Source organism: Numenius arquata, chromosome 1 (genome assembly GCF_964106895.1).
Source record: "Numenius arquata chromosome 1, bNumArq3.hap1.1, whole genome shotgun sequence".
Classification (NCBI taxonomy): Eukaryota; Metazoa; Chordata; class Aves; order Charadriiformes; family Scolopacidae; genus Numenius; species Numenius arquata.
Genome location: NC_133576.1, coordinates 126318789 through 126424230, shown reverse-complemented (window position 1 = coordinate 126424230; position 105442 = coordinate 126318789). Strand labels below are relative to the sequence as shown.

The 105442-nt window shown below is 39.7% G+C and overlaps 2 protein-coding genes across 2 annotated transcripts; one reads left to right on the top strand and one right to left on the bottom strand.

Annotated features, from left to right (window-relative positions):
- Positions 1-38608: 38608 nt before the first annotated feature.
- Positions 38609-52372, bottom strand: ANGPTL5 (angiopoietin like 5). The gene is made up of 8 exons (XM_074157273.1): positions 52274-52372; positions 50372-50519; positions 49243-49346; positions 48569-48662; positions 47402-47502; positions 42113-42233; positions 40917-41102; positions 38609-38928 (listed from the first exon to the last, which is right to left on the bottom strand). Exons 1-8 carry the CDS (start codon positions 52370-52372, stop codon positions 38609-38611), a joined length of 1173 nt encoding a protein of 390 aa, XP_074013374.1.
- A 3605-nt stretch (positions 52373-55977) lies between these two features.
- On the top strand, positions 55978-98269 carry CEP126 (centrosomal protein 126). The gene is made up of 11 exons (XM_074156772.1): positions 55978-56072; positions 57010-57135; positions 66715-66860; positions 68207-68312; positions 73837-74035; positions 84378-86481; positions 92072-92196; positions 92493-92580; positions 92995-93276; positions 95659-95723; positions 98177-98269. Exons 1-11 carry the CDS (start codon positions 55978-55980, stop codon positions 98267-98269), a joined length of 3429 nt encoding a protein of 1142 aa, XP_074012873.1.
- The last annotated feature ends 7173 nt before the right edge of the window (positions 98270-105442 follow it).

The following is a 105442-nucleotide window of genomic DNA, read 5'->3' as shown; positions in this document are numbered from 1 at the left end:
TGTTTCAGCCTGAACTGCAGAGCAATATGAGTTTTCCATCCCTGTTGACAATCCATTTGGCTCAGTCCTGTTTGACCATTTACTGTCTCCTTTTCCATAAGGCAGATGATGTAGGAATTGTCTGCCTCAAAGTTGTAGGTTTCATCTCATTACATTATGGAGATACTTTGAATGGATTGAAACCAAAGGATTCCTTGGAATTTCATTGACTTTTTTTCGTTTTGCTTACCAAGGGAAAAACATTACAGGCATCACAGAAAGAAGACAGAGGCCTAGCGGAGATGTGGGATTATGTGGGATTATTTTCCAGGCTGTAGCATGTGCCTTATTTTGTCCCTTGGTTGTTTTTCTTTCTTACATAACTGCATCTTCTAGTCTTAAAGCAAAAGCCATCTTGCCAGCTCTTAACCAGTAGGTGACCATCAGCTTGTTGTTCATAGTTCTTGGGCCTGTCTTTTCAACCTATGCCCTATACTTCCAAGGCTCTCACTGCTATCCCATGCTTCAAGATCACATCACTACAGGAGACACCTGGTACCAAGTTGCAGTTCACACAGAAAGCTCTCACAAAAAGTTGGCAACAAGCCCAAACTGGGGCTTGTGTAGTCAGCATAAGGCACAGCATAAGGCATATGTCCTGCTATCAGCAACAACAATATTATTTGTACTGGGACACTGTGTACAAAAATGGTTATACATTGGTCACCAATTATACTATATTAGTCTGTTTATGTCTGAGCTCAAAGCAAGCTAGTACTAATTAAATCCTTCTTAGCCCATTTCTACTTTACAGGTACAAGCGGTCTGTGCTTGGGCTTTACTGTCAAGCTTGAACCATGGACAGCCAGCAGGTTCAACTCTGCGGCTCTCTGTGGTCTCCATGGGAGCACTGGGTGTTTCTGCAGAGAAACAGCCCATCATTAGTTCAGAATTAAACCCTTATGCCCATTAGTTGGAGAAGAAAGGGCAATGTTTGTGGAGTGTATGTTTCACTTTAAGAAGTACAAGCTCTCAGCAGACTTGCTGACATTATCCCAACTAATAAGCAAATGGGCTTTGGGCCAGCAGTTGCCTCCATCAAACCCACACCCCAGGAAGCGCATTAGAATCAGGAAGGGCCACATTAGACAACGTGAAGCAGCCACTGTTTGTGCTGATACAATTTTCTTTTTTTGCGCAAATCCAAATTGTTTTCAAACATACTTACCTCCTCATATTACCAGATAACAACAATTTACTTTGGAGCACAACAATTTCCTCGAGAAGAAACAATTTAAGTAATTTTACAGTCTTCCCAGCTCTTTAAATCCCTGGTTAATGACGGCACTGGTTGCTATTGTGCTTGCTCATTTGTTTGCTAGTTCAAGGATTGTGCAACCAATAGTCTAAAGCTTTTTCCAGTAGGAATTAATCCCTATTCCAGGGAAAGGGCACTGATTCATTTCTCACTGACTGAAGATGAAGTGAGAAGTTTCCTTCTTACTCTCTCAGGCCCCAGTGAGCCAGCCAGGTTACAAGAGCCATTCGGGTGCTTCTTCCTACTGTAATGCATCGGGGATAGACGGCAGAGATGTAGGATGAAGCTTTTTCATATACTTTACATATATGAAACTGCACACTAAACACTGCGGGTGCAGTCTTGGTCTGCCTCTGTGGATCCTGAAAGGTATTTAACGCCTTCTGTGTAATGCTGAATATGTATGGAATGAATTAAATCGATGTAAATCAACCCTAATTTAAGTTACTGAATCACTACTCACGCAAGCAATGCCACCAGTGATGTGAAGTGTGTACAGCATCAAATAACAGAAAATATTTATATCTGCATCTGGCTCCCATCTAAGGAGCTGCCCTGTTGGGTGTATTCATGTAAGTTACTGGCTTCCAGGAAGAATTTTGCATCACCACGTAGTTCGAAAGTTAGAAAAATTGTCAATAACGATGAGAAGATTTTAGATTCTGAATTATGCAGTGTACATTTCTTGTCTGTGAAAACTTCCTTAGAGCAATATGAAAAAAGAATGCTAAGTAACAGACAGTAGGTGGAAATGACAAGTCTATATAGAATGCAAAAAAGGGCCGTTTGTGAAAGAAATGGATGATTAAAGAAGCCAGGCAGTGCAAGGATAAAGGGGGGGTGGGGGTGGGGGAAGGAAAAAATGGGGTTTCTGAGGACTGAGGATGAGCAGATAATAAATAATCTCCACGTTACCACAATAACTTCTTTACCTGAACATATAGTTAGAAAGTTGAGCTTGGAGACAAAGTCAGGTTATCTAGTGGGAAAGAGAAGAAGAAAACAGAAATTACCAAACCTGAGGTGGAAACAAATTTCAGCATGTCTCACTTGAACATGAGACTACAAGTCTGACAGAACGGACCGAACAGAGATACTAACTCACCAATGGAAAACAACAAATTTACTTCTTATCATCAAGAAAAGTGAGAGATGGATGTCCAAGAGACAGGACAACAACAAGCCTCACGAGAGATGTGCAGCCAGCACCACCATGCTAACTGCTGTGGAAACTGTCTGCTCAGGACTGGTGCTGGCCACAAAACATGATACACGCCTCATCAGCACTTTGGTACTGGTACTTGGTGTCCTTCAGATAATCCCAACAGGGTCACGGAATCATGGAATTGTCAGAGTTGGAAGGGACCTCTAGAGATCATCTAGTCCAACTCCACTGCTAAAGCAGGATTGCCTAGAGCACATTACTCAGGACTGCATCAAGGTGGGTCTTGAAAATCTCCAGAGTAGGGGACTCCACAATCTCCCTGGGCAGCCTGTTCCAGGGCTCTGTCACCCTCACCAGAAAGAAGTTTCTCCTCATATGTAAATGGAACTTCCTATGTTCCAGCTTGTGCCCGTAGCCCCTCGTCCTGTTGCTGGAAACCACTGAAAAGAGTCCAGTTCCATCATCCTTCAACCCACCCTTTAGGTACTTGTAAACATAGATAAGGTCTCCCCTCAGCCTTCTCTTCTCCAGGCTAAAGAGCCCAGCTCTTTGAGGCTTTCCTCATAAGGGAGATGCTCCAATCCCTTAATCATCTTAGTTGCCCTACGTTGGACTCTCTCCAGCAGTTGCCTGTCTCTCTTGAACTGGGGAGCCCAGAACTGGGTCTATAAAGTTCTTGAACTTCGATCTTGAAGATGATGCTGAAGCCTTCCTCCTTACTTCTTATCACGTTGTGACGTCACCGAAGTGGCTCTCTGCACCTATACAAAATCACATCAGCAAGGGCAACTTTCTGAGCTTGAGCTGGAACCCGACAAAATCCCAGCCAAAGTAACCTTTCCGCACCAAATCCCCAAGGAAGAGTGATGGGGAACTGAACCTGTTGGACTCAGATCACTTGTTCTGAGGGTTTGTTGTTCACAATTCATCTGAAGATGTTTGTATCCCACCTCTTCCCTCCCCAGTGCCACAGCCTGCAGCCCCATTAGCTGTATTGAGATAGCTGTTTGCAGAGCAGCTCTGTAAAAGTGATCACTGAAACAAGGGGTCTGCATTGCTGCTCAGAGCAATGCAAAAATCCTGGAAACTGAAAAAAAGCACATAGTAGGGACCAAATGCAGAAGCGTACTGGGATGGAAACATCCTAAGAGCCATCCCTTCTCCTCAATCTGCTGAAGCATTTTCTTTGGACAATCAGCAGTAAGAGACAGGATGAAAACCAGGACTCCTTCTCTCTCTGGGTAGTCCCCATCCCAGGCCTGGAAGTTAAGCTTCCTCTTGTTTGTTCTGTCTGTTTCTGGCCCCTTGAATCTTTCCTTCCTCTCTGAACAGTGGTCCAGCCATGTCAGATCAAGGGATTTTGCCAAAGGAATGAAGAGTATGAAACAGCAGGGCTAGACATCCCTCAGGGTCACTCAGGAGTTCATCAGAATATTCTTTTACACAGCGACCTTATGAAGAATGTGAATAAATAATTGCAAGAGATAGCGTACATCCACATGATCTTTACTGAGGGAATGGCTAATCAGTGAGAAGAATCATAGTAACAGATAGACATAAAAACCATAATAACAATTAAAATTTTATCTTAACAGATGCTGGATGTGTATCATTGATGCACACATACACTAAAAGTTTGCTTCTAATTCCTTTGTGTGCAGTTGATTTTTACACTAAGTCAGTGTTATTCAAACATTTACACTAGGGATTTTTCCCACAGCATGCCTCCATTTCCTGTCTGAAATCCAGTGACCTTAAATACTGAGAAACTCTTTAAATAGCTTGTGGCGGGTGACACAAGCTCATGTTTCTATTTTAATGAGAGAAGAAACATATCTAATGAGGAACATCTACTCATGCAATATGAATCACTGGGGCAAAAATGTTCCAATTTACCAACACCACAAAATGAAGTGAGTCAGGTCTCATGTTAAGAAAGTAAATCCCCTTTTTATTGTGATGGAAAATGTCAAAATATAACTTCAGTTTTCTTCATCCTCTCTCTGTTAGCTACTAGAGCTCAAGATCTCTGGGTAGCAAACATCAAGGTTTGCTTTTTTATTACTTATTCCAATTGAAAAATCATTATATTTTTCCAGCTTTCTTTCCTTTATACATAAAATTAATAACCATTTCTGCACTAGTGTCTGCCTATAGCATTGAGTTCTCACATCACAGAATCACAGAATGATATGGGGGTTGGAAGGGACCTCTGGAGATCATCCAGTCCAACCCCCCTGCCAAAGCAGGTCCACATAGAGCAGGTTGCACAGGAACTTGTCCAGGCGGGTTTTGAACGTCTCCAGAGATGGAGACTCCACCACCTCTCTGGGCAGCCTGTTCCAGTGCTCTGCCACCCTCAAAGTAAAGAAGTTCCTCCTCATGTTTAGATGGAACTTCTTATGTTCAAGTTTGTGCCTGTTACCTCTTGTCCTGTCCCTGGGCACCACTGAAAAAAGACTGGCCCCTTCCTCTTGACACCCACCCTTTAAGTATTTATAGGCATTGATCAGATCCCCTCTCAGTCGTCTCTTCTCCAGAAGAGAGACATCTGACATTCTTACCAAACAAATGGAAAGTAGGATCTGAATTCGCCAATGAACCACACCAATCTTTTGTCGACGTCTCTCTTTGAAATTGGTGATGTGACACAAGTGTACAATCACAATCCAGTTCTCTCACATCATCTGCTGAAAGTTAACAACAACAGAAAATCACAGAAATTATCAGCTCCATTCCCATCACTAGCTGTGTGTTATGGAGGCAAATGGTGCCACCAGTACACATGGAAAGTGAGAAACTACTATAAAACTGTCTTTTCACTAGTGAATCCAGCAATGATGAAATCGTAACAGTAGAGATTTTTTTATAAAAATACCTGTGGCCAGGCAAACTGTCCACCCGTACTATCCCCCCATGCACCCACTGGTATCAGACACTGGGCTGAAATTTCAGTAGAAATACGGAGTGATGGGAAAATGGGACAGGCATACATTAAATGATGCTGAATTTGCCTGAAAAGGACGATTACCCCCACAAGAGTAAAAGGGAACAGAAAGTAAGTCCTTTAGTCAAATGTGAAATGATTGCCCCAAGTTCGGCTGCAGTTAAGGTACCCCAGTGTGTCCACAAGGGAGAGATGCTGTGACCAAAAGAAGGAAAAATGTGCTGTGTGTAGTAAAACTGTAGCAAAATTCCTCACAACCCTCCTGCACCTGCCCCATCACTCTCTCTCCATCCTTCCAGGGCATTCTCACTTCCCTTGTGTCTAACATATCATCCTCTTAGGGAAAACTCCTTTCTGGCCTCAGAATTGGTGTCAGTATCACATGGCTCACTCGGCGGTATCACACTGTTAATTTGTATGCAGTTTGTTAGTTCTTCTGAACAACCCATCCCATTCTGCAGTGTTGGTGCACAGCTCTTCTTTGTACCTGCATGATATTTAACTGCCATTTTGACAGTCTTCTTTACTGTGTCCAGTTCTGGGCTACTGGGTCCAGTTCTGGGCTCCCCAGTTGAAGAAAGACAGGGAGCTACTAGAGAGAGTCCAGCAGAGGGCTACGAAGATGATCAAGGGAATGGAGCACAGCTCTTATGAAGAAAAGCTGAGACCTGGGTCTGTTTAGCCTGGAGAAGAGGAGACTGAGAGGGGATCTTATCAATGCTTATCAATATCTAAAGGGAGAGTGTCAAGAGGATGGGGCCAGGCTCTTTTCAGTGCTGCCCGGCCACAGGACAAGGGGTAATGGGTACAAACTGGAACTTCTTTACTTTGAGGGTGACAGAACTGGAACAGGCTGCCCAGAGAGGGTGCGGAGTCTCCTTCTCTGGAGATATTCAAAACCCACCTGGATGCGTTCCTGTCCAGTCTGCTCTGGGTGACCCTGCTTTGGCAGGGAGGTTGAATTAGGTGATCTCTGAAGGTCCCTTCCAACCCCTACCATTCTGTGATTCTGTGTGATTCTTCCCCTTTCTTGTCTCTCTGTCCTCCAAAAATTTTTAAACCTACCAGTCAACTTCAGTGAAAATCAACAGCAGCAAGAATCTCATTTAAGCGGCCAGGGAGATAAATTGTATTAAAACTCTTACTTCTATAAGAAAAAGTTCGAATCAAAACTTATTTTAATATCTTGGGACTTATTAGAGCTTACTGTAATTCCCATTTTCCTCTGTTGAGGGAATGGCTACAGGCTCAGTCCCTCATACAAATCTGAGGACTCACACAGGAGCTCAGCCTCCAAGCACAATTTCGCGTCAGTTCCAGCATTCATGGAAGGACATTTTTTGTTTAAATCTAAGAATATAAACCACAAGTAAGCTGAATAAGAAACCTGGGTCCAATGAAACTGGGTGAGTCTCCCGTTCTTTGGGGCAAAATTAGGTGCAATGATCCAGTGATAAAGGCATGACAGTGAATATGGAAAAAAAAACTCCTGAGTCCTTATTGTTACCAAAAGCTTCTTATGAGATGGTAGGTAAAGGCCATAGTCAAACACAAGTAGTATTCCCAATACTAACACTGACTTAGTAGTTTGATTCACTGTTTTGCATTAAAATCTCCCACCCTTCCCCTACAAAGAAAAAAAGCAGTGTTTAAAAAATCATGTGAGATACCAAAAGCTAATATGTTTGTTGTTGTAACATCAGTATTTTTGTTTGTGATGGAAATACTGCTATCAACTTGTTGTATTTTACCTGTATAGTATAGTCTCTCTGTTTGCATATATATATATCTCACACATATACAGATATATATTACAAAGATTTATGTCTTCAAGAGTCAAAGCAATGTTACTTAGGAGTTTACTCAGTTTAAACTCACTGATAGTATAGTCTTAAAGAATAACAAGATGTGGGTATAAATAAATTAAAGATGTCCTTCTGGAGCAATTGTTTCTTAAAAACTGAATTACTGTCCAACATTCACTCAGGAGGAATCAAAGACATCTGCTAAGAACCACCTGCTTCCAGCATTATGTGTTCCTACTGTTCTGGGTGGAAACAAGAGAAAGCGTGATACTTGTATAAATCATGAAGTAATTAACTGTAAATCAGAGTAGGTATTACTATGCAGAGTTAGGAATTACCCGGTTTACTGGGCATCATTCTTCATAAAATTACACTATTGCTACTCTTGTCAGGAAGTGAAAGCAAAGAATAATGCTCTGTAGTACTAATTAGGTATAGTCAGGAACTACTTAGCAAGAAATGGGGCCTCATTAAGGCATTGACCAAATTTGTTAGTGCAGTTTTTCATAATTGTGATGAAATAAGATAGTGGTCAATCCAATATTGCTGATTGGTTAAGCAAAATTTATAGAAGTGCGAGATCACCAGAGTTACTCCAGAGAAGTACTTAGAACATGAATCTGATGAAGGTGACCTTGTAAAAGTCAAAAGCAAGTAAACAGTATGGTCAACACAACGGATATTGTTGGAGAGAAAATCAAATTTTAGCAGAGTAAAAAAAATTCTCAAGACATTACCACTAATCAAGTCCTACAATTTCTAGATGTCCAGTAAATCTTTTGTAAACCTTTGGCAACTTAGCCACTAACAGTAGGAACACCAAGAGTTGATCTTTCCTCACCATTTTTTTAAGATTTAAAACCACTTCTTTCTAACCTTTTTTTACAGTAAGAATAAGTAAGGAAAGGGTAGGATCCCCTAAGTATTATTAATTCTCTTTTCTTATTCATACCATAGTAAGATTGTGGCAGCAACACTAAGAACTATGGACTTGAATCACTGTAAAACCAACAAAGTTCAGAATCATGCCCTGTGTATTTCCAGGGTGCACATTAGCAAACCATTACAGCAGGAGATCTATCCAGTATAGGCTACCCTCAGATGTTTCCTCCACCTAGTTCACAGTACAACGCTAGGCAGGGTAAAAGCTGGAGGTGTCTAGTTTATTTTCATGGAAATTTTACTTAAAATGTTAATTTAACGTAACATTACTGAACATCTTATTAAATGTGCTACTGATGTATTTACTGGGGAGTTGGTACCCAGTTCCTACAAGAACTGGCTTAGATTCTTACACAAAGAATTGGTATTTCATTTTCAGTTGGGCCAATTCAGCTGACCAAGCACCAAATTCAAGTTTACATGTATGCTTATCACTGCTCTTTCTTTAAATAAGTTACCAGGCTGAGTGGAATCACTCATACAGGACAGAACCAAAAGCAACCAAAAGCTAAATATTGTCTGTCCCCACTGACTATCATCTATGTTGTCCCATTCTGCAGCAACAGAATAGTAATCAAATGAGGTAGCAAGTTGTTCCCAAAACTATTTGAATGGCAAGGTCCACACAGAGCTAATCATCAAGGATCTGACAAAGATCTGTGCTCCTGTTGTAGGTAGTAACGATGTGAGGCCCTAAGTAACTTGGAGCCATAAGAACCTGTAGAGCCACTGTCTCTGGATGCGCCCCACAGTGTTCCTGAATGGTCTCACCCATATTTAGAGACGCTTATTACTGACCACTGTAACTTGGGTTGATTTGATGATGGAATAAAGTACCTGACCCTGCATAGAGAGTGGAAGGGGCAAATGATTGCATCCCTGCACCAATTTACTGCTACAAGCAGGACTAAGGACCTGCACAGGTGTATCCTTTTACAGGATTAACAGGATTATTGAACATTATTAAAGCAACCAGTCAGCAGCATCACTCCTAGACTGAATGCATGTGGATTTGCAGTCCATCTGTGTTACACATAGTTATGATAAGGCTGAAGCACTTTACATTAATTGTTTATGCTTAGATTAAGTTAAAGAGCCCTCTTCTGCATTCCTTCTCTAAGCCTCTGTAAAGATCTGTCCATTTTGCTAAGATGCTGTCTCTCCTTAAAAAGAACATCTTATATTGGTGAAATTTTAAGTGAAGCTTCTTTCTTCTGTGACTACCATGTCCCAGCCTTATGACTGTAATCATTTCTGGCATTTGCTTGGAAGCCGCATGGCAGCCTCATAGCCTCATTGCAAAACTTGGCATAGAGGACTTTGTGTTTCTCTCAGAAATCCCCTTGCCGTTCAACATTTTTGTTGCAAACTATCTTCAATGAAGCAGGATCCAGCATGAATAAATAATGTGTCATAAATTTCTTCGGAATATTTACAATCATCTCTCCCATTCTTTCTCATTTTTCTCTGCTTATTTCTTCCAGATGTCACCCCACTCACCTCTCCTCTCCCTACTTGTCTAGTCTGGTCTCTACTGCCTGATTTACCATACTTCTGGCTTTTGTGTGTGGGAATACTGATCACCTGCTCTTCCAGGCACACAGACCTACATCAGCCTCAACTGGAGAATCACAGCCATTATTATTATGGCTGCCATATGCAGCAGATATTCAAAGCAGAAGCAATCTCTTGGGTGACTGAGTTCAAGGTGAAACAGAAGCTTTAATGAAATATGAAATGTTGCCTTTGGGTACATCATGAAACTTAATCATGCACCTAGTGGAAAATGTAAGCTCGATCCCTCTCAGGCTGGAGAGTGCAGCCTACCTTCCGGAGATCTCCAATCACTTGTTCCATCCTGTAAAAAGCATCTACCACTCAGAAAACAAAGTATGAGCTAGTTGTCTGGCATCCAGAACACAATTAAAGCACGCAAATCAGGGATAGGGTTTCAAGCTGTGACTCCCAGTCAGTCTCAGATGGGAGAAGGAGAAATACTCAAGTCCTCCCCCTTTGCATCTCAACAACCTCCTGGTTGCTCTGGATATACTCTAGAGAGGGAACACCCTCTCTAAGTGCACAGGAGGGGGATGGCACCAAGGCTGGACCAGGGATGTGTAGTGAATGCCCCTCCTGTTCCCAAAGCTTGTCTCGTGCGCTGCAGGTGCTGAGTGAGGAAGGGTAAAGCTGGTCTCAGAGATCGGATCAATGTTTGGTCTAAAAGATGTATTTATTCCTGAATCTGCCCCTGAATGCCAATTTGATTATGCATAACTAACTTCAGGTTTTCATGAGGTGTAACTAAACTGCATGTTTATTGTTTTCTGGATACCTGACAAGCAGCCCCAGGGTGTATTTTTCTGAAGCACTGAGTGTTTCCATCTGTGTTATATATTACAAAGTATTCTGAAAGACTTTGTATTTAGCAGACATGTCCGTGTGCCTCAGTTCCCAAGATGTGCAGTGGGGATAAAACCAGTCCTTCATCTAACAGTATTTTTGTGAAACTAAATTAATATGTTAGAAAGTCTTATATTCCACATGATGATTACCATGGAAACAGCACAAGAAAATTATTAGTTGTATTTTCAGAGAGGCGTATAGTAAATGAAGGACAAGGCCAAAGCTTGAACAAGGAATATAAAACAAAAGGGGGAAGGGGATAAAACCAGGCCCACTAGTAATGAGCCTGGGGGTAAAGGGACAAGGATGGGGGTGAAATCGGGAGCCCAGCTCAAGTGCATCTACGCTAATGCACGTAGCATGGGCAACAAACAGGATGAGCTGGAAGCCGTTGTGCAGCAGGACAGCTACGATGTAGTTGCCATCACAGAAATGTGGTGGGATGACGGTCATGACTGGAATGCTGCGATGGATGGCTATAAGCTCTTCAGGAGGGATAGGCAAGGAAGGAGAGGAGGGGTGTGGCTCTGTACGTTAGGGAGTGTTTTGATTGTATAGAGCTAGATTACAGCGATGATAAAGTTGAGTGTTTATGGGTAAGGATGAAGGGGAAGACTAACAAGAGGGATTTTGTGCTGGGAGTCTGCTATAGACCATCCAACCAGGATGAGGAGGTAGACGAGGTATTCTATAAGCAGCTGGCTGAAGTCTCTCAATTACCAGCCCTTGTTCTGGTTGGGGACTTCAACCTACTGTACATCTGCTGGAAATACAACACAGCAGAGAGCAGGCAGGCTAGGAGGTTCCTTGAGTGTATGGAAGATAGCTTCCTGACACAACTGGCAGGTGAGCCAACCAGGGGAGGCACCTTGCTAGACCTACTGCTCACAAACAGAGAGGGATTAGTGGGAGATGTGGTGGTCGGAGACCATCTTGGGCTTAGTGACCATGAAATGGTCAAGTTTTCAATTATTAGCGAGGTAAGGAAGGGGGTTAGCAAAACTTCCACCTTGGACTTCCGGAGGGCGGACTTTAGCCTGTTCAGATCACTGGTTGGGAAAGTCCCTTGGGATGCAGCCCTGAAGGGCAAAGGAGTTCAGGAAGGCTGGGTGTTTTTCAAGGAGGAAGTCTTAACAGCTCAGGTGCAGGCCATCCCTGGGCACTGTAAAGCGAGCCGTCGGGGAAAAAGACCGGCCTGGCTGCACAAAGAGATCGGGTCACAGCTCAGGGAGAAAAGGAGAGTTTATGGCCTTTGGAAAAAGGGGCAGGCCACTCAGGAAGATTACAAAGGTGTAGTAAAGTTATGTAGGGAAAAGATTAGAAAGGCCAAAGCCCAGCTAGAACTTAACCTGGCCTTGGATGTTAAAAACATTAAAAAGAATTATATTAGGAGGAAATTCTTTACTGTGAGGGTGGTGAGACACTGGAACAGGTTGCCCAGGGAAGTTGTGGATGCCCCTGGAAGTGTTTAAGGCCAGGCTGGATGGGGCTTTGAACAAGCTGCTCTAGTGGAGGTGTCCCTGCCCATGGCAGGGGGGTTGGAACTCGATGATCTTTAAGGTCCCCTCCAACTCTAACCATTCTATGATTCTATGATTCTATAAATATATTAGTAGCGAGAAGAGGACTCGGGAGAACCTCCATCATCTATTGGATATGGGAGGTAACGTAGTGACAAAGGATGAGGAGAAGGCTGAGGTACTGAATGCCTTCTTTGCCTCAGTCTTTAGTAGTAGAGTAGGGGGTTCCCTAAGTACCCAGACCCTTGAACTAGCAGACAGGGGCGGGGAGCAGAATGAAGCCCCCGTAATCCAAAGGGAGGTGGTGAGGGACCTGCTCCAACACCTAGATAAAAACAAGTCTATGGGACCAGATGGGATCCACCCGAGGGTACTGAGGGAGCTGGCAGAAGTGCTTGCAGAGCCACTTTCCACCATTTACCAACAGTCCTGGCAAACTGGGGTGGTCCCAGCTGACTGGCGTCTAGCACATGTGACGCCCATCCACAAGAAGGGTCAGAAGGATGATCCAGGGAACTACAGGCCTGTCAGTCTGACCTCGGTGCCTGGGAAGGTCATGGAACAGATCATCCTGAGTGCCATAATGCAGCGCATGAAGGACGCTCAGGTGATCAGGCCCAGCCAGCACAGGTTCATGAGGGACAGGTCCTGCTTGACAAACCTGATCTATGATAAAGTGACCCACTTGGTGGATGAGGGAAAGGCTGTGAATGTTGTTTACCTGGATTTTAGCAAGGCCTTTGATACAGTCTCCCACAGTACCCTCCTGGAGAAACTGGCTGCCCATGGCTTGGATGGGAGTATTGTCCACTCAGTTAAAAACTGGCTGGAGAGCTGGGCCTAGAGAGCGGTGGTAAATGGAGTTAAATCCAGTTGGCGGCTGGTCACGAGTGGTGTCCCACAGGACTTGGTACTGGGGCCAGTTCTCTTTAACATCTTTATCAATGATCTGGACAAGGGGATCGAGTGCACCCTCAGTAAGTTCACAGATGACACCAAGTTGGGTGGGAGTGTCGACCTGCTAGAGGGTAGAAAGGCTTTGCAGAGGGATCTGGACAGGCTGGATGGATGGACTGAGACCAACGGGATGAGGTTCAACAAGGTGAAGTGCCGGGTCCTGCACTTGGGTCACAACAACCCCACGCAGCGCTACAGGCTTGGGGAAGAGTGGCTGGAGAGCTGCCTGGCAGAAAAGGACCTGGGTGTGTTGGTCGACTGTCGGCTGAACATGAGCCAGCAGTGTGCCCAGGTGGCCAAGAAGGCCAACAGTATCTTGGCCTGTATCAGGAACAGCGTGGTAAGTAGGACTTGAGAGGTGATTGTCCAGCTGTATTCGGCACTGGTGAGGCCCCACCTCGAGTACTGTGTCCAGTTTTGGGCCCCTTATCACAAAAAAGACATTGAGGTGCTGGTCCAGAGAAGGGCAACAAAGCTGGTGAGGGGTCTGGAGCACAAGTCTTATGAGGAGAGGCTGAGGGAGCTGGGGTTGTTCAGCCTGGAAAAAAGGAGGCTGAGGGGGGACCGTGTTGGCTCTCTACAACTACCTGAAAGGAGGGTGTAGAGAGGTGGGGGTTGGTCTCTTCTCCCAAGTCACAGGCAACAGGACTAGAGGAAACGGCCTCAAGTTGCGCCAGGGGAGGTTCAGGTTGGATATTAGGAAAAATTTTTACACTGAAAGGGTTATCAAGCATTGGAATGGGCTGCCCAGGGAAGTGGTTGAGGCACCATCCCTGGAGGTATTCAAAAGACGGGTTGACATGGTGCTGGGGGACATGGTTTAGTGTTTTTTTCTGTCAGAGTTAGGTTGATGGTTGGACTAGATGGTCTTGAAGGTCCCTTCCAACCTAGATGATTCCATGATCCTATGAAAATACTGGCCTGTGTAACACAGCCAGTCCATCTTGTGCACTGGATGAGGCAGTGCACCTCTGCAAAGAGAATGCACAATCATGTCATGAAACATTTAGTCATGCACACATGTATTTTCAAGTGTTTTGCTCTATAATTTTCCCACTCTTTGATCATTCAATAAAAATATTTATCTATATACATACTTGTGCATAACTATATAGAGAAGTGCGTACCTATATATATAGACACACAGAGACACATATCTATCTATACATATATACAGGAACACTTCACAAAATATTCACATTAATGACTTTTAACATTAAAAACTACCTCCTCTCTTTCCTGTCCTATAACATTGCTATTAGTATATCAAAAGCTTCCTCTGCTGGAGCTCCTGTACATACAGTGGCATTTCTGGTTTTTGCATCAGCACTGATTCTTTTCGGGGGAGTTATGAAAGCATTTATTTTATTTTTTCCTTTAATGTTTTAGTAGTCAAATGGTGAGAAATGAACCTCATGATTTTGTTGTTTAATGATACATACCATATAGAGATCTTTTATTAAAGCACTGTTGAAAACAAGGGTGAATTATATGTATTTGTGTACTAATTTTTAAATGTAATAAAAATTAATTCAATTTTTTAACCTCTTTGCTTCAGGCACCTGCTGCTTTTAAGTTTCACCAATCCTTCCGTTGATGCTGCATTACTCGTTTGAGTTAGGAATGACTCACATAAGGTACAGGTATCTACAAATTATCACTGGCATTTCAACAAACCAGTGTTAGTTGGGAAGTCTTTAACAAGACCCTCTGCTCACATGATCCTACTGTCTGGGGGGTTCTGGGGTTCGATGGCAGGTTTTGTTCAAGTAAATGAATGAATAAACAGAAGCTTTCGTTCACAGCAGGCATAGATCTGGTGGACAAGGCAGAAAAATCCCTCAGGGGAAAACAACAGCAGCAGTAAATTCCCTCCTTGTGCAAAGTCAAGTAAGAACTCGTAAGGAATATTTTCCCAGCCTCGATAATTTTCAAAATGGCAACTTGTTTATCATACACTGTAATAAAAGCATAACAAGATATCATTTAACTCAGACTGTGTATAACTGACACTACCGTCTTGCTTAACCATCTTCACAGCAATGTGTTCTTGCTAGCTATGCTTTGTTGACAAAGACAAAATTCGTCTCTGTCTTTTCTGAAGCTCTGTGAAAACTTCAGTTTAGAACAAAACAACATCCTGCGTCCATCTTACCACAGCTACAAAAAAATACATCTCCTGCCTTTTTCCATGCCTGCGCTGGCATCCATTTTTGCAACAGATTCAAACTTACTGACCTCACCTTCTTAATTCTTCAAGGCTGGTGCTGCCCATAGTCTAGTCTCCAGCTCTGTCTCACCCTCCACCTCTCTCCATCTCTACCTTCTGTTCAGTCCTCTCCTCGACTTCTTCTGCACCTTTTCCTGTCCTTTGTACATGTTTATTGCCAACACATAGAACAGATTCCTAGCCCCTCTTCATAGGGTAATTTCCTGTTTTTCCATGTTAGTTCCTTCAAAAATTCACTGTCTTGCCTTCATGACTCTCCTTGGATTCCCAGGTTCATGATAAGCCTCTTACAATGGTCTGACTTCTATCTGTTCAAATGAGATCACCATCAGCTCAGAGCAGGGATTTCTCTGCCATGACATTAATCCCAAGGTGGACATCATCCGGAATTAGCCAATTTCTGGGCTAGTCTCTCTGAGAGGATACAGGAGAGTACCAGAGTATTGAGAATGGGGTCAAATCAATAATCTTGGAAGGAAAAGCTTACCTTACCTCAGGGACATAAATATGTACATTTCTCCTGCAACTTGTTTCTCCAGGCACCACTTCCATGCTCTCCCTTGGGCAGGGACTGGCTTTGGGGTCAGGCTGAGATCAGAGATGAACTGGAAAGGCTTGACAAGATAGGCGAGAAGGAAAGGTAAGAAACAGAGCTAGCTGCAAGCAGGAGATGATTCTCTCGATGTGGATCAGATGGTTTCAACATTTGGCAGAGCACTGGGGGGACAGAGAGATGAAGAGGGCTCCTCCTGGGACAGCGATGTGCTGGGGATCTAGTGAAAACATTTGGTTTCATGTCAATGCAAATGTTTTAAGGGAGTATGTTTGGCCAAAGATAAACATGACATGTGAGAAAGCAGGGTTCTCTGACCTTGTCTGAATCAATAAATTGCCATCAGTCTTCCTTCCTTTTCCCCCTCCATGCCAAACTCTAGCAAATCTTTTCCTGAGCTGAGTCAGCCTCTCCTCCCCAAATCCTCTTCCACAGGAAATGCTGGGAGTGGGAGGCATGTGGGAACAAATTAATTTGGAAAACAACTGCAAAGTCAGCATTTCAGAATACCCGGATGTGGAAGGGAACCTATTTCTGCAGCAGGGGCTGGGAAGGCACAGATGAGTGCCAGCTCCCTGAGCCCCGGCCCAGGAACAGCCGGGGAGCAGGGGCACACAGAGTTTGGGCTCGGCACAGGGCAGAGGGACCATGCACAGGGAGCTGGGCTTTTTTTTGGTCTCAGCACTCAGCCAATTGCTCCTGGGGTATGGCTAATCTCCCTGGAGCAGAAGCGGTGCTGCACTCGCTACTTCTGTGCTTTTGCCACCTCTCAAAGAAAAGCAGGCTTCTGCTCCACACGCCAGAGGAGACCTTCAGATCTCCTGTGGGGTCCCAGATCTCAGGTCCCACTGAGCTTCTGAAAAGCAACTGAAGAACCCAGCTGAAAAGCTAGCAAATAAATAGAAACTGAGATAGCAAGCACGTCCAACAGCTTCTAAACACGGCATTTTTCAATAAAAATCTGTTCACCAGAAATACTTCTGACCAGCTCCACTGAATTTACTTATTTACGTTTCCCCAGCTGTAAAAGAGATATTTTTTTATTTCTCTAAGAATGATGTACAGAGGTTCAGCGAACAAGCAAACACCTTAAAATGCTTCCAGTATTCCTGGAGAAAATTGTTGCATAGGTGTGCAAACAAGGAAACATCCTGCTACCTCACGAATTTAATCAACTCATCACACTTACACCTGTAAAGAATGCAAATGATGGATATTTTGCAGAAGTGCCTTCAAAAATTTACATATTTTTGGTCTTCATCTACGGAACTTGAAATTTTTTAAAGATCAGCCTCTTCAAAAAAGACTTACCCAATTTACAAATGCACCGGGTCCAAATGGATCCGCTGAGGTTTGTCTATCTAGCAACAAGAATAATCACATATTTCTGCAGCAGACCTGATTCCAGAATAATCCTGACTATTATGAACTACAAAAAACCATACTCTACTCCCAGTTAAAGTCTTTTCTGAAGGTTTTCTTTAAAAAAAATCCCATTTCTTAATCTAAGATTACATGCTTCAGTGCACTGCAAGGCTCTCTCCCATTCAGGAAACGCAACTTTTTTCTTTTTTTCTCACTTTCCCAAGAGGATTTTCAGGAGACCTGCATTGCTCCTCTTCGCTTGTCCATAATTACAAGTCTTCAGGAGTATCCTGTGAGATGAGAGCTTTAAACTAAGAGCAATGGGGAAGGGAGATGACAAACCACTGCCAAGTGAGGGCTTGGCAAGCAAAGGGGGCAGGCTGCCACGGACAAGAGAGACTTCATAATCGGCAAAACAGGGCTGAAGTGGGTCCACCTCAAGCATATGTACACAATTACAGAAGTGGTGAGAGGACAGGATGATATTATACATACACACGCAGATATGGAAAGTCCTGTCCTTCCAGTTTCTCAGTGCAGAAGCAAATAAGCATCTGGGAGAAAATGGAGATGGCTTCAGGTAAAACCCTATAGGTGTTTCACAGGAGGATGGCAAAATAAGTTCTAGCATTATCAACTGGAGAGGTAAAATAGCATTTATCAGATAGAAGCATTTTAAATCAACAGGATTCATTAATTTGCATCCCATATCATAGAGAGTTTTGATGAGGAGAAATACAATTTACTGGTATTAAATTTTAATATATCTCGAAATATGAATGGACTAAAGGTCTGCAAAAGTTGTACCAATACTAAAAAAAGGCAAGCAGGTTGTCTGACAGAATTAGACAACAGTTTGCCTGATGTTAATCCCAGGCAAAAAAATAGCAAGTTCTACAAGGGATCTGATTAATACAGAAGAACAAGAACAGCGAAATACCATCTGCATGGCTTTAAAGGAACCAGATCTCATCAAATGAACCAGATTTTCTTCCATGATCAGACTATGAACCTGATTTATACAGGCAGAAGAAAAAATTTAGAGCTTATAAGGCAGTCACTTTACTACTATTCAATATTGCTAAATAAAAACTAGTACTCTAACTTGTCAATTAAAGAGTCTAGCTAAAAAATGGGTGCAAAATCTGCTAGCTGTTAATGGCAGAATCATTTCCAAATGTATACATTTCTTCAAAGCTTCCTCAGTGATTAATATTGATTCAGAGATGTTCTTCATACCCAATTAAAGGACAAGCATGAGCCCCACTTAATTCTTTGGCAACGTCTGTCTGGACAGGGTTCAACCCATGGCTCAAAGCAGGTAATATGCCCTTGCCCTTCACTGTGCTTCCAGGAAAGACTATGATTTTGGAATTTCCCGTTGTCTGGGATCACATCAGCTATTTCTGCTTCTTTTCTAAGATCTGGTCTTTTCCCTAAACTATAATCCTTGTAAATCTGCCTATTAATATGGCTTGTCAAAAGGAATTTATTTTTTACAGACCTGATTTTTTTCTACTGACTTCAATAGGCTGTGGATCAATACCCAGCGTATTTCCTGGGCATACACTGTCCTTTCTTGCCCTACTTCTTTAATACACAGGTCACCGATGTCTGCAGCTGTACTTGCTGGCTGCAGTTCCGTAGCAGGCCATGTCTAACGGCATCTCTGCTCTCAGCAGATGTAAACTCGGGAAAGTACCCTAAGAGAGAGCCTGTCACATTGTCACTCTGACTGACACACAGTACCAGATAACTCAAGTACTTGGCAAGTCAAAAGAAACCTGGTGACAAAATATCTTCGTCCACTTCTAGGAGATGGAGATACAAACCAGTGGAAGAGCTGTCTCATAAATACAGAAATCATTTAGGTATAACATATTCCTCCTTTTCTGCTTCTGAATCGTAGGAAAGCAAGTATCAGAAAATGGAGTTGGCTGGCTGGTTATATCAGAGCTGACAGGAGTTTCTGAAAACAACTTTGGGTTCAATCTTGAGGAAACGATTAGAAGTGTTATGTCACCCTGACTGAAACACCATCTCCTCTGCACTGGCTACACAATTTCATGGTTGTTTAAGCAGCAGCTTACAGACAGCTTTTCCACCACCGAAGGGGTAACATTATCAAGACATCTTTAACCATTACAGAACCATACGATGTGCTATATATAGTGGACATAAGTGTGTTTTGCACAGTATTCACTGGCCTTTGAGAAATGTCCCAAATTAGTCACTCCATTGTATATTGTGCCATCAGTTTACTGTATGTTCACTGTGCATGGAGAGTCCGTCCCAACCTGGTAGCTCGTGGTAGGTAAACCTCAGCAGGAGCAGGGCAAGCACCAGCTGACACACCAGCCAGTCCCTGAATCCAGTGTGTGATGGTGGATGAAGGTTCAGGGTGGCAGAAAAAGAGGTGTTGATCACTGTTGCACTGTATCCAGCCGTATGCACAGCCACAGTCCCCAACACGGCCGATGCAAGGTGCTCCGGTGCATTCCTGAAGAAATCCAGATGAAGCTCTGAAGTTATTTAAAGAGGAAAAAAAAAGAAAAGAGGAAAAGACAGAGGTTTTATAATGAACAGCATCAACTACTCAATAAAACTATATTTGATTGTCTCTGAATTACCTGTGGAATTTTCCTACCCTTTTAAATGTTCTTTCATTATGGCTCAGAAGATAAATTAACCAGAGGCTTTCTCCAAGTAACACTTTAGAAGTTATCCACAAACTCACCAAATCAAAGTTTGTCATATACATTCTTCAAAGTCAACACACACATACAGCCTTTTAGGTTTAAAATTATTGTATAGTTACTTCTGTGAAAGAGCTTAATCACAGTTAATTCAATTCATTAGAATTTCACTTTCTAACAAAGCTGAAGTACACTCTATAAATGCAATTCAAAGGAACACCTTGCACCAATATGTCTGGTACTAAATTTAATTACAGATTTCAGCTAAAGATCTTTTGCCTTGATTGCCTAATCTTGGGTCCTAAACTGAGAGTTGAGCTTTCAGAAAAACGCCAGACATCATTGTTTCTGGTAAATACGTAATTAACTCAACCTGCAGCTTGTTTGGGTAGGGGTGCCCAAGCTGCAGGAGGACCAAGGAGCCCTTGGAGGGTGCAGGTGCTCTCACCCTCCAGTCCCAGCGAGGCTCCAGCTGTGTGGAGGGAAGATCCGTTCCCAGGGCTATTCCCAGATAGGGAAAATCAGGGTGCACAAGTCCAGGTATCCCCAGATTCTCAATAGAGATGTACCCAATGCAAGGAATTAGCATCTTCCCAGGTACCAACCTTCATCTGTCAGAGCCCAGAGGACACCAGAAGTCTGTCTCTGCTTTACTCTGGCTGTGTTTAATCTCTTAATTTCACTCAGGTTTCTATTTCATTTTAGGAGATTGGGGTTGTAACTGCAATGCAGCAAAAAGACTCAAAAATTGTCACACCACAAATTTACACCCCTTATTTTTTTGCCACACTGAAGACAAAGAGAAAAGCTTAGCTTAATCAGAGAAATTAACAGTGAGTAGGATAGATTGACATCTAAAAGCATAGATATTTTGTCTCAAGACAATAACATTAAAAAGTTATATTTATAGATATCTCCAAGGAATTTTTATATTTGTAAATCAAGGAGTTACATTCTCAATGCAGCTGGCTGCAGGCTTTGGCTAAATCACATTTGTCACAGAAATTAAACTGAAGAAACATGACTAAATTTCCACCCGCAGTTAGAGCAAAATAAATACGAGACAAAGTTTTTTGAACTAGCTCTTTTTTACTATTTATCTGTCAGTTCTAATGTATTTCATATTCGCATCCAGTTTTCTTAGTGGTACGGAAAACAAGTCCTGAGGCTGAACCCATTTCTTTTATTCTCTTAAAAAAATTAACTTCAATTTAGGTATTAATATCCTATCAATCTGTACTTTGAGATTGTTCTCACCCACATCCTCCAGCTTGATATCTTAAAACTTTGCCCACAAATGATTACTTATTGCTAGGCCTGAGGATGTTGCAGGTGCTCCTCAGCCCACCACAGCAGAGGACAATCACTTTTGAGGTCAGAGATGGATGCCCCTTTGCAGAGCCTCAGCCCCACGTCCCACTCCAGGTGTGTGTTGGGGATGGACACTGCTGAAAACAAAATAATTCAATGGAGATGGTTTTATAAACCCTGACTTTTTCTTTGATAGTCAAAATAAGTATTGCATGGGAATATAAACTGATGGAATGCCCCCTCTCATGCCAGCACAAAACAGCCATAAATCCTCTCCATAATCACAGGTCAGTGGGAAAGACGCTAAGAGGAGTTGAGAGGCTAACTGGGATCACTTCTGAGAAAACCTCTCATTAAAAAAATATCTAGCATTTGCAAAAAATGGACTTACTGGGGATTTACATAGACAAAATGTAAATTTAATTACTATTTCTCTGTTTCCTTTCAGTTTTGTGTTTTCGATAGCATTTTTTAATCCTGTTGTGGCTAAGAACGGACTGTTTTTACCTCCTGAACTTACCCAGCTTAGTCCAGTGGACAACCTGGAAGGAGATCTCTCTCTAGTTCTTACAAACACAATTCTCCCTAAATGTTCTGACCACAGTCATCTTTCATCTGAAGACAGTGATATGGTATTAAATGGGAGAATGGGATTAGGTTACTGATTTTTACTCCTTTCAGTTGGCTTATGGACTCTCCTTCACTTTGAAGCCCCCCAAAACTGCAGCTTGACTGCCCTACAGAAGGGACCTTGCTGGTCTATACAGGCAGCTTGGCATGTGGTGCTGGAAACTTTTGCATGGTTGTAAGAGTGAGAGAAACCTCCAAAGGAAAAGAAATTTCTTGAGAAGAAAACAAAGTGATAAAGAGGTGCACATGATTAAATCCAGACTGATTTTTAAAATAAGAGGAGTTCCAAACTAAAAAGGTTATAAATAAAAAAGCCCAAGAATTTCCTGTGTTTGGAGGTGGATTAAGCACAGCCTACCCCAACATGCCCTTCATTAATGTCTGGATCTGGACAAACCATGGGGAATTTCTCAGCTGGGAGTGAAACTCCTTCCACAAAGCCAGACCCAACAGCAAAGCCACCCCTGGACCCACAGCAGTTTGACAGCAGCCAGCCAGGGCTCAGCAGCTCAGAGACCAGGGTTCAGTCACCCGGTGGCTCAGAGACCGCAGGTTGCAGCCCAGTCATGGCCTCACTTTGTACCCACTCATGTCCTTCTGGAGCTTGGGCTGCCCAAGCCCACCAGGCCAGCACCAAGACAGCAGGGTAGCAGCCTTGTGGGGATCTGCAGGCTCCCATGATGCCCGTCTATTCAATCACATGTGAGGAGCACAGAGGAAGATGTCTCCCCCAAAATAAAACTGTGACTTTTCGTCAAAAAAAATGGAAAATCTGAAAATTTTGCCCGAAGACTCAGAATCTACTTTTTCTTTCATACAGCAATTTTGATACATTTTTCCTGCCCAGCCTATTGATAAGCCAAGCTTCCATCTATTTGCTGTCATTAAAGATGTGACTGTTCATTTTAGATTAATTTGAGCACTAACCTCAATGCCAAACAAGACAGAGTATTGTGCCCACCTACCGAAACCCCCAGAATTTTGTGCCGTATATGTCAGAGCCATCCCAGCACAGAACTGACAGCTTCCATGTAGCCCATGAAGCACTCTCTAATGACAGTGCCGGCTTTCCTCCTAGACCACTAAACCTCCTAGACTACTCACCAGCACCTCCTAGGCCACTAAACACCAGTATTTCACTGCACCAGTTCAGTATTCCCACTGTAATAGTTATTCTTTGTACATAGAGGCTATGCCATTGCAGAAGGGTTTGCACACACCAATGTTTCTAAAGCGGGGGGAGCATAAAGACAGCCCAGGAGGTGCTCTCCCTCATAAGACCCATCCCTGCTGAACACATTTGAAACCCCGTAGTATTTGCTAATACTCAGTGCCAGAGCCGAGCTGTTGTAAAATGCTCTGGTGAGCTGCCGGGTGTAAATTGGGTGCTGCTTTCCTTGAATTACCAAAGCCAGGATCAGGCTACTGAGCAGACTGGTTTATTTCACCTTGATGGTATCTGTACCTCACTTGGAATTAAGGTGATTGTTTAATATACACCATGGCAAAGCAGTGATTTGTATGATAGGTCACACGTGATTTTCTTTTTTAAATCCTCTAAATAAAAGGTGGTTTAGAATGATAAGCATGAATAAATCATCCATTTTTGTTAGAATGGAGTTATTTCTGCTTCTGCCTTTTAATTATTAATTTAAAAGGACAGAAAAGAAGTGGAGACAAATTGTTTAAGCATCTAAAAAGATATTAGCAAAAGAATGTAGAGGAAAATCTGAAAAATTACATAGCTGTATTCCTTTAAATACTCTACTAGAAAATAGAGTGTGCTTTTTCTTCTGATTGCAATTTTCTAGTAAGAAAAAGGTTATTAAAATTGTAATATCTAACAGGCTTTGTATCAAAATATTCTTTTGTATTACTTGGCCCTTTCAGCTTTTGTACTCTGGTCTGCTGAATTCTGTTCTGTTCATTTATCAGCATTTTAGTGGACTATCAATCTATGTGGTTGGATCAGAATTAAATCAGAGCACTAGAAAGGTTTGCAAAATCCTTAACCTAGCAATAATGCAGGACTTTACTGAATATTATGAGGCAAAAATATCTGCAAACATAAAAATTAATCTGTTGTTATAAGCAGGAGACGTAAAAAATGAAGCCTTGTTTTTTAGATACTTAGTTTTGTACTTATGTGTCTGTTTCATAACTCATGTATTTACTTTTGCAACCAAAAAAACATAGAAGAAAAAATAACTTCTATTTTATATCTGCTCAGTGTAGAAAATTAATTTAGTTTTGACACTCTTTATCTGCAGCTACATACCTTAAAAAAGTTGAGACCTGCAAACAACTACTACATTTTCCTCTATATCTCATAGTTCCCCCACCCCTGGTTCAGTTTAACAACTTTGTCAGAAGTTTGTTGTCAACTGAGTGTTGAAAGAAAATATGAAATTACAATCTGCAAGAAAGGTTAAGGAGGAAAGTTGGAAAGATGTCTTCTTGTGTCCATTCATAAACTCACGCTTGCACTATTCAAAACATTCATGAAACAACTTCCTAACAGTGATCTCTGCTGGCACTGGCAATTAAACTATTTCTTGATTTGCAGTTCAAAGGCAAAAACAACCTTATTAGCTTTTTCCTAAATTCCTAGCCAGTGAAAACTTACAAAAGGTTTTGCATAAGCCTAGTGCTGCCAACATGAACCGTACTATAATATTAACCAAGATTCAGGGATTGGTGTCTCAGAATAATGTGTCCGTGTGTTGTTTTATGGGAAATGACACAGTTAAATACATCAGAAACAGAGATGACTCTCAGTCGTGCCAACTAACCTGATTGCCGCTGCAGTTAACAGCGTCAGGCTGTAAGGCTTGCCTGCAGGGAGAAGTCAGCACACACAGAAAGGTGCACCCTTATTCACAGCACACAGGCGTCACATCCCACATCAGGGCTCTCCACACCGTCTGGTAAGAAAATACCTAGAGCTGTTTGACTGAGTTTTTCTTGTGCCATTTTTTTTATCTAATAACTCATTTCAGAACTGCCAACAATAGCCATGACCACCACGAGTGGAAGAGGGTAAATCGTGTGAACATTGAGGCTACCGAACTGCATCGCTTCCCATTCCTCCCTCTGCCTCACCACCGGGGGTTTTGCTTGGGCTACCATAAAGTTTGGAAGTGACTTTATTGTTTTCTTGGGAGTGTCTGCTTTCATCTGTCAGATTGCCTATCGAGACCGGATCGTGATTTTTTTCCCAGGCACCCCATCACTTGCCCCCAAGATCCATCGCCCTCCCAGAAGCAGGTGGTGGCCACAGCTGCCTCCACCCCACCCTGCAGATGGACCTTGTGAAGGTGCCTCAGTGACTTTGGTTACCACAGTTCAAACACCCTGGAAATGTCCAGTGCAATTACACTCGTACTTTCTGTTTTACTGTTGAACAGTCGGTGCCTGTGCTCTATCAGCTGCTGAGAACGCAGTGCGGTTACTTTTATAAAAGAGGGGAGATTTGTCACCATGAGCCCCTCTTCCATAGTGGTAAATATAAAATACCCTCTAAGGCATTCCACGGCACAGCACAGGGTAAATATAAGAATATACAATATAAAACAAAAGGAAATGCGTGGAAGCTCCCACGGAGCTCTGGGGGTTACCTCACGGAACACAAACACCAGTGACTTCGGCCCTGGGCTGTGAGGGGAGCCCAGCACAGGCCGTGCCTCCTGCCACCGTACGTCCCGGGCTGATACCATGCTGGTAGGTAACAGGTGACATCAGATCAGAAAAAAAAAAAAAAAAAGAAGCCAAACCCAACAAAATTAAAAGCGGAGCCCGGGCTGTGAGGAACGGCCTGTCCCAGGGCAGGGCCCGGCGACCGGGAGCAAACCGCGCTGCGCCTGGCGCTTGGGCGCCCCCTGCGGGCCAGCCCCGCGGCACACGCGTTACCAGGGCGACTACGCAGCCCGCCCCCCCACATCAACCCCACACACACACCCCCCGCACTCTCAGCGGCGCGCGGCGGGGTGCGGGTGCTCGGCCGGGCGTGAGGGAGCGCCCGCCGCGGGTATCCAGGGCTTGCCGGGGGGCGGTGGTTAAGCCCCGGAGGCCGGGCTGCGCGGTGGGAGAGGGCTGGGGCCACCCCGCCACCCGAGCCGGGCCCTTCCGCCTGTTTTGACCAAGTCGTGAAACCTCGGCGTCAAAACCTTCCCTCCCGTCACACCGCCGGGGCTGAAGCCGAGCGGAGTTTGGGCACTTGGCAGCCTTCTGTAGTTGACAGAAGAAAGAGGTGTACCTGGAAAAACTCTTAAGTTCTGAACGTTTTTTGTAACAGAGCTTTGCTGGCCTGGAAGCCGAGCCTGGTATTTGCTTCTGAGGGCTTGTTTTTGTAACGCAGTCTTGTCTGCAAACCACCTGCCACGGACAGGCTTCTGCAGAAATAAAAACCAAAAATGCCAGACCACGTGAGGCTGGGGAAAAGCTGAGGCAATGGAGAAAAGCACATGGAAAATAAATAAATGCCTTCAAGTCTGCTTTATACTGGTCTGACCAGACTCCTCTCTCACCGAGGTACTGCATTAGAAATGCAGTACCTGGAGTACTGTGTCCAGTTTTGGGCCCCTTACCACAAAAAAGACATTGAGGTGCTGGAGCGGGTCCAGAGAAGGGCAACAAAGCTGGTGAGGGGTCTGGAGAACAAGCCTTATGAGGAGAGGCTGAGGGAGCTGGGGTTGTTCAGTCTAGAGAAGAGGAGGCTGAGGGGAGACCTTATTGCTCTCTACAACTACCTGAAAGGAGGGTACAGAGAGGCGGGGGTCAGTCTCTTCTCCCAAGTCACAGGCGATAGGACTAGAGGAAGCAGCCTCAAGTTGCACCAGGGGAGGTTCAGATTGGATATTAGGAAAAATTTTTACACTGAAAGGGTTATCAAGCATTGGAATGGGCTGCCCAGGGAAGTGGTTGAGGCACCATCCCTGGAGGTATTCAAAAGACGTGTAGACATAGTGCTTAGTGACATGGTTTAGTGATGGTTTTGTATCAGAGTTAGGTTGATGGTTGGACTAGATGGTCTTGAAGGTCCCTTCCAACCTAGACAATTCTATGATTCTAAATATGTACCTGGGTATGTCTGCTGTGTGTGACCTCGACACGCATGAAGCTGAAATTTGAAATCATGGAGCAAAAAAAGTTTTCTTTAATGAAAGGACTGTTCCCTTCTTTACATGAGTTGTATCATCATGCAATACTGCACAGCACAGTGTTGTTTGCACTGTTCTATATAAGAAGGATTTATTAGAGCATGTTGTAAAGTAAGAACTTAACTTTTGGTCAATGAATATAGAATATGTCAGTGAAACCTGCGTCCCCTGAAAGCCAAGGATACCTTTCTTTCCTCAATTTTAACTCATTTTACAGTGAGCTGCAAAATGAAGTGCAGCCTGTCTTTATAGATGAGAACACGTAGCAGATCGATACCCAGCCTGGAAAGGGGTGTGCGTGTTTTCAGTACCCTTTTGTAAATAAGTCCCGCTCTCTGTACAGCCATGCAAACAGAAATCCCACAATGCAGCTCTCCCGGCCCGATGGATTATCCCTGCTGGCTTCTGGGTCGGTAATGGGGCTACTGCAGGGCATGTTCCAGGGGGAGCGCTGCAAAATAAAGCTGAAGTCACCAGAAAGGTGTCTGATTCACTGCTTGTAACTGTAAAGTAGCTCCTATTCTTTAGGTTTAGGCGTAGTAAACATAAACCAAGTGGCTGTATTTAGAAAGGATCTAAGTCAAAAGTAGAATTGGTGTACGTGCAACATCTTGGTAACTCCCTGACTACATATGGCTCAGTGCAGATTGCCAGCAGGAAGCTCATCTCCAGTCATGACACCAAATACATCTGTGGCAGCATTTCTGGTATGAACCACCACTGCGGAGATCAAAGAGAGAACAGGTAACATCGGTCTGTATCTTGCAAGACCTCAGCAGGAGGCACAGATTCACTCCCATGGAGACCTGTTTCATACTGGCCTGCCCTGCCAGGGTGTCACTATCAAATTTATTTCTAATCTCTTCTCTCTCATTACATACAGCCAGATCTCTCCTGTTTGGCAGGGCTCAGGCATCTCAAGCCATCCGAGGTGACATTGGGTATCCTGTCCGGCATCCATTGCAGCTCCAGGGCAGCCAGTGTCTCCTATGGGACCTGTGTGAGACACCTGTGATGTGCCAGATCATTTCCAAGGCTCCGATGCCTCTGTGTAGGCAAATGAATCTCCTTCTAAAGGTCTCCATGCACCCAGGACTTGATTTGTCCCCAAGCTCCACGCACCCTCCAGGGGAGCTTAGGTAAGAAGTGCAGGTTTCCTTTTCTCGCTGTGTAATCAACAGAGCCAATTTGATTTTCCTGAGAGCCATTTAAGGTCTGGCTCAAGCTCTTGATGTGCACATCTTCCACTGATGAGATGGGGAGCACTAAGTAACTACACTCCCAAGTTAAAAGTCTCAGCATTTCAAATTTAAACAACTTTTTTTTTTTTTTCAATTCCAGTGATGAGTCCAGCATAAAATTAAAGCTGCTCAGATGGTTATTAGTTAAGCTTGAGCACTGTTCACAAATTCGTAAAGTAGGCAACAAGGAGTTCAGGGCACCTGCAGATGAAAACCTCTGCATAAGCAGAAGTTCAGTGCTGGAGGAGCACCACTCTGATGCAGATTGTTTGTTTTTCTGACTTACCACTAAGGCAAAATAATCTTGATCCATACAAAGTCATGAGCTATAAGCAGTATTATCCTGTCCTGAGGTATGCAAGTTTAGAAAACTTGCTTAATTTACGTTGGGGCTGACTGACTGACCTTTGCATGTTCTGCAACTTCTTATCTGCAATGTTTTCCAAGTCATCTTATTTCCTACTAGTCTAACTAAGGCTAAGTTTAAAAAATGCTGCCTGTTTTTATTTGTACTCTGGGAGCAGTCACTCAAAATAGAACTATTTTACTATTTCCTATATAATTTTTCTGCAATAAAAGACTAAGTGATAGGCCTAACCTGGTCTGATCACTGTTTTGAGCAAAAAAGTAATGATTTTGTTCTCTGTTTTAATCTTGGGAAAATTCTAATTACATGTTGTGATGAACATGTCCTTATTTTATCCCAATTATTCTCAGTGAATTAATTCTTCTTTCCCACAAGGAGAAGGACCCACACATCAAAACTTCCTTACTCACTGCAGTCTCCTCTTGGTGCCAAATGCCAGATTTACACAGTGACTTTATTTTTATTTTGATCAGCTAAGAACCTTCCACCAAAGCCTTCACAGGCTTCAGACAAGCCACAGAATGTGCTGATTTGGCTACTCTGGTCTCTTCCCTTTGCATTTCAGAATAAATAGCTTGGTGCGCACACTTCCCCTTGCCACCCTCTCCACCTTCATTGGTTTCAGAGCCAAAAAAAAGCCATTGGTTTTCTCTTCCTCTGTCTTCTCCCTCACAAGTATGTGTTCTTCTTATGTCCACAGTATCTTACTTATTGATATTTTCAGGTCAGGAATTTCACTTATTCCACAGAAGTGCTTAGCAGCATTGCTACTTACTTCTCTTTTTGAAATTTAATTCATCTTTGTGAAAAAGAGGTCTTTCCCCCTGCTTCAAGAAAGAAAATCTCTCTCTATTATGCGCTGAGCACCAGACCCCGTGCACAGAGAGATACCCAGCCTGATATCACATCTTTGACTTTGCCCGCAGAGGGTGTTTCAGAAGCACCAGGAATCAGTGTGAGATGAGAGCTGTTGAAGAGTGACTTCTCCCTCATATCTTCTCACCTTGCGGGAGTTTGACATTTAGGAACTTCCTGAAGCCGATCTTACATTTGGAGTTTGCTTCGCATGTTGTTTATTTTGTATTATTTGTTCTATTATTTGTATCTTTAGTATGTTTCTCCTGAAAGTTGCTTTTAAGCATAAAGCTACAAATGATCAAGCCGAGTCACTAGAGTTTGCATTTTGATCAATTTTCTTCATTGCAACAGGACTTCAACCTTTGTTTTTTATTGGAGTCTTCTCTTAAATTTCAAAACAATTCAAAGAGAAGAGAAGCCATGCACTTTATCTGCAGCTGGAGCATGTTTTCAGTAATGGAAATAATCCTGCCAAGGAAAGAGGATGTCATTAAACATTCCTGCTTTATGCCTATAGTCTATTTTGCAGTATCTAGCAAGTTCAAAGCAGATGTTATCTATCTTTCAAAATGTACTTGTCTGGGACTGTGTTGCACATCTAAATTCCATAAACTACAGAGTCAACAGAAAATTAGCCTCGTTTCTCAAAAATCATGCCCAAGTATTCCATGGTACCTAGGTTAGGGTTTCTTTACAGTACTCATATCTTGTTTCAGACTAGCAAAATGCTAGCAAATAGCATTCATTCTCACCTTCTGCATCACATCAGTCTCATTTATATCACAGGAACGTGAAGCAGCTTGTCAGGGTTCTTAGAGAGGTGCAGAGCCTTTGAACAGTTGTTTCCTAAATGTCTGATGAACTGGTGTAAGTTTTAACTTTCTCCTTTAGGAGGCTCTTCAAGTTTCAAAAGCATCTATAAGCAGGGAAGATTGTCGATGATGGCAGTGTTCTCTTTTCCTTCCCCCCCCCTATTCTAATGCAAGTATATTTTTAATTCTACTGATGTCATCTTTACAGTCTTGCTCTTGAATATCTTTCATCTATGGGAATTCTGTAATTAGGCCTCTCACCCATTCATCAACTTTCTGGTGTGGCGGACATTCTAACTACCATCATAGGAATGTTGCATATTAGAACTTTTTATGCACATAAATTTCTCCCTAAGTTTGAACAGTGATTCAGTAACTGAATCATTATTTGACTTAGTCCAATAATATTTTTGTCTTATCATCAGAAGCCAATTATACTTTTTCTCTGTAGGGAACACATAGTTTGAGTTCACTCTCTTTGCTTTTGGTTTAAGATATGGTGTTACAAAACCTAATTCTGTCTATTACTGGGAATGAAATCACCTACTGTGGTTTAGAACTGTATTTCTCAAAATCCAGCTATGTTGTAGTGCCAGCTCAGAGAGTATTGTTTCCTACCATTTTTTTAAAAGATTCATTCAGGCCTTCTTGTCATGACATGGCTTATCATGTCATCTGGTTTTAGGCAGTCTTCAGCCAGAAGTCCAGCAGAACCATGTCCTATCTACTAGACTAGCTTCTTACTGAAAGCAATCTCTACCTTGTCCCTTGACTCTTACATTCATGACTGTTGAGTGGCCAGTTTCAAGAAGGCATTGCCCTAGATCTTATAGCCAAAATAACCTCCTACATATAGGTGATTTAACATAAACTTGAAGTTGATGCCAGTGCAAACCTCATGAAGCTCAACAAGGCCAAGTGCAAGGTCTTGCACGTGGGTTGGGGCACTCCCAAGCACAAATACAGGAAAACACTTTTTTACTGTGATGGTGGTTGACCACTGGTGTATGTTGCCCAGAAAGGCTGTGGAGTCTCCGTGCATGGAGATATTCAGAACACAACAGGACATGGTCCTGGACAACATGCTCTGGCTGACCCTGCTTGAGTACATGATCTCAAGAGTTCCCTTCCAACCTCAATGATTCTGTAATTCTGTGATCTCTCTCCGCTGATTTTTTTGGTAAATTGAAACAGAAAAAAGAAGCATCATTGTCATTGCTCAGGAATAGGGATTTGAATTTCCAGTGCATTTGAGCCTATACTGTGGACAATGGACCCTGCCTTAAATTCCTCCTTTAGGCAGATATTCAGAAAAAACCCACCATATTGCAATTCTAGTACTTATTTGAAGAATCTAACTTGTACAGGGTGGATATTTTGTATGGCATGGGCTTATTTTTTTGTCATTGTCACATTACTCTTCAGTCACTTTTCAGCTTTGGAAATAGGGAAAAATAAAATTATATGAAGAAGTTCTAAGGATTCTTTGTTTTCAGAGAACAGTCCTATCCTCCTGTTTCATTCCTGGAAAAGTCATTCAATTTACTATTATGACAGGAAAAGCTCGTATGTATTTCCCTATGCATTAGAGACTTGCTGCAGAAACTTGACTTTACAAGGAAAAATGATGTTATTGTGTGCTGTTGGTCTGGAGTTCCATAACCTGGATGATGTCACTACTTTTGCAACAAATAATTGCCCTGCAATGAACCTGGAGGGGTTTTTTCTTAATCAAAGATTTAGTATATACTATCCAGAGCCAGACTTTTCTCCAGAAAGGGGAGTAATCAGTTCTTAGAAAAGTAGAGTTCTTGTGGGTGAAATGTAGTAATGCCCTCAGGCCTTGGTCCCTGCTCTGGTGTAATAATTGCTATTAAAAACACACAATAAGAAAGGCAGTCATCAGAGAGCTTTAGAATCTAGACAAATACCCCAAAATGCATACATTGTGCTTATCCATTCCAAAGAACAGGAAGCGAGGCAAGCATGGCAGAGAGCAGGCCAGCATGGGTGAACGTGAAGCTCCTGAGTGAGCTCAAACACAGAAGCCAGAAGGTGGAAGCAGCAACAGGGTATTTGAGAGGAACACAAAGGTGTTGCCTGTACACGTCTGAACAGAGAGTTTGTGGGGCCTTTATATGTGGAAGTGTTCAGAACTCAAATAGAAGTTTTCCACGCAACCTGATCTAATTATATGTGCTGTTAGCAGGGAACTGGACTGGATGAGCTCCAGAGGTCATCTATGATTCCATGAACTTCACCTTGTTTTATAACCCCATATAACAAATACTTCTGTCTCTACATTTTTTACAGGCACCGTGACAAACTGTAGATGAGAGAGAACAAGGGCTACAGGGAAGGTTCCCAGAAAATACTTGTTAAAGGATCAGAATATATGCAATGCCATGTGTACACACACATACACACAAATCTTCTAAAGGACATATGCTTTCTCTCCTGGCTTTATATAAGCCTGAATGGAGTCTGGTGCCTTACAGATCCAGCAGGGTTGTCTGACCACAGGAGTCACAAGGAGCTGCTAGTACCTATTTAGGTTTCTATTAAAGGTAAGGGCTGATAAAAGGCAGTACCTGTTGTCACTGATATTTCTGGATGATTTGTACAAAACAGGATCACAAGTTGCTCTGAAGATCAGGACAAGTCAGGAGTGCCTCTTTTATTGGATCATCCAGCAACCTTGGTCAGGAAGAATGAGAGCCCATGCTTATTAGACTACCTGTGGGCTTAGACAGTACACTAAGTAAGCAGAAAAACTAACCAGCTCTACACAGACCAGTCACTGAACAGTTTCCAAATGAAACTGGGCATTTACATGATGAATTTCATGTAATTGATAGTTTGAACCTTCATGAAAAGAATTGTCAGCTTGAAGATTCAAAACAAGCAGCCATAGGGAGATCTTGAATTTTAATCGTCTGCCATTACTTCTTCTTTCTTGTCTTCAAAACGGTCATGTACAAGTTAAACTATAGGCCCAGTTTCATTTCACTTTTCATTCTTACTTCCTTGCTCACTACAATGTTGACTTCATGTAGAGCTCTGCATCCCAATAAGCTAATATTTCCATTAAAACCACCTCAGATTCTGTTCAAGGGAATCTACAAGAGATTAGGGTGAGGCTAAAGGGAACTTTACTGTGTTGCTGCATTTAATGTTTTAGTATTTCATCTTTTATATATCAGATGGGGAGGAGGGAAAAGCAGATATTCCTTGTGTCTCAGAAACTTCATACAACTTTGTACTTCATGCCACATTGTGCACCGGTGGTGGACCAGTGCACTCTGCTTTAACCCACCAGAGGGCATGCATCAGAATTCCAGGGTATCATGCTTTTCAGGTTGCAGCCTCTTCATGTCAATGACCACGCTGCCACCATTTGCAGAACACCCAACATAGTAGATTTCAAGCAAGAGTTCTTGAGATGGTAGTTTAAATAACTGCATGTAAATTGTGCATTAGTGATCCTTAAATAATTGGAAAGACTTATGGAAACTGCTGCATGTAACCAACTAAAATTTAGAGTCAAGCTATGCATCAAAGTTTCCTACTTGCAACTTGGAGTACTCTACAATGCACATAAACCTGCTATGTGTTTTGTAGTGCAGCATCAATACAATGCAGTGTTAGAGTATTTTTTCATAAATATGTTCCCTAACAGAGACCAGAAATAAAGCCAAAATGTTTTTCCATGTTAATGAAACATGACTGATTATAAAGTTTAAATACATGCCAGAATTTACAGAAAAAAAAAAAAAAACCCAACCAAAAAAACAAAACCCAAACCAAATAAAAGACATAACCTAAGTACTTTAGATGATCTTTTACTGTCCAATTAAGGATTTTCCAAGTGGAAAGTAAAATGCCTTTGGTTGCACTGTTTTGTTATTTCCAGATGTCTAATACACTGAACCCTGCACTGCCACGTCAGTAGTACTCAGGCTGTGGAAACCATGTTCTCATTTATTTATATTACTGTAGCATCATAAACTGGGTCAAATAATTTGAGTTCACCAAACTGAGATTTACAAATTGAAAACATGCTCTTGGAAAAACAAAACAAAAGAAAGAAATGCAGTTTCATAACATCAGAGATTGTATGTCCTTTAAAGACAACCTCTCATAGTCTGGAGTATCATTCCTGGAATAGATATTAAGCGTAGTTTAACCAAGCTACTTTATATTTGGAATACACAATCAGTTTCTCTTAATATGCTACACCCTATGTGCTCCTTTTTTATTTCATAGAATCATAGAATGGTTAGAGTTGGAAGGGACCTTAAAGATCATCGAGTTCCAACCCCCCTGCCATGGGCAGGGACACCTCCACTAGAGCAGGTTGCTCAAAGCCCCATCCAGCCTGGCCTATGAACACTTCCAGGGATGGGGCATCCACAGCTTCCCTGGGCAACCTGTTCCAGTGCTTCACCACCCTCACAGTAAAGAATTTCCTCCTAATATCTAATCTAAATCTCCCCTCTTCCATTTTAAAACCAATTTAAAACCTTGTCCTGTCACTACATCTCCTGGCAAAGAGTCCCTCTCCAGCTCTCCTGTAGGCTCCCTTCAGATACTGGAAGGCTGCTATGAGGTCTCCCCGGAGCCTTCTCTTCTCCAGGCTGAACAACCCCAGCTCTCTCAGCCTGTCTTCATAGGGGAGGTGCTCCATCCCTCTGATCATCCTCGTGGCCCTCCGCTGGACCCATTCCAACAGGTCCATGTCCTTCCTGTGTTGAGGACTCCAAAGCTGGACACAGTACTCCAGGTGGGGTCTCACAAGCACAGAGTAGAGGGGTAGAATCACCTCCCGCGACCTGCTGGCCACACTTCTCTTGATGCAGCCCAGGATGCGGTTGGCTTTCTGGGCTGCCAGTGCGCATTGCCGGCTCATGTTGAGCTTCTCATCCACCAACACCCCCAAGTCCTTCTCCTCAGGGCTGCTCTCCAGCCATTCTCCGCCCAACCTGTATTTGTGCCTGGGATTGCCACGTCCCAGGTGCAGGACCCTGCACTAGGCCTAGTTGAACTTCATGCAATTTGCACAAGCCCATCTCTCAAGCCTGTCCAGGTCCCTCTGGATGGCATCCCTTCCCTCCAGCGTGTTGACCGCGCCACCGAGCTTGGTGTCGTCGGCAAACTTGCTGAGGGTGCACTCTATCCCACTGTCCATGTCTCCGACAAAGATGTTGAACAGCACTATTTAGTTGAAACAAGACTGTTTGGGCAATAACCAGCTGATTACCAGTCCTATATATATGGCCACAAAAATCTTGTGTATGGTGGTTGGGAACCACCTGCTGTAAATATAGAACACAGGCCCCTGGGATCAGTTTAATGTCCTTGTAAATTCTCTGTGTTTAACTAAAAAATTACTTGTTTTCACAGTTGTTTTATTCTTAGAGAGGAAATGGAATGAACCTTTGAAGACAGTAGCTATCTGTCACATGGAAAATGTTCTATTGCCATTGCTGCTTTTCAGATTTGCACCAGGCAAGCTGCCAACTCATCTCTAGCACTCTGTTTTTCTAAGCATATCCTACATTTTAAAACAAAACCAGTCTATACTAATACTCACATTTCAGCACACTCATATGATGATAAACTATGAGATTCCCATGCTCAGAAGTTTTTCACAGAAATCTTATTCAGATCCTCTTAGCTGCTAGACTCCATGAAAGGAAATAAAATCATTAAATTATATGAATTATTTTCTAATTACTTGTTTTCGTGCCACAGAAACACTAAGTGTGAACATGACTAGCAGATAATATGGCAAATAGAAGAGAAATTCATAACAATCTCTATGTTCATATATGATTTCTAATCTGAAAAAGGAATAAAGCATTGTCCATCTCTTGCTTAAGAACACTATATTGAGAATTCATACCTGACTGATTTAAAAGAGTTAAAATCTGACTAGTATTTGCAATTTGGACTTCATCCTGTTTGCAGTTTACATTTCAAATCCAGCTCTCACAGTCCAACATTTTATTATTTACAAAAAGAAGGAACTCTAAGCCACAGAGAATACAGTGTCTACCTGTGACTTTGCTAGTAGAGCCGTATTTAATGGTATTAAAGCATATGTATTGAGTTCAAAGCAGTCTCTGCAAATAGTCTTAGAAATGTCTTTATCTTTCAAGGAATAGTAAACATTTCCATGTCCGCCCAATACTGATATTGAGAATTCAATTATTTTTTTATACAAGTTCACAATTTGACTTGACTTTAAGATCCAGTATCTATTTGCAAGAATGATCCTTCAAGCTTTAATTATCTTTTCAGGCCGTTCTCCTCTGTGATTTGTTACTGCCAGCTAATCTAACCAATGCTGACAAAGGAGAAATTAAACCTGGTAATTAAATGTGGTAATATCTGCCAGCACAGATCTACAATCTTCATTTGCCACCTTAATTTTTAAGCAGGGATTCTAATAAAGCCAAAAGGAGCCTCAGGGTGTCAGCAGACTCTAGCTCTACACTCAGCATCCCAATTCCCTACTTAGACTCTTCCTTTCTGCTCACAGGCTTGGACCTGGTTGTCAGAGCGCAGCTCCCACCGTTAGAGGTTTTCATCAAAGCCATTAAATTTCCATGAAATTTAGCCAATGGCATTCTACAGTAGGATTGTTGTACTGCAGCCTGGGGACTCTTTCTGACATAGTAGTCCTAATACAGAGACAACATCCAGGCTTGCAGCCAGAATTACTACTCTTTAAACCACCACATACTGCTCTAATTCTTGTTAATCTTAGCACAGAAGCTCTTTCATCTTAGTATCTACCTTTATAGGTCTGCTGGATCCATGTTGCTGTTAGAAGGGATTGCATTCCTAACAAGCCTGGAGTGAGAGGGAGGGCTAAAGAGCACCCTCTCTTCTCTCTATGTTCTCTCTCTTCACCTCCAATTCTATCAACTACAGGGTCTGACACCAAATCCCCCCCTGCTCAGAGAATTCAGTCTCCCCAGGGAGTGTGAGCCGTCCCCCCTCCCCCCAGTCCCTCTACAGGGGCTGTGATATTTTTCCTCAGGCTACTTCCTACTGTGCTCCTACTATAGGCCCCCACTTCTCTCTCTAGCAGAGAGAAACCCTCTGATTTTAGCAACTTTTTACCTCCGATTATAAAAGGACTAGTCGAGCATAGAAGAAAAGAGGAATTTTTTCTCTCCCTTAACATTGTAACAGTATACATACCCTATCACAAGCTTAATGTCCTCCTGTAACTGCATGCAGCTTCGGAAAGTTCTAAATAGTGGTTCTGAACTGATGATGGTTTCTGCTCACTGTATTAATGTTTGGTCAAAGTTCAAGACAGCAAAGAGGAAACCCGTAGAGTTTTTAACTGATTTCATTCCACATTACTACAGAGCTGATCTGAAACTGAAGCAGAGATGAGAAACACCATGCCTAGTTGCTACAGAATAGATGGCAGGTTCCAGAAACACTGCTGTACTGACAATATTCACATTTTTATTGATATCTTTCTATTTTTACTGTCAGAAAGTCACACAATTCACACTATTCAATTTAAAATGTACTTACACGACTCACTGTTTTTGTTCATTATCATATGATCGTTCACAAAGTGATTGCCAATAAGAATGAAAAACATAAGATGAGGCTCATATATCCAAAAATTAAAACTCCAAAGGTTATATGAAATGTTATACATTTGCTTTGAAAAAAAAGTGTTTATTTGTAGTGAATTGTGAAATAGACAATGGTAGAGTAAAAATCTGATTATGACTGAAAAATAAATACAAAACAGACCATAGTTCTTGCGTGTGAGTATCTACCTTACTTGTATAAAAATCAGGCCTTGAGCATATACAGAACCATACATTTGTGTTGAAATAAGTCAGTGTTATCTTGCCTGATAAGGAATATAGAAAGAAGAGCTGGTTCTGGAAAATTAACCTAGGTATTTTTCGTAAATATAATGATGGAAATGGCAGGTATATGGCTTTTTAAAAGAAATGTCTTGGCAATTCAGATATGCAGAGAGCACAGGAAAACACATTCAAAAGTCAGCATTACACTCATTTTTGTAATTTTTCTGCTGGCTGTGAGATTGCATAAGAGGCAGTTGAGTAAAAGCTGACAAACACTAAGCGGCTTCTATTTTCTGAAAACCCTGTTCTTAGAACCTTCTTACTCAAGCGGGGATACTACAAATGCTGACGTTTCATAACAAAAATGAGTAACTGTATTATGGAAATATCTAATAAAGTTTTAAGACTGAACTGTGCAAGTGAAAAAGAAAGGTATTTATGATGCAGTGATACATTATCCCACATAATTGCAAGAAGAGATATGTTTCTATTTTCATAGGTTAATGGAAATATGGATCATAGGTTCTCCGAATTTTCATTGAAGCTGATTTAATTTTGACTGGTTTATTGTTCATTGTCCATGTATCCCAGTGAATCCCAGTTGCAAGAAATCTACCTGTATAGCGATGAACACCATTAAGATTTGCAAGGCCACACTGGTTGAACCACCATCCAGTGTTATCACTGAAGTTACTGCAGCTCTTTACAGGCTGTTCTTTAACAGTGCACACTGGCCTGCATCCATCATTATCAACATCAAATGTGCTGAAAGGCATTGAATTCTGGTTATCTTCTTTTCTATATCCTCTAAATGCATCACCTAAGTACAAACAGAAGGATAAAAGAGTGATTTATGGAGAAACAGAACATTTCTTACTTGTTGCATAACTTGCAAACTTTCCCTCTGAATTTATTAGAAAAATAGATTTCCTCAAAAATGGTTGAAGAGCACCAAATAATGAGCTGGCAATGTGTTAAATGCATAGGAAAGAAAAAGTATAACATACTGAGAAGTACAGAAGAAATTGAAATTCGATGAAATATCTTTATATTGTTGTTGCTTTTAGTGACGCACACCAGCTATGAAGGTAAAGGCTCTTGTCCTTAAAGACAGTGAGGAAGAAAAGATATAAACAAAGAGTTGTTAACTTCACATTTTCCAGTGATTTGTCCAAAGCTCCAGAGTGAGTCATGAGATAGAACTGAATTGTTAAAACACAGAGGTCAGTGATTACTGGTTCTGTTGTCTTACTAGAGAAATAATGTTTCTTACAAATACAGGTAGAGTATGTGCACCTGGGCACATTAAGAAAATAATTACTACGTTGGGTTATAAGGAACATTCTTGCATAGTAGTTGTCCTGGGTTGAGAGACACAGAACTAACTTTTCTTCTAATGCTGGGGAAAATGTCCTGAGTAACATGCTCTGACATGCTCTGGGCAATCCTGCTTCGGCAGGGGAGCTGGACTAGATGATCTTTATGGTTCCTTCCAACTCTAAAAATTCAGTGAAATTCAGTGAAAATTGCACTTTTAGAAGACTCTAGTGTCTGAATTTGTGAAAATATTTACTTTATAGCCAGCCAGGCTCTGTGGGATTCAAGGTTAGTGTTTTCGAGCCTTGCCAGGGGCAGGGACAAGGAGGAGCAAGGCCTGGGCATTTGACCCAGGCTGGCCAACAGGATTATTTCATACCACGAACGTCACATTCAATATAAAAGTTTGCTGCGTAGCAGGCTCTCTCCCTGATGGCAGCAGTCCAGACAACTCCTTGCCCCGGTGCCGGAGCCCTGAGGCCTTCCCTTCCTCCTGAAGCCATTGCGCTCGCAGTGTCCGACATTTGCTGTCCACTGCTGGGAGTGCACAGCTTCCTACTGATATAGTTGGCTGAGTATAATTGCTGCATATCTTATATCAGTATCGGGATTAATACTGGCTCTTTAGTATTACTGTTAATTATTTAGTCTTAGTCTATTAAATCTATTTATATTTCAACCCTTGTGTTTCTTTGTGTTCCCCGATTCCCCTTTCTGGGTGGGGAGGGGTCATTGGGTGATAGAATAATTGTCTAACGACAATAGATTGTTATGGGTTCTCTCAAACCGTAACAGTAGTAAATATGAGGCACAAATAATTTAGAGAAAAAGCAGTAAGACATGGTATAATACTTAACACAAATCTTTACTCATTTGGAATAGCTATGATCTTAAGGGAGGTATGGAATTGCAAATTCATCTGTATCCGTGTATCAGCCAGTAACTGTTGTACGCTGTAGGCCTGATTTGTTCCAGTCAGTTTCTTTCTCTATCCTTTGTATGTCACTGTCTGGCCACCTCCAAACTAACCAAAGCAACATCATCAGGAAGACTTTCACTAACATCAGCAAATTTGGGATGAGATAACGGACATCTAAAGAATTGGACCATTAGATAGATATACACAAACACACACAAAATCCCATGCATATTATATATAAATATTCTGTTGACTTGAATCCATTAAAGTTCCTTTATTTTCTTTATTAATTTTCCCTTATTAAAGGAGTATTTATTCAATTATTACTCCACTGAATACTTGAAGCAATAGAATAAAATTATTTCTTATTATGTAAACATTGATTTTGGCATAACCAGTCACTACATCATTAACCATTTACCTGTGTTCATTATGCACCAAACAGAGAAAAACAGATTAGAAATAAACATTTTTAAAGTTATCTTTAAATTTAATTACTCTTTTGAATGCATTTTTTCACATTAAGAAAGGGAGCAGCTATCTTTAAATACTCTCAAGGAGGAGGTTCTTACCAGCGTTTCCTGAATAACGTCCCAAATGGATCTTAAAAGAACATGCTTCATCCTCTATCCAAAATCCATCGTATGATGCATAGGCGTGCTTGTCGTTTTCTGATTCCAAATCCACATAGAGACTGAAACTAGTGGCTTTTTGATTTACTATGTGAAAAATCTTTCTCAGTCCAAGCCAAAATTCCCCTAAAAGAGAAATATAGAGTCAATAAACTTCTAGAAAAAGGAAGTGTAAAAGAAAAAAATTGATTCCTCTAATTTTTGTACTTTACTTCCTGAAAAGTGTAATAAAAGTTGTCTGGTGTCTTTGAAAGACTAATGAAGGTACAGAGTAACCTTCCTACTTCAGTGGGAAATATGTGCACATCATCTTTTTTCTCTGTGACATTTTTAGGAAATTGTCCACATGATAACTTCCAAGTGTTCCTTCAATATACTTTTAGAAGACCACAAAAACCAGATGTGTTAAAGATCCACTTGAATAAACAGAATTCAGTAGCATTCCCAAGGGCAATACTGAGGAATGATAAATGTTAGCATTCATGAAATGCAACAAAACTCAAACCCTGTTCTTGAGATTGTCTGCCTCTGTAAATCACACTTTTTTCCATTAAAGATTGTCCCATATGAGCTGCGCTTTTATGTAAATTTGAGAAGTTGTGTGCTTCCACTGCAATCACAGATAAACTGAAAAAGAACTGGGGTTAGATTTGCTGGGTGAAAGGTGGCTGTAAAAAAGTAGTATCACGGCTGTGTTGTTATTAGCTACTGAATTATTTCCATTCTGTTTGTAACTTTGGATGCCCTATGGTGAAATATTACTAATTCTTCTCTGCTTTAAGGAAATATTTTGCAAATGTGATTAAAACCAACTATGGCTTTTTTTAAAAAAAAATCTGAAAAAAGGGGAAATACAATTTATACATTATTTCAGGAAGAAAATTTCACAACATTTTAAACACCTCTTGTGAGACTGAGGATGGGCAATGGCTGAAGACTCTAGTAGGGTGACGGTCATTATTGAGAAATCACACAATGGATTTGATGAAGCACTTAAGTATAAATAAGACCTTTTAGAAACAAGAACTCCACTCTCTGTACTACTAAAAATCTGACACAATTTAGTGGAATGTAGCTCACATAAAGACAGCAGAAACGTTGGGTCCAAAGCACTTTAGAGTATTTAAAATTAATACCAGAAAGGTCACCAAATCCATCCAGATATTCAGACCATGTTCTCTGAAATGGAATGATTCCATCAGTTCTTTTCTGAACCACAGTCCATCCACCTCCTTGAAAATCCATGTCACACAAAACCTAAAATAGACATAGTTATGATTAAGCATTCTTGAAGCAGCTGTTATGAAGAAAACATTTTAATTAAATAAAGGTGGACTATTCAGAGTTTTGCTAAGAAACATAAATTTCAAATATCTTAACAAAAAGCACGAAGAAAATAAAATAATGAACCTGAAGTATTGTCTTATATGTTCTTGTTGGACTACTTGGTTTGGATATTTCCTCAATCAGTAGAAACCGTTGTGTGCAAATGTCTGCTCATATCAGATATAATAAATAAGCTTTGATAAATGTTATTAGTAATATAATTAATAATATTATAACTGTGTATTAATAATAGCATGAAGTGCAAGCAACATGCATTGTCACGTATTAATCATAGAATCATAGAATTGTCTAGGTTGGAAGGGACCTTTAAGATCATCTAGTCCAACCATCAACCTAACTGATAAAAAAAAAAACATCACTAAACCATGTCACTAAGCACTGTGTCAACCCGTCTTTTGAATACCTCCAGGGATGGTGCCTCAACCACTTCCCTGGGCAGCCCATTCCAATGCTTAATAACCCTTTCAGTGTAAAAATTTTTCCTAATATCCAATCTGAACCTCCCCTGGCACAACTTGAGGCCATTTCTTCTTGTCCTATCGCCTGTGACTTGGGAGAAGAGACCAACCCCCGCCTCCATACTACAGATATAGGCACTAACACTGAATATACCTTTATTTCAGCAAAGCAAAATAGACACAACTTCTTACGTGTTCTCCTTCACCATCACACCTTCTTCCCCAGAAATACTGTGTTTGTGATGCCTGGGTAATGTAGATCCCTTAATAAAGGTAAGGAAATGGAAAAAGTGATAGGAATAACCCAGTGTATAACAATTTATGCTGGAGCAGCAAAAAAAAAAAACTCTACACAAGAAGGGGCCCCAATCCAGGGAAGTCCCAGTGTGAACATATAACAGCCTGCAACTGACCAGTCCCACTGAATACATAAGATCAACTCTCAGATTTATGAGTCTTTATGAATCTTCGCTAATGTTTGTGCCCAACAGCATGTCAAATGGCAGTGGTCCAGCTGCACTCTGCTCTGCTACAGAATATCACATTACGTGGCACATTTTCTCCTTAGCCCATTTAACTTTAGACACATAATTGAGTTCCCAAAGATAGGCATCTTATTGCCCTTGTCTCCTCTTTAATCCTCCTTATACAGAGAAATGTGCGTTCATAGTGTGGCTCTGGGAAACCAAGATCTAAATTACCCTCTGCAGATGTCGGTCACCTCCACTGTCTACTGGAAGGGCCCCTACACCTTTTGCTCTGCAGGGATTTCAGCTGAGTGCCTAAAGTTAGGTGAAATGTATCCAGGTCACTCTGGGTATTTTTCATGTATGTCCCCAGTGCCAGAGCTTGACTAGTTCTAACAGGGATTAGAAAGTCTGGGCATCCTAATGTAGAAAGGTGCATATTGTACATTTAGACACTGCACCACCTAAGCTGTTAAAAGTAGTTCTGGGGGATACTATGCTTAATTAGTTTTTAAAAACAAAGGCTCATTTTTAAGCATCCCCTAATGAGACTAATATCAGAAGAATCAACCTGGAAAATGCTTTTAATTGTGGAGCCATTAAGCTTCTTATGATAACAAAATTTCAGAATATAATGTTGGCTATCCATAAACCATGACAGTAAGCAGATGCACAAGTGATGGAGTAAAGTATGAATTTTTTGTTCATGTTACAGGGAATGTACAGAATGGAACAAGTTTCCGAAAAGAGAGATTTGCAATCTTAGCCAGTTGCTAAAAGTAGAGTCTAGGTGGAAGTCAGTTTAGCCCTCAAAAAAATTGTGGCAGTCTGAGCTTTACATGTTGCATCTCCATTGCCTGTGCCAGCCAGATATTTTTCATGAAACCAAAGACTTGTTCCTTGGCAGGAACACATCCACATCATATTCAGAACTTCTGTGACTTAACAACAGCTTCTCTATGAACAACAAGAAAGCAACAGGACAGAGCTGTGGATGTGATCTAATCCAACCAGGGGAATCGTGGATCTTCAAGTAAGTCAATGCCATTGGATGCTCTGAGCAATCCTTGCAACACAAATACTGAATGAATCATAGTTAGGGTTGTGTGCATGGAAGAAAATTATGGGCTTTATTCCCTGGAGAATCACATGTTTATTTCTGTCACCCAAGGAGGGTGGAACTTGAATCAAAAGAAATACAGAAGATTCCAAAATGAATATTCAGATGCAAATACCTAAAACTCATTAAAAATAATCCCATTGCCTCATCTGCTGTCTTAAGAAGATGATTGCATGCTTGGCTACTCCTCTTCCTATGTCAGAAATACAAAGAGGAGCCCACTTGGTCACAATATCAATCTTCACTCTGGTATAAATCAGTGGGAATGTTGATAATTCTCAGAAGGAGCAGATCTGGTTCTACATGAAAGGTCATCAGCCAATTAGATATGGCACCAACACATACAACCAGCTAAGTAAAAACATGAGATAGATACAAAAAACAGTCATTGTTGTGTAGTTTCTTGGTCTTTTATATGCTGTAAATGATGCGATTTTCTTTCTTAAAGCCTTATAACAGTTAATCTACTTTACAGCTTGTTCTATGTCTCATATTGTGCAAAGTATGAGGGGCGTGACTGTGCCAGGTACAATTTAAATTAAAAGAGCAGGATGATGCTTCTACAGAATATTTCTTCCCTTTCCATCTTTAGTACGTATAACAGGTATATTCCAAACAACTCTTTAGTTTGTCTGACCCACTGTAGAAATATCATTGATCTAAATTTACTCATTGAAAAACACCTCAGAAAGTGATCATGATTCAATTTTCCAGAAGTGAAATTGGTTTTAATTGCCTCATGTTTGAATGCTCAGACAAAAGTCCATTTGGGATTAATTTTCCGAGATGACAAGAGCCTGCCACTGCCACTGAAACTAGATATTCTTAGAGCTCCTGGAATAAGGTTTCAATTAGCCTGGTTTAAGCATCAAAATATATACTCACTTTTGAAAACATGAGGATTCAAACATGAAAACACAAGAACAGAATCAAGTTGTCTAAATAATTTTCTTCATTTATCTGTACCTTTATGCAAATGATTCTGAAGACATTTTGGGTTAAGTTTCAGTTTCCTTTAAGGGGCAGCTTATTGCTGAAAAGATCCTCATTGAAATAAATTACTTCATGCTGGCTTTGTTTTCTGTTTTTTAGTTTCTTACTACAGTTTTCTGCCTCTGTATTTTTCTTATTTTGCTAGTCTGCAGAACTTCCAGAATTCTTGGCTATTGGCACCTTAAAATGCACTACAATTTCTTGTTTATGTTTTAATGTCTTGATATTTTTGTTCATCTACCATTTCTCTTGTACCCTTTTTATGCTTCAATACATGGAAGAATTTGCATTAGTTTTCCTTAAAACAACACTCTTTATGGAACAGACATATTTTAGATATTTTTCTCTGCGAACTTTTTGGCGCTACCTTTTCAGTTCTGTCTAACATCTGCCAGACAAGAAATGAGACACTCGTTTCATAAGTGCAGACGTTTCTTCTCATTATTTATTGTTACCTTGTGCGTTTAATCAAATTATCAGGATTTTTCCTTTTGTTTCTTGTTCTCCTTAAGGAACCTTTCCACTCATATAACTGATTCTCAGATTCTGGCAGTAACTTTCAATGTGGAAAAGTGTCAAAAATAGTGAAAGGAACTTTATCATTTCAGATGTATTTGCCAAAAACTGTAAGTGAACTGAGAAATCACTTTTCTCACATCGATTAGTCATACCATCTCTCAGGAAAAGTAATTTGGGTGAGGTATGAATCTGCACAACCCAGAAAAAATTCTGAAACAGATGCATTTTTAGCTATGGTTCATCCTGGGGTGAGGCAGACAGCATTTTCTTCATATTATAAATATGGTTGTTCTTTGAACACTTCTACCTGTGTTTGCCTTTCTTTTACCTGGAAGAACTTGCCAATGAGTTACAGACCTTTTCCCTGAGAAATACATTGTATAGAGAGAATGACGTTTTTTTCTATCAGGAGTCTGCAGAACCAAGTTCATTTTTTTCTTTTGAGTTGCCAGCACACTTCTGAAGCCTTTTCATAACCAGTTTGAGCTCTTTTTTTTGTAGCATTTTGTAGGGTTCCAATTGGCTAGAGATAAAAGGATTCATCCTTCCTTTGTTATATATAAAGGAAGGCTATAAAGTTAGATATTAAATTTTGCCATTTACTAGCTGTCTTAAACTTCACATTTTTTCTTCCAAATACTAATGACCCCAGCATGTACTCAGAATTAAAGGTTTGAAAGTGCCGTATCTGTCTTTCCACTATGCATAAGGACTTCCCTAAGTAGAACAGCCTGAAATGGAAATAAACAGACAAAACAAAGCATTCCTTGTGTTTGCATGGATCTGAATGTCCTGAGCCTGTGGAGATTAACCCCAAGCTCTCTTCTCCTAGATGAGCACTATACTCTGAGCAATTACAGAAAATGCAGGTGGTGATAGGAAGCATGACTGCTGCAGTTCATGCTGAATTTCATCCTTTTTCCTCTGTCTTAAGAATGTATATCCTGCCAACTGGATACGAAAACTAAAAGTTTAGATGCCTCTCTGACTGAGTTATAATGATGCTCAGACGAGAGCTAAGCACCTACTCCTCTGCTTGTCTGCTCCTCTATTTAGATGCCTCTACAATATCATGGCCCAAGCTATAGGCATCAGGAGAGTAACCTCTCAAGAGAAAGCAACGCTGTGCAATTATCCAGCAGAATAACTCAAAAAGCCAAAGGTCACATTTAAGGGGCCAAATGGATCAGTCACTTGGCTCCTCAGTTTTCCATCTCTAAAATAGAAAAGAACAGCACTTCTCAATGTCCAAAAGGGGTGCTGGAAAATACCTTGGGTTTTCCTCTTTGGTACATTTTTCACTGTATATGAAAATCGATGATGGGATCTTATGACAGAGATTAAATTTCTTTGTAGAAAATGAGAAACTCATCAAAATTATAGTACTGGCAGACACATTTGCATGATTTAATACATTTCTTATTCATCTGTTGAGAAATTGTCAAGGAAAACACTATTAAATATATTCTAAATGCATATTCCCAAGCAAATTGTGACTATCCTGAGAGAAAAATTTATTACCTCAAAAGGATAATTTGATCCTTCTGGATGGATAATGTACAGACCAGTTGGAGTTTTTGAAACTGAACCAACGGTATCTTTAATATCAGTGCAATCCAACCCTAGAGAACAAAGTATTTTATGAAGTTCATTAGCAAAATATGTTAAAAAAATACAAATAGAGCTTCAGCACAGAAACATTACTTTTCTTGGTAACGTACAAATGATTTCAAATAGCATTTTCTTGTCATGCAAACTTTAAAATCATGTTTTGTCATTAATTTACCTTAAAAATGGAAATTCTCTGAACTTTGTTAAGCTCAGAAAGAAGTATGTATTATATCATATAGAGAAAGTTCTTTTTAATCTTAACAGATATGATACAGAAATTAAAGGTTATGTATCTGGGTCATTTTACAGATTTTATTTGGGTAACACTTGTACTGAGAAAAAGACATATTATCTGGGGAGGGATGTCTTTTTCCTGCAGATATATGTATTTATACTTGTAAAAGCCTTTACATCATAATGTATACTTAAAAAACCCTTTGCTTCTAAGTGTTAAGCCAGGTCTGTGTTAAACATGCTCAAAGAAGCAGTTCCTACAGCCAGTAGGACTGCTTAGAGGTAGTTTCCTTTAGTTGGGATGGACGCTACAAAGAAGATTAACTGTCCAGTGTACAAGTGACTTCCATCCCATTTGAAGAAGGATATTGCAAATGCGGAGAACGCTTTATTTCACTGCAAAATAAAATGCCACTTAGCAACATCAGATCACTTACAAACTGATATATTCAAGGTGAAGCTCGACGAGGCCCTGGGCAACCTGGTCTAGTTGGGGGTGTCCCTGCTGACTGCGGGGAGGTCGGACTAGATGACCTTTGGAGGTCCCTTCCGGCCTGGACCAATCTATGAATCTATGAATCTATGATGATCAGGCTAGGTATTTTGCATAAAAATCAACAAGATGCTAAACAGGATGCCCAGAATTATCAGCTGCAAATTATTTAAAGCACTCTTTATGTGGACATTCTTAAACAGTTCACAAATTTTCCAGAGATTATATGTTACTAACACAGAATAGATACTGTGAATATTATAATTGCTTACCTTTGTTTTAATTAGTTCTTTGTCAAGATACAAAGACAAAAAGGGAAGAACTCAAGACTAAATGCAAAAAATACTTACCATGAGATTGAACTGCTTTGTAAGGAAGTGTATCCAAATGCTTTCTCAAAACTTCTGCATTCAAAAGAAGAAGTTTGTTCATGAGTTCATTTACCTGCAAATTCAAATAAAAGATCTTTAATTAGGTTGCAATGAGGAATTTTACATCCTAAAGATGTTCTTTTTGACTCCTAGTAAATATAATCTGAAGTTCATTTTTGTGATGTGTTAGTGATTCACACCTTCATTAGTTGAACTGGTCTGGTTTTTTACTTTTTCAATCCAAAATAATTTTTTAGGCACAATTCCAGTTAATTCAAAAAAGTCCTTCTGTTTGATTAAGGCTTTTTATCTGCACTGAGGGATGCACAGTGCTTGTAAACTACTATCAGAGTTAACGATAATATAATACATCATCTGCACAAATACAACAGGACTGGGGATTGCAACCCATGTGGAGGAATAGCCCTCCACTTACCCTAGTGCCATGTATGCCACTACACTGTGGACCAGGTGGTGCTTATCACTCCTCGTAGAAACAGAACTCACACACCCTACTCAAGGTACAAAGAATGGTGATAGAGGCTCTAATGCTACTGGTTTAATGACAATATAAATGCATAATTTTCCTCAGTTACACAATACCTGTAGTGACGGAATATAAATAAAAATCTTTATGATAAAGAAAAAAATACCTGATTAGAAAGGTAATCCAAAGAAGACTGTTGATCATCCATCATGTTTCTTACCAGTTTTTTTGTACTTCTTGCATATTCAACAAGAGAGTTCTGCAAATTTCCTTTAAAAGAAATATGTTTGTCCACTTTGTTATCATAAATCTAGAAATATTCTTGACTGAATGACGACACATTTATGACATCTAAGTGAACATTGAAGGTGTTTAGTCTTGGGGTACATAAAAGTGAAACCAAAGTAGTACAGAGACCACAGATTAAAGCCAAAGATGCTAAAAACGTCAGCCTCGCTGGTTGCACTGAAAACATCTTAAGAAGTGATGGCTCTTCTTAAAATTTGAAGAAGAATTTCATCTTATCCTTGGGCAACTTGAATGATCAGTTAATGGATGTCACAGAAATACAAATATAAATGCAAATGATAAAAGACATATTAAAGGTTTCCTGTCATTCTACATTTCCTTATTCATTCTGCTACTCCTGTTTTTTGGCCTTGATGCTAAAAATTAAAAAAAAAAGTAAACCTGTCCAGTAATTAATAATACATATTTTAAAATCATATGGGAAAGACAAGAATTTTGACAATTTTTTTCTGAGGCTGATTACATCATTTGCTGTGTAGTTTGTCAAGGCAGTGAATTGATAATGTTCTGCATAAGTATCTATAGAAGGCAAGCTGACGTATAGATTTCCTCCCACTTTAACTAACTAACTAACTAATTAACTAACTCCCACTTAACTCTCCCACACCTAACTATGATGTTTAAATGAGGGACAGATACCCTACTCTTCCTCACGAGTTCTAGAGAGAGCTAGTGACATTCAGAGGGTAACACAGATGTAGTTGGGCTGAGCTGCTGCCTGGATTTGCCTGTCTTCACCCGTGATTATAAAGAGATTAGGATGACTATACTTTAACTTTCTCACACCAACTGCACCCCAAAAACACGGCAGCCTAAATTTTCTGTGAATGGTACTCAGCCTGGGCAGCAGGTTTAAAGGCTGTCACATGTGCTCAAGAAGATTAAAAAATAAATTAGCACAGCACAGCATAGCGTAGCATAGCAGAGGATTGCATAGCATGGCATCGCATAGCTTGTCGCTGAGAGTATTCTTTATGAATACATACTGCACATGTAATGTTTTTCCCCTCGTAAAATTTTAGCTTGAACATCACATGGTACAAGGCATTGTTCTTTTTGTTTTGAAATATCTGCAGATTTATTTTTCTCTTCTGCCTTGAGTGGTTCCTCCACAGCTCCAACATTCCTTGTGCCCTGTTGTACCAAACAATGGAGGGGGAAATAAATTCATCATAAAACATTATAAAATAGCTCAGTCTGCAAAAATGAAGCAGATTACTCCATGGATCTTCCTTCAAAACCTGTTTTTTTAAAGCTTTATCAAGTGAGACCAAGGCCTGTTAGGTGTCTTCTGCTTAGCCATATCTCACAAGAGAAAGCGTGTCAGGAGTAAAGAATAACCTCTATAAATTGAAAAAATACCACCAACATTTCTGGTAAAGTATTCTACCTGTGAGCACCGTGAACTGGAGGCAAGAACTTGCAAATCTTGCGTTTAAGCAGCTCACATTTTAGCAATCGCCACACCCAAGAGACATCTCAAATGCTAACAAAGTTATTTTCCCTAGAAAGGAGCAGGCTTTTGGATTTACCACATACTAGCAAAACCACTTTCACTCTTGAAAGTTCCTAAATTAATTACTTAGACTCTGATCATAGCAATACTTGCACAAGTTATTAATCTATGCGCACAAGCAGTCACTAGCAGATTTGCAGACAAACCCAATATTAAAAAAATATTTTAAATGCTTTTATAGAGGAAAGAATAAAGGGATACAATTCATAGGCATACTATTATCTGAAATAGTAACAATAAAAGCATTGGTAAAAGTCATTACACCGATTATAGTTATATTAAAATAATATTTTCATATTTAATATTTTTTATTCCGTGGTGCCATTTGACATAAAATAAGGGAATGCTTCTGACTCATCACTTAAAGAAATGCTAAAAGTAATTCCTGAAATATGTGTCATTTTAAAGAGACTAAGAAACATATTTTCATTTGAGTCATTGTTTTTTAATTCCATAATCTCAGCAAAGCATTGTAGTATGTTCATATACTGTATTTCCAAATGTAAATAGGATCCTTAGAAATGGAAAGATTTTAATGAAGATGAAAACTTATTTAGACTTGAATATATCTTCAATATAATTGTTCTCCTTTCCTGCTTCGTGTTTCTCTTTCTGGTACTGGCACTACATTGGCAAAGCACTGAACAGGATTTTTTCCTGATTTTTGTTTTTAAAAAGTGAAAGTAAGAATTACATAAAACTGCTAACAAGGAGATTTTACAAAAAACAAACAAACAAACAAAAAAAACACCAAAAAAAACAAAACCAAAAGGTTTCTGAATTATTCATGTAATTGCATTTTGTGTCTGGAGACAAATGCTAAAGAACTAAAAGAATATGTTTATTTAATTTTGAAATAAGCACAAAATAAAGGAAGAAAAATTCTATAAGAGTTATAAATAGATCATTTGAAACTTATAAATAAAACACTTGAATCTATGATTTGTTCCAGGGCTTTATCACAGCTACTCACCAGATGCTCAATTAAATACTGTCAAGCAAATATTTTTAATCAATATTTATTTTTAACAAAAGCCAACATGAAACAGGCAATTAATTCTGACCTCAGCAATTCAAGCAAAACCTGTGACTCTGCCAAAAACAATGGTTACTCTGCATTTACAGTCATGCAGATGAGATTAAAAATATGGCCTAACTGATGAAGGACATTAAGATAAAAATGTTCTAATATAATGAATTCCTACAATATCAATGTAGTTTCTTTTCTCTGTCTGAAAATACCTGATTCTTCTGTATTTTCCTATCTATCCTGAGAAAAGCAATCTACATTTTAAAAACATCTGTCACTTTTCTGAGAAATCATTCAGTTACATTCATTATCTTATCTAAGCAAAGTAATTGAAAATCTTACCGTAGATGAACAAGGCTTGACATTACTTATGACAGTCTCTCCTAAACTGAACAAAAAAATATTAAGACAAATCAGTGAAGTTACCCTAAAGCAGTTCATCTTTTACTTGCAGAAATGCAAACGTTTTGACGGGTTTCAAATTTCCGTGGAAAGGCTTGTACGCTATGAAGTCCTGAGCTAACTATTTGGGAATGTCTACAGCACAAAGAGGAGCCAACACATCACTCCTTTAATGCCTGGATTTAATAAACCACATTTCACTTGCACAGTAGATTTTATATGCTACTGCTTGTATCCTGAGAGCAATTACTGCTTATCACCTTTACATGACACATCATTGTAATAAAACTGTGACAGATTTTTCTGACACACTATTTTTGAGTATTAGTATATATTTGGTTTTGAGTAGTCTGAGCTACTTGAAACATTTTCATCTTTTTACAAAGGTTTTTATCACTAAAATGAAGACATTTACATTGGTGTCGTGGTAGCGCACTAGAACTGGCTGTGGAGGCAATTTTAGACTATGTCCCAAAAGCAAATTCTAAACAGAAAACTGAAAAACATTACTTTAAAATAATACTTTGTGTTACATTGAAAATTGTTTACCAGGAGGACAATAGCAGTCTCTCGGTCTCACTGGTAGCCTCCTGAGGAACAGAAGTATTGAGAGTGGGATAATCATTCAAATACAATGATTTTTACCCCTGAAAAATGTTAAAGTACAAGCGAATATCCTGAAAAAGATTAAATGTAGTCCACAGAAACTTAATTAAAGCTATGAGGCACTTGGTTTTCACACACTTCAAATCCTCTATTTTTGTATCTTGAAAACTGGATCTGACATTTTAACCAAAAAGTGAATTATTTGTAAAGTTCATAAAAGTCCAACAGATTTTTCAACTCCTCATGCATATTAGAGAATCTAGTTTGTGATCTGGCTAAATGAACGAAACCTCAGCTTCTAATGTACCGCCAGGAGACAGACTGTCTAGAGGGTCATCAGAATACACTGTTCAGCATCACCTCGCACTGGTATGGCCGGACAATGTTCCACACTTGTCTCGCTACTCAGAGAGAGTTCGTCTCCATCCCTCTCTGAAGTTGGAATACACTGGAAATAGCTGTTGCTACAAGGAGATTTGAAAGCAGTTGGGAGAGAGTGGTTAATACAGCTTTAAATCCAATGTTTTCTTTCAAAATCAGTAGCTAAAGGCCACTAAGGACCTGTGCCTGACCTCTTCCTGAGAGGAGCACGTACAACTGCCTGTGAGATCTTTAACAACTTTGGTTCTTCACTATCTCTCAAAATAAAATTTTTAATTTGTTCTAAAGTACTGCATGGCACATTATAGTTTTCCAAGAGTTACTAGAATTTAACTATTGCATCAGTTCCTGTTCTTTTAAAAAGACGCAGGTTGTGATCCAGAGTAGAGTCTCAGGGAGGCAAGAAGGTTGAAAAGATCTTCGTAGCTATCCTTATATGACATTAAAGGGGAACAAACAGTTTTATTCCTCTTCCAACGCACAGAAATAGGAAGAGGAGACAAATTTCAAGAAGGAATGGTTAAAATGGTCAGAACCTTGGCTGAACTCCTTCTCCCGTGCGGTCGCCTACACAGTTAAACTGAAGCTTGGAGGAAAGTTAAAGGGCATTAGCAGATTAATCCTCCCTGGAACAAGGAGGAAAGAAACATGTGTTTCTGCAGCAGCATAGCTATGCTCCAGACTTCAAATAAGATTTGTAATAAATTCAGGATCTATCTCACAAAGATTTAAGAGCTGGTCTTTATCCTTCACTGGAATATCAGTCACTAGCCCACAGTAAAATTTATGAAACTTCTTTCAAGCCAGCTGCCAGAGCAGCACCTTCCATTTTGTAACCACTTGAGATCAGGCTGTTTGCTGCCCAAGTAATTACACAGTTCTGAAACGCATGGACCTCGACTAGTCACCTTCTCATCCCAGTACGAAAGATGATGTGAGGTTATTCACCAGGAGGAATTATCTAATAACCCTAAAGGAGGGCTATGAAGAAGTAGTAAAAAGGAAAAAGTGAAAGACAGGAAAATATATATAAATTTCAGAAGGTATCTAAGGTGAAACTGCAATAAGATCAAAATTTGCATCGTTGAGTTCACCACGATCTTGAATCTTCCTAAGTGTGACACGGGCTCAAATTCCACCGTTGTTTCCCAGCTCTGCTTCAGTCCTGTTTGGGTGACTCAGTTCTCCATACTGATAAAGCCTTCTACTGTATCCTACATGAAACACTGCATTTTATCAGGCAAACTGGGATTTTAAAAGTGTACGTGGGTTGAAAAGCACATGGTAGTAAACTAACAACCAGTCCTCTACCTGCAACACAGAAGAGTTCAGAAGAGGTGGTGACTTTGGGGCTGCTATTCTCAACTAGGGTTGAAAGACTCCTATTTTAGGGTCATCTTCTCAGCTGTGGTAACTGGGATGTTCTAAATATTAAGCACATTTGGCAACCTGTGTATCAGTGGTCTTGACTTAAAATGGTAACACCTACTTCACAAGCCGTGCTACAAATATGTGGGGGGTTCTGCAGAGAAAAGCATTTTACAAATGCCGAGTACTATTTTTACCCTCCTAGTCAAAGACATAGAACAGCTGCACGCTGAAAAAGAGAAGAATTGGTTTAAGCTCAAATACAACAGCCAAGAAACGTCTCGCCAGGAAATCACCAAGGCATTTAGCCTTCTGCTGACAACTCATCTGAGGCATGGCAGCATCCCAGGACAACACACCCTGCTTTGCCTGGAAAAAAGCTTTCAGTCTCAAGAACAAATTATTTTTTTTACTTTGTGTAACTTTATTTAATTTTTTCCTATACTTTTTATTTTTGTATATAATTTTATAGAATTCTACATATTTTACCTTTTTTTTTTTTTTTTTTTTTTTTTTTGCATTGCGACTCCTACACCCTGTGGTTAAAAACACGTTTATCCTGTTAGCCCCAAGTCTCCCTCCTTAACAGATTTAAGAGACATCCACAGTGAGTTCTGCAAACCCACAAACAGGCTCAGGGAGGCGCTTCGTTTCCCCTGCAAAAATAATGAGAAACGCGTTTGGTCGGATACCAGGTTTTTTTTAAATTAAAAAAATAAAAAAAAATAAAAAAAAAAAAGTCATCCCGTTATTTATAAAAGTGCAGAAAGGACAGAAGGCCCGCTGAGGGCCAAGCACCGTGCCCCGGCTCGGAGTCCGGCAGCGCTGCCCCTTGAAGAGGCGGGCAGAGACGGAGGGTGCCCGGCGGCGGAGCGAGGTGCCCAGGCCTGGCTTCCACCCTCGGCCGGGGACCTCCGGGCACCCTGGAGGACGGACCGGCCCCCAGAGGAGCGCTCCCCGCCGAGCCCCCCCCCCGCCCTGTCCCTCGCGCCTGGTTTGCAAGCGAGGAAAGGCAGCGACAGTCAAACCGCCACCGCCCTCCCCTCAGCCGTCGTCCGCCTTCCTTCCCCTCAGCCTCGCCTTCCCCTCAGCCCTCCCCTCAGCCGCGCCCCCGCCTTCCCCTCAGCCTCGCCCTCCCCTCAGCCGCGGCCCCGCCCCGTTGCGAAGGAAGCGGCGTCTCCCGTTGCTACGATGGCGGCGGAGCGACTGGGCCGCGCTGAGAAGCGGCCCGGAGCCCGGCACTGACCGCGGCGGGCTCCGTTACGGGGGCGGCGGGCCCGGGACGCTGAATGGAGCCCAGCGGGAAGTTCGGCGGGGCAACACGGGGGCAAAACCTCCCTGGACGCCTCCCGGACTGCGCGGGTGGGAGGCGGTCCCCCGCCCTGTATCCTTCCGCGTATCCGTCAGCCGGGGGCGAGGGGCTGGGGCGCTCGGTAAGGGCGGGCTGAGGCGGCCTGGCAGGGGAATGGCGTCCCTAGGGGACGGCGGGGGGGCGGCGGGGCTGTCCTGCGCCCTGCCAGGCGGGTGTGTGGGGCGGCAGGGGGGCAGCGGTGGCGTGGCCCCCTTTTCCCCCCCTCGCCCCGACGCAGGCATCGCCTCAGGAGGGGCATGGAGTAAAACCGCTGCGTTGGTTCTTTTAAACTGGTGTAGAAAAGTTGACATCTCAGGCAGCTTTGGTGTCGTCGTCTTTATTTTCCTTCTTAGAGAGAGGTACTGCCACGGGGAATTGTGTTTTCCGTCCGAACTTGGGGATCCTTACTGTTTTGACTTTTAAGTAGTAATAAATACTGACCCAAGTTCAAAGCTGCACCTGTACAGTGCGACTTTAAATCACGACTGAAGTGAGGCAAGACTGAGCTTGCACAGTGGAGAGCTTTTATCTGGCAATATTAACCAATTGGAGTGTAAACAACTAATGCTTTAGATTGGGGAGAGGCTGTTTTTACTATTTGACTATTTTCCTTGTGATAAATGTTTCCATGTGTTACAGATTTAAGTAGTAACAGAAAGATGTATCTTCAAATAGACGTGATAAAGGTGAGATTTTTCATTTGCTGATACCATGAAAGATGAGTGCAAAGCCTCTGTCAAAATCACTTTAAACAGTAAAATGCAATTACATCTTTTTTCCTGGATAAAGTTAGATATGACCATAATAGACATTTGTGGGACCAACTTGTGTCAAAAGGCCTGTCAGTGTTTTGTGTCTCATGGGTAAAGTTTGCCCTTTCCTAAAAAGGTCTGTAAAGTCAATCACACAGGCTTTTAATCTTTTAATGAGCTGTTTGATACATTTTCCATTGTCCTTAACACAATGCTAGGGACAGAGCTTTAACATTTCATTTTGATTGGGATTTAGAAGAAGAACGTCGGGCACTGAAAGAAGATCAAAAAATATGTCGGAGTAGGGCACAGAAATATTTGATAGAGACAAACAGAAGAAGAAGGTAAGTAACTAGGGTTCCTTTGGTGGGAGATTGTAAAAATATAAAAATAAAAAAGTGAGTCAAAACCTTGAAACAGCTCAATATATTCTACTACTTGCATGTTCACATTGTTAACTTGCTGTACTGCTTTGTTCTAGAGGAATCTAGGCTGAAAAGCTTCACCAATCCAGTTTCTTGCTACAGAACAAATAAAATATGAAAGGAACAATATTCTGAGTTACTCGCTACTTTTTGGAAACTCACTGTAGTCACCTCATATAAAGTAGCGCTTTCATTTCATGGATCTGCATTTCTAGAATTATTCTGGTTTTTATTATCTTCAGTGGATGTGTGAAAAAATGCATTCAGATATACAGTACAGGTCAGCAATTGTCGCTGCTTTCTGAAGTGTATACTTACCCATCTGCATGGCATATCAGCTGCACGGCCTCCCCGACATGGGGAGGGGCTTTATGCTCCCACTTCCCAATAAAAACAACACAAAGTCTTTCTAGTACAGGATTATAATTATAATAAAGTTATTCTGCATTGACATTTTAAACAGGGCTTTGAATATTCTGCCTGTCTGCATACATGACAATGCAAAGTTATGAAATATTCTGTGACAAATGGATTAAGTAAATACATTGAGATGTTTCAGTGAGGTGCTGCAAGTAGTGTAATAGGCAGCGGGTTGTTTTCCCTAGCCTTGAGGTCATACTCGCACAAACAGGAGTCTGGGCTGTGTGTACTGTAAGAGGTAGGTGGGTTCTTCCCTGCGACAATTCAGAGCAAGCCCCCAGCCTCAAACCATCTTCTTCGGCACTTGTTTACTTACAGAAGTACGTTGATAACTCATAAGAGAGGCAGTAGATATTGTTTATACTGCCATTTTAGCTTGACAGTATGTGCTGTCAGCATATGTTTTGAAATACAAAGAAAAATGGAAGAGGAAGTATAATCACCTGGGAGCGATTAGAGACAGTGTGCGACCCACAACCTTTGCAAATAATAAACCGAGTCTCAACTGAAAGATTAAATATCTTATTTCGTTTTCTGGAACAGTACCACTGTAACACTACAGCTCTCAGATGAACACTGTTTATTGTATTACTGGTCTTGAAATATTATACTCCAATGTAAAAGCAAATACCAGACAGCCTGCGTATTTTTGATAGACTGGTATAGTTAAACTTTTACTCGTTGATACAAAAATACATTTCCATATGAATTTCATTGCAGCCTTAAGAAATACAGTGTCAATCCGAGTTACTCAGGTGAACCAGTTAAAAATCTAGGTATGGTATTCATAAAATGAAATTATTTCCATTTGTGATAATTGAGAATGGCATAACTAAGCACAATGAGCAGTTCAAATGGAAGTCTGTGGTGACAATTCTTCCCCTAATAACTGAAAAGGAGTTAGTTGTCTAATCTTAGAAAGGTAGTAGGTGCATACAGTGTTAATAAGCTGCGAAATACAATTCAAAATTAAGTGTCATTGCATCTATGGAAGAAATGAATTTGGAAATAAAAAATTCCTTGAAATTGAATATTTTTTCCTGACAGTTATGCAGGCAGGAAGCGATTTGTCTTCTAATGGATCAGCCATCGGGTCATGTCAAATCTGTGTATGAGCCAAGATCCATTAGCTTTGTAACACATGTTAAGGTGTTAGCTATGATGATGGTTTCTCAAGGGTAGCATGACTTCCCATTCTCACCTGGCAGCACCCTCAGTTCTCCCTGACAGGGCTTACAGGCATGTATTAGAAGTTATTCTTTGCACCGCTTTTTATAATTTCAAAACTGAAGTTGTTTCTCTCATATTTTTTTTTATTTCAACATATGGAGAGTAGACAGTACACCGTGAAGTACGGCAGTCTATTTTCTACTTCTGACCTTCACACAGAATGGTTGAGGTTGGAAGGGACCTCTCAAGGTCATCTGGTCCAACTCCCCTGCTACAGAAGGGCCATCTAGAGCTCATTGCCCAGGGCGAGGTCCAGAAAGCATCTCCAAGGATGGAGACTCCACAACCTCTCTGGGCAACTTCTGCCAGCACTCGGTCATTCTCACAGTAAAAAAAAGTGTTTCCTGATGTTCAGAAGGAACCTCCTGTGTTTCAGTTTGTGCCCATTGCCCCTGGTCCTGTCATTGGGCACCACTGAAAAGAGCCTGGCTCTGTCCTCTTTGCACTCTCCCTTCAGTTATTTATGCACATTAATAAGATCCCCCATGAGCTTCCTCTTTTCCAGGCTGAACAGTCCCAGCTCTACCAGCTTTTCTTCATAGGAGAGATGCTCCAGTCCCTTCATCATCTTTGTGGTCCTGGACTCTCTCCAGTATGTTCATGTCTCTCTTGTACTGAGGAGCCCAGCACTGGACACAGAACTCCAGGTGTGGTCTCACCACCTTTCTATTCACCAGTGCTGAAGAGAAAGGAAGGATCACCTCCCTCCACCTGCTGGTAATGCTTTGCCTCATGCAGCCCGGGACACAATTTGCTTTTTTTGCTGCAAGGGCCCACTGCTGGGTCATGTTCAACTTGGTGTCCACCAGGACTCCTAGGTCCTTTTCTGAAAGGCTGATTTACAGAGGGGTGGCCCCCAGCATATATTGGTCATGGGGCTGTTAATCCCCACACGCAGGACTTTGCACTTCTCCTTGTTGCACTTCATGACGTTCCTGCCAGCCCATTTCTCCAGCCTGTTGAGGTCCCTCTGCATGGCAGCAGGACCCTCTGATATATCAGCCACTCCTGGTTTTGTGTCACCTGCAAACTTACTGGGGGTAGACTCTGCCCCATCATCCGTGATCATTAATGAAGATGTTAAATAGGACTGGGCCCAGTATTGACCCATGGGGTACACCACTAGTTGTTGGCTTCCAACCAGACTTTATGAAACTAATCACCAACCTCTGGGCCTGGCCATTCAACCAGTTTTCAACCCACCTCCCTGTCTGCTCATCCAGACCACACATCAACAGCTTGTCTATGAGGATCTTACGGGAAACTATCAATGGCCTTAGTGAAGTCCACATAGACAATATCCGCTGCTCTCTCCTCATCGAGCAGGCCAGTCATTTCTTTGAAGTTTATCAAGTTGGCCAAGCAAGACCAATTTTAATGTCAACCTTAAATTTATAAAGCCCCTGCTGGCAAACAGATTTAGGGAAGATATATCAGAGCTTCTGCTCTGTTCTCAATCTTGTGTCATTTAGGTTCATTTAGGTTGCACTGTGGAGGAAAACTGTTCTGAGGGATTTTTGTGTTGGTTTTTTGAAGAACCACCACCAACCTATCTTTAAACAAGGTTATACCAAGGCTGAATCCAGGTTTGATAGACCCTAGTGCCCATGCTAATGAGAACTGCAGATGCAGAGAGCTTGCAGATTGAGGTTTTCTCTTTTCAACCTTTTCTAAATGTATTTGTAATGAAATTTTCCCTGACAGTGTTGTCAATACCTTTAAAATGCAGCAGCTTCATCATTAAGAATACTCGACTTCTGACAAGATGTGCTAAGTTAATTGGTTTATTGGTAAAAGACAAAAACATTGCTTGCACAGAAAAGAGAAAGTATAGCTTTGGAAAGAAAAGTCACAGTAACTTTAGTCACGTATCTTTTTCAAAGTTTATATGTAGAGGAACCCATATTCGTATCTGATGCCATCAGTTTCTTTGCATCTCTTGTACAGACCAGGCTCCTTAGTTTTGTGGCAACAGCAGTACTTCAACATAGTGAACAACCAGCCTACTGATTATTTTTACAGAAATTGCCCTAGTATCAAGAAAATAATTCCTTTATTGTCCCAGTAACACACAAAGTTGCAATTTCAAGATCAGTTTAAGAATTAAATATGCTCTGGGGCAGTAGCCGACAGATACTTTGTTTAAATAACAGTATTCCAGAAATAAGAGCTACTGACTAAACAAACACTTGATGTAAATGAATAGGATATCATAGTTTGTGTTTATATACTGTAGTAATTTTTAAATACCAGCTGCTGATTTGCTGGGGACTACAGCCATCCCCTTGTTATTGCTGGAGGCAAAATGTGTATCCCATTTTACTGCGATGTCACTGGCTGCAGGTAGTTGGTTCATTCTGGAAATGCACTTGTCTGTGTACACAATTAAATAAACCTTACAGTCAGCTGTCTTGGTTCAGCATTTTGAATTACCTTGAAATCTGAATAGGTAATCCAGCTGTTTTAACTGGGGAAGGAAACACTTTCCCAGTTTATATCAGTTTCCTGATAATCTATTCCAATTTCTGTTGTTTTTTTCCAAAATCTTTTTTTTTTTTTTTAATATATGTTGATATGCATAAGTGTTGTGCTCCACCTACTGGCTGATTATCATTGATTATTTAATAAAAGCTCTTTAAATTATTCATTAGTGGTGTTGATGAGGACCAAAAAGCAGTCTAATGCCAGAAATGGGAGAAAAACCTTAGTGCTTGGTAAACAGAGAGGGCAAAGTGTTAAGAATTTAGTATTGCTTTCTACATCAGAATGAAACTGTGAAAAGTAGTGGTCACTGTGACCATGTAGGCCTGTAATCTAGTATTGCCATTTCTGGTAACGGGCCACAGGATTGTGCTGAATTTGCGAGGTCTCAGAACGGATACTTGCCAAGCTTGTGCTCTCTGAACTTTTCTTGACCTGCCCACGGCTTTGTTTGGCTTGCTTTAGCTGTAACAGCAGTTTCTCTAATTGACCAGGTGTCTGTGGCTAATTTATTTTGCCTTTGTTTATCTTTTTATGGTATGACCATAGTTTTATATAGACAGCAGTAACATGCAGTTATTCTATGTAGAATGAAATATTTATGACTCTAATATAACGATGTAGTGTAGGAAATACAGGCCTGGTACGATTGCAGGGGCCTTGAGAGCTGGAGGTGCAAGACGTGGCGTAGAGGATTACAGGCAGGGGATGATAAGAGGGGGCACACAGGCCTGGTGCTGGAGACCCCATGAGCATCAATAATCAGTTAAAGAAATACAGACCTACGTCTGAAAAAATTGGCCTTAGGAGTAACAAAGAGAACAAAGAATAGCATGTAGTATACGTAAAAGGCACCATGTATGGAATGTTTGGAGGTACTGTGGAGCTGCAGACTGATGACGAGCGAGCAAAAGTGCAAAGGTGTGTTGGCAAATATAAAAATGACTCCAAGTGGATCCTGAGGTGAGGAACAAGAAAGCATTAACATGAACGTCATATTGCTCCTGGTGAAGGGACTCCAGATGCTGACAGCTCACTGTAACACCCCAGCTCCAGCACAATGAAACAACCAGCCTTGGGACACAGAAGAGCAATGGAAGCTTGACCATCAGGAAGAAGGGTAGAAAATCTGTGTGTGAATAACAATTCAAACTCTATTATCATTACTGAGGCTTTCTCTGTATAGAAATATTCTAACTGTATTATTATTTGTTGGTAAGAATTATATCTGGATTAATAGGGATTAGACTATTAAGATTTTAATTATGCTAACAAAAAAAAAATATTGGCTTTATATAAGATATGCTTACCTTTTGTCCATAAGTGACATTTGCAGTGTAACAACTGGTGGATAGTGCAGGCAGCCCTCCTGTGAACCTGTGAGGCATTTTGGAGTACAGCCCTTTGTAAGCCCTTATGGCATTGTAAGGATCAGTCCTTCTGAAGCCCTTACAGCAATTTGGGGCTGTCCTTTTGTCTTCATCATACGATAATCAAAGAAGATGAGAGAATGGAGTTAATATGCATCCCTCTGGTCCTGGTAAGTATCTCATTTAAACAAAATAATTGATTTAAGGGCAACTTCTGCAGATACTTTTAAGGATATAAGGTGTGTTTCCTCTTTGCCCATGAAGGGGATTTTGAGTGTGACACCCCATTCTAGCCTTTTCTTGATCTTATTATAGTCAGTGAGTATACAAGCACCCTCATACCTCAGTTTTAAAATTATTGTGCGCTGGTTTGCAAACATGATATGACAATGGATGAATAATATCATCTTATTATCAAAAGGTTCATTTCATAGCATTCCATATGTGCTGTATATATTTTTTAATTTTCATCCAAAGTAGTAGTAAGCATTTAGTCCACCTGGGAATGTAGCATCCGTCACTTCACCGTGAAGATAATTTAATAAAATTAACCAGGAAATAGTTCCACCATCTGGTCATACTGTTTTTAACATAAAAATGCTTTCCACATAATGTCTGTATATGTGAAACTGCTAAATATTTTAAGTTTCGTATTCCAAATTCACTATAAACATTTTGGCAGCCGTTTCAAAAATGGCTGCGCTGCTGGGTTGTTTATAGTAGACAGAAAAACTGGGTTAAAAAAACACCGGTCAGGAAATTCTTGTGCTAACTCTCCATCTTCAAGCCTTACTCTTTTGCCAATGTTACATCTGTGATATGAACCTAAGCTGGTGGCTTAAGGAGAGTGGATGAACAAACATTTGCTTTAATTGTTTTTCTGTAAGATGTCAATGTGCATTTGCGAAATTATTTATTTTACATAATACACCTGGGTGTCACAATTTACATTCTGTGAGGTCAAGAAGTTAATGATGCAGGCTTCACTGCATATCTTTAATGCATTTCCTTACATTTAAAATAAGATCCTTTCTCTCCCTCATGTCTTAATCCAAACCAAATAGTGATCGTGATGAGCTGTGGTGAAAAAGACCTCTTGCATCAGCATCTGGACTTGCCCATTTCCAGCTATATGGAACATGGAACAAAAGTCTTTTTTTTATGCCAATTATTAAGAATGTGGAAGAGTGCAGCAAACTCATACTCCAAAAATCATTTTAAAAATAAATAAATAAAGGCTCTGTCAGAATTTACTCTTTCCTTTTTGGAGTTATACTCTGGAATTACTCCAGGTGCAAAGTTGTAGAATTTCCCAGATGTCTGAATTTAACAACTACAGTTCAACTAAAGGCCTTCTTAAGCAGCTTCAAGAAATATTAAAGGTATCAAGAACAATGTGTTTAAAGTACTTAGTAGGATAAGTAAGTCTGTTTCCTCTGTTGTGATTTTCCTATTTCTTTAGTCAGGATAAAGATGTAAAATACTGTATCAGATTTTAACATGAGTGAAAAACAGGAATACTGAAAGTTGACCATGAACTCTAATTCATGAACTATTTTAGTTCTAACGTCTGGATTGTATGAACAATTAAAGTTCCTGTGAAATTTTAACCAAATTGCAGAAAGACATTTTAAGTGGATAGAGCTTTCTCTGGATTTTTTCTGGTTTTGGATAAGTGCTTGTCTGGCTTCACCTCATGCTTCAAGTGAAACCATTCCTCCTTGCTGAAAAACTAAGGTTTGCAAATGAAATTTGTAGTGTTGGGATCATGTTTTAATTTAATTGTTTCTCTTTGCGTAAGTCAATCTTCTGTCTTATCCTTCATTTGAAGAGGCGGGTTGTAGAGTTTTGTAACTTCATCTCTAGAAGTAGTGTTACCTCGAATTGTAGAAATTCACCTGAATTTTTGACAGTGTAACTATTAAGTGTCATTTGCAATGAATACGTTGTTAAAATAAAAGGTAAGCTACTGTCTGTGTACATTGCAGGATGTAGTGTCAGCAGTTCTTATGGTCCAAGACATTGTCAGGAATACTGCTGCTGGGAGGTCTGGAGCTTTCTGAGGGGAATGTACTTCCAAAGTAGAAAACAGCAATTGCTTATGTTGTTCACTGGCATTTTGATTTCTGACCTTGGAGAACATTAATCCGGAGTACTGTATACGTTAGCAAAAGCAGTGGATCCTTTTGTATATTTTGTCTCTTTTCATATGCTCCACCACTGTCGGTCTTGAGTTTGACATTGGCAGTGTTGGAGGCGTAGTACTGCAGAAAGGGAGATCAGGTGTAACACAATTTCCAGTTTCCCTTTACAATATGGGGAGGGGTTTTAAGGTGTGCTCATAATGATGGCAGGAATGCAGGTATGAAGTCTTTTTGCTTTAAGGCTTGAATAGCTGCATGGGATCTGTTTATAGAACATTTACACTTTATATATATATATCAATAAATATATATAGTCTTCACTTTCTATTAATGAAATGCAATAATTTATCCATAAAACTGGGAAATCTCAGTAATTAGCTCGGTATGTTTTGACAACCATGCATATATGAATTTTCAAAATAGTAAAAGTTCTTTATGTCTGTCTGCTACACTTTGTCTTCCAAGTGGAGTAGAGTGGATATTCCTGTGAAAGTGTGTACTTGGGAAGTAGCTGGCTGTTTTCCTCTTCTTTACTATTGTGTTATTACAGCCTTTAGACTTTCTAAAATAAAAAGTACCTCTTTCAAATTATTTTTCTGTTTGTTTTCACAGGTGATCAGTCAGAACTTTGAAGGGATACTAGGGAGGGGCAAGTTGAATAGTTTAGTTTGAACTTTTTCCCTGAGAAGAAAAGGGAAGAATAAATAAAACAGCTTGAGTTAAGGAGTAGCTTTGTTAAGGAGCAGCTTTGCTCCATTAAGCAAGAAGGTCTATGAAGCAAGTGTAGGTGATTAAAGTTAAGGGAAGGTATCTTATTGTGATGAGAGAAACAAAGAACATCGGGCTAACTGTTACCACCTTTCTTTCCACTAATGCTGGCGTGGCAGTGGGACCCTACCTAGTGTACTAGTGACCTGTCACATCACATTTCTAACACACAGAGAACTTTAAAGACAGGAGTCTTCCAGTTGTAGTGAACCTTGCATGGCAGGCTTTAGAAGTTTTACTTGAAAAGTTATATATTTAAGTATTGTTTTGCCTACGTAGGCACTGTGCCAATAACTTTATTGGTAAAGGATATAATTCATTCAAGGTGCTAATTTAAGTTTGTCAGCAAAAGTTGATGATTTTGTCAGCAGGAATAAAAACTCCACATAACTTTATCAAGCTAGTGCCTACCAAAGGAGTTTTGTGATGATGGTTGGTTTTGATTAAAGCCTGATTTGTTTTCCAGCCAGTAGAAGGATGTGTTTAACATACTTGATACTAACAACTGATTCTGTCAATCATAGCTTCACGTTACTGTTTTATCCCATTTTGTGCTACTAATCTGGTTTTCATTCAGGAATTTTCTCAACAACTGGAAGTTGATACTAACTCTTACATTTTTATAGGTAAAAGCTGTTGTTCCTTTGTGTTATTTCTGAATAACAACTTTTAAACTGTTACTGCTTCCCCAACAGCTTGTGAAATGAACACACATACAGCATTTACAGTTCACCTTCCTGTTGATCTGCCTACTGTGATACATTTATGTGGTAAAGACTGTGGCGAAAGTCACATTGGTGACAAGAACTGGTTAAGTCTGCATGTTAATTCATGTATAAGAAAGAATCAAATCTCTGGTTGAGGCTGAAAATTAAAAAGATTATGGTGTGTCTTTTCTTCATCACCTGCTGTCCCATTTACATTCAGACAAACCATAAAAATCCTTGGGCTGAATTTTATAGTATTTAATTTGTGGACAAGAAAGCTTTTGTACTAAAACTGCAAATTGATAAGCAAGTTACTAATATTTCAGTGAATGTAATTAGAAAAAATAGGCATCATCTACTTTTACTTCTTAAATACAGAGCCTTTAAAGAAAGATGGAAGCAAGAAGAAGAAAAAGAACAAAGATTTAGAGAACAAGTTCTGCAGCAGAGGAAAATTAAACTTCAGGAAGCAACTGATAAGTTCCAGCGTGCTCATCTGCCTTTTTCTCAGCACAAGCAAATAGGTTTGTAAATTAAAATTCAACCATTATTCACAATACAAGTGTTTTTCTATTAACAGAATATAATTGAGACAAATAGAACAATTAACTTCACTCAGATTAATTTAATTCATTAGTATAAGCAAAACATAACTGACAAGAAGCTTAGATCTAATACATATGAAAAAAAGTGGATAGAGGGAATTAAAAAAACATATTTTTTTTCTGAAAAAAAGGTATTGTGAGGTATTTCATTATATTCCAGTCACAGTAAGTACATCACCTCCTTGGGACAGTGTGGCTTCCTGGGTTTTCCCCATTTTCAGTGTGGTTATTGCTTCCAATACTGTGCTTTCACACCTGGGTGCGAGGTGTTACAAGGCCACTGGAAGTTACTAGGATAATATAATGATCTCCTCTTTGAACCCTTGAATATGAAATAGTCAAGAATGTGCATTTGTTTATCATTAAGTAAAAGCAGTCCTAGCATATATTAATGTATTACATAACTTTTGCTGAATTAGTCAGCTTTTTAAGCTGTTCTTTCGCTGCTGGGAAGTAATGATCACTTCAACTCAGTTCCTGCTTTCTTGGAATCCGTGCAGATTGGCAGGAGTTTTTAACAGCATCAGCCAAGTCTGATTTCCAGTCAACTTTCCAGTGTTGAAACTCTTAAGATATGGTATTTTACTTAGGTATTCTTTAACAGATTTACTCTCCCAACTGCAATTGCGCCAACTGTGAGGTAATGTCTCTGACTTCAGGATCAAATGTCAGATTAAAATAACAAAATGGAACAGTACTGGTTTAGGGCTTCTTCATAGTTCTACTGACAACCCAGACTGTGTAGCAATAGAGTGAATCACATATTTTTTTTTCTTGATTTTCCTTTATAGCAATTCTGCCTCTGCCACTTTCTACCCCTACTTTTGCTTACTTGAAAAAGGCAACAACTTATGCCTGTCTGGACTCTCTTTCTCCACTGATTCTATTAGTAAGTCACAATTTGGCCTCTATAAAATATCTGCGAGCCATAACCTTGACTTAGTGCATGAGCGGAATAATCATGATGTATAAACAAAGTTAGTGCTGGATTTTTTAACTGCCTACTTTTTCAACAGTGCACTCTAAAAACAAATAGCAAAACTGTTGAATACGTGTGTTACTGTAAACACTTAAATAGACTGGGGTTTTGTTTCAGAGGAGCTAGAGATGCTGCAGCATGTCTAATGATGTTAAACCACTCAGTTTATTGTAACAGACTGGATTCAGTCTTTGAAGCTTAAAAAACTTAATCGAACCATTTATGGGAAAATATTTCAATTTTAAAAATATTTTCTCCATTGTGTTTTTTACTTTGATCCCTCTAGTTCAGACAAAAGCAGCTTTTCAGTTAGAAGAAGCTCTTGAACAAATTAAAGGATCAGTTTTAACACCAGGACTGTGCTTGCCCAGCAGAAGCAAAACCAACTTCAGGTATGCATTTCTGTTTACTCTGATGATCAAAGGAACTACATTGCTAAGTGTATTCAATAAACAGCAGACAATTACTCTTTAAGAAATTATAGGCCATTTCTCTGGTGGCAAAGAAAGCGTTTCAGTGAACTGTTCCAATGAAACATTATGAAACATCCTTAAGTTGTTTGTGTCCTTTTGGTGGAACACCAGAGGAGATGACACAAACCTTTTCCCTTCAGCAGAATTCTGGGAATAGTCAGGGCTAACCCAGTCCGCATTCAGTTATAGCCTGACTCAGACTGCCATAGTTATCAAACCATCCACTGTTCTGTGAGGTATAAAGTATTCTGTCTAGGTGATTTCTTTTTCTCATCCAGATTTTTTCTTTTTGACATTCAGGGATAGTTTAGTTTGTATATTCATCCCATGATTTTATCTTCCTTCCAGCTGTCATTCCTTTACATTTGTCATCCTCTATATGTATCTTGAGCATCCAGATAACAATTTCATTTTGTATGACAGACAATTTGAATTGCATATTTTCCACTCTACCCAAGCACTTTTTCTAAGATACTTTGACTTACCACAGAATACTGCTGTATTTGATTCTCCTTCCTGATTATCCCCTTCCTTATCTCCCATTTCTTTAACATTTCAGTTCAGGGTTTTATTTTTGTTGTTGCTGCTTTTGTTATTGCTATTATTATAATTATTTTCTGCATGCTGTAAATTGTGCAGATGTTCAGAGTAGAGAGAAATTCTGTCTAAAAGGGGCCTCCCTACTTGTGAGCTTCAGTGTGTTCTTCATTGTGACATTAATATTCAGTTTGATTACATTTCAGTCGCTGATTAAAACATGTTTGCAGCCGATAAACTGGGCAATTGAGAAAATATTTCATACCTCACTGAGCTAAATACTCATGCTCTTTGCCAGCCAACACACATATAGTTCTACAGCTACTACGCTGGCTTGACTTAATAAAGGAGGATTGCAGCCATGAAAACAAACAAACAATCTATCTGCTAAATATAAATTGAAATTATGGTGAAAAAAATGTAGATGTTTCTGAATCCTGTCACAGGGTTCCTGATCATTTGTCTCATTTCACTCATAGGCTCTATTAAGGACAGCAGCTCAGTGCCTCTTCCTGCTGCCTTTATCATTTTTCTTTATTATTTTTCAACTTTCTTCAGACTGATTCTTGTGCCTCAAGGGCTCACAGCTTTCTCTCAGACATCTTCAAACCGCTTACCATTTCCTTTATTTCTTACAGTATAACATTGCTGTCACTCCATATTATATTTGTGTAATTTTAAAAATTTGCTGTCCTTTAATAATGATAGTGTTCTTTTCCTGATTTTCATTTTTATAACGTGATTTCCTAAGGAAATTAAATTTATACGTTCGTATTCTTTTACAGTCTGTGTTACCCTAGTAACTAAATTTGAGAGAGAGCTAAGAATCGCAGAGGTAATTATATTTCAGCAAGTTTGAAACTGGCAATTGAGCAAGGAAGAAATTATTCAAACAAGTGACTCCAGCATGAAAAAGGCTTAAAAGTTGACTCCACATTGACCTATTGGCAGGTCACAGGCCAGTTAGTACGGATAAGATAGCATACAAGTATCTTGGAACCTGCCACAGAATGTGCTGCCTCTTCCCCAGCTGCTAACTAGGAGGCTTGGGTAGGAACTCTAGAGGGTGGGTGAAAGAGGATGTAGAGAATATTTGGGGTATGGTAATATGGGAAAAAGAATTAAGTTATGGCAGTACAGGCTTGTGTATAGGGGCAAGGTAAACAAATTATTATGAAATAAAGCTTTGCTTATTCTAATGCTAACGATTTGTCTCCCTTCCTTGTGACAGAAAATAGGCATTTTTGTCTGCACCTCACACAATCCCTTACTAAGATTGAAACTGAGCAGGTGCTACGCAGCATAGATTCTTCTGGTCTGCTGCAGAAGATGTTAGTGCAGGGTTGTTCCTGTTAGTTTTGGTCTGGGAGCCATAGTTCATGTGGGTCATAAAAATGGCATTTCTGTGTTTTCAGACTTGGTTCCAAAATTCTCTTAGAGGGCAAATAAATTTCTTGCAAATCAGTACAGAAAAGTAAGCTTTGATACAGAAAAGCATTTTGAGAAGGTTTGCAAAGCTGAAGGTTCTTCAAAACTCACCGGTTCTGAGCTGTAAAGCTTTAAAAGTATCTTATAATCCCTTTAACTCAGATGAGGTAGTAGAACCCTTTCGGTATTTCTATCTCTTCTCGCACTTCTACCAACACTCAAACCAAAAATCTTGTACATCTTTAGAATTCACCCTCCATCAGAAATACAATGTATAGAGAATCCATTGACAGTCCCCTTTCAAAGAAATGAATGTTGTATTAAGTATGCAAGATAAATATGACTGCAGACCCAGCAGGATATAGGTGGATTATATTAGGTTCTAGAATTCTTAATGTCTGTGTTTAAAAAGTTGTAAAAATTAAATTAAGCAATGGGGACATATTACCTCCTCTTGGAGAAAGGCAAAAAATCCTGGAACACGTAATGAGTGAGAGATTGTATTATATGCTTGCAGTAGAGCTACTCAGCTTCTAGTAAGGTTTAGTTATTAAACACTGAAGCAAAGATTTTGGCCAAGTCATTAGCTGACAGGGATTGCGATGTGTGCTCCTTAGGTGTGTAAATGGTGTGCTGCTCTTTGTAGAAGATATATTTCCCTGTTTGTGTTTAAAAACAGTTGTATTTGAATAGGTTCAGTCTTGGGCTAGAAACTTAAATTATGACAAATCAAAAATGTTCTCTGAAAAAAGTTGGAATATAGAAACTTTTATAAGTATAAATGCTCTAAACATCCAAATAGATAGCAAGAAACTTCCTCCCACCCTTCCCTTCCCTTCCCTTCCCTTCCCTTCCCTTCCCTTCCCTTCCCTTCCCTTCCCTTCCCTTCCCTTCCCTTCCCTTCCCTTCCCTTCCCTTCCCTTCCCTTCCCTTCCCTTCCCTTCCCTTCCCTTCCCTTCCCTTCCCTTCCCTTCCCTTCCCTTCCCTTCCCTTCCCTTCCCTTCCCCCCCCCCCCCCCCAAAAAAGCAACAGATTTTTTGGAGGCCAGGTATATATCAGTCTGGTCCACAGTAACAAAGTCTTTAAAAATGGATAGATACAGAAAGTTTTTGGATAGGGAGGACATCTCCCATTCAAAAGAATAGAGAATGCAGTTTTCTGAGTTCTATAAATAAATAGCAGAAGTTGTTGTCCCTTTTTGCTATCAGCCATCTCATCAGAAATAATAAATTCCTTTTTAGACTCTGCCATATATATCTTTGCTTAGGTCAGTGCAATTAAGCCAACCTTTTCTGAGTATTGTATAAAATCTTCTGAAAAACCCAATAATCTTGATGGGATGAAAGTTTACATTTTCCATTGTACTAAAATTATGTTTTAATAAATACAGAAAAGATCTCATTTGTCTAATTGGACACAGATGTACTAAAAAGAAAAGGGATTGATTTTAACAGGGAGTGTAATTTTAGACACAGAAAGAGGATGAAACAGATGAAGGCTCAGAAGAACTTAAGTGGAAGAAACGGAGAGAAATGAAGGAAAGGGGTTATTGAGTTTCTATACATATATTAGGCATATTGTAGCCATCTCCAGCAAGGAACAATATATGTTTCCTAATAATGAATCTCTGTTGGATGAGGTCTGTGTAGGTATTGTGTGACTGCACTGTTCAAATTTGCTTAATAGGGGTGCCAGCTTTGTGTGGCGTGAAATAGTCATATCTTCTTATAAGTTCCTACGCTGCATATTGCCCATATATAAAGGAACCATCACCATAACCTTCACCATCATCTTCACTGAAGCTGAGGATGTGTAAAATGTGGGTGGTGGATCATCTTGTCAGGCCAGATTCGAATTAAAAAAAAAAAAAGGGAAATATCTGGAAGTATGATTTTCATATTTAGTTGCTTATAGACTCAAAGTTCACTTTTGCCACAAATTTAGCTAAAGACCTTCACCCAATTCAGCAATATTTAAGGGATCGCGTTGATTCTGCTCAGGAGCTATATTTGAGAAATGCATCCTGGGAATGTTGGAAAGCACCTGCATATTGAATGGACAACAAGGTTTGGTTTGTTACTCAAAATCCAGTGATTACCCAGAAAAAGTATCATTTCAAATATTAGACATGATCAACCTGGTAAAATAAAAGCCGCATCTCCCCTTTTTGCTAAGGGTATTCCCATTTTACAAATAACTTCACTGAAAGTTTATGCTGATAATCTGTTTCCAAGATCTATTCTCCTACCACCATTTGTAATCATAGTGGAGTACAACGAATACTTGACCCTGAAACAGCGAGACATAAGCTTGGCCTTCTAACCAGTTGTAAGGGTTATGGCTCTACTGAACAGATGTGAGAATTCAAAGCATGGATCTGGTGAGAGATTTCTGTCAGTGCCCCTTTGGATACTCCAGACTAAGGGCATTTAGGGCCCTTGAACCAGGGGGGAGCCACAAGACAGGATCAGTGTCCTTTGCTAAACTGTTCCACCTGGGCAGTCAGGCATAGCTGCAACCTGGTAACAGTTGTACTTCCAGAAGACTGAAGCTTGATCTACCTATGAGCTGGTGGGTTTTGGTGTGTGGGTTATTTTTGCTTTTTTTTTAAGGCCTACTTTTCTTGTTGGTTAAAGCTACTAGTTTCTTGGTTTTGTCATCCTTGATATCTACCTAGTTCTTGCTTCTTCTTTTCCAAAGCTTGCTTCCTGTTCCTAGTGATCTTACCCAGCCTTGTTCCAGTTCTATCTGCTTTTTATTCTGGAACATATCTTGTTACACACTCCCTGCCTTCGTACTCTGTTTGCACATCTTCCTTGGCTTCACATGCTTCTTAGCTTCTTTGATTCCTACATGTCAACCAGCCCCATGGTTCTTGCTAATTCTCATCCTGTAGAAATCTGTGGTTTCCTCTATCTTAATTTGGACTCACCCTGACCACAGTAGCCAGCTACACTAGTTACTCTGAAGTTTTGGGTTTTTTGAGGTAGCAAATACCAATTCTTTAATGTACCACAGAAGTGACATTACACATCAACAAGTACAGTTGGGCTGTACTTGCTATTTGAAGTAAGGGAATATATCTGACAGCATCAGTATATTGTTGTCCTCTGATATAAGCCAGTCTTATGGAAAAATAAAGGCCATTTTGCTTGCGCTCCATTCCACGTTCCATTTCTGTAAATGACCAAACTGTTGGCTGACATTTTCCAGATTAATTCAGCCCAAGGCAGTCACCCAACAACCCAATCGGAAAAGTCTGACTATTTATAAATAACAGAAGAGAAGGTTTAAAATGGAAAGTGTTGCACAGTTTCAGATAGTACTAACAGCACCACCTGTAGTTTCATATAGTGTAGCTGTCCTTCACTTTCCAGGCATTTATTGATGATGTAAACTTTTGGAAAAGAACATGTTTAAAGAGTACAGTTGACACATAGAAATAAGGCAAAGTAATAAGTTATTTGCTTGCATCAAGATCCACAGATGACTCTTCATCCTCATCAACATCTAGAAACAGTTCTTCCCATCAGAAGCAGATTTCAGCAATGGTTGGCTGCGATAAAACTGTACAAGAGAGCAGTAGAACAAACATGGATAGTAACCAACTTCTCTTCCAGAAAAATCTGAAAGAAATGCAACAACTCCTTGAAAAACAGCATCTCAGCAACTTGGAGGTACGATATTTCCGTGTGATTCATTACATGATGCTTCTTAAATGTAATAGAAATTTTCTTGAATGTCATAAAAATGAGAAGTGTGTTAAGCACTCTTTACCAAGTAGAGAATACATGAGGGCACGGTGTACTGTACCTTACCAATAGATTATTTATACTAAAATTATACCTGTTTTTCAGTAAGAAATCAGAGATCTTTAAAAATGTTTGTAAGAATATTTTCACAAATTCTTCAAAGATATCTGTCATGTTGTCTTTCTGTCTATGCATGTGAGATTTGTATGTCAGACTTCTTGGCTCTGAAATAGATGGCCATTAGTTTATCACAGGAGTCCTGTGCTAGCTCCAAACTTAAATTGGCAGCTTGCAATTTACACTTAAGTTTCTGCTTTGCCTATTGCTACAGCTCAGTACAAAATGCTATGGCAGTATGATTATGGTAGGTCAAATGTTGGAGTATTTTTCTGTTTCTTGTTTTTTTTCCCAATGTTTGGTGATTTCTTAGGGATTGACTTCAAGTCTCTTGAGATCTTTTTTGTCATCTTTGGAATAGATCCAGATGATCCAGTAACAAGCCTTTCTCTTTCAACAACTTTCTGTCCATCAACTTTCTCTCTAAACTAATTTTTGGACCCAAAATCAGTTTCAAAAGTCACCTTAGAAACACAGTGAAAAACAAGAAGAACTGAGCTCCAATGTGATTTCTTATAACTCTACTTTTAAGTGTAATTTTAGGTTGGTCAGTGGTTTTTTTGGTTTTGGAAATATTGTCTTCAATATTACGGGTTTTTTTGAAAAAAGAGGACATAATTTTGGACTCATTCTTTTATTTCTATAATATTATCTACTGGTATCCGGACTCGTGGTGTCTGAAATGACCTTGACTCTATGAAGCACTGTCCCTTTATATTAGTGATGGCCAGAGGCATGGGAACATTGGTGGCAACAGAGCAAGGGCTTTTCCTTTTAATACATGTATATGGATAACTTTTGAAAGACTGTATACAGTTCAGATATATTTTGAGTTCTTTGATATTGACATTTTCAGCCACTTTCACCTCTGTCTTTGTACCTGTTTTGTTCTGATGGGTGTTCATGAGAATCTTGAGCAAACACAGACAATCTCACTCAACTGGAGTAAATTTCAAAAAGGTTGAGGAGACAGAAAGTGCAGTTTATACTGGCAAGGTTGTTGAATAGTGTTCATTCTTATTTCCACACAAAAAGCACAAAAGCACAAAAAGAAGGAAGAGCAAATGGCAATTTATAGAAGAGGGTTGATAAAACTGAATACTAGGTAACCACTTTCAAACAAAATCCATAAAGGTCTAAGCTTTTTGTTTGTTTGTTTCTTCTTTTTTTAAATACCACATTGTGCATTTCATTGGTATAGTGTTTACAAACTATACCCTCCCTAAATGACGATGATTAATTTGGCAGTAGATGCATTAGGACATCTTAGAATTAGGGAAAAAATGCAATTTCTTTGGGGAAAGTATACAAAAGATTCTTCTTAATATGTTGCAAGACAAGTATATTGTGTAATTTATCAAACACAATTATCACATTCTAATTGATTCTAGGGGAAAACTGCCATGAGTCATGCATCATTTTTTACTTACATTTTTTTCTGAATGTTATCATCAGCTTTGGACACTGCATATAATACAGGAATTTGAGTTTACAAATTAATGCATTTTTGAAAATGCTCTGGTCCTGTTGGTTTTTTTTTCCAGAATGTATTTTTCTGCTACCACTAGGGGTTGCTCAGCTTCTTCCCTCTGATAAACAGTTTCAAACTGTAAATATTTATACTTCAAACATTTGGACTTTCTTTCTTGAAATCACTTTGGACTCTGATTAGAAAAATAGTCAAGAAAGATATTGTCATTTTTCTAAGCCCTGAGTTTTGGAAGTTAATACTCGGATTGTGCTGGTGTGCATGTGATGTGATTCACATCACTTCCTGTGATGTGAAATAGTGTTTATAATACTCTTACTAATAAAATTTATAAATTATTATTATTTATAATACTCTTACTGACATGAATAGGCTTCAGTAGTCTCGATACTGTCTGTTGTCAAAAATCATTTCAACAGTACTTGCCTTTCTGAAACTCATGTCAAAGTATTTCACTGTGCACATGCTTTGCAGTCTAACCATCCATTGAGATCCTTTGACCTCTCTTTGTTTCTGTTTTTACAGGCCCAGCAGGATTATAAAGATTCCTAAAATTCTTTTCTTTCCTACAGGGTGATAAAGTTCTATGTTCTAAGACCCTTACCAGTAGATTTGGTGTGTTCCGTACTTTCCATCCCTAAAAATTTGCATAGTTTCAGCAGTAAGCCAAGGTTTTTAGTGACCTGTCTGCCATTCTTCAAAATTATTTTGCTTAAAATATTGCAAGCAGTAGATTTTATTTTGTGCAACAGTTATGTCTGAGCCAGTAAATCAAATTATTATTTGTTACATGTCCATAAGTATGGTGGGTTTTGAAGAAATTCATACTGTTAACTTCATTCACAATCAAAGGTTTTGTTGCACAGTCCTTTTCTGGTTTTGTTGCAGACATAAATAAAATCTTTACAGTGGAGCTGGTAGTACAGTCTTTAGCTAAAGCTGCATGCAGCTTTTCACTGAAAGACATGACTTCCAAGTGTTTATCATTTTTCCAAATGTTGTTTATGCTGAAATTTTCCATTTCTGGCACCTGCCTTGAACTGAATAATCTAGAAAATTTCCATTAAAATGGCTCAACTGTGACAAGGAATAGTATTATTCAGATATCTTTTGTCTTTTTCTTTTCATCACCTCTTTAACTTGATGCCGACACAAAAAAAAAAAAAAAAAATCAGTACAATATAATTACGCTCTTCCAGAAAAATACATTATGCTTGAATTAAACTGTTTGATTGACATAACATTTGACCTCTATTATTTCACTTTTTAAACAAAATATTTGGAAGTAAGAGCTAATTCACAGACAAAATAGGTATAGATTACAACACAGAGATTGTATTTCCCTTTTCCCACCTTTATATGACCATAATTAGGTTATTCAAGTGGTATCTGTGAAATACAAATTTAAATCCCTTTCTGATTGATTTGAAGCAGGAATATTTCCTTGGCTCTCCCTTTTTTCCAAGCGTGTATTGAGCAGCCATTGAAGTACTCACTGTCAGTCTTTCTATGGATACTGTTCCCCTTGGCATAAAGCACTTCAATGTTTATTGAAACAGGGAGTGGAACACAGGTATCGCTTCTCAGAAATTGCAACCCAAACTATGAGGTCAGAGGGTTTTTCTTATATTATCTCTAATACAATAAAATTTTGTATCCTATTATACTGTGTGTTTATGAATGTTACATATAGAATTAAGTAAGTCTCTCAGAAATAATGAAGAATATTTTCTAAATGATGTTCCACCGAATGAAGGCAGCAGATGCTGCAAACACGTAGGTAAGGACATTGCCGTACTCTCGTGAGTGAGTTGACCTGTGTGACTGTTAGCTCTTCATGTCACTGTGCTTTTGGGGTTGGGCTGTGTCTGCAAAATGGAGATGTTTCAGGCAACTGATGGAAAAACTGAATTCATCTTCAAGTGCATTTGCAGTATGACTGGAATGACTTAAAGAAGGGTTCCTTCTGCAAGGTATATTGTATGGGTCTGACTCTTCAGAGGCATGGGCGGGACCAGCATGGAAAAAGGGAGTGCCTGTGTACAGGGTCTCTCCCCGGTGTCAAGAACTTGTAAAATGCTCAGGGCAAGTTAGTGGGAAAACAGACTCTCAAGGGGACGGTTAGGATAAAATGGCATTGGAACTGGAATCAGACTTGGTTTTGAAGAGACCATTCAAAGACTTGAAATACGTTTCTGTGGTCACCTTAAATCTCAAAACACTGGCCATTTTTCACTTGTAACTGTGAATGTTAATACATTTTATGTCGATCACTGTTTAGTGGCCAGCCCAGCCCAAACCACGACAATCATTTAAATTATATGACAAACTCAAGTGATTCCCTTACTCGTTTTCCTTTTGGCAGGACCAGACAAATTCAGTTTTTAATGGCTTTACATCAATATTGCACCATACCGCTATCTTCCACGTTATTTCACTAATCCAAAATTCACGTTTGCTATGAATGCAAATTGAAATGTATCTCCAGACTAAATTATTTGGCCCAAATACTAGAACTTGTTTTGATTGTGTATTCCTCACAAGTAGGGGGGGTTAAAGAGTGCTTTATTCCAAGCCTGTACTGTATAAAATGACATTACAGTCTTCATATCTGGTAATTTGGACGTTCAGTCATTTGAAGAGTGTCTTGCCTCAATTCATAGCCCTGCTTGAACAGGTCATTATGTGGGACTGAAGCTGGAACAGCATTTTCAGTACAAAAGAGTTTGTTTCACAAGTAGATTAGATTAATACATGAATAAGACTATGCTTGTGGATGTTAGGATTCTTATACATACAGCATAGCTCACAAACCACAGAAACAGGGAAATTGAGAACTGCCATCTAATATATACCTGTTCCTCCTTTACAAGAATACATGTTTTTTTGTAAGAATAGCTATACATATCAGTATGACTCCATTTTTGGCTTTACATTCATATACATATATGTATCTATGAAATATTTTTATATAACTGTGCGCTACATTATTTCTACCATACTTCATAGATATTTTTGAAGTGATTTTTTTTACTGCAACAAAGTAAAATATTCATAAATATAGCTAAAGGAGAGGAACAGAGAAAAAAATGGCAGTATCTGATCTTTAGTTTACTGCAGTTATGGTAATAATAAAATGTTTGCTTAAAGGAGGGGAGTGGAAGATACAAAAGCCTGTGCATCCTGGTCTGCCAGGATGCTATATTGTATATATATATATGTATATATATAACTTGGTTTTATCAGAGATAGTATATACTAATATTTCAAGGGGATGTTGGGAAATCTATTGCTTTCTCATCAAGATTAAAGTATCACTGTCCAGACTAATTCTGCCCCATTGAAGAGCAGAGCTGTGTTTTGGTTTTTTGTTGGTTTGTTGGGTTTTTTTGAGATAAACCTTTTGTGAAGTGGAAAGCAATACAGAAATTAACTACTTTTTTCTTCCAGTGTTCTGCTTCTATCCTAGGAGGTTCATGGTGGCCTGGGTACACAGAAACTTAATAAATTTCTTTTTTTTTTTAATATTAGTTATTATAAACCCACAGCAGCACTTCTATGATACTTAGTAGCTTGAGCTTTGCTGTGCAGTTTATGCCTGACACTGGCCTAGCTCCATAAGGAAGTATGGCTCACCAACTGGGCAATAAAGCATTAAACCAAACACCCCGAATTCAGAGGACAGGAATAAGCAGAGAATAACTGGGACCCAGGAGACTGGACAATCTTGTAACAAACAACTGAAAGAATTACGCTGTTTCAAACAGTGGCAAGAAAAAGAAATAAATATCAGCCTTTAAATTCAGTAGGCTGTTTAGGGGAAGGTAGATGCTGAAATCTTGTACATGTACTTATAAATCATATCTGTAAGGTTCTTAAGAGGAATGTATGTCTTGAAAAATAACTGAAAGAATGGAATTTGTAAAACAGGTAGCATGTAACAGTCACTGAATATTTTTTTCAAGACAAGTGATTATATTAATGAAACATACAGTGAATGTTGGCAATTACATAAAACTGTTTTATTAGATAAACGTATTTCTAGAGAGATATAAATGTATAATATTAGAAAATACTCTTAGATATATGGTTTAACTTTTAGGTTGCCCTGTGTGGAGTCAGGCTTTGGCCTTGATCCTTACGGGTCTCTTCCAACTCAGGATATTCTATGATTCTAAAAGTATTTCTGTATCTGACCTTTAGCATTTCCTAATATAAATCCACTTTGTGCTCTGGTTGCTGCTGTGCAGTGCACCAGATAGAGTGGAAACGTTTAAAACTGTTCCAACTCTGCAATGTATTTACATTGCTAAAAGAAAAAGTATTGGTTTTTATAGACTGCAAAAATGTGTACAAAGTTTTTAGCAAGTCAGAGAGATCTGGTAGGATAGTCTCAGCTGAACTAGGGATTATTTTAAAAATTATACTGTGTGTTTGTGGGTCTTTTAGGAGGTATGTACTGGTATTAATAGTATTAATTTTTTTTCTGATGCTACAGCTCCAGTTCATGCAAATCTGTCAAGCCTAATGTGTATTTGTGTATTTGTGAATAAGAATAAACTAGAAAGACAGATTCTAAGTTTTCTAGAAGATGAAGAAATACTTTCCTCCATCAGATATTCTGCTCTTCTTTCCCCATAAATCAGACTTCGTTGGAAACTTTTCTGAAAAGGATAATTTCAGGACTTTGATTCTCCTCATTAAGACCTTAACAATCAGTGAGAGAGGGGATTATTTCTTTGCTTTAAAATGGAAAAAAACCTCTGAGAATTGTTTCCCTTTCATTTCTGCCTCTAATGTATTGTCTAGAAATAGCTTCATCTACAAAATATTTTTTAAAACATAATTTCTCCTACAACCTGCAAATTCCAAAGAAGTGAAAATGGATAAGTTTTAGCTGATCCATTCTCCTTTTTTGGGATAACCAAAGTGATATTGAATATAACATAGATTGTAACCATGAATTTGCTCATTTAATTGTGGCATTTTATATATAACATTAAAACTTCTAGAATTAATATTGCATATGCATGCCCAATTTTCCTCCATGTCTATTCGCCTTATGATGGTTTTCAACTATGCAGTCCATACTATTTTTACATGACCCCATCTCTTAAATTTGCAGAGTAGATGGTACCTGCTCAAAATAAATTTATTAATGGGTTAGAAACAAAAAAAAAGGGACTAATGCATTATTATGCTCAGTGCTTCAACATTTAATAATTTAATAATTTTAATAATATTTAAAAACTAGCATTATGAATTCCACTTGTGGAGCTGAATGACTGGGCTAGTCTGTGAGAGTTAGGCACCTGGAACAGGGATCCTGAGAAGCAGCACTCTGAGTACTGAGATGCTAAATTAATTAATAGAAAGTAACAGTGAGAAAACTGGAAGTCAGTACTTGGCACAGTATAATGGATCTCTTGTGTAACATAAGCACCAAAATCCTTTCTCAGTGGCATTTGCTTTCTTGGGTCTGCCCAAATCTTCTGTGAAATCAGTATTGTGCAGAGCCATGTACATTTTGTTTTCCAAATTTGCATAGAAAAGGGATCATTAATTTTCTAATGGACTTTCCCATTCCATAGTCGGTAAACTCAAAACTAGTAAAGGTGTTTAGATACCTCACTGGCTTTGAGACGTAGCTTTGCGTCTGTATGAAATTGATGTCTTTTACTTCACAATGAATGTGAAGTATAACATTATATCTAACACACAAAGGACTCCTGCGCATAAACCCGTGGAAATTATCAAAAATAGTATGTAGTGTGAGAGGTGAGGGGCCTGGGCTTTCGGAGTAGGTAGTATTTTTCCAGCATTTATCTTCAGAAGAGTGTTCCCATTCACCTCCTGGAATTGTGAACAGTCAGCACTTCTTCTGCAGAAAATGTCAGACATACATATAGCATCTCTTTAGTGTAATAGCGTTCTGACAGAGTCCTTTGGCAGAAAATTCACTTGTCAGGTTCTCTTAAAATTTTACTTGTTGCCATGTTGTTCTTTCATTGGCCTCTTGAAAGATTTCTTAGGCTCATGTTTTCTCTTTGCTTTAGCGCTTTACTGAAATGAAATTGCTTGACACAGCTGTTCTAAGTCTTAAGGCATACAAGTGACCTCTTTAACTCCTCATAAGTGTCCCCTTCTCTAGAATACCAAGTATGTGGGCAGGCTGGGTTTAGGTTTCAGGCATTAGGACATAAGATAATGCAGGCAACAGGCAATACAATAAATTGTACTTCTATAACAGAAACAACATGCAAATCCAGAAAATAAAATGATAGTACACTCTATGAACATTTTTGTTTCCTTCTCATCCTATAATACTTTCAGAGATTAAATCAATTTAAATCATTGGGAATTCCAGGTTTATTTCCCTGTAGTTGTTGACCAGTAAAAAAAATTGTTGAATGCGTTTTGAGGTCTGGAGAAGAAGTTCTGGTTATGCATTTTTACAAGAAAATGTGATATTCATCTTCATTACGGAGTAGGCTAGAAAGGGAAATCAAATATGTAAATATTTTAGTGAGAATGATAAGAACCTTTAATGTGTGAAATGATGAAATTGTATGATGCAACAAAATAAATGTAAATGAACTAAATTTGCATGAACTAAGTAAAAGTGAGTATGTGCTTAAATGAGCAATCCTTCTTTATTCCTTAGTTCCTAACTTATTTCTGGAGGTTGCCTCAACTGAGATTTTTTATTCCCATGAGGTTTTGTTTAACATGGAGACAAAAATTATATATAATGCTGGATCAAGTCTATTTTCAACTGCTGGAGCACAACTGGGTAGAATTTTTTGATCTTAATTTTTGGAAGTTGCAACTTTTACTGCATGTTCCAGATTTACCGGTTTAAACTAATCTGCTATCAGAACAGGTTTTTTAAAATCAATCCTTACAAATTTTTTCCTGTTTAAATCACTTAGAAACACATGTTCAGCTATACAGGTTCAGTTTCCAAATTACACAAGAAGTAAGCCTGACACCTATAATTTCTTTTTACTGTTTTTTTCCCATCTCAAAATTTGAAAGCTAGTTCTTAAATTTGGCCTGGTACAGAAAACTCTGAGCATATGCCTTTTTCTTGTTTGGTGAAGTTCAAGCAGAGGTTAACAATATAATTTAGCTAAGCATAAAGGTTAATAAATAACTACCAAAGCATTATTTATTCTTTTCTATTAGAAAGACACTGGTTTGTATAGCTTTCATTTGAAAATGTTCTCTAAAAGTTTTTTTCCCTGCATTTGGTTCGTTGTTCTTCTATTTAGTTTCTTTATCTCAGATCATAACTATAATGGAAGACTGCACCAACCTCTGAACATTAAGTGCAAGATAAGATTTAATTCAATCATTAAAAACTCTTTCAGGACTCACAAAGCTTTTTATTCTGCAATTTAAAATATTTGTACAGCCATATACTATGCAATATTATGGTATAACAATTTTAGTAGAATAAAAAAAAAAGGTCTACTACAAAAATATATTCTTATTCACTAATTAATTTTATGCTTTCTTTGTCAAGTTTTCAAAATGTTAATTCTATTGTAATCGCCAGGGGATATATAATCACCTAGGTTAACAGATTTTGCTACTTGAAACATTTTCCATTTAAGGTCACTAATGAAAAAAAAAATGTTTATTGAATAAGATTGCATATCTGATGCAGCTTCTCTTTGGTTTTCACCCAATTTTTTTCCAACACATGGTTTAAAGTCACTTAGCTGCTCAGTTGTGTGGAAGTGAACTTAACAGCAGAGAGTACGAGATTCTGAAAATAGTTGATATGCTTGTTTTCCTTTATGTTTATGTGTATTTTGAAATCTTGTACTTAAAAATGTATGTATTTTTAACCATGTGGGGTATCTTAATGTTTGGATGGAGGAGTAATAGTGAAGAAAATACCTATGTAGTACATACATAAAATCCCAATGGCGATTCGGGTGGTGCCAGTCACTCTTATTCATCACTACATTAAAGTTCGACAAAGAAGTTGGAGGAATGGATGGGACTCCCATATATCAGGTCTAAGAGACCTGATCTGTCCTCATAGATCAAATGATACTTTCTGAAAGATGAGAATAAGAGGTTACACTGGGGGGAGGTGTTAATCACTGTGATTATGGTTGCGGAGAGATGTTTTCTGTGTTTGCCATGACAAGGTTTAAATCCTCATCACCTGTGACACTTTGTATGAAAAAAAAACCATATTCAGTCTAGTAGTATGGAAAAATTCCAATTTGGGGCAGATCCACTATCAAATCTGCATTTTTATGGATTGTCTTTCATTTTGTAAACTCCATTACATGTTGAAGTACAAAAAACATCCTGTGCCATAGGGCAACCTGGAAACAGTAGTGTTGTTTAGACAGACCTTGTTCCTTTTTTGATATTGTAGAATTCATATAAAACTGAAGATTCAGTTTGTTGCAGCTCTTTCCTCTGAATTTCATGCCCAAACATCACTTTCTTTTGCAATTGAACACAGGTAAATTTTGACTTGATGGAAACACTCATGATGCTAAGACCCCAAGTCGTAGAAACACCAGGGTCAATATTGATTGTCTTTTAGCCTACGCTCTCATTAATGAAAAATTAGTATCAGCAAGAAAACATTTCTGATAAATGTAACGGTCTGGTTTTATGCCCGTATTTCAGAATTTTCATCGAGAAGTCAAGAAAAGAGATGATTCAGAAAGCTTGTCAAGCCCTGACAGTCTTGAGGCTGGAGAACAAAATGGAAATTACACAACACCGAGTGAATCATCTTTGACTACACACTGTGACTGTGTCCTGTACAATCCAGAAAAATCACAGAGTAGGGATAATGGTTTGCTTTCTACAGCTCAAACTGTGCATCTCAATAATTGTCTGAGAAATGTAGATTCACAAAACAGCCACAACTTACCTATTCATGATCTTTTAGCTAAACATAATGTTCTAACTCCTGCTGAACAAGTTAACAGTTCAGAAGAGGAATCATCAGCTTCTCACAGACCTGGAAAAAAACCTACAGGTTTCTCTACCTCTGGTAAGCAAGAACGCTCTGTAAATAATGCATTTAGTTTTCTGCAAAATATAAAAGAAGAGAGAAGCAAGCCGTCTTCTGGAATGGCGAGCACATTAGCCACTGGTCATCCTGTTTTCAATCCTAGCAAAGCCTGGGCCAGCCCTGAGTCTGTTCCAGGTGAAAGAGTTCAGGAACTGACGCAAGATCAGAGTTTTAAAATGACCCCACAAAAAAGAACTATATCTGTGAAAACCTCCAGTCAACCTATTGCAACATCTATAATCTTATTTCCTAATCAGGGATGTTCCACTGACATTCCCAGCACAGCTGATACATTACCAAAGGACAAAAACATCAGTACAGAGTTTTTCAAAATGACTGGAACAAAAGAAGAAAATATTAAATGTATTGATGTCACTAATCCAGGGTCATCTTTATTTCAGGACATACCAAATGCCTCAGTTGTGTGTGAGTTTAAGCAACAGCATAACAGAGAGGAAGAAAAAGGAAATATGATAGAAACTATGTCACTGGTGTCTGATATGGAGTTAAATTCTGGCACTCCTGCACAGCACAAAACCCTGAAAAACAATATTCTTGAAAGAAAAAGAGCAAAATTATTCACGAGTATCTTAAAGAAGGAACCTAAATATGAACCCGGTCATTTCAAAGCTATGGTTATGAACCACGGGATCAGTTTTGGAACTCAGCCTGTGTCTTCTATCAGAGACAGTTTGGAACTGGCAAAAATAAAAAAGAAAAGTGAAGTAAATGAAAAATACAGTAGAAAGCTAAGATGGCATGATCAAATTAACCAGATAATAGTAGAAAATAATGAAAAATGCTATGAAAAGAACACCAGTGAAATATCTTCTGCACAGCTGCAATATGTTCAAACTACAAATAATGCTCCTAAGACTAATTTAAGTATTGTTGCTCAACCTTCAAACCCCATGTTCATGAAAAATCATCAGGAAAACTCTCATATATCAAAACCAAATGTTAATACTGAAGAATCAAGTAAAGAATGCATGCCTCCGAATATATTTATGTCTACTGGTTCCTTTTCTACTAAAAAAGCTTGGATGGTATCACAAGATGAAGAAAGTAAACCCTCAGTATGTAGGAATAATTCTAAAATTGATGTTAATCAACTCAAAAATAAGGCAAAAATAACTAGAAGACCAGGATCTGTTAGAGCCCAGCCAAGTTTCATGTCCAAGAAGAGAACAGGCACTATAATCCGACCACAATCAGTCGCTGAAGCCAACAAAACTCTAAAAGTTCCAGGGAAATTGCTCGCACCTCACCCACCATCCGCACCTCTGCCGGGAAACCCAAGTGGCGAAAACACAGCCAGCCCTGGGTGTCAGCCACTGCTGCCCTCAAGGCTTCAAGCTACCACTGCAAGGAGGAATGATTTAAACGAAAGGCATGTTTTGTTAGCAGGTCAGGTTTTAAATAGAAAGGGTACAGAAAACAGTGAGAGCATGACTTGTCGTTTGGGCCTGGCCACTGCGATATCTACACCTGGCTGCAGCACGGCCAGATACGAAATTTGGGCAAAACGTAGGTGTTCCGTAAACAGTGCTCAGACAAGCGCCTGTCAAAATCATTCAGTAACCTGCGCTGAGAGAAGACCTGCTAACACAGAAAATGGATTACTTCTCCATCATGTCCCAGCAGCTGGGAAAACAAGTACCTCCTGGCAAGCAGCGCATACTGCCCGAGCTCCAAAGGACTCTGCCGCTGGTAGGAGTCGTGTTTCTGGGCCTGGGGTGGGGGGATGTTCAGACGAAAGTCTTTTTCAATTACATCACAAATTTGTTTTCAGTTAAAACATCCAGCCTTTCATCCATTCCCACAATACAGCCAGTTTTTACGAGTTTTCACCATTTGTCATTGTCGTTTCTATTCTAGTGCTGCCCAGAGGCCTCTGAAACGTCGATCCCCATTTTTAATAGCTCTCTACAATATTAAATGAAAAGGAAGTATTTTCCCTGAGATTATATTCCTGACTAATGAGCAGATGTGACAGGTGGTCTAAATAATGATATAGGAGGAAGTGACTAAGTTTATATGAGCAAGTTTTACAAGGTAACCGGGAGTCATAGATTGTTGTCCAACAGTCAGTGCCACCTGAGAGTGAAAGAAATGTAGATCTACCGTGTTTTTAAAATGCTGGCACTGTAAATGCCTAAAATGATTATATTTTAGTCCCAGTAATCCAATTAATGCTCAAAAGGCTGAAATGTAAGTTAAAAATAAAGAGCTTCTACCAGACAAATTTTGCAGTGCTGCAAAGTATGTCTCCTTTATAAAGAATTTTAATGCATTTTAGGATCAATCCTGCATTTTATTAAAAATTAACCTTGGGAACAATATGATGCAGAGATTGATTGGTAAGACAGAGGAAAGATGCATAAGAAATTTTGGGAGAATGAATTTTAATCTCCTGGTTTTTACATTTCAAAATACGTTTCATGCTTTTTGATTTGCCTTGTTTCTTCTCTGCGGCTTAGCCGTATTCTGTGCCTCAGGCACTGATGGCATCCTTGTGCTTGTAATTTGTATACTGTATGCGGGTTGGCTTCCTATTGAGGGTTGCAGCTGGAGGGAGAGCTCCTGAAGCTGCAATATCCAAACCGATTCACGTACTGAAATCACCTCAAGGATCAGCCATGCATCTCAAAGATAGTTTCTCAGAAAATAAGTAATTTCCATAACTTAAAAAACCCTACATTTCTAGTTTTATCTGCAGTAATACATAATTTTAACTGTGGAGTGATTCAGAACAGCTCTGTTTCATAAGAGCAGAGGTAGGTGAATATTCTTGGCCTAAAGCAGGGGTGGGAAATGAGAAATGTTATCTGCTTGTCCGTTCCAGTTCAAAGTCAAACAGATGAGCTTAAGATATGTGTGACTTAAGTTAACCTATTTGATTTTACATTGGAAATGACTGAGGCTTGCATTACCATGCCTCGCCTCCAGCAGAGATACTTGCCTCTTGATGTCCTTGTTTGCACATCAGATCAATGATTCAGGAAATTTACTGGGTCAAAGTCGTGTGCACTGCTAATACTGTCTTCGCTGCAACTTTAAATGCTTCATCCCCAGTATCACATTATCCTCTTTTAGAGGAAACGCCTGAGTAACTTCTTTTTAAAATTGCGGTGGGTGGCCCTCTCTCAGTATCAGCTTAGATTTTGTGTTTTGAAAGTCTTCTTTATTTTAAATACTCTAGATAACTCTCAATGACTTGCTATTAGTTGTTCTATTGCCTGCAAATGCACGGAGATCACCAAAGTCTTTGTCCTGAAGTGTTTGCTATGAGAGACTGAATACTGCATTGTCCTTGAGTAAAATATCTGCTGTGGCACTATTACAGAGTTCAGCGAGGTCTGTGACAACACTGAAGAAAATGGGATCTGTTGCAATGTACATCTGTGGCCAAACGTACAGAAAGAATAAGTGAGAACAAGATGAATAAATAAAATTGTTATCCATGAGGATCTTCCTTTAATTGGGGTTCCAGGCTTCAAGTGGTATATCTTCTGGCTGACACGTATTATAACTGTAGCTGGATATTAGAATTAAGTCCTTTCGTGTTCAAACAGTAAAAGTCTTTAAAAATATTTTTAACATTATGCCTGTGACAAATACTAGACTAGGACTAGTTCACATGCTTATAGTTAAACAGGGGTAGACTGCTCAGTATCTCATGCCCTTAAAGATTCTATTTCATATTATATTTTTCTCTTACATTTCTCAAAGGAGTCTTTTCCTTTTCCTCGGCATGGATCTAACATGTCTTGCAAACTAATTAAATTAAGTGTTGATGCATATCAAAAGAGCAACTTTGGATGGTATTTTTCAGAAAAACATTCTGTGATTACTAATATTACAAGGGGTTTCTTCTTTGCTTCTTTTTAAATTTTCCCCCATATTCAATATAACATGGTCACATTTCCTTTCTTTTCAGGTGCTGTTTAGCACCATGTGTCACAGTACAGTAAACCCCATATAACTAAATGGGAACCTAATGTGTCCCATGTTACTGCTGATGGCAGCAGCCAGATGAGTAGTTTCAAATCTGCTTCTATGATCAATGAATTGGGTTTCTTTGTTGCAAATGGCAAGAATTCTGCTTTGTTAAATCATAGAATCATAGAACCATAGAATCATAGAATAGTTTGGGTTGGAATGGACCTTTAAAGGCCATCTAGTAGATCAGGTTGCTCAGAGCCCCATCCAACCCGGCCTTGAATGTTTCTAAGGATGGGGCATCTACCATCTCTCTGGGTAACCTGTGCCAGTATTTCACCTTCCTCATGGTAAAAAAATTCTTCCTTATATCTAATCTAAATCTTCCCTCTTTTAGTTTTAAACCATTACCCCTTGCACTATCACAACACGCTATGCTAAAAAGTTTGCCCCCACCTTTCTTATAATCCCCCTTTAAGTACTGAAGGGCCACAATAAGGTCTTCCGCAGAGCCTTCTCTTCTCCAGGCTGAACAGCCCCAACTCTCTCAGCCTGTCCTCACAAGAGAGGTGTTCCAGACCCATGGTCATTTTTGTGGCTCTCCTCTGGACCCACTCCAACAGGTCCATGTCCTTCCTGTGCTGAGGACTCCAGAGCTGGACGCACTACTCCAGGTGGAGTCTCATGACAGCAGAGTAGAGGGGCAGAATCATCCCCCTCAACCTGCTGGCCACACTTATGTTGATGTAGCCCAGAATAGGGTTGGCTTTCCGGGCTGTGAGCGCACATTGTCAGCTCATGTCCAGCTTTTCATCCACCAGTATGCTCAAGTGCTTCTCCTCAGGGCCGCTCTCCATCCCTTTATCCCCCAATCGGTATTGATACCAGGGCTTGCCCTGACCCAGGTGCAGGACCTTGCATTTGGCCTTGTTGAACCTCACGAGGTTCACACAGGCCCACTTCTCGAGTTTGTCCAGGTTCCTCTGGATGGCATCCCATCCCTCAGGTGTGTCAACCGTATCACCCAGCTTGGTGTTGTCTGCAAACTTGTGAGGGTGCACTCGATCCCACTGTCTATGTCACTGATGAAGATATTGAACAGTACTAGTGCCGGTACAGACCCCTGAAGGACACCAGTTGTCACCAGTCTCCATCTGGACTCCGAGGCATTGACCACTTCCCTCTGGATGTGACCATCCAAGCAATTCCTCATCCACTGAACAGTCCACTCATCAAATCCATACCTCTCCAATCTACAGAGAAGGATGTTGTGGGGGACCGCGTCAAAAGCCTTAGAGAAGTCCAGATAGATGACGTCCGTAGCTCTTCCCTTGTCCACTGATGTAGTCACTCCATCACAGAATGCCACGAGGTTGGGTAGGCAGGACTTGCCTTTGCTGAAGCCATGCTGGCTGTCTCAATCACTGAGAAATGTTGAATCAAAATACCACTGTAATAACAACTAAAGAAATAAAATTCTATTAAAATCACTAAAATACCTCTTGGTCTAATCATGAACTGTATGTTAAACTGCACATGTAAATATTTATCATATAAATAAATAGGTAATTCATCTTTCCAAGTATAAATCAAGTAACTGCATTTACAAATCAAGTAACTGCATTTACAAATGAGAATATAATATCTCCTTGGATATGTGGATTCATGACTTGTACGTGAAAATGCTGATTTGTATCTCCAGTTTGTATGCATTGAAGTTTAATTAAGAACTTAATTTTACTTTTCAAACTCAATGCTTTAAGTTATTACACTAGACAAAACTGAGATAAGTTTGGGACACAGTGTCTAGGTTAGGCCTCTCTGGCTGAGGGAAAATAGTATACAGCAGTATAGTCATTACAATTAGTATACAGATGTATAAATTAGTGAGATTTACTGCAAAATCCCAAGCTGTAGAACTAAGGTTTTAAACCATGACTTTGCATTTGAATCACACCTGTGAGGCCACACCTGGAGGACTGTGTTCAATTCTGGGCTCCAAAGTACAAGAGATGGACAGACTGGAGAGAGCCCAGTGAAGGGCCATGAATATAATGAAGGGCCATGAATATAATTAATGGACTGAAGCATCTCTTCTGGGAGGAAAGGCTGAGAGAGCTGGAACCATTCAGCCTGGAGAAGAGGCGGCCATGGGGGATATTATCAATGTCTATAAATACTTGAAGGGAGGGTGCAAAGAGAACGGAGTCAGGCTCTTTTCAGTAGTAACCAGTGAAAGGACCAGAGGCAATGGGCACAAACTGAAACACAGGAGGTTCCCTCTGAACATCAGGAAAAACTTTTTTTTACCATGAGGGTTATGGAGCACTAGCAGAAGTTGCCCAGAGACCTTGTAGAGTCGCCATCCTTGCAGATACTCAAAAGCCATCTGGACATGGTGCTGGGCAACCAGCTGTACGTGGCCATGCTTGAGCAGGGGTGTTGGACTGGATGACCTCAAGACATCTCTTCCCACCTCTACCATTTTGTGATTCTTTGAATCAAATAAACTGTGTGAACTATTACATGTTTTCTGCACAGTACTGTGTAATCTTAACAATGTTAATCCATTAAGATATAAGATACAGCATCTCAGCAACAGGCATTTACTGTGTTGGAGAATTAGACTTTATGATTATTCTCTAAATGCAATTTATTTTCCAAAACATTACTTTTGGCACATTATGTGATATTTTTTATGTCAGAGTTCATGGTTCATTCTCCTTTTTATTTGGTAAGACCACCTGATATCATTCTACAGACCGTCTTTATTATCTTTATTCAAAGTGGGGCTTCACTTTATGTGCTTATAAATGTCCTCATACAATCCACATCTGTGTCTTATAGTCCCACGCTAATGCAAAATTAAACATGCCTTAGAAGTGCCTGTTTATCTCTTTTCACTATAAGAAAACATATTCAGCAAGATCAGATGTAAACATACACAAGGTAAACATCTAAATTTGGACAGAGACATTTACTCACCATTATTAGTTTCAGTACTATTATCTTTATAATGTTTTTACACATTTTTGGTTTATTTTTGTATGCATGTCATAGAATCATAGAATTGTCCAGGTTGGAAGAGACCCTTGGGATCATCGAGTCCAACCATCTACCCTACACTACAAAGTTCTCCCCTATACCATATCCCCCAACACCACATCTAAACGTCCCTTAAACACATCCAGGGATGGTGACTCAACCACCTCCCTGGGCAGCCTATTCCAATGCCCGACCACTCTTTCTGTGAAAAATTCTTTCCTAATGTTCAGTCTAAACCTACCCTGTTGGAGCTTGAAGCCATTCCCTCTCGTTCTGTCATTAGTTACCTGTGCGAAGAGACATGTCATTTAAGGTGTTGTTTCTGTTACAGGACAAAAGCAGGCTTTTGACAACCATGAAAATAAACACAGAGCTTTTTCAGAACACAGAAGACAAAGTGTGGCCTCTAATAGATGGAAGCCTACTCATCATGCACAGGTAAATAATAAATACTATAAAAAATAAAAAGCTTATTTCTCTTCAAAATGGATAGTTTCAGGAATATCAAAGATTTGTTCAGTGTCACACAATTTTGAATCAATGTGCTTGGTTAGCTTGCTGTCACTCCTAATGAAAAGAATACAACCAACTAGAATACATTACTGTATGAGTATAGCCTAATATTTTAGCACTTGAAAACATTTATTAATATGAAATAATAAATAAAAAATGTTCAGAAAATAGTATAGTTACCTTAAATTACACTTAAAATATTCTTATAATATTTCTGATAGAATTCATTACATACCGTCCAGCTGAGTCCTGTTCAGTCTGCATTTGATCCAGTACAAAATATGAATAACACCTATAAGTCTGATGAAGGTACAGTAACACATCTCACTTCAATTCTGTGTTATACGTAAAGTAGTGATCTAATAGGTCCACTGTGTAACATCACTTGTGTCTTTTGGCATCAGCAATTCTAAGTAGGAAATGGTAGTTTGTTGTCTAAACCTATTTTTTTCCCTTAAATGTAAGATACAGCATCATGTGTCATGATACTGTTGTTTTTATAAATGCATTACAGCATATACTCAAGTTTCATTCCAGTCCTGTTTGTATTTAACTGTATGATAGCTGCATGTATGACGCATAACTATGATATGGACAGGTATTGCTTGCTATCATTATATGTTTCCAAAGTCAGTAGAACTATTTTCTAACATATCATTCTTTTTGACTTTGCCACTTTTTTGATCTTTTAATGTGAATTTTGTGCATTTCACAGACCTGTAGTAATGAAAGCAAGCAGCATATTTAAATGTTGTGAGCTCTTCTCATTTGAAGTTACCCCTGTAATCTCTTCAGTTTCAGAAAGCACAGTTCAGTTTCTTATGGCAGAAAAACTTGCAGGTACATCAGCTGCAGAAGGTGACATCCTGGCAGCTATGGGAAGTGTACAACCAGCCAGGCATCCCCCTCTGCTCAACAGGGCTCCGTCTCTAGGCATGACTGCGCTTTCCGTAGAAGAACAGAAGATTTTCCAGTCTCTTGATTGTCTCAATCAAAGGCTGCAAGGTAAGTTTGATCATAAATAGGATCCTGCATCAAGTAATCACTTGGAGGAAGGAAATTTATATTTTGTTGTCATGGATTAATTTGGATTAAAAATGTGAATCCTGCAATAGAAATATGTTTCTTCTTATTTTCTTATTATTCCTTACTAAATGTAGCAAACAGGAAATCAAAATCATGAAACCTTTCTTAGAGTCAATGAAATTAATTTAAAATAATGGTGACTTTGTCTTGGTCAAAAAAAAATTCAAAATGTGACTGCAGGACACCTTCAGAAACTGTCTCAGCCCAACTGTAGATGTTGTTTCTAACAGGTGTTTGTCAAAACAGTTCTTTAAAATGTACAGATACAGATGCATCAGCCTCACTTAGGAATCTGTTCCAGTGTTTATCCATCTTAAATTTTTTGCAACTATTTTTGCAAATAGTTTCCCTTTATATTACACACCCTATATTTTTTCAAATATAACCCTTTATAATGAATGGCTTTTCATTTGCTTTCTTCTAGTCTTTTAGGACGTTCCTCTTCTCCAGTTCTGAGATTGCTGCAGCCAACTCTGAATATTTACATGAATATCACTTGCACAACTATTTTAAAAATCTCAAACATACTTGAGCATTCCCTGACCTATTCTCTCTGTATGCCAGGCTGATTTCTTACCTGCTTTGTACTGGTGCTTTTTATACAAGCTATGGCATTGCAGTTGACATTTTATTGAAGAATGTGGGGAGAAAAAAGTTCTTTGTTTTTTTCTCTCCAGTCTAACTAAACAACGCTTTCATTTGTCATCCTATTCTAACATACTCGTAGAAAAAAATTGCTTTTGGGGTCTCTTACTACTGTATCCAATGGTTACCATTTGCTTTGACCTACATGATCATACAGGTCTTTCATAAAAATTCTCATTAGTTTCAAATAGTTTCTGCATTTTGTGTGCTCCATCCTGTATTTGAAATCAATGGGGACCTTGTGGTCTCTTCACTGGATTGCTTGGCTTTCCATATCATTGGAATAACTTCTGCCTGCCATTTTTTGCTGTTTATGGAACCGCCAACTCTCCTGAATTTTATATTTTCTTTGGACTTTTTTCATATAAAATTTTACATGCCAATTGTTTGAGTTTATAAGAGTCTGCTTTCTTGAAGTCCATTGATTTTATTTTACTATTCTACTTCTTTTCCTTGTGGACTGCACCATTTCATGGTCAGGTTACCCACATTTACCTCCCTATTGACTGGAATCAAACTAAACCAGAGCTTATTAAAATCCTGTATGCTATCCATACATTTCTACATCAACTGGTGGATTGCTTGACTTTGAGGAAAAAGGCTTCAGTTTCCTGTAAACTGCAACAGCGGAATAAAAGATCTTTGCAACCGCTTAGAAACTTTCTGCAGCTGTAGCTTACAGTTCCTGCTCCCATCAAACAGTGATTCAGAATTTAATTTTACTGTACCTCATGGTTATTGCTTCCAGGCAAATAGAAGGGAAGAATTCTGTCTTTTGTCAGACAGGTCAGATTTAGTACGATGTGCTCGGGTTAAGAAAGTAGATATGAAAAGAGAAATACAAGAAAATAGAAAATATATTGCTGTATAAATAACAGTGAAATAACAAAGAAACAGAGACAAAGGTAAATGCAGCAAAAGAACTGGGAGCAAGAAAGCAGGAGTTTGCCAAGTGTGAAAAGGAAAACTATGAGAACTGTAAGAAAAGCACATAAGGAATATGAGAGAAACAATGAAAGAATCATAGGAGTTAACTGATTGCAAATGAAGTAACTGTGAAAATTAATGTAATACACACACACACACATATATATATGTATCTCAGAAATGTAATTAGCTTGCCTAATTATTTGGGGATTAAAATTGGTAATAAGGAACTGTGAAATTTTATAGATAGAGTTATAGGACATGTAAGTACATGTAAGTAGGTACCTGTAAGTGAATGAGCTTTTTTAAACCATGGCCTTTTTGAACCCCTTTTTTTGGCTTTGTTTTCACATGTTACCAAATTAAGCGATTAAAACCGTGTACCTTCATAGCGGTTTTTTTAATGAATAACAGTTAGTCACTGACCAATCTGAGTCTGGAAGTTTTGTTGGCAGCTTTGAGTAGCTGGCATTCTTTTCTCTAGCTTTAGATTTCTTTATTGACACAAAATTTTTTGTTCAGATAATAATATCTAGCTGCAAATTTTAAAACTACAGATACAGCATATACTTCAGCAGCTGTTGGTAGGGGAAAAAAAGAACAATACTATTAAACTACATTTCCACAATCTTTGGGAAGTTTTGTGTTGAATATTTGACTGTGAATCATGTTTCTATTGCAGTATTTGCTTTACATAATATTTATGATATACTTTTATGCTATTTTTAGATGTTCAAGAAGCCATTACCAGAAACCCATCTGCTTCAAATGTTTTACAGATAATCACCCCTTTAGTAAGTATTTAATTTAAATGTGTTCAGCTTTAGTTCCTACAAACTGACCTTATGGCTTATTTTATAGTAAAGATACAATTGAAAATATTGACATCAGTCTGTTCACTGGCTTGCCAGATTTTCAGATTTCTATTTATGTAAAAAAAAATACATATATGAACTTTATAGTACTGTAATCAGGCTTTAACAGTTTATACCAGACTGCCTCATCCTCTGGCCTGATTTTCCTTTTGGAATCTGAAGACACTTGCAAAGTTCAGGAAGTTCCAAGAACTTTTAAGGAGTAGTAATTTAGTAGGGTCAATATGAACTATATATAGCTCATAATTAATTTGCATTTCTTAATAACATAGAGGTGAAAGGGGTCAATGATGCATGGTACTGTGTAAAATAATTGGTAATACAATGAATTCCTACTCTGACCTGCAGATATGCCATGTTCTATAAGTGAGAGGTATTACCTTTCTTCAGTAAGTGTTTGTATTTTATTTCATATATTGTAGATCTTGTCAGTTTGAAACAAAATAAACATGATGGTACCTGGAATATAAAGAACTGAATAGGCAGATGAGTGTCTTAAGTACAAAATTGACATTTCAAATGTTCAGTTTATGCTGGAGGAGTTAGTATTTATAATTCTTTATTATCAGTCTCCTCCTTAAGTATATATTTGTACTGAGGAAATTATATAGACAGATGACCATTTACTTCACATACTTTATGTACTTTCACATACTTCATATACTTTCCTGGACAAACTGTTACCAAAAATATTAGAGAAAATACTCTTAATTCAGATGGCTTTTGCCACTTACTGAGTTTGAGACTGAAAAACCCCAGAAAGTATCCAGGCTCCTAACTTCAAAAAGATTGCCTGGTTTTGAAATCGGACTAGTAGTAGGTGTGACTTGGAACCTCATTTTCCTCTCTTCTGACTCCTGTCTTACAAATTTAATTCTTTATGGCTAAACAACTTGTAAATTTTGTATTTTCCAGCAATTTTGTACCACAGATATCTTTATTGGATCTAACTGTGTTTTAGTAAAGCATTTTTCAGCTTGTATGTTCTCTGGGGCTTTCTTCATAGCCTGTCCTACTTAGAATCATAGAATCATGGAATCATTTGGGTTGGAAGGGACCTTTAAGATCGTCAAGTCCAACCATTAACCTAATACTGCCAAGTTACCACTAAACCACGTCCCTCAGCACTACGTATGCCCGTCTTTTAAATACCTCCAGGAATGGCGACTCAACCACTTCCCTGGGCAGCCTGTTCCAATGCTTAATAACCTTTTTGGTGAATAAATTTTTCCTAATATCCAATCTAAACCTCCACTGGTGCAACTTGAGGCTGCTTCCTCTTGTCCTATTCCCTGTTTCTTGGGAGAAGAGACCAACCCCCACCTCTCTACACCCTCCTTTCAGGTAGTTGTAGAGAGCGATAAGGTCTCCCCTCAGCCTCCTTTTCTCCAGGCTAAAACAACCCCAGTTCCCTCAGCCTCTCCTCATAAGACTTATTCTCCAGACCCCTCACCAGCTTCACTGCCATTCTCTGGACACGCGCCAGGACCTCAATGTCTTTCTTGTAGTGGGGAGCCCAAAACTGATCACAGTGATCAAGGTGGGGCCTCACCAGTGCTAAGTAGAGATGTACAATCACTTCCCTAGTCCTGCTGGCCACACTATTCCTGGATACCAGCCAGGATGCTGTTGACCTTCTTGGCCACCTGGGCACACTGCTGGCTCATGTTCAGCCGACAGTCGACCAACACACCCAGGTCCTTTTCTGCCAGGCAGCTCCAGCCACTCTGCCCCAAGCCTGTAGCGCTGCGTGGGGTTGTTGTGACCCAAGTGCAGGACCCAGCACTTGGCCTTGTTGAACCTCATCCCATCGGTCTCAGCCCATCCATCCAGCCTGTCCAGATCCCTCTGTAGAGCCTTCCTAACTTCTAGCAGATCAACACTCTCGCCCAGCTTGGTGTTGTCTGCAAACTTTTTCTTCCTGAGCTCCAGCCAAAGCTCTCTGTTTAGCCAGGCCGGTCTTCTTCCCAGCCAGCTTATCTTATGGCACATGGGAACAGTCTGCTCCTGCACCTTCCAGATTTCCTTCTTGAAGAATGTCCAGCCTTCCTGGACTCCTTTGCCCTTCAGGACTGCCTCCCAAGGGACTCTGTCAACCAGTCTCCTAAACAGGTCAAAGTCTGTCCTCCAGAAGTCCAAGGTGGCAGTTCTACTGACCCCCTCCTTACTTCTCCAAGAAGCGTGGGTATTCACTCAGTGTGAATGAGATTGTACCCTGTAATACCAACCTCTAAATCCAGATGAAGGTGCACAATTGTTTATATAATGGAAAACAAATCACATTGGTATCCTCAAACGATGTTTCTTGAATGTTATATTATACATAATCACATTATATACCTGTTATCTCATTATCCTCCATTTTATTATAGAGTATTCAGCAATGTATATCCTCCCCTTTGGTGAACGCGTCACAGCAGTACCCGAATGCCTCAGGTAGCAATCGATTGCAAAGGCACAGGTGATACTGACAGTATCTGCTCCAGGATATTGCAGCTTCATGTACGTTATATGAAATGTGCGTACTATTTGACACTATAAAATTAGCAACAAAATAAAGATGAAAGCAGTAGATCAAATAATGAATGTCAATTGACTGGTAAGCATTTTTAGGATAATTAAGTCTATTTTATTATGCACTGTGTTGTAAAATTAAAAGAATGAAAATACTTCACATTTTTAGTGTTTGCATTGGTTGTGTAAATTTCCTGTACCCATAATTAAACTGAAAGGAAAACAAATATTTTGTTATTTAGATTATGTATGCACTACTTTCCCAACTTCTCCAGTTTTTTAGGATTTGCTAATAGATTCTCTTACAATTGTAAAAGATATATTTTAAAAGTGATTTGATTATCAGTACCTGGAGTTTCACCTTTTATCTTTGTATTGGTGGCTGTATTGCAAATTGTTAATTGCTAAGGACCAGTAACTTTTTAACTTCCTCTCTTTTCCTCTTCCTCTGCTGTTCCTGTACAAAGTAGATAAACATTGAAACAAGCTGTAGAAGGTATATGAAATGCACAGAATTGGTCAGCAAATCTAAGGTGGTAATTAGCTGCAAAAAGCAATAAAAGCAATTTACCAAATCTCTGGATTTTTGAGTCCATATTAGATGCCTGATTTTCTGTTCCTAGCTATACAGTAAGAATTGTGGGGTTAATCTGGAGACTTAAACACTACCATATTTGCACCAGAATATGACCAAACCCCACAAGTGTTGCTGCTAGTAACTCTTTCTTAAACTGTATGGGAGCTCAGAAGAGCTGCATTTCAGGAGTGGGCTCAGCGCTGGACTGGTGCAAGCATGGGATCTTGCACCCAGAGGGACACTTGTATTTCTCTTTCCCAAAAGAAACAATCAAATTATTATTTGACAACAGTATTTTTAAAATTTTGTTATTCCCCATCATACCATTATCTTTAATAAGTGCTGCCAGAAAAGGGAAACTATAGCTGCAGTCCCCATGCCTTAAGGACTCTGATGTGTGTCAGTACTTATCGGGTCTCAGTGCTCAAATACATGCAAAATTCCCAGCAAAAGACATGTGTCTATCCTCAAAGAAAATGAACAAAGGCCTCCTGAGTTGGAACTGAAAATTGGTTTGCACTGAAAATACTGAGCCCGTACATCTCTGTTTGTACGCAGCACACTGCAACATTCCAGTAGGGCGAGGTTTTAATATTTAAATAGCGAGGGGAAGTTTCCCCACAGAAATTAGGACCGGGGAAAGCAAATACTCCAAATACCAGAGGCCATGGATCAAAACCAACCCTGGTAGTCAGCAAGCCAGAGCACCAGCTTAACCAGGTTTCTTCTCCTGTTAATCAGTTTAGGTGGGAAAAGCAAAGCCCATGAGTCAGCTTCCTCAAGTACATGGAGAGAGGTTTTTCAAAAATGGGAGCCTGCATTTATGTTTCTAGGAAAATATTTTCAAATTAGTTATTTGATTAAGGGTTACAGGCTGCAACACAAAGATAATAACCTTGTTTCCTAGATCACTTCGGCACTTTTGACAATACTAAAGTATAGTTTTGTTTAGGTCTCTAAACGGCCCGACTCTCAGGCATCAGGAATGTGAGTGGACCCAGAGACAGCTGCTGGATTTTGAGCGCTTGTGAAGAGCCAACAAGGCCTTTTGTTCCCATTAGTTGATGGTTATTCTTCAGATTGATGTTTCCAGGCTTTTCTATTTATCACATCGAAATTAAAAAAAAATATATATTAAAAGGATTAATTTTATTTTTCAAGTATGAAGAAAAGTAACTATTTTGAAATCAACAAGCTCGATTTAGACATGAACATACTAAAATTTGCATACCTTAGATTTCTTTCAAAAAACTCTTCACTCTGCCTACCATTTTTGCTGGTTTTTAAAGAAATCAGTCCATATTCTTTCTACAATAAAAAACTTAGTATGAAAAGAAAACCTGAAAACCAGGTTAAAGTTATAGTTTCCAGTCCAAGCCTAAATACAAAAAACTCACAAAGCTTCTTTAATGTGCACCTACGTGCCTGATTTTCAACACCCACAGGGATGGTTTCAGGTGCAAGTTCACCTCGGTGCTTTTACACAGAATGACATGCAAATGGTCCCCCAAAATAACTACATGTCCTCAGTACGTATCCTTTCCCATGTGACGAAGTACATTTTAAGGAAAAGGCCAAAGACCAACAGGTTGCTTGAAGTTGTACAGGAGAGATAGAGATTCAACTTTCACATTTCACAGAAAGCAAACACGTTCTTCTTGGAAAGAAATTCACTTGCTTTACTCTCAGCTTCTCTCTCAGTCTAATTTGCTCCTTGAGCCACAACACTGAGTAAACTGGCCCATCCATAAGTCATGGATTTATAAGGGAAATTTAACTGCAATGTAGTATTTTACTTATGCTACTGCAATGCCAAGGAAAATTTGACTGTGATGAACACCGTACAAATCTGAGGCCTGCAAGCAAGCAGCAAGACTTCAGGGTCAAATGAAGGCAAGATTTCAGCACGAGATCTCAGCTCCAGAGCTCTTCCGTGGCTGTATGAGGTGTGTAATGATGAACCCATTCCAGCTTTCCTTGGGAAAAGCTACAGTAGTGGTGCAGACACAGCATTGTCTTCAGCCCATCGGCTAATACAAGGCAGCAGCCAGGGAGAACGTCCCAAATGGGTTGAAAAATGGCAGAGGAGCAGAGCCAGATGAGGGTGTCATTGACAAGCAGCCTCCTGAGATCAGACATGGCAGGAGAATGCCAGGGCTAGAAGAAAGGGGCTGACGTTAATGCAATCTTTTACACCTCATCAGGGGTTTGCAGGGCGTGAAAACACCCTTGCCACGGTCCACCTTCTCCATCTCCTGTGCAGCAGTTTGCAACACCAGGAAGAATATTATCCACCTCTACATCTGGGAGGGCACCACAGGCTAATAGCCACCACCCACAGCACCTGCAGGTAGGTTTTAGGGTGGCAGGAGGCAATGGACCTGAGGAGGAGGGTGGGAACGACCCCTGCCCTCTGTTGGCACTGGATGCAGCGGTGACAGGCGTGAAGGTGCTGGGGTATGAGGGCCCGTGTGAGCCTGTGAGCTCCAGCTGCAGCCCAGCCAGTCCCTGTCTCCGTGCCTGTCCCTGCCAGCACTGAAGACATGGCACAGTCCTCGTGCTGTTCTATACAACAACAATTAGGACTGAGGGTACCTCAGAGCATTTGAGACTAACAGGCACCCTTGAAATATGGATTTACCTGTCTTAGGGCAGTATTTAGTACACAGGTCTTGAGTTGTGTGGCAGAAGCTGTGGTAGAGCTCCTGCTGGGGAAGAGAACCTGAGTGATGCTGTCAAATTCTGCAGACAAAATGCAGACAAGCACATATTAGGAATCAGCAAAATAGGGGCAGAGTGAATTGGGGAGTGCCATCTAACACATGGCTCTTGGTGTGTGGGAATAATCAGACTCACCTGTCATCGAATACACTGAAACACTTAAATCTGCTCGGTCAAGTAGACAGGAGGTTCCATATCGTTTAATTGTCCTCATCATCATATTCATAATAATCTGGCTCATAATGATTCCTGCTCTAACACCACTGCTTCATAAGAGAGAATTCACCCAGGGTGAATTTGACCCCATATAACTAGAGATGACTCCACAGTGGTTTTGGAATTGTATTTCAAATCATAGCTGCAGGATTCCTTCAATATTGAATATAAATCCTGAGCCAGCAACAATGGTGGCAACGATCCAGGTGACAGAAGTGGCTGTGGGTGACACAAATCTACATATAAAGTCTCTATTATTGTATATATTAATTTTGTGTTTGTTTTGAGAAGGAAGGAGTTGTCCAACATTTTTATTTAATCTGTATCCAATAGTGCGTGCTTTTTCGGAGTGGCAGGAAAAGAAAAAGAAATAGAAAAAGAAAAAAAGAAAAGCAAAGAGAAGCAAAGCAAAGAAGAAAGAGAGGAGAGGAGAGGAGAGGAGAGGAGAGGAGAGGAGAGGAGAGGAGAGGAGAGGAGAGGAGAGGAGAGGAGAGGAGAGGAGAGGAGAGGAGAGGAGAGGAGAGGAGAGGAGAGGAGAGGAGAGGAGAGGAGAGGAGAGGAGAGGAGAGGAGAGGAGAGGAGAGGAGAGGAGAGGAGAGGAGAGGAGAGGAGAGGAGAGGAGAGGAGAGGAGAGGAGAGGAGAGGAGAGGAGAGGAGAGGGAAAACCCAGCTTTCTATGCCTTTTGTCCAATTTTCAGCAATGCCTGTTCCTATTTAATCTTTCCTACTGGTGCTGGGATAAAACTGTAAAAGATGTTAAATCTGTTAAGGTTGTGCCATCATGCAGTTAGGTAAAAATGCCAATAGAATAAACCATTGTCTGTTATTTGATGGTCATTGAAGAGCTGTGACATTAAGCAAACTGAAAAAAATGAAAACATTTATTTCTAAAGAAGGAAATGCTCCTGAAATACTTCATACTCAGCAAAGAGTTTTGGTCAAAGAAAAAAAAAATCACTAAATTTGAAATATTTCTGTTTATATTTGAGTCTAACTTTTCACTTCAATTAAAGGTTTTGAGACTAAATTTAGCTTAATGAAATTAGTCAAAAGCTATGTGAAATGTTTCATTTTGGGTCCATTTAAATATTTTGGTAATTTCTTGCCAGTGGAAATTATTTTCCCTCCTGCTTTCTCAGTTTGGCCGTCTATGAAAAAGCAGAAATTACTTGCAAGATCTATTCAAGAGGTCTGAACTCAGCTGTAGGCAAAGGGCTTGGCACTGGAGAATGTGGCCTTCAGAGATCATATGGTCGGTTTGCTGGGGTTATTTTCTCTTAGTTATTCACATTGCACCACTGATCTCAGTGTTTTCTAGTCAGCCCATGCCCATGGTCTCCCTTTGGAGAACAGACCAATATGGCTTTATGCTCCTCACTACAGGAAAGACATTGAGATTACAGAGCAAGTCTGCAGAAGGGCACCGAACCTGGTGAGGGGTCTGGAGAACAAGTCTTATGAGGAGCGGCTGAGGGAGCTGGGGTTGTTCAGCCTGGAGAAAAGGAAGCTGAGGAGAGACCTTATCACTCTCTAGAACTACTCGAAAGGAGGTTGTAGCGAGGTGGGGGTCAGTCTCTTCTCCCAAGTCACAGGCAACAGGACAAGAGGAAACGGCCTCAAGTTGCACCAGTGGAGGTTTAAATTGGATATTAGGAAAAATTTCTTCACCAAAAGGGTTGTCAAGCATTGGAACAGGCTGCCCAGGAAAGCGGTGGAATCACCATTCCTGGAGGCATTTAAAAGACATATAGACGTGGTGCTTCTTAGGGACAGGGTTTAGTGATGGTTTTGGCAGTGTTAGTTTGACGGTTGGACTCAATCTTAAAGGTCCCCTCCAACCTAGACAATTCTATAATTCTGTTCTGTGGCGCTGCTTGGCCCAGCTGCTGTGGTAGTACCAACACAGATGTTCTCAGCAGTTGAGAACAGCACAGGGAGGTTTCAGGTAGCAGGGATATGGGGGAAGGATGAGTATTTACACATACCTTTCAGGATATTGCTCTGAACAGCAGAGAGAACTAGGGAGACAGACCACAGGCTGCTAAGGGTGAACCTCCTTCCCTTCCTGGAGAGCCACCTCGGAGCCTGAGTCCCACCAGAAACAAAAGGTGACTTGGCTGACCATAAAGACTGTACGTTTAAGTTAAGCGTATAATAGTCTGCATTCAGTGGAGCTAAAGAGTGAACTTGGGATTTCCTAGACAGCTCCTAAGCCAGTAGCAAATACAGTAAGTCTTTTCTCTTTTTCTTGGATTGTTAGAAAGCTGGATGAAAACTTGAAAGCAATTATGTCCTCCAGACCTCTTGAAATTACTGCACCACCCGCACGCACCCTGTGAGTAAGTCCCTCTCTCTGAGATGGTCAGAAGGGATCTGCTTTCTGTAGCAGAATGTGCTGTAAGGTCTTGTGGGACGGCGGAGGCTTTGCACACACAATGCGCCTTTGCAGACCCAACTAAACCTTCCAGTTCAGTGATCTTATTACACGTGTGTGTTTGTTTTCTAGAAGGATGGAGATATATAGGGCATATATAAACACTGAGTAATTAGCACTGCTTCTGAGAGTGATGGACATAACTTACTCTTTTTAGGTTTCAGGATGTGGCACACTGTTACGCGTGCTTCTGTCTTGTTGCTACAAAAATACCCTGCTGCAAGGCGGGGGAGGATTTGTCTTCATTTGAGGGGGGGTTGTAGACCAAATATGGCCCAAGCCTGTTTGATAGTTCTCTCGTAAATGAAATGATGACAATCCTCTTGTGACTAGGAAACATTCCAGAGCCGGGGTGTAGGGTTACACAATGGTACAGTGTCTTGCCCCTGATTTATAATTTGAGAAGCAGATTGCGTTCAGACAGAATGTGAGCCGAACAATGAGGTTTCTAGTCCTGATCTCATTAACAGAGATTTATACCAAGAGGCTATTGTATCTTGCTCTTTTGGTTTGCCATGCCGGCAAACATTCATAAACTTATTTAAAAAAGAAAGCTTCTGTCACACACTTAGGTCAGAAAGTTCTCAGGAAAACAGCTAGTCAAATATAGAGTGGTCTCAGTCTGCACTTACTATGGCTTATGTTTCTGGCCTTAAGTCTCGGAATTATTATGTCACACTCAAGCTCATTACATGTAAAGATTTGTGGAGACACGGCTTAAAATGCCTTTTCACATATTTGTGTTTGTTCACAGTTGAGTCACTCTAAGATAGCTTGTTAGTTGCAAATCATACATAATCACCAAAAGAATGTTCTTCCAGTGCAGAAGAACCATTAGTAGGTGGAATAGCAATAATATACCCAGAGCTGCTTTCCCTCCTGCCGCCCCCAGAGCCTCTGTGCTAAATGAAAGGTCATAACGACGTGGCCTGGAACCTGCTCTTTGCTGACAGTCAAGTAATCATTGTGCACGCAGAAGGGGATGCACAGCACATTAATTAATGTTTCAATAATGCTGCCAGGCAATTTGGCCTGACCACCAGTAAAAAGAAAATGGAGGTCCTTTTCGAGTCTCACCGCGCTGGAAAATAGACTGGCCCAGCGGCGCCTGTTGAGAGCGCAGCTCTGAAGCCCGCAGACCAATTCTGCTGCCTCAGCGGGAGGCTGTCTCGGCGT

Coding starts and splice junctions, on each gene's coding strand:
- ANGPTL5 (XM_074157273.1), bottom strand. CDS start 52,372: ATGAACTGCTTTAGGGTAACTTCACTGATTTGTCTTAATATTTTTTTG. Junction 50,520..52,273: donor TCAAGCCTTGTTCATCTACG/GTAAGATTTTCA, acceptor TTGGTACAACAG/GGCACAAGGAATGTTGGAGC. Junction 47,503..48,568: donor CAAAGCAGTTCAATCTCATG/GTAAGTATTTTT, acceptor TTTGTTCTCTAG/GGTTGGATTGCACTGATATT.
- CEP126 (XM_074156772.1), top strand. CDS start 55,978: ATGGAGCCCAGCGGGAAGTTCGGCGGGGCAACACGGGGGCAAAACCTC. Junction 57,136..66,714: donor GAGACAAACAGAAGAAGAAG/GTAAGTAACTAG, acceptor TCTTAAATACAG/AGCCTTTAAAGAAAGATGGA. Junction 86,482..92,071: donor TCCAAAGGACTCTGCCGCTG/GTAGGAGTCGTG, acceptor ATGTCATTTAAG/GTGTTGTTTCTGTTACAGGA.